Raw genomic sequence first — 117,091 nt, 5'->3', positions numbered from 1 at the left:
AAATCTTGTTCTCCCTATTCAGAGTTTTTCAGGGGATCCCAAATTCATCAGTTATCAACAATTCAGTAGAAGTACTATTAGCAAACAAAGCAGAAATAGTGCCAGTGCCAAAAACCCTGCCAAATGGATTACTGATTGCATTTAAAAATTGGATACAAGCGCACAGCACTGTAAAACAGAAATGTCTACTTTCATTTTCAGAAGAGTGTTGAAGGATCCCCTCTATCCTACCTGGGGCTCAGCCAGGCCCCAGCAATGCAACAGTGTGTTCACTGCTCTCATTTTTCTAGGCTGTGAGATCAGGGAGGCAGTAACTTGAAACTGGAAAGGTCATCCCTTTCTGAGTTTGTGTTACAACAGATGGTTACAATCAGCTTTTCCCGGTTAGCACAAATGAAGAATGATGTTTAAATTCTTAGCATCCTCTAGATAACATCTCATGTAAACAGAAGTAAATTGCATATAAGAAATGTCTTTAAATGTATTTAAAGGGACTACTGCTATTTCAGCATTCCTCTCTGAAACCAAGACCATGACTTCTTGAACATCTGCAGTCCAAGGGGCCCCAAGTTTGTATTCTGCTGTATTAGACAAACCAGTTCTTGCTAAGAACACTGCCAAATGCTGGAGACAACAGGATATGGAGCAAGTATATCACCCTTCATAAACAAAGTAAATGCCAGAGTTACTATTCCTACTGGCTTTGCACTATATAATTTAATTCTGTAATGAGAAAACTCTCTCTTCACTAACTATACCAAATATTCTTAAAATCAGGAGGCCTGTGTTACACCCATGTGACTACTTAGCATGCCATTCTCAGCCTTGCTAAAACAGGATACTAGGATAATGAAAAGCATATTTCTGAAAGATGGGACGTGGGAGGAGCTGGACAGGAATGTTCCCAAATAACAGACTGTTAATAATGGCAAGAATCAACATAGCTGACACCTGTTACATCATTTACAGTTTAACAGCAAAAGGAACTGTATGTTTAGGAAATTAAACATAATGTTACTCACTGCAAACACATTTCTTTGCTAATGCTGCTTTGTAACCTCCTGCTGGCTACATTGCTGAAGCATTTGCTTACTTTGGAAGAAATTTGCTCCTTCCCCATGAGAAAAGTGTTTCCTATAATTTTCGCCTTGAGCAGAGGGAGCTCAGGGGTCAGGGGCCCATCCAGAATATTTTTGTAGGAAAAGCCAAGTAGTATTTTGCCTGCTAGCTTACAACGTTATTTTCCCTGTCTCTTTGTTCTCATATTTTCACTCAAATTTCCTTTAGGGGAATGTGGGGGAAAAAAATAGGAAGTTAAAAAAAAAGGAGTTTTTGGATATCCTTTAACTAATACTGCAAGGGTGCAAGTGTATGAGAGACAAGTAAGTCTATTGCAGCAGAAACTCTTTTGTAATTAGTTTAGAACATTAAATCTTGATCACTTCAAATATAAGATATAGGGGAAACTGGGAAAATTGTTTTCCCACTGGAGTCAAGATAAGGAAGGTAAAAGATATGGAGAGCCTGGGGAAATTCTAAGGTTGGGGTTTTCTAAGCTTTTGTTCACAGCTTTTTTTTCTGATTTTAATAGCAGTTTGGCTAACATTTTGAGATATCTTCCCATCAGTCAAAGAATACACACAGAAAACACATATGTGAGCCTTTTTCTGTGTCAGGACATCCTTCACCTGAACCAGCACTGAGCAGAGCAGCTACTTCTGATGCTTATCAGAAAAGAAAACAAGCAAAGAGACTATTCTTTACATCAAAGATTTTAAGGTTGAGTAGAAAAGGTCAGCTCTTTCTAACAGCCAGAAAAGTCAAAAAAGCAGATTTGAAAGTTCTTTTACTGGTTATATTTTGGTCCACAACAAAATAATATAATAATTGTAGTGTCAAACCTTTTGTTTCCTGTTAAAAACAATTAAATATTTACTAGTCAGATTTCACTGTATAACCTTTAAACACACAAAAAAAATATTTTGTGTTTAAACACACAAAAATTCACTTGACTGAAAGATGCTTGTTTTGCAGCAAGAAGAATTGTAGGTGGATAAAGTGGCATGTTGATAACATGGCATGATAAAGTAAACATATCTCCTTTGTGTTCCTGAACAGTGGATGGGTCTCTTCTCCCATGGAATAGGAAGAGTGGTAAAAAACCAAAACACTTACTAATAAGATATCCAGTTTAAGTGTTGTACCTGCATGGTACATGTGTTTCTTTTTTCAAAACCATGAGTAATTTGAAGAAGTCATCATGCTGAATTATTTATTTCTATAGTAACCCTGGAAGTTTGAGCAAAATAAGCAGGAGCACAAACCTAAATCCAGGTGGTAAAAACACTTGTGTTTCACTTCCAGTAATGCTATTAATTGTTTCATCTTGATTCACTTTCCTGTGACTGGAAATTTCAGCTCCTGTTGAAGAAAAAGGCTCCTCCCATTTTTTCCAGTCATGCCCAGTTTGTGTGATGGATGTATCTCGCCCTCCCCAGGACCACGGTCTGTCTCTCAGGACATTAAACTGGTTGCAATATCCCCATCTAGAGAAATGTTTTCCTAAAAAGTCTTAGAAAGTTTTAGAAGTCGCAATGTAGACCATGACTTACCTTGCCCAAAGATGAAACTGTGAAAAGTCACCCTATGTACCCCAAGCTACTAAAACTTGTCTGTGATTGGCATAGCCAGAGACAGCTGGAGCTGAACAAACTGCACTGAGACCTGCTCTTACAATAGGCAGCCAGTCAGGCATCATTTTAGTGTTTCCCAGACAATTCCATGAAATACAGATAACCATGAAACATCAAGAATATCTCCCTCAGACCATACATTAATCTACTTTAATTGTTTTAATCCAAATTGGCGGTTTTCTCAGTGTGACTGAGCACATACGACTTCCCGGCATTGTTTTTAACACACTGCTCATTCACCATTTTCTCCACAGGTAGAAGCAAAGGCATGTGTTTGATAAGAGTGACAAAGAAACAGCATTACCACTTCTGGGGTAACTCAGCATACTGAGTCTGAAGGGAGTGAAAAAACTTCAGATCCTTTGTTTCTTCTGACAGATACCAAGACTCCCAAGACGGTCAAAAAACATAAGTAAAGGCTCCTTTAATAATTTTCAGTGCATTACATTTTATTAATAATCATTTGCCCCAGGCAAGCATTTCAGCATGCTGAAAAATATTCCACATTCTTTAAGACTTAACAGTATTTGTTCACAGCTTTGTGCATACAGAAAAAACAAAAGCTAAAGTAAGGTCCAACACAAATTAAAATAAACCACAAACTTATTCTCATCTAGACATTAATCAGGTAGAATTAGTTTGAACCTTAATCCTATATCTATAGAATACTGAAAGAAAGAAAAAGCCAACAGTCAATAAAATAATTACAAATTAACAATTGGTGGACTTACAGAAGACACACGTATGCTAATACAGAACACATACATGTATAAACAATTATCTATTAAAAGTAATACACAGGTAGCACAGAGACAATGCTGCGACCTTAAGGTTGCCAGAAGCTGCCAATACAAGTACTCTGCAATACATGGTGTGGTCATACCAGTGCTTAGACATGCTCAGCAAGAGGATCCATCATGATCCTCCATTAGCCTATGTGAGCAATTGTCTCTCTTCCCAAACCTCTCTTGTGGCTAAACATAAGCATGGTACAATGGCTGGCGGGTGTTCTACAAAATTATTGCTGGTTTCTTTCTGAAACAATAGAATTTTTAGTATGTTGGATTATTTCTGAGCTCTTAGGACTTAGCTTCCATGGAAGTGGCAGAGGCTAATGGCAGGTCCAAGTCATGGAGTTTGGATCTGAGTCCAGTCTTGGAGAAAAGCAAAGCTCCTGTGGTCTCCAGCAGTTTTTGACTTACAGGGCAGAACTTCAGAAGGGAAGCTGAACAGGGAAGTAGTTGCCTGCTCTTCTGTCCTTGGGAGCTTCATATCTGTTCCAGAGGAGACAGCTGCTTTCCATGCCAACAGAGAATCTATTCACATGCAAAGATTTGCTGTTTACCTCCATGTATGACATTTTTAGTCCATTAAAACTTTAAAGGGGAGGAAAGAAACACAACAGAAACCACTTACTTATACACTTACTGAGGAATGTATTTGTAAAATATGGCTACACCAGTACCTGAGCTGTGTTTTTAAGGAGCTGATATGTTCATGCCCTGAGGAGATCACCACATAGGAGCAAGCACAAGGGCTATATTCTGCCATCAAAAGCTGCTAATCTACTTTGGTCATGTGGAATCTCAGTGTCTTCACTGGATCTCCTATTCAAGTGATTTATGTAGTATAGCACTACATAGATTTCTTACAGAGTTCATGCTTGTACAGAAATTCAACTTTTCTTTAAAGAAATTAGATGGAATGTTGCAAGTTTTAGTAGTCCAGCTCATTCTGACCCAAAATTACTTTCTTCTACAATGGATGATAAAAAATACTATCCATTCTAATACTAAAATGAGCACGGCTACCAAGAAAAAAAAAAAAGTTGACACAGGCTTCTCATTAATAGCAAAAAATCCTGAGTAAGCATCCTGCCATATTCTATGTTTAATGATCCTGAAGGCCACTAAATAAATCTTGTGAACTAATGCATTTGCTTATCTTTCACTCACATTTATAATTTTAAAAAAACCTTAGGAATACAAGAGTGAACCAAAGCTAATAGTAATGAATTGTCGAAGGCAGTTATCTTTTCATCCCCTTTCACATGAATCTACATCCATACATGAGGTATTTCAGACATGGACTGTACAAAAGCATTTCAGGTTGACATCTCTGCCCGTAACTTGTCTGGTGCAGTGGTAAAGCAATTTGTTCTGTGTCAGTAACAGCATTCATGGCTGATAAGGAAACCTAGGATGTGATTTATTCCTAGAGCAGCTGAAGATGAAATTCCAGCTGTGTTACATTCTCTTAGTTAAGCCAGCTGTAAATTACAGCCAGATCCCTGCAAAAGGCAGAGAGATACTGAAAAGATGAAAAAGGAAAGCATCTCCAGAGACACAGTACCTCACAGGCTCCAGGGCACTTGGCAAAAGGCTTGGCCTGGTTAATGATCTTCTGTGTGATAAGGAACATATGGCTTTCACACTTAAAAAATGTTTTTTAAAAAGCGTCTCAGAGAAGGGAATATTGAACCTCAAGCAGCTACATTTGGTGAAGGGCAAAGGGAGGGAAGTGCAGTATCTTAGCTGGCAAGAGCTAAAACAACACCAAAAATTCTTACTAGATCTGGAAACTGAAAATTACAGATAATGGAAATAAAATGTTATTGCAGTGGGCCATACATTCCCACCAGGGGAAAAATTCTTCCAGTAGTCATAGGGTTGGCAGAAAAAAGCCTCTAACCCTGTGGGTTTTCACACCTCCCCAACCTGGTGAACCCCGGTGTGAAATGATCATCTGTTTAGCAAAAGTATGCTGCCTTTGGGAGCTGCCAAGTATAAGACAGAATTTGCAGTTGTCAATTGTCCATGGAAAGCTTGTACAGAACAGAGGGCAGGAAGAGGAACAAAAAAGGCTGAAATGTATAGTTGCCTCTCCTTTCTACCCTTTTTCCTCAGCTGAGGATGAAACCCTTCACAGATCCACTGCAGATTCATTATATTTTTGCAATCTTCTGGAAAATACACATTTAAGATGAGAATGAGAATAAAACCAGCTCCCAATAATAACGTTATTAACAACAATTCAGTTCCTATTTTATTAGAGTCAGTGTTTGTTCTGTTGTAGAAAGAAGAACTTCAGCCTGTGTCTTCTGAATAAGTCTTCCTATTTTTATGGAGATACTTTACATCTGGAGACATAGCTGCAAAGTCGCATAAACATTGTCCAGTTGCAGTAGTTATCCAATACAGAACTTTAAAACTTTTTTACTCTCTGAAACAAAAATATTTAAAACAAACAAACAAATGAAACAAAACAAAAACCAACTAAACAAACAAACCCAAACTAACAAACAAAGTTAAAAAAAACCAACCAAAAAAAACCTGAAAAAACCAACACCACCAAAAAAAAACTCACAACTCAACTAAATTGCAACTGAGTTATTTAAAGCACTGCTCTTGTCAGTGTTTAACTGATTATGCTTATTTTCAAGATGCTTTTAGAAAAAAAAAGACAATTTCTTTCTCAATGTCTTGGTAATCTATTTGCCTCCATTTTCCAAGCCCTATTTCATTTCAAAAAATATCTATTGAGAGTAATTACAAGTGAAATCAAACTGACAGAAAATCGCTCAACTGTATCTACGGAAAGGTACACTTTTACATGCCAACCTGAGTACCATTTCTTGTCTCTCACCATTATTTCACCACTGTGAGGACATGCACATTTGCCACAGCTGGCTACATTTGACTAAAATTGCTCCTAAACATGAAGGATGCAGGAAGCAAATGCAAGAGAAGATTCTTGGAATCTCAACCCCACCCCACCACTCTTGTTCTCTGTTTTGTCGACACAGCCAGTGGTAAATAGATTGCAGTACTAGTTAAGGGTAATATTTTTACTGTAATAGGTTTGACTAACCCCAATGTATGTAAAAAGATTCAATGCAATTGCCTTAAGTGTTTCTCAGCTTTTCCAGATGTGTATCATTGGACAAGCTCTGAATTACAGGTACTATGCAAATACCTTGAAAACCCCAATCTCAAACTTGCTCAGAGACAACTAAGAAATTGCCACTGAAAAATCTTGTTGTCCTGAAAATTTCTGCATGAAAACTCCAGTTGCCACTTTATCTTCTGAAGTCATAAGTGAACAGTGAAATATCTGCCATGAAAAAAGAGCAACCATTGATGACAGGTCTTGGAATGAATGTGCTTTACTTGATACCATAAATTTTGATAGGCCCAATAACAGCTTCTGTAAAAGCACCTCATTGGAGGGCTAAGCTCACTATATAGCACAGATTTCATCAACTGATGAACAAATCCAAACAAAATTACAGTGCAGTTGCAGCACTTCCTAGAGGCATGCAGTGAACAAAGCGAGAACTCCCACAGAGAGGGCAATGATTCCCACCTTACCCTGGAATTGGGAAAATGTGTGAGAGAGTAACATCTCCAGGTTGCAATGAAAGAACAATACCAACAAGACTTCCTCCTCCTCCCCTCTGCAGACCAGAAAGCACTTTATTAGCTAATCAGTGAGACCTCCAGCCAGTGGGAACTGAGGGAGTAAAAGCTGTAAAATTACACTGCCAGTCTTCCTGGATGACTGAGCTTGACTGCTTAATAGCAAGTGGAATTCTGATTAAAAGGAATGAAAGACTTTCGAGTAAACAAGTTGAACTCTGGCAAACACAAGCCTTGTTGCCTATAAATTTTGTCTTCATATCATTGTTAAAGTATACACAATGGCAGGAGCAGTCAAACCTTACAAAGTCATTATCCTGCATTTTACTATGGCAAACTGGGTGCATGTTTTTCTTCATAGCAAATTCCAAGACAAATATACTGGTCAAAATCAGAAAGATGAATAACACTGAAACATTTTATCTCACCAAGATGCACAAGTTAAAAGCTCAAAAAAAGTGTTCATATATTGAGTATTAACTTGTGAAACTATGATTGTGAAGTTATTTCTTGCAGTAACTTCCCAAACTGTAAGTGTAGCTAGGCCAATCAAATTAATACCATAGTGCACCAACAATAGTTTAGCATTTTTTCCCTAAAAAGCACCTGTACAAGTCTGCCTTTTGAATAGTGATCCCTGATATACTTCACCCCAATACACTTCTAGTTATAAGTGCAACATTGACTCTATTCCCCAGGTCTTTCCATTCAAACCTGAATATATTGAAAAACTACTAATTTGAATAATTACTAATTATAATTTTTTTTTAATTATCTAAATAATCCTAGGGAGGGTCACAAGAACTGATGCAGAGAATTCACACAAAGGTAACAGCAAAGAGTGCAACACAGTGGAAAACTGTAGCTTTTTACCAAATATGTGCTGAACAAAGCCATTCCTGAGAAATTAAGTTGCTAGAACAACCCCTCCTGGTGAAGAAATTACTGGTATTCATGGGAAGACATTTAATTATGTTCCTTCTGAATTTATATGTAATTCCTAATTCCTGTACAGATTTTCTGCAAAGCGAATTTTTCTGGTCTTTGTATGAGCGAATGAAATAATGAAATCCCACAGGCAGCTAGGAATGTTGCTTACAAGCTTTCGATCTTTTAAATGACCAGACAGGTGCCTTGTGAATAGTTTCATTACTTGAATGATGCATCTCTATCTCTAATGGATGAAGAGCAGTCAACTGAGCCATGGATAATAACTACAACTCACAAGAGAAATTATGACTAGACTAGCAATAAGTTACTTGCAATTGTGCTTTCTTGCTTTAAATAGCAACAATGTAACCAGATCAGATTTCCAAGCGGGAGAGGAAACAGGATCATGAAACCCCAAGAATGCCACAGCAAAGGACAGGAGGCATGGTTGAAATTCAGAATGAAAACTGGCAATCAGTTACTTGCTACTCTGAATTTGCAGAGCTCTGATATTGCACAGCTAATAGATAAACTGAAGGATGAGGATTATCTATTAAAGACACACAAATAACACCAAACACAATAAGCCAGACAAAAGATATCAGAGCTTCTGAAAGTCATATAAATTCAAAATACTACTTTGAAATGTATTTGAACAAGCACCATAGATGGTAAAAGGCAGTCACAGGTATATGAGCGTATTAATTTCCACTGTTTCTCTCATACAGTAACACAGAGTGGAAAAGAAGACTTAAATAATTGGGATATCACTGAGACATACATGAAAAGTCTATTTGTATCAGAGTCAACATTCATTCAGCTGTGTGTGACATTACACACTGCCAATCACATGGCCACAGTAAGGCAGAAAAAATCCTCATTGTGCTGTTAGTTGCATTTTCTGTGTTCAACTCCCATGGAGCCAGGGCTAAGCATTCCCTTTCTCCAGCATGGACCCAGTCAGATTTCACAGGATGCCAGTAAACACCCATCAGCATTTCTGAAACATTCATTCATTCAGTAAGCACATTGGCTTCACCAGGACAGCATGCAGAGGAAGGAGATCCTGGCCTGTGAGAGCAGTGTATATTGCTTCAATTTCTTCCACCAACAGGCACAGGCTGCATGGGCAGGAACCGCACTGTTGATGTCAGCTGTAAATACCAGCCCAAAGCCTGTGCCATGGTAAGGAGAGAGCCAGCCAAGCCGGCCCTTGTGAATCTCTGGTTGTCTTGAGCAGTAGAGCAGACCATGGCCAGCGTGACAGGAGACACACCTAGACCCTTGAAGCCTGATATGGCTTCTCATATGGCAGGGAACACGGCACTTCAACTCTGGTGCAGTCTGGGTGAGCTGATGGCTCCTGCAGCCACGGGACTGTGCCATGAGGAGCTGGGGCTGCAGCCTTGGCACTGTGCACCTCCCCTTGCTCCACAACTGCCCCACAGCTGGCCTGTGTGCAGCTCAAGGTAGGCACATGTGGTGATGGTGGCCGAGCTTGGGTAAAACTCTAGTCAGCACAGTCCTCAGCCCAGCCCTCTGAGGGACCTTGGGTTGTGCCTGAAGGGACCAGAGAGGGAGAGAAACCAATTACTTTTGGTTGGATATCAATGGGCAGGTGAGTATACTTCAGCTAAATCCTCAGGAAAATGTTCTTTACTTCCCATGGTCCCCACCATCTCCTTCCACCCTATAAATCATGCTGTATTTCCAAGACACTCACAGCTGGGCTTCCCATGGGACATGGCTCTCTTCAGCATGAGCTCCACAATAGATGTTCCTCCTCACCATCATCCTTCTCAGCATTCAGTTTGACATATGTACCTCAATCTTCTTCCACCCTTCCCTGGAATTTACCCCAAATATTTTTCCAACTCATTGGCTTTGATGCCCATTTTCCTCAAGCCGCTTAAGCATCTGCTTCGTCTTCCCTGACAAACTGACTGCACGAGCTAAGTTGGAGCCAGATAGCCCACCTTCTTCTTCTAGAGCTGGCTACAAGGGATTGCCCTGAAAGGACAGTTTCCCTTCTGGCTTGGTGTCCCAGAAGCTTGTGGACATGTCAAGCCTTGTTATCCAGGCATCATCTCTGCTTTCCACCTTTTCCCCAGGTGGTGAGTTATAAAGTTCAAGCTTTCTCATTCTTCTTATAACAACAGTCAGAGGCAGACCTTAAGGACCATGATTGCAGAACCTTCCCCCATTTCTGTGCTTTGAGTCCTTCTTATTGATTAGGAGAGGAACATTTTCCTTACAGTAGTATCCCGCACTTGTACTTCACATACAATACTGTTTATTCCTCACCAGAATGCATCTTAGTCTTTCATTTTAGCCTCAGCAGAGCTAGTGTGCTAGCACAGACCCCTGTGCCTCCTCAGGAAGGCTATGAGCTCCTACTATTTTGCTTTGCTTTCTAGGGGATTGTTTTCATGTTTGTTAGGGGCTGGTTTACCCCAGGACATGTAACTGCCACATCCTAAACTGAGGGCATAGGTGAAAAAATGAGGAGTTTGTTGCATGCAGAAAGTTCATGGGGAAAAAGAGGATGAAACAATAGAGCCAGAATATGTAGAGAAAAATCTTACCTTAAATTTTGGGAGATAACATGATTAAGATAAACACAAATTCGGACAAGATCAAGAGGTTATGTGGGGAATATGCAGCATATAGAGAAGCACAAATGAGGAGATAGAAAACGGGGTATTGTATTGTGAATATGATCACACCAGGTGATTATGTTAATAGATCTACTGAGCCTACTGGTTAAAGGATGAAGAAATCCATGGTGGGGGAGAAGGAGGGGCCAGGCGAGGGCTGCAAAGGAGATTAAAGACTTCTCATCCTTGGATCAAAAGTATTAACAGAGTTCTCCCACAGCAAGCCAATAGGCTTGCCTCGGTTTAAATATATGCTGTAAATTTGGGTCCTCCAGTTCAAAAAGCCGATGTTAGGCTTTAAAACAACTCTATCATTGCTTCAGGATCTCATGGCTGGAAACACAAATAAACGTGCACAGAGTAATGAAATTATCTGCCACTGGATGCATGGCTTTTCATCATTACCACTCAGAAGAGCAAATTCCAGTTCAGACCATAGCTCCTTTCCAATCTGACTGTTTTCAGTTTTTCCCCCCCAACACACTTCATTCTTGCTAATGAGGAAGCAATCTCTTTTCACAGACCCAGAAACATTCCCACAGAGGACTTGCTTGCAGAGGAATAGAGGGCCTTTGTTCTTTGTCTAAATTCAATGTCGTTAAAAACAAGCCGAACAGTTGCAACAACAGTTTCAACCAAACAGTCATCCCAGGGACTGAACCTCCCTGGTTCTTTTCAGATCTTCATTAAAATCTCTCTATTGCTTCTTGTTTCTTTCCATAGTTTTCTTCACTACCTCTTTCTAGTGAAGAAACACCAGAGAAAAAATATCCACAGAAAAACACGTGCATTACACACACAATGTCTTATACAGTGAATGTGATCACAAATATTTCCAGGGTGTTTGGAAAGAGCCAGGTCACAGCCCCGTATGCTTTCAGCTCTTGTGTTAGTGCCCCTGTGCATCAGATACCCACTTTTTTCTTTCCAAATGCTCCTGAGACATAAGTTCCTCTCCAAAGCCCATGGACGGTTAGCAGAAATGTCACTGGTCCATCCCAAGGCATATCTTGTTCTCTATTTCACCTACCTACTTACTCTGTGTCACTGCTTGAATTGGATTCCATGGTTTCTGAAACACTGGAGTCATTTTTGTTATATGCCAGAGGGACCTCTTAAGTTTCTTGAAGATGATCCTTGTTTCTGTAATATGAAGAATTTCATGTGCTCCCTCACACTTAACAATACAAAAAAAAAAGGTAGCAACAGAGGATACTTATTAAAAAAAAAAAAAGCAGTGCTTTGTTCTTATTTTAACTAATGCTTGATCTGTCATATCAACAAACCAACAAACCCGGCCTGTGTTTCATGGATACAATGTTTTTCCTTTTAAATAGCAAAAAGGGGACGTTTTTGCAGTTGCTTATTCACTAATCTCAAAAAGCAGTACAGACAGAGAGTAAATACTCCGCTGCAGCAGCTATGTGCTTTTTCACAGATCAGTTCAGAAAAGAAAATATTCGAATTAGGAGCAATAATGGCTCCTTTCTGGCAAGCGAAAGAAGGCAAATATTATTTGGATGAGGTCCAAGCAAAGCTCTCCCAGCACATGTTATTTTATCTGAGGTTAAAGGCCTGCAAAAAAAAAAAAATCCACCCAGCTACAGCTTGTGAAGCTTGCCACCTACTGAGGAAAGCACAGCACAGCAATACCAGAAAAAACAAGGCGAAAAAAAAATTTAATTGAGCTGAAGCTATTAGATGTTATAGACATATTTGTTCTCACAGACTATTCATAAAGGCTTCTCTATACCTCGTTACAGCTTCCAAAGGACCAAATAAACAACAGAAATACTTCTCCTCCTTCTCCTCAATACATAAAGATTTAAAGGCAGTGTTTTACTCTGAATCTGTCCTAGATTTTACCTTACAAACCCAGAAATTACTGAGAAAAATTATTCCCAGCTTCAGCAAGGAACATAATTTCTCAGCAATCTGAGGTGTTGAGATGTTCTAAGTCACAAACTGCTAGGTAATAAAAAGTCCTGCTGTAGCCATTTCTAGAATTATATTGGTAATTTATATTTACCTCATAGGTCCATTAGAAGAAGTACTGTTAAGAAACTAAGAGTCTGCCTTTACAGCAGGAGCATTGAGAAATACTACCTGCTAACAAGACCAGAAAGATCTATTGTGGTTTGCAAAGATCTCTCAGCATGCTTTAGTGTGAAACACATTATAACACGGCCCTGGAGCAAGGCAGAGGGTGTTCATACAGGATGTGGAGACATCACTGAGTGTGACAGGGCTGCTTTCATTTCACATACACTGAGGTAAAATACATATAAATACAAAAATACTATTAATAACCTTAATGGAGCCATGGAAAAAAAAAAAAAACCAAACAGAATGTAAAATGTGCAGAAGACTCAGAGTCCATCTTAGTTTTCCTTAACACATGGTCATGAGGGTACAAATAAAGCCTCATCACAATATTACCTCCCTGCTAACAGATGAGTTTGCTGCCTGCCTAGCAGAGAGCAACAGCTCCACAGCAGACTTCATCTGCCTCCTGTTGGAGCACAAATCATTGGCCCTGCCTGCTCCGAGGTGAGTGTTGTAGGTGAAGTGGGAGCTTCAGACAAAGTCTATTAAAGAAGCCCTGCCACTGAGTCACAAGGTGCCAAGAAAAACCCCCTGCTTTATTAAATCTACCTCAGAGAGAGGAGTCTTGGGGAAGCTGGATCTCATTTTAGCCTCAGACTGTCAACAGGTTTTTTTGTAACCATGTCCCGCAAGTTTTAAAGATGGCAAATCAGATATATTTATAAAAAATTAGTTATTTATTAAAAGAAATTAACACACAGAAGATCTGTATCAAAATTACTTACAGTACAAAAGCTAAAAAACTAGTCATCTATGACATAAAATGGAAAAATGCACTATATTAAAGCAACTATTTATTAAAGTTAGCAAAAGAAATTTTAAGTAGAAGTTTTGATGTATCTCACCACAGTTCTTTTCATGGAATACTTCTTTCCCTTTATATAAATCCCTGGGAAGCAACCATGAAGAGGCATCCCAATCCATGGGAGAAACTCCATATACTTCACATGGAAGAATCTAAGTGAATGAAAGCATGCTGGACTTCTATAACATAAAGGATTTGGCTACAAGACATACTCCTTCAGGTCAGCTTAGCATCTTATCTGTCAAACCTTACTTCAAAGGGTTTGAAGATGGTAAGCCAAGTAAGGCTTTTAGGATATCCAACACCCAAAATTACTGGCACCTCCACTAGTTCACCACAAATAGTTTACATTGTTGTATCTTTTGACCAGATTCCAGGCCAAGCAGGTAAGCTTTGTCAGGGTGAAGTATTCTGCCCCAAACAGGCACCTGTTGAATCTAGAAATCAGAGCTGGGTCATCCTGTACAGAAGCAATCACACCTCACCTACAGCAAATGAATACCTCTGCCTGAGCATGTGACAGTGACCCCACTGCCCTCTGAACAGAGGGAGTCACTGGGCTCACCTCCTGCAATAAACTCTGTGCTAGTGCCCGTGCTGCAGCTGCAGAGCAAGCATTAACACAGGAGAAGTGGTCTCCCAGCATACAGAAATCCATAATCCTAAGGTTGACACTGCTACATGAAATATGCCTAAGTTGAATAATTATTATTTTAAATACATGTTCAAATAGCATATATATTTATGCACACATTTTCATATGTATGTCTATATCTGCAAGAATGTGTATATATATATGCCATGGCAACCAATGTCAAACAAATACATTTTAATAGAGATGTACATGAAATACATGTACAATAAAACAAAGACGCTGAACAAAGTCCCAGGTTCTAGTAAATGAGTAACGTCATTCAAAGTCTTCACCTCTGACAGAAATGATTCTGCAGAATAATATCCACATGGAAAAATATGGAGATATATTTCATCATACACAGACAGAAAATCTTTGTTTGGCTGGTGCAACTTAAAACTCAGAAACACTCCTTGACAAAAAAATGTTACTACGGCAAGGCTCCAAGAATGGCATATGCAACTCTACCAATTACTGCACACTCCGTGTGCTTCTACCCCACACAAAGGCTAATTCACTATGCACTGAGCTGGTATCCACTACTGTCAATTTGTGTGTCAGCGCTCTCAGAGCCCCACAGTCATCAGGGCACTCATCAGGGCTGCACATGGGGCTCTGACACATGCAAGGCAAGACCAGTCTGCTTGTCAGAGCACCAGTAGAAAAGCGTAATTGTCTTCCAGAATGTAGGCTGAGAAAATGACTGGTTGAGTGAATGCCTTACTTTTTCAGGAGGCAAACTGAATCTCCTGCTGAGATGTTCCTAGTCAATCAAATTGTAATGCCAGAGCAAAGCTGACATACTCAGTTCTCTCATACTCATCTCTTCAGTGATGAAGAGAGCAGTGTCTTCTGGAAAACTTGCTTTAAGAAAATCTTATAACATTGGCCCCTAATATAAAAGTAATTAATTTAAAAATTATTGTTGTCAATGCAAGATTATGATATAGATTTGTACACGCTACATTTCTTTGGGTTTCTTCCTGGTGGGATAATTAAGTTAGGGGAGAATGTTTTGGCTTTCAAGTACATTAAAATCTTTATGTACAATTGGAAGTAATTTGCCACAGAATGTCCCATAAAATCAGCTGCATGCCCATCTGGCTGTAGTGCTTTATTAGCTAATATTTCTTGTACATCTTCTTTATTTCTTCCAAGCCGCACAGTTTGGTTCTCATAGCAAGAGCAGCAAGGAGCTGTCAGGAGATACCACCTCTCTGATTACTGCAATGCTGCCCTCCATGTTCACAGCACACACAGCTCTTTTCTCAGTAGCCCCGGTTTCACATTCCTTTCTCATTTTCAACATCTATCTGCAACCCCCTAGCAGGAAAATTGCAGATTTGAAGCTTTGCACAATGCTTGCTTTCTCTTCTGTGGGTGGAGCAAGACACCCATGCACCAGGAACCTCAAGCCCAGTGACAGCACAAGGCTCAGTCTCTATGTGTCCACCACAGTTGCATTCCTGCTTTTCTCCAAAATGGGAACAGACTCCAGGTGTGAACTGCATGAGATCCAAATGGGCAATGCACAAGACTCAGAGAGGTCTGACCACAATTAACGTCCATCTGCCTCAACCACCCCCTCCGGTGTTACTTCAGATACTTCTTTGCCCTTCCCACCCTAAATGTCCAAAGAAGGCTGTCCAGCCCCCCAGAGCAGCTCCATGCTTTGGATCTGTCATGTACTGTACCTATGGACCTCCATTCCAAAGTGTCCTCTCAGCTGGCATTTTGGCTGTCTGTCATGTGCTCATGCACCTGCAGGCAATGCAGCCAAAAAGGCAATGACCAATTTACCAGTTTCTGGAGTCCCAAAGCCATGATATCAGTTTTTAAAGTTTTATCTTGGTGATACCAATAGCATTTTTTCAGTTTCCAAATCTTGCTTTCTGCCTTTGAGACTACTGTTTCCTCTGTGAGTAACCTTTTTCTATAACCTTCAGATGTAATTTCAGAATACTTGGTGTTGTCATGGGTGAGGTTAGCTTCTGGCAGCCAATGCCCTCCCTGAGGAATAGAGTATTTCCCTTCCAAGAAGTGCTGATCTGGTCATTTAAGTTATTTTCTTGGAACAATATAAAGACAGTAGAGGGGGAGAAAAATCAAGAGGTTGAAAGATCCCATGACAGGTGTTATTCCACAGTCCTTGGCCAGCCACTGCAATTCTGGGACAGCACAATAAGCCTGCAGTTTCTGCTGTACTCATATTGAGCAGCATGTGAAGAGATCTGGAACATCTCAAGCTCAAGGCTCTGTTTTTACACACGTGAATGTGCTCATTACTTTCACATGACCATCAGTAAATATTCTGATTACAAACAGCTCCACCTGCAAATTGTGAACAGGAATTAGCAAGAATGAACATTTTGTCATTGAAGATGCTGAAAATGGGTCACTCCAGTCTCTGCTGCAGTGTCTCACTGTCCCGGACACAGAGCTGGGGGACTGTGACTAGGTTATTCTCACTGATGGTGGCTTGTCTCACATTCAGCAGGAAAGCTGCTTTTCTCTGCTGACCTATGGTTCTGGCCATCCTGCATCTCATGCTCTGCAGTTGAGCAAGTTCACAGTGTCATTTTTTGCTACTGCATTCTCATTTTAAATACTCTGAGTCCAAGAAATGGCTTATGTGATGCACCTCACCTCCAGGCAGGTGCCAAAACAGCAGTTCAAGACTGGAGAGACTGCTAGCCTGGGGTGCTCTGCTTAGAGGAAAGTTTCCCCATAGAAGCTACTCAGCCCAGTTGCCAAAGTGCACTTTCTGGCCAGCAGAAGTGACTGTGATCCCCCAGCTGCTAGAAAGGTCACTCCATTCTAAGGTTTGCAGCAACTTCCCTGACATATCAGCCCAAGGCCTGGTGAGTCTCCAGTCTGTCGCACGTGTGCTGCTGCCAAAACCAGGTCTGTGATGGAGAACACAGGGTTCTTGCTTGCTGGGTTTTTTTTTCTTTTACAAGGGCACCTTGCAGGGTTTGCCATCTTCTTCGTCTTTTCACTTGTCGCTGCTCATGTTCACCATGTACAGCTGCCATTAACAAGGGTCACTTCCACACACAGCCAAGCCAGAGGCAATGTAGGCCACTGGCAGGCAAAGCCAGGTGCCCAGGATATGGGCTGCTCCCCTGGCTCTGCATGGTACCCCTGGTGCATCTGTCTTCAATATACAGTGCCACTTCCCTGCTCTGTGAGCTGCTGGACCGTGCCACTCTGTCTGCTCCCCCCATTCACATGGCAAAGAGGGAGAGCCAGGCAGAAACCTGCTGATGAAGCCCTGAGTTTTCATGGAGTTGGGAGAGGAGAGAGAAGATAAACTAGGTCCTGCTAAGGATGGGCAAAGACAGGGGAGCAGGAAATTTTCTTTGAGCAAGACCACCACCCCTCCAAGTTCCCTTTTCCAGATCTGAACCCTGGAAAATCTATAAAAGACACCAGCCACAAAAGGAGGGTAAAATCTACAAGTGATGAAGGACCTGTTGTCGGCTACAGAAGATGGACAAGATGCCTACAAAGTAAGATTGAGTAAACAAAATTTTGTTCTATAACAATTATTTTCCTGACAAATACTTCTACCCTCCATGCATTCTGGTTGGATTGAATTGCATAGTGCTCAAACTTCTGCCTCAAGTCTCAAAAAGAAGGGATTTTATGTGGCATGCACTCATGGTCAGCTACCACTAAGGTAGCGTCACATTGTAAATAAATAAGAAGCAATGAACACTATTTCCACTGCTGTTTTATTTTACTTTGTTTAGAACATACATGCCTTTCTCGCATCTCTGAGAGACAATTTTAGTGGTTTTGAAGGAATCAAAATGCATATAGCTGAGACTTGAATTTGGTCCTTGAAACAGTCCTAATTTGGCCCCAAAAAAGCTCAGTCACAGTATCATGATAGTTAATAAACAGCTGTTTCCACAAACACTGTTGATATCAATCCAATATAAGCAAGCTTTTGCTGATGGTATATTGTTTCCTAGGGCCTGACTGCCAGCAGGGTACTAAGGGAGGAGAAAAAAATCTTAGACCAAGACACTGCTAAATGGCACAGCAGGGCACCCTGGAACTCCATACAATGCCAGTACTGCAATGGATGCTCCTGTTTTCCTCATAAGACATTGCAAGATACTTCCAAGGCCTCTTGGATAACCAAAACCACATATGTGTTCTGCAGTGATACAGTACAGCTGGTCACAGAAGGCCAGTTAATAGGATCAGATAGTCAGGTTGCACCAAGCACACTGAAATCCATACAGACACACTGGGTAGGTAATGGTGGATTGTTTGGCACGTATAGACTAGGAGTTACAATGCAGAGTCTTTTCTGTGAGATCCAGCAGGGCTACTGACCCAGGCTACTGCCATGCAATTTGGGTAGCAGTATTAGTAGTTGCCAATATTCAGTTAGGAGAGCTCAAGTGCTCCTTAAATGTTCCGTAAAAAACAGCTGGGAGACAGAGCCTACAGTTACACTGATCTATTTTCTGACAAGCAATGCTTTTAACAGTTAACAATACAATTGCTGTAAATTTTCATCTATTGTCAGAGCCATGCTACAAAAACAACATTGTAACTTAAGAACTTCCAGATGGAAGAGCTATTTCTGAAACTGTGTAACACCCCTGCAGGTTCTCCTTGTTGCAAAGTGAGCAGTCTGGGGTATTTTTGTTGGTTGGTTGGGTTTTTTGGTTTTTGTTTGTGGATTTTTTGATTTTTGTTTGTTTATGACACCACTACCTCTGGATTACATTGCCTCCATTTAGTTAGCAAGTGAGTACTCTGCACTATAATTTCTCTTCCTAGACACCTGTCAATCCTTGTTATAGAAGTCTTCATGATTTTATATTATTTGGTTCGATAAGGTGACATCAATTGTTCATGTGCCACAGAAACTCGTACCTAACATATTCTTACTTATCCTTCACACAAGAATTTCTCTTGCATTTTCTCCCTTTCCTAGTGGCTATCCTCTTTCCCATCAGTGGGGGCAACTGCCACAGCCAGCAAAGACAAGCAGGTATCTCAGCTGCACATTATTCCAGGGAAGCATGGAGCTAGACACTCATGAAAAAGAAAAGATTTTTCTTTGAAGACTCACACCAATTCAGACAATCTAGCAAAGAGGTGAGACTCCAACTTTGCTGTCCCTAGGAAAGCAGTAAAAAATTCAAGGAAAATAAAATTAAAGGAAAGCTCCTTTTTCAGCTGCAGAATTCTCCAGAAGGAAAACAGATGCTAACAAATTCTCACTGGGGTTTCATACACCAGAAACACTGGGCATGCAACAGTTTCCAAAGTCCATCAAGACAAAATTTCCAGATGACACATTGTAGGATATTCAGCTTGGTGGACCTAATCTCATTTAGCTGCATAGGTAAGATTCGTGAAGTTAAAGAAACTTGCTTGTTTCAGAAACCAGAATTCCAGTTTTTGTCCTGCCAATTTCAATCAGTAAAACTCGAATTCAATTCTGCAGTACCGAAACCGGTACCTTTATTGCAACATGTTCTTTGGGTAATATATCAAATAAACAGAGAAGCTTTAATAAAAATTCACAACAAAAAGGAAAAAAAAATAGAAAATAAAATATTCATAATGTAAGGCCCACCAATTCACCAAGTAGCACTGAAAATCAGAAGTGTTTAGACAAGAAAATATGTAACTTGATTTTAAATAGATTACTTGACTTCAAACTCCCAAAGGTTAACAAGGGAGAGAGAGATCTCCTAGGGAGAAAGACATGAGGGGACAGATGATGAACAACTTAGCATAAACTGGCAATGTGTACTTGTAGCCCAGAAACCAAACCAACCCTGGGCTGCATCAAAAAAAGTCGCCTGGCCAGCAGGGCAAGGGAGGGGACTCAGGACCTGTAGTGACAGAACAAGGAGGAATGAGTATTAATTGAAGGAGGGGAAATTTAGGTTAGAGATTAGGAAGAAATTCTTTACTGTGGTGGTGGTGAGGCACTGGAACAGGCTGCCCAGAGAAGCTGCGGATGCCCATCCCTGGTAGTGCTGAAGGCCTGGATGGACAAAGCCTTGAGCAGCCTGGTTTAGGGTGAGGCGCCCCTGCCCATGGCAGGGGGTGGGGCTGGGACTAGATGATCTTTAAGATCCCTTCCAACATGTAACATTCTATAAGTAACTTTTCACATACAGCACATGTCCAACATCTTAAGTTAGTTTATCCGGATCTTTCACAGATTTCCTTAAAAAATTGACTTGTTCAGTAAGAACTGTTATTACTCAACAGCATATAGTATTTTGGGTTGCAGGTTTTATTTTTCAGGCAAGGCTTATTTTTTTTCTGCCTAAACTATTAAGATCTTAGCTTGTAGAAAAACAGCCTGAAATTTGATATTCATTAGATGTACTCTCATAGGCCTCCAGAGTACACTGCATTTTAAGTAACATCCTGATGTTACTGTTCATCTTCTAGGGCCACTCAGAACTCCCCACAACACATTTCACTTTCACCTTTTTTCCTTTTCTTCCAACTCACAAAAATCTGATTTAAAGCATCTCCCACTCCAAAAATTAATTATGAAGCAGGCACAATGATTACAGTATTATTAGTATTATTGCTTGCAATAAATGAAGTAAGTCGCTTCCACAGCATATGAACAGTCTAATGAAATTACTGTAAACTACAGGAGGAGTACTTTCCATTTGGGTTGTGAAAAGAAACTGATCTTGAATTTTATGCATATTATAGGAAAAAAAGTCTAAACTTTCTTCAAAGTGCAAAACCAATAAACAGTAGGTGAAAGAACATCTGACATTCTTTCATTGTCAAAAGTTTTCAATGTTCCTATGTAAAAACTAATACAGATGGATTTGAAGTGACTTTACTGGTATGACTAGAATTTGGAGATTTGAGCCATGCACCTTTTCCAAGTAAAGCTTGAGCATGCATATTCTACACCATATGAAATTTTTAACTACAGCTAGATTCCTTTGTAGAATACTGCTTATGTAATTTCATCAATGCATGCAATACAGAACCTCTCTTAAAAGAGAAACAATCTCATAAAGGTGGGTGGGGTGTTACAAAAGAAAGTTTTATATCTGTACCTGAGCATATGTAGGCAATGTGTTTTGCCTGGATGTAAGTTCCATGACCTTGAGCAAATCTGTAATGAAAATACAATCATACTTAAATTCATACTGCCCTTTTTTCTACAACCAAGTTTAATTCTGAAGATCACCTAATGCTTTGGAACAAGTTAAGCCTAACATAAGCTATATAAATAGCATTAACCTAATTTTACACATCCTTCCACCCTGACTGTAAATACTGATGTCATTTAAGCATATCAGTAAAATTATCCTTATATACTCTTATATCCACTGTATACTAAGAATATTGAGTTTTGAGGTCCACATTTACATGCTCAAGTAGGTAAGACCATTAACCTCTCAGGCAGGATTTTAGCAAAACGTTAACTTTTCCCAGAGTCACATGATGTGAACACTAAGTATTTTCCATGCTTCAGTGGCACAGACATCGAATCTCAACTATTGCAATTTTCATGGAACAGAAGACCTGACACAGAAAACAAAAACATCTCCTACTGCTTATGTGTTTGAAGAAGTTCTCTCTTTAGATAAGTGACTACATCTAGGAAGGTGCTCCCACCTGGGATTACTAGCTGACATGTGCTTCTCTACAGACTGGAAGTACATGCTTACACTATTACAAAAAGGAAATTATTTAATCTTGCAATCACTAAGCATTCAATTTGTTATGCTAACCATGAACTCTTGACTTTATTTCTCAGAAGGTACTCTTCTACAAATTGCAAAGTTAAGAGCCACACTGTTTTTTTATGAAGCTGTCCTATAGTATTTATTACCAGATAAAGGGGAAAAATACAAATCAAAACCCAAAACACAATTTAAAAAAAAATTCCCAAAACACGAGTAGCACCACAAAACCCTCCCAAAAAAATAAAGAAACCCTGCAGCTTATTTTGTATTCACTATCTACATTCAAAAGACCCTTTGTTCACTCAACAGACCTTGACAGCTTTATACAACCTCTCAGTCTGGACTGGTTGTATAAGAGCTCTATGCTTAAGGTAGCATTTATAAATTAGAGATTGGGCCTTATGATAATGCTTTGGTAAATCTCATCTGGAGGTTCTTGACGTACAACTAAAATACCGTGCCAAATTCAGCACTCAGTAGCACAAGCATATGTGATTTATTCCTCTGAATAGTAAATCCAGTCCATCATAATGAACATTTCTACATGCCCTTTAAACCAGAAGATACTTCATTCCTCATTTTCTGTTTTTCTTCCCTCATTGTTTACTCATCAAGTATGAGATAAGAACATGTCCAAACCTCAGTAGATTAGAAGCAAAGAGAATGCAGCACCAGGGCAAATATTAACATTCTTTGTTCCACTACGCAGTGTAAGAATATACAGAAACAAAAGACATGAAACATTAGGATTAGTAATTAAAAAACCGCAAAGTCTAAGTTGAATTTGTCACAGGAAATTACTTGTTTTACACATTACATTGCAAGGTGTTTGAGAAATGTAAAACATCTGATTGTTATACATTTCTATGGCCATAAAGTGCTACATACAGCTGCTACCCCATGTGTGTTAGAACAGATATATAACAATCTTGCATAAGCTTTAACATATATTTGCTTTCAAAACAGAAATTCATTCTTTATTCTGATGAATAAAGACTTGTAAACCACAGTACAATGACGTTTCAACAGATTGATATTTGATTGATATGCACAGACATGAAGTTTTTTGTAATAGCTTCTAAGTAGGCAATTCATAATCAACGAGAAGCTTCGTCCTATAACCAGGCTAATTTATTATTGCTTACCTTAAAAAAAAATCTATTATCAGAAAGAACTAAATAACCTTTTGTCATAATGTAAGTTCAGCCTTTCTTGCTTAAACTAACAAGTTAAATTTGCTCTTGTATATATTATAATTCCTCCTATTATCAAGAGAGGCTATAGCATCATGGGTAAATGATCAGCTTTGCTTAGTTAAGTCTCAGCACAATATTCAAAATTCCCGTGGAGGATGAGTATGTGCGGTGAGTATTATAAATGCAGTTAAGACTAAATCAGTGCTGTATTTAAGGCCCAGTACAGAATACAGCAGATTTAAAAAAATAAATTTAAAAAGCCACAGACCCTTTGTATGAACTCTTAGAGAGGAATCACTTAACTCGGGCATAATGTCCTAAATAATACTGCATCACAGATGCATTGTGTCAAGGAGACATGCACTTTTCTGCAGCATTTGGAAAACTAAGCATCTCTTGCAGCTATGTGGAGACCCACCTTAACTGAAGGGTAAAAAATCACTCTCACACGTTTGTACATCCACTGTTAACAACTTGGAAAAAAAATGTTCAGAATAAAGCTTAAAGTAAGAATTCTGATCAGTCAATCTTTCTAGCAAAGTGTGGAACAGCAGCACAGAAAGGAGGCAAGCTCCAAACAGCACTTAATATTGGGTCCTCAAAACACTACAGAGGGTACTGGAAATTTTTGTGGATAAGCGTGTCTCTTCAATCAGTAATATCACCCATGGAAAAAGTACACTGCTTCTTGAAGCTTTGTACTAATCTTTGAAAAAATCAGTTTCTAAGGAAAATCATTGTTCATTTTTTGTTAGTTTTGATTTCTATCTCAAATCACCCCTAAAATATTAGCTGTAAGACACTCCCCAAAAAAACAAGAGATCAGAGACTACATCATGCTCCGCCCTGAGAGTCTGTAGTCCCAGTTATAACTCTCCTGAAATAAAGTACTGTTTGGAATACAAATTACAGAAATTTTACTGGTAATTGTTCCCATCACCTTCTACAGAAAAATGAAGCAGACCCCAATTCAATAATCAGATTAAACTAAGATAATCCTAAACTGAACATATAATGCCCACAGATGCATCCAAAGTATTTTCTGAAAATACATGAGTTTATGCTCACTAAAATCAGATATATATAAATGGGTAAATCTTTAGAGAAGTCATTTGACAGCATATGCTAATCTCTGTTTTGAGGTTTAGCTACAGCCAACTAATATATTTGAAAATAAACATGCATACTTTATCAGTAATTCAGTGTCTTGGGTATTTCAGCTTCAAATTTACATGTGTATAATTTTACATAATAACTTAAGTTACACATTTACAATAAGCACAAATTGCAACCAACAAAGAAAGACTTTGGATCAGGTTTCCATTTTGAAAGACCCACTATGTTTATTTAGCTAGTATTTTTAAACTCTTACTTCTCCTGTAAATATACCACTCTATTACAGAATTATAAGCAATTAAATTACCCCATTATTTATAAGTCATAGAAGAAAGCTGTGTTCTCAGTAATCTGAGAAAAACTTCTATAGATCATATTGACTGTTTAATTAGAAACTTCAGTTACTCATTTACTGAGGACACATTTTTCACCTATTTCTTTCATCCTGATTTTGCTTGGGTGGTAGTTAAGGGCAGTGAATCACATACATGAGCACAGGTACTATGAATTTACTGTGCAGAAGTAAACATACCAGACATAGAAAAAATATGGAAATGGCAAGTTTTGCAATAGCTAGCGAAAGAAGAGTTATTGGGTGTATACTTAAATAAAAAAGACATATATTTTTATTTTTAAGAACAGACAGCTAGAATCTGTGTATCTAAATAAATGGGAAATTCAATTTCATACTGCTGTTTGCATAGAAGCATGAAAGGAAAAATGCACTTTTAAGTATCTCAATTTTACTGCACATTTTTGGTAGAAATTAGACTAGAATATGCATATTTTCTTAACAGCAAGATTAAAAGTGGTTTTACTTCTTGATGCACAATCAATTTCTGTTAATATGAATTCTAACTCATTATTAGGAAAATACATAAATCCACCAATATTTTATTTACTTTGGTTGGGATCCAAGAACAGAGAATACCAACTAGGGTGCTAGTCTACAAATACTAAACGATTGCTTTAAAAAGGGAAAGAACAATCCTTTCTCCAGATCCATGACAGGGAAGATGGGAAACAATCAGTTTCAGTTGTGTCAAGAACTTTGGGGTAGACATCAGGCAAAATTTCCCAGTCTTTTCTCATTGGGAAAGACATCCTGTGTAAGTTCCAAAATGACTGTTCTCAGTGCTTTTTTGTTTTTTGTTAAACAGGTGAAACAAATCTGTCAGGATCAACTTAAGACTACTTTAGAACAAGGACGTAACGTCCTTGGTAGCTCTGCTTTTCTACAAGTGAAAAATATCCCCTAATCTGTGTTTCTTTTGACTGAAACAGACCTGCAAAGACATTATAACTGTAGCCCTGCTTAGCTTCATCTGAAGCCCTCCTTAGCTTCATCTGACAGAGTAAAAATATTGCACTTCACACAGTTTAATTTTGTTCCCAAAATAAAATTAAGTAAAAAATTACTAATTCTTTCCTCTGGAACACAAATTTCAGAATATGGTATGCAAAAAAATGTGGGTAAGGTTATCTGCAGACATTGCATTTTTGTTCCAGAGGAGAAAAAAGTCTCAAGTGCACTGCAGAAAATAAAACTTTCAAAAAATGCAGAAATGATCACCAGTTTCACTGCATAACCTGCATCTGTTCTTATATTAAAAAAATATTTTCATTAAACTTTATTGCACCATCACCTTTTTTTAAAAAATATCCCCCATTCAAGTCAAATATTAAATTATTTCTATCAACAAAATAGAAGGTCTTCTTTAACAGCATGTAGATACAGTATAGGCGCTATACAGAAAAGTCTAAAAGAATGACATCAAATCAGAAGTGACAGAAAACAATCATTATGTTCTTCTCTATGATTAAAAAAAAGATTGTGTAGGCTATTTATTGTATGCATGAAAAGCATCCCTTCTCATTCAAGGTGTTGAAGCAGATGACACCTTCAAGCTGTCAAGTGCTGCATGAATTCTGAAGTGCAACCTGGACTCCATAGAGTATTCCTTGTAGTTGTTTCTGCAAAACAGACAACTTATTTTAAGAAAAAGATGTTTGGATTGAATTGTTTATACTTCCTATGTTTGTAAGTTAACAATCTTTATTCCTTCAACAGGAAGCAGAGACTAACACACAGATGAGTTATGAGACATTTAAAACTACATCCACAAACTGAGTGAAGAAAACATAGACCAATACTAAAATTAAATGTCCTGATAAACTGAATCCATGTCTTAGCATCTCTTTCGCTTATTTTGATCCTTTTAGCAGCCCTCCCAATTACTGAAATTTGCTGTGAAAAGACAAGCCAGAGTCTTTTCTAACTACAGAAAAGGGTGTTAGCAGAAAATGTATGCTTCGACTCAGAACACAATTCAGCCAGAGTAATAAACACCATATGTACAGAAATCGTATTCTATCTTATACTACAATCTACAGATGATGCAAATATCCTGCTCTACAGTACATCAAACTCTGAACTGATCTTCTGCAACACCATGTGAAAGGAAAAAGGGGTGCAGTCAGACAGGTGCAGTGGCTTATGACCTCTCTTATGAACACCTTTAGTGGAACTGATTTAATTCCCACAGCTGCCCTCTGGGACAGAATGGTACACAGCCCTTCCCTGGACTCTCCAGCTTCATCCCATGCATGCAGCTGGATGCCCATCTCTGAAGCCCATACAAGAAGTAAACATTTTCCCTTCATACTGTGTCTTATTTGAATCTGTCTACTCTACTGTGTCTGAAGGACAGTTTCATGAAACTGCAAAATTCAACTATATTGGACAAGTCCTGCAAATCAAGAACAGAGATTTATAATTACTTGGATTTTGCAAGGAAGCTGTCAGGAAGAAAAAACAAGTGTCCGCAATGCTGCAAATACACAGTTATTCTTAATTTACAATAAAGGTAATAAAAAAATCCACTTACTTTGCAGTTTCTATGTATCTTATTGCTTTTTCTGTCTCATCCTGCTGTTTGTACAGAAGACCCAATTCATACAGTGTGAATGGCACCAAGTAGCTATCATATTTTATTTGCTTCTCACTAGAAAACCAGAAGAATACAAAAATGGTTACTTACAACCCTGTTTTAAGTGACCAGTTAACTTTAAAAGCAATCACCGCCTGTAACAGCACATAGCCAGAAAAAACATTCTGAAGCTTTTTTTACTGGTTAATTCTGTACACATTGATAAACAGTCTTGAAGCACCATAGCGCCCTAAACATGTAGAAAATAAAGTTGAACAAAATGTAGGTACTCCATACACCAGAAAACTTTTACCCTCACCATGCAAAACATACACTTTATGAAGGACTGTTGTCTTTAGTTTTTTTTTAATACCTCAGCTATAAAACCCTGCCCATTGCCAACTCCCTTTGGAAAAAGATGTTTCAGAAATAGTGTTCCTTTAACTTGCAACCAACCAAACCACTCTACCCTGTAACTCACAATGTGCTTGACTAAACTCACATGGGACCTTAAAAACGGTAAAAGAAAACAAGATGGCAAGAGAACTAAAACACATTGACAATAACTCAATAACAAATTCTCAATAACAAATTCTATTATTAATTTTTCTAAATAATTTGTTAGAAACATTGCACATGTAAATATGCTTCTTCAGCCCAAATACCTAAAAACTTACAAGACATTTTCAACTACAACCAGTACTGGACTCATGTTTTATATAGAAAAGCTATTACAACTGGTATGGAGCTGACACCTGAAAATCCACAGCACAGGAGAAACCAGTCTTCAACTGAAACATGTAACAACAACTTCTCATCTACACAGGGAAGCATTAATTACTGAACTGAAGCATTAACTACTAAATACCAAATTTAAAAAATAAGCCAAACAAACAGTAAACCTATCTGTATTGTCATTACTTACAGGTAGCTCTGCAATGCAATTCCAAATGTATTTGGATATGACCTGACAGTTTGATTTATTTAGCCTCAAACACCACATATATAAAGCTACAGTAAGCGCTAAATTGCTACAGAAAAATACATGCAAAGTTTTCTGGTTTTCTAACTACTTTCAGAGGTATTTTAATTCCAGGTCCTTAACATGATATTTAATTACTCAAAATTCTAACATGACAGCTGCAACAGGAGTATCAGAAATGTCACCAAAAACTAGAAAATCTATTTCTGTTATTTTTTTACCTTTGAATTACTTTATTGAAACATAATTCAGCTTGCATGAGTCTTCCCAAGTGTTTCAAACAGAGGCCTTTCAGTAGCTGCAACATGCACACATCATCCACATAGTATTCATTGTGATCTAACAGTAAAAGTGAGATATGTCAAACAATTTGAAGACATCATGAAAAGGAAAATTAGATTTTCAATAGGGAATATGTATTCAGACGCAGGATGTTGCTTCTCATGTTCTATACCTCAAAATGTACATATCCTTCAGGCATGATTTAAAATACTGTTTACTAAAGAAGATGCATCCATGACATCCATATCTTTCTCTTAAAAGACAGGGAAAGAAGAAATAAGAAATTGGAACATCCAACAAATGGGCATAAACTTCACTAATTGAAGATTAAACAGTCAATAATTAAATACATTATATTACATAAACAGTCATTAATTAAAGATTTCTTACTTGCCTTACTTAAAGGCTTCTTACTTCTTTATAGCTAAAACTACAGTGAGACAGAAACCATCATATTATCTTAACAGCTTCCCCTGTAACTGAGCACTGGAAGACCTCCAGTAGCATCAGTAGCATAAAAAAACCTGTAAAACCACACCATGACTCTCTTACAGAACTCTTCAAAAGCATCATTTTGCAGTACAAATTCAAGAAACCACATTTACTAGTATTTTTATCATCTCTAATGTTTGAGAAGCCTCAGAAGTAGTGTATAATATTTGAAAAACATTTGAAAATAAGTAATAGTGTATAATATTTGAAAAACTTTATTGAAAGTCTTATGTTCAACAGGGCTAAAAATACCAGATGAAGGAGGGTGCTTTAATCAATTCAAAATTTACTTAACAAGTGTGATCCTTTTTAGTTCCCTTATTTTGTAGCATTTGCTGGGTACATAGAAGGAAAAGAAAGGAAAGAAAACACATATGGATAGACAGATGGCGCCACATACATTAACAATTCAGGAAGCAAAACACTCTCCCTTCAGATCATGTTGTTTACAACTAATTACCAGATCTCTAAGGTCACATTAATTTTTTTCCTTAATAGTCTGCCAAAGAAATCCTACATAAACAGTTCTGAAACATGCAAGACTAATGCATTTTAGGATTCCACAAAGTGCTTTGCCATCATGTTCAGCCTTATTTCTGTCTGTGTTTAAACCCAGAAAGTCTTGATAGATTGTAACTGACAGACTGCGCTTTTAGGGACAGCAGAAGTGCAGTGCATGAGTACTTTGCATTCTCTCTAGCCTGTTCTGCTAGGCTAAGGTGTTGGACTCTGTGACTATCTCCTGAAGGACTCCTTCACTGAAATTACTGGGGGCATGCACTGATGTCAGTACAGGCTCACCAGTCTTTAACAACTTCAACTAGTACTCTAATTTCCCAAAAGAATAGAAGCTAAAACATTAACACTAAATGCACAAATAACAAACGCACAGGCCAATTTAACACAGATAACCTTGCAATAAATGTGGGAGAGCCATCTTTGCAGCTGCAGTGATCTACACCAAAGGACATATCAATACCAGGAAAAAAACAAGCAAAAATGATTTTTTCTGGAAGTTAAATAATCTCTTTTTGTATATTGCATAAGAAAAAAAAAAAGATTCCCAGAAATCCTGTGGAAAACAAGTAAGAACACCATCTCTAATGTCCTCCATTTGTTCCTTCTACCATCTCTATTTTCAGCTCTATACAACATAAAATTACTTTCAGCCCTTGAGAGATTCCATGCTGCGCCTGTTCATGTGAAACAAATGAAGTAAAAACAGTTCTATGAAGTCTCAATCCCAAAATGACCTTTGTGTATAATCAACACCCTTCTTTCACAGCACCTTAGCAATCCTTTGATATTACTACCAGTAAAAACTGTCTATTAAAATTATATTGTAACCTTGTCATACTCCGTCAGCAGCCTTAATCTTTTTTTTTTTTTTGGAATTCATTAGCAACTCTTTATGTTCACTGAATCCGTATCTCTAAAAGCAGATCAAAATCACATATATGAAATCCAGAATAAAATTCCATCTGACTGAAGTTATTACTAAAAAAACAACATAGAAAGTATATACACTCCCAGACTATATGCTATTTGCAAACAGTGAATTTCCATAAGAAAAAACACAGTGGTTTTCTCTCCATTGCTTTAATTTTGGTACCTTGTACGTCTTTCCTCAGAGATTCAATAGGAAAATTTACTTCACAATAGATGAGCACCTCTAGTACAAATCACTGCACAATACAGCACTGAGATTTCCAACAGGTTCTGCCAGAACCCTCCATGTGGAACTCATGGGAATTACTTTATTTGCAAGTATCTTGCATATCACTACACTTTTGTTTTAATATTACAAGAAAAATGGAAAATGCTTGAGATTTAAGAGGTGCACTATTGATTCTGCAGAAAAGTGAAGGGCAACACAGAAAATAAAGGAACCCCATTCAAACATGGCCATGCAGGTTACTCTCATTTAGTTTATTATATCATCCAGATTTGACCATTATATATTTCTTGCATGTCCCTGTACAATGTCTTATGCACCGCCTCAATTTACACTATAAATCATACTTAGATATATATTGCATTTCAGAATTGCTGTTTTAACCACTAAATTGTTCCTAAGTGTTACTTATGGTTTACTGTTCATAACCACTAAATCACATAACCACTAAACCGCTAAATTGTCCATAAGCATGACCAGAATGTGGGTTCAATAAAAATTATTTTAATGAATTATCATTTAAAAATATTCACATGAAAAATGGTAATATTTATTCTAGAAAAATTCAGAAGAGAATTCTCCCCAAAAATTCACATGACAGGTAAAAGAACCATCCTGATAAAATCTGACAAAAATCAAGTACTTGTGCAGTAAACCAGTTGTGATAAGTGAATTTAAATTATTTTAGGAGTAAATTATGGGCTGACTCTCTAAACATTACTCCAAGATGTTAAACCATGGTCAAAGTTTATTCGTTAAGTATGTTTAATTTTACAGCTAGCAAATGTGTTTTATTTTGCCAGAAAGCAAAACAAAAAACCAGACTCATTCATCCATAGCACTTAATCAAATCTTTTACACTTTGTCATATTCTATGCAGTGTGCGTCCTATGTAATAAAGCATGATGTAAGTTGGTTTAGAAAAAATATTTTTCAGACATTTAAGATATTAGCAGATTATGGTCCAAGGACACTCTCAAAGACAAGAAAAAACTAAGCTAGACCAGTCATGTTCTATAACTAATAACCTCACATCCCTGAGTTTTCTGTATTTGTCTGCAGCATCAACCACATTGTATAAAGAACATATTGAAGAACCATTCCTAACTTTCATGAGACTCCAAAACTTCCATACTTTGACTTAATTAGAACATTGTCAAAGCCAACACTTACTTCGCAGAATATGAGAAGACAAAAGCATAGAAAAATGTCAGCACTTCTTATAAGATTATGAATTCCACCTTAATTGATCACTTACTAGTTTCATTTTGTAGAGCAGCTTCTTCTTTTTCAATTGTTACCAGTAAATTTTCAGTGAGGTCTGCTCTTTTGCCCACAATTGCAAATCCATTCCAGACATACATCATTTCCTGATTAAAAAAAAAACAAAACCAACCAACCAACCAAAACAAAAGGTGAGAAAAACTCATGGAATTGCATAAATATTTAACTAAAGAGTGCCTCTGAAAAGCCTGTTGTGGAACATTTTTGAGTATATAAAATACTACCAAAGCTTGTTTTGGTACAACACATCCATGAATAGGAAAGGAAAAATTACACTGAATGTGTGTTGACAAAGTTACCCTGGATATCTAAGATTTGACTGTTTTGATGCCTTTTTAATGGATTCTACTATCATGTATTTTCACAGATCTTCAGAAATTAAACTGAACAGATTTTATCAAGACAGTTTACCATCACCCACATAACTCGTCAGCAAAACTGCATGCTTTAGATTCAACTTGTGGTCGCTGCTGCCCAAACTAAAGAAGGAGCTAAAAGTAACGTCTTTCTAAAGGATGATAGGTAAATTTGGAATTTGCATTTGAGTGTGTTCTTGTATATACAGCATACTTATGAAAGCATGCACCCAAAAACACGCTCTTGTGTTTTTATATATATGTGTATATATATATATAAATGCTCTAAACAATAGAAAATTACCTTCCATTCAGAGCAAAACTGGGGGTAGATAAAACTTTCTGGATAAAAATGTGATTCCAGTAGGCACATCCAACATATGATTTTACTATAATTTCTACAAAATTTTGTTGGAAAAAAATCAAGGCAGATCCTGGAAACATGTCTTCCCAGATGGCTCAGTACAACAGTAAGCAATATGCTTGTTTTGATACATTATCACATTGTAAAACTTGAGGAGAATGAGAGTTAATGCTAACCAGAAAGGAGCTTTGCCAAGATCTTTACTCAGTCATTACAAACTAGAGTATCATTTGTTCTACCGTAATTGAAATTACACCTCTGAAATATGATGCCTGATGTCTTTCTGAAGCTGATACAATACATTGGTGAAATATTTCCTCTTGCATTTGTAGTGTAAATATGTACATTTTCAGACAGAGAAAAAATCTGGTTGTATCAAAGTCTGAAACAGTGTTAATAACATCATCAACTACATCATGCTAGATTATTTCAATTCTGTAGTCCTGTCTAACTTATACTTACTGAAAGAAACCATACACTATGTTTGGTTATGCTTAGTCCATGATGAAAATATTCCTAAATTAAAACAGAATGCTGGATTTGACAGCAAGACCAAATATACTTATAAGCACTCTGCTGTACAAAGCCCAAGACAAATTTTACTTAATCCTCTACAGGCAATTTAATACAGAATGAATTTTAGAACCAGAGGATTAATTTTCTTTGGACTCCTCTTTCTATATCAATGAGCATTAACATAAGAAATTTCTTCTCAAATCAGGTTTTTCATGCACAGTTGTTGGTAAATTATGCACATACAAAGATTTTAGCATACACATATGAAAAGTATCACTACTGTGCACACAGAAGCAGACTGCACAATACTAATGACTGATGTTAAAATACAGGAAATCAGAATAGCATTCATAAAGTTACTTTAGCTGCTGCTTGCTTCAATCAGACTCAATACAAGGGGAATAAAAAAACAGAACAAAAACCAACCACCACACTTCATTTTCGTAAGAAAAACAGTAAGTACCAAAGTACTCTTTAACTTCCTAATGAGTCTAGAAGACAAGGACTAAAATCCTACCAACCTAAAGAACATTAATGCAGTTTTCTGTATGCTGAACTTTTCACATGAAAAATATGGCACTTTCAGACTGCTGCTTAGTTGGTAGTATGATCCAGTCTCTAATACTTTTCACCAAAATCACATTGCATTAATGCAGTACTTCTTTAAAAAATTTAAAATGCAGACATATAATACCTGACAATATTATTCCTTCCCTTTATAATGAACTATTCTGATTTCTTTTCTCTTTGAAAAGGATGAAAACAAAGCAAGAACAAATACCAAGGCAGGTAATATCAGCTTCACTGGTTGAGGACATGCATAGCGTCGAGCTTTCCTTACTGCAAACTTCTCAGTCGGGATAGATTTTCCTGCAATTCTCTGTTTTAGACCATCCACTTGTCTACAAGAAGGGAAAATGGAAAAAAAAAGTTTTTTGTTGGTATTTTTTTTCATCTCATTTCAGTTAGAAAGATTTACTGTTTTCCTCCGAAATATAACATCTTAAAATTTTTTTACACCATGGAGACAAAAGCTGCAGAATTTATCTTTGCTGATAAAAGCAATTCTAATGCTAAAGGCAAAGAGGAAAAAATGGAAAGTTTATGGTTATAAGCAAGAAGTAAGTCATACAACATAAAGACATGGGGGGACAAAGAGTACACATTCAGCTGCTTTATAGAAGTTTACCTGAATAAAGACACTATGTCCTCACCAGTCCTCTTCAAATCATCCTCTGGAAGCATACACAGAATTGCTGCCTTCTGGAATACATATATTGCCTATTTCAAAAAGAAACAGCAACAGATTACCACATCTAATTTTCTGTGTTTAATCAATACATTAAAGACTCAAATCTCTCACCCAATTGCTGTAGCAAAGTATTACCATAATTCTCAGGCAGCTATAACTATAAAAGTTTAGTATTCCCTTTGTCACAGAATTTATGCTGTAAGTTTATTTTTAATGTATTTATATTTTTATATTAGTCAGAAAGTTAAAGGTATCTCCTACAAAAACCAGGAGAATTTATTATGCAAACAGGAGAATTTATTATGTTAAAGAGATGAGGTTAAATGACTTAACTGTTCCGAAGTCCATTACTATTATTATATGATCTATTACATGTAGAGACATGAAAAAACCAGAAGGAAATATCTGGGTATTGATTCAAGGAATGTTTAATAACTGGGTTTTGCAGGGAAAAAAAATTCCATAATTCTATTAAAGACACTTGCATTTCATGTTGAATATACTATTCTCCTTCTCTTTTGCCAAGAATTAGATGTATACCCTTTTTCATTAAGATAATAAAACAGTAATCTATAGAGGAACAGATAATAATAATGCATAAAAGGTTACTGGCACATTGTGCTTAGTGCATACTCTGAAAAACGTTTTTACAAGGAAAAGGTTATCTGATAGGCCGCTTTTTGGGACAGGATCCTTCCCGAACAGCTGGGCTTTCTCATTTTGTGTCACAAAGCATCCGATGAGTAGGTGTGTGTGTTTATAAACACCAAACACAGTTTCTTCAGCCAAGTTTTACTAGAGAATATTAGAATTTGACTTGAGAGACAAGTTTACAGTTTTCCTATCCCTCTTCTTTCTCCCAACCCAGGTAAGCACCTCCATTTTTGGAGGGGCCAAAGCACTGCTGCTTATTGTTCTGCTGCTGCAAAACATGAAATAAAAAGTCATCCTTAATCACCCAGTTAAAATACTTTGGTCCCATTGTGTCTTTGTTTATGAGTTTCTCAGGAAGGTAAACATTACACTTATAGTGCAAAATTAAAAGCAACTTTAACTGTAGAGACCACTGGTATATCACAACAATGTCCACCTGCCCATTTACCTTAGACCACCTGCTCTCTTTGCTGAGCAGGTCTGCATACCGATATGCCTGAAGCCAGTCCTGCTGGAAGGTGTAGCACCACATCAGTTCCCAGTAACAGAGATGATGAATCTGTTTCCACTCTTGCTGGGCTGCTATGCAGTCCTGGAACCTCAACTGCGCCTATGAGTGAGTAGTTAAGGAAGAATGATGAAAACTGGCTCAATTACAGCTCCATGTGAGAGCAGTATCTAATTACAGGACAAGTTCTTACCTAGCACCCAGGTGGAAAACACCTGACAAGAAAAATGAGATAAATTTCCCTTTCAGTCTCACTTAGAGAGGGGGCTGGAATCAACATTGACAGCGAATGTGAACACGGATAACAGCATACTTATCAGTCCAACTGATACGTAGATGAATTAATTGTTTCTCCTCCTCCGACTAAACACTAAACAAAAATCTTAGAAAGAAAATATCATTTACCTTTTCAAAATTTCCTTTCAGTATATCTATTCTGGCAGCATAAAATAGAATAATGGAACCCTTGAAAAGAGATGAGAAAAATAACCAGTTAGGAGTTTGAGCATAGGGAAATACATTTCTGTTACAAAATTTATTAGAAATACGCACATTTGGAAATTTCAGGAGGTAGGGTTCGAGGAGACTGTCTGCTTCCTGAATGTTGGCTTCCCCTGTACCTAGAAAATGTAACAAACCAATCTCAATGTACTTAAAAGAATCCAAGTTTCATAGACTAAGATTTTGTTTTCACACTGTATTTGACAGATCAATGGATGATTGCTTTATGTGAAAGCAGAATTATTTCATCATATTGTGTTTCTATAAACTAAATTCTTGTCCCAAAGATACTAAGTGATTTAAAAATACTAAATGTCTTTAAATAGAAAAAAATTACATACAATATAGGAATATTTTTTAGACTGTTCCATTACTGATCCTAGTTATATTTTTAAATCCCTTTAATTGCTTTAGCAAGATAGGAAAACATCCTCAGCTGCCTCTTCTAATTTTGAACTCAGTAATGAAATACAAGTGATACTGGAAGAAATGAAGTTCTCCTTAATTTCCTGATGAGCCTGAGGGACAAGTACTAAAATACTTAAATATTAAAGAATGAGAAAAAATATGGTAAAGAAGCATATAGAATTAATTACGACTTCCAGCTCTAAATGGCACAAACAATTAATACTGGTTGTATAGCTTTTTTCTGGAGACAGTTTTCACAACATCTGATGTTAATTTATGGATAATGACTTTTCTGAACTTAATAATATTTTGCAATATTTTGCTGTTGAGACAGCCCTGCAAATGGAGCAAGATGTTGGTATAATGCTATCTACCCTCACTGTTTCTGCAGACACAGCTTTGTCATGGATATTAATTTTAGATCATAATTAAGTATACAGCAAACTCCTATTTGGCCACAATTTTGAAATTCTGTTATAAAAATAAATCACAATATCTACCATAAGGTGTAGCATGACTGAAAAGCTACACAGTGGTCTCACCAAGGATTAAGGAGACGTAAGTATGATAAACCAACAGGGTGAAAGTACACAGAATGGCCCTCAAACTGCTGCCAGATGCGCCTTCCCGTAGTTGGCAGAGGCCCAACTCCTAAGAAATATCACAAACACATACAAAATTAACTATAAGTATACAGAGTTACTATCAATCTTTTCCAGCTAATGAAAATTCAGTTTTCCTTTCAGATATAAATATTTCATAATTCAGTACTTATCTCAAATCCAACACAACCCTCTACCAAAATGTTTCTGCCACAGCTAATAGCACTCAGGAAGAAGACTAATCTAACTCTTAATAAAATCATGCATTTCAGTGCTCTGGTGAAATGGGAACACCACATGAACCATGCAGACACACAGGTCTACCACCCTTCCCCACTGTGTTTTATGAACCTTCCAGAATAACATCCTTCAATCCATGTTTGGTGGGAAACTCTCTCAACTGTTTCAGTGCTACTTGTTGGTGTGAGTCTTCCTTCACTGAAAACCCCGGTTATCCTCAATTCTCTTCCATCAAGTCAGCCATTAGTCAACTATTTTGAGGCTCTCACCAAAGTATTACCTCTGCTGATACACCAGTGTCTGAAGACAGATCCAGATTCATGGAGCCTTATGCAGATCTTAACACATGAGACTTCCCCTATGTTTCTGTTTAGACCCATTACATAACAGCTTGACTATCTGAGAGGTCTTGAGCTCACAGCTTCCCTAATCAAAGCAGTGACTCCCCAGAAACATAATTTGCCTCAAAACAAATATTAACAGATCAGTCTTATTGCATAGCAACTTGATGAATTATAGGAGAATTCAAGCACCACACAAAAAACCCCGTGATATTTCAAAATCGTTCTTTTTCTTTCAGCCTTTACTGCATTTTTAGTCAGGGGAAAAAGTGTATTTCGGAAGAGCTTCAGCAAGAACCAGGTTTTTCAGAGGAAGAAATGGAATGAACTGGTCTCTACTGAAGTCTAATTTTACAGAAGGAGAACCACATTGTGAACAATCTAACAGCAGTAAGACCATATGGTGACTGCAGCTATAGCAATTTGAAGTTCAGTTGTGTACAGTTCTGTGGGTCACCTCATTACAGTTTCTTACTTGAGGCTTTTTTAGGTTTTTCATTTCTTATGGGCATCAAAAAGAGTTTTAAAGAGCTGTAAAATAACTACAAAAGAAGTTACAAATATTTTTGTCATCCATGAGAAAAGATGTACCTAGATTCCAGGATGACACACGACATTCAGAATTTTTTTTCCCAAAGAAATGGGCTGGGATTTGAGGTGTAAAAATGTAGAAATATGATTCTTCCCTCAGTTACTGGTGAGGAAAGTCAATTTTTGACTACATCAACTAGGAAAAAAAGCTGATATCCTCTACTTAGGGATCAGCAAAAGGAAAGGATGTTGCATTGGCAAAATCTCCTCTTAAGTAAACTGGTCATTTCCCATGCATGTTAAAGAGTGGAGTATCACCATATGTGCTTTTATGCCTGTATCATCTAACCCATTTCTCTTTTTAACAACAGTAAAATACTGATAAAAAATCAATATTATACTTCTACTGTGGAATACATGGCATTAAATCCATCCAGTCTTTTATCTGAGAAAAAATTAATTTGAAAAAGCAAGTATCAAATTGAATACCCTATTGCCAGAAAATCCAATAAATTCTAGAAGTCGGAGGATCCTTCCTGGTAAAAGTGACAGCATCTGAAATACATTTAAAAATAAAAAGATAATTGAAAACATGTGCACTTCAAAAAAAGTTACATTGCTATAAATGTGAAGCAAAAAGGCCAGCTATTATGTTAAATGCTATTACACATTAGTAAAAAATTAAAACATGAAAGAACTTGAAAGTAAACATGAATGCTCAGAATTCTGATGACCATCCAGCATGAAAGTAGACAGAGTCCAGCTGTGCTTCTTTAGATAATGACAGATTTTTCTATCTTCAGCTGGTCAAAATTGCTTGAAAATTGTGGGTCTTTTAGAATGAAAGTCTTATCTATTTTAGTATGATTCAGAACCTACAACTGCCATCTTCCTATATTATTATTTCATTTTATTGGGAGTCTCACAGAGGCTCTACATGTTCCTCCTGTGGGAGTACTGAATCAGCAGGGTCAGCGAGCATAATGGTTTTAGAAACACTAGCTGTTGCTATCATCCTTTAGTCCCCTATTATAGGCATTTTTGTTCCCTCTGTAACTGCATCCTCCACATCCTACACAACAGAAAATGTACAAACATCATAACCACCTTTTCAATGAGCATTAAGAAGCAGGTCAATTGAGGGTCAGTTTTTAGAAAGCTTCATTCACCCTAATGCATTTTGCCCATCAGACACTTTTTCTGTTAAGCCTCCTACTGAGAGGACTCCATGAAGAATAGGAGAGGGAAGAACACTTATGAACACAGTTGCTTGAATTTTAAAGTCAGGTGTGGATAAACCTGAGTTCTTCTGACCATACTTAAAATTGGCCATCTCCAATCTAGAATGATACAGAAATTAACATACTGGCAGAAATCAACTTTAACCATTGTCATGACAGATGTGAAAAGGTAACTGTAGCAAATTGTAAAGAAAAGGCAATTTTCTTTTGCACAAACTCAGTAAACTACTCGTCATTCTTCTAACTATAATTATCTATGAGAATCTAGAGTATGTCACTGAAGCAAAAGAATGGGAAACATGGGGGAGTTAAAATTAAACAGTCACTACAGGCATTTTGTAACCACAGTGTAAGCATCTTTAAAAATCCTACTACACACAGGTAGATGCAGGTCCTTTTTCACTTCAGAAATAAATGTATTAGTTATTCCCAGAGAACTAAACAGTTCAGAATAAACTAATAGAAACATCCCAGATGCATGCACGCCAGAAGTCAATGCTGGTTTCACATTGCATAAAACCTCCAAACCCCATATCTCTATTTTACAAATGTGTAAATGTTAAATCAGTTACAGTAGCATATATACAAAGAAAGACAGTCCTACAGAATAACCCAAAGGCCTTTCTGCAGAGGAAGAAGTCATACCAAGTTGAATGCTCCAATTCCAAGTTTTACTCCTCCTTCAAACTGGTAGTACGTTTCATTTTTGCTTTTGTTCCCCTGAGTCGTCTGTAGCACCTGATGACATTCCCTTGTGATGGAGAAGAAAAAGGAGGGAAGGGGAAACACAACATAGAAATTACTGATTGATGACTATGATAGATACAAAATATTCCTTTGTATTTTGGGCGCATTAATGGCACTCCAACTCCTTATATTACTTTTGAAGTCAAGTTTTTTCTAATAGCTTACTTGTATATTTGGTAACTTGTCCTAATTTTCAGGCCACCTTTGATAAAGTTGATCATATTTTCATCCTGGAAGAAAAAGATCTAACTGTAAAATACTGTGTGTTCATATTACACATAACACATACATAAACATCCTCCAGCTATATATACATTTATTTATAAGTTTATGTCATAGTAGGAAACACTAAAAATGTTTTTCAGTCACTAGATGTGTCTCTAAGACTGACATTAACACTTGCTCTAAGTTGTCAGGGAAACATTTCTTGGTGCACATTACAAATTTTAAAACTGAAGAGAGAGGTGAAAAAGAAAGTCGAAGTGTTAGTTATAGCAGAATTTGTGATGTATCTAAATGAACCAAGAAAGCTCTCCACCAGATGGTGCTGCAGGAACTGTTTCAAATATTTGGAAATGGCGATTCTGACATACACAAGGAAGAAATTGGCGAAGACAAACTGAAAAATCTCTCGAACAGATGAAACTCCATTGCTGATCAAAAGTTACTACCTGTGTTATTCAATTTTTGTGCTTACTAACCTCTAGGAAAACCAAAACAAAGCCACAATGTACTTGCCATCAAAACTAAATTCCTGAAAAGTAAAATATTGGTTCAACAGGATGAAATTTTTTCTCCTAGAATTCACGTAAAAGGGGAAGATGCTGGCATTTCAGAAATGCAAATTTAAATACTTAGGAACGGTATATACAACGTGGAAAACGAAAAGAGCAACAAAAAAAGGCCTCAGAATGATCAACCAAAGGAAATTCTGGCTTCCATAAAAAGATTACCATTTTAAAACTCCTCATCTCTCTGTCTGCAAGTCTGAACACCCAAATGCCAGTGTTTCAGTACAAGAATTCTATTTCCCTCTGAATGTTTACATTTGTGTTATCATCATCATCCTAACACTAATCATGGTCAGCCAAAGATGAAAAATATGGGGCAGCACAGCAACCAGCAGAGTAGGGTATTACAGCCAAAAGCAATACAGATGTGGTGTTTCAGAGAAAATATACATCTAATGTTTTTTTATTATTTCATACAGTCCTAACTCACCTCCTTCAACAACATCCTTTTCTGGTTAAAACAGACTCCACCCACCCAATAAAAATAAAGAGGGTTGCATCCACATAGCTAGTAAAGGAGCAAGCCAATTACAGGAAAGACTCACATTCCATTAATAGTATTTCCCGACACTTCTGGCCAAATCAATTAGTTCATAAGTCATAAGCCAAAGGAACTTAATCTGACCTTAGTATCCTATGTGCCTCACTTCTTTCTCATAATTTATACTGGAAAAGATTATCTATAATATATATTTAATAAACACTTGTTAAACACTCACATACCTTCAAAAAGTATGATGAACAACTCCTGTTTTCAGGAATCAAGTTTCAAATTGAATTTGAAAACTCTGTAGCATGAAGTCCCTGAATCACAACCTAAATCACTAGCACCACACGGTATAAAATACCAGATCTTTCTGTGAGCTGAATTGTTACCTCAGCAATGCTAAGCATGCCCATTTTATAAGCATTCATTACTGTATTATTCCTGACACCATGTGCATACAGAGCAAGAAGGAATTGGAAACTACACATGTGTACCAGCTGAAGTTTTGTTAGTTGGAAAACATTCTACCCATTCATGCAAAAAATGACTTGCACTTTCAAACAATACACTTCCTCATACTTGAAAACATTTTTATGCAGGCACTGGATACTGTCCAATGCGATGCAAATCATTTAAACATACCACCTCGTATAAAATAGGAGGTATATTTAAAAGGTGGTATGTTCATACCTTAGGGTAATACCTTGGGGTATCTGAATATCATCTTTGGTTATTCATACAAACAAAGAGAGAACTTTGCTGAGCAGCACAAGATTTACCATACTTTCAATCGCTGCCATGAAGTAACATTCACTAGCAAAAGATTTTTATTTGAACATCACATCTTTTGTAGAGAAATTGACTTTACCTGTACGAAGGTGAGAGCGGCTTTCTGTAATAAGCACTCAGCATAGCAGATTTCAGCATGCATTTCCTCTATATAAGAAAGAAAAGTTATTTACTATCAGCAATGTCATTGTCAATCAATACTGTCTTCTTGGGGTCAATGGAACAAACAAAATGCTGCCAAGACAAGAAAGAAAAAAAAAAGAAAGAAAAAAAAAAGCAAAATTCTGCTGTTGCCATTTCAGTAACTGCTGAGTAATAGCTGTAACACACAAATCCCAACAGAATTCTTCTATTTCCCTTCTTCTCAGACAAAATATTGTCAGAGCTGACCTCAGCCTATGGCAAAAGCTACCTGACATTCTGGAAGATGGGTCTCCTATTATTTTCATTGATTCTAAGCTTAACAGCCACAGCAACTCAGTCCTTCAGGACTCCTTCCATGTCTTACAAGACATTTCTGTAAATGAATAGTAACCCTCATGGAGGTTCAGGCTTTTTCTACATCCACTGAGACATTATGAACAGGTTTTCACCAAGTCATGCTTAACAAACTGAAAGCCCCAGGCAGACTTTCTGTCTTCATGCAGCACTAAAGTACATTTGATTTAACACACATGACACAAGTTGCTCTGCACCCATGCTGCAAGACCAGCCACATGCACAAGGCTGCTGTATGTACAGTGCATACGTGGTGAGTTTGATGTGTCCAAGTATTAAAGAGGATTCTTGTGCCAGGTTAGAAAAAAATGCATACTTGACTCTGCCTGAATCAGAAATAGGAGATCAGCATTTTCAGAGCCATGAACAATGCACTGATACCATCTCCCAAAACACCTTAAGGCAAAACAGACAAGCACAAAACTCGTTAATATATTCAGATTCCAATGCAACTAATGACAAGGATGTACTCCTCCACATCAATGGTTCTTAAACTTTTGGGAGCTCTCTTAAGTCAAAAAAAGGAAATTTCCCTTCAGTCCTATAATGTGTTGTGAAAGGCATTCCTTTCTTAATTCATGCATGCTCAGAGACAAAAAAAACCATTAGCCTGAATTCTCCACTGAAGCTTTGCATTCAAATTAGAAAAGATTATATACATGATTTGTATGTTTATTACTGTAAGACACTAGTAAAGTCACAGAGTTAAGCATATTTGTATACATTGGTAGGGGTAGTTTTGAGCTTTTTTCACTTTTTTTAACTGTATTATTTAACTACTTACCTTCAGTCAACTGATCCACTGTCTGTTTAGAAACTAGGTTGGACAAGGATTCCACCACTGTGCTTCGTTTCCTGAATCTAAATAGGTTGTGCATGGAAGAAAAGAAAGCCATACATTTCAACACAAACCTAAATTTAATAACGGGAATTCTTAAAAACTTCCAACTAAAATTTACAGAGATTCTTAGCAAAATGATCATTTGTCAACAGTTTCAGTTCTTTCAGTAGTCCAAAGACTTGTATGCCTCTAGGCTAAAGAGCCTATCCAACATTAAATGCATGCTTGCAACTTCAATTAATCTACGTTAAATGTATGACAGCTTCAACCCCACTGCCACACACTAGCTACAGAGGTGTCCCTGATGCTGGGCAAGACACCTTAACTGGAATTCAAAGATTTATGAATTGCTTTTTTCTGTTTCTTAAACATGCACTCAAAATTAGAATGAAAAAATGAAAAGGAGTTCTGTTTTCAACAAAAATGTTTCAGTATTTTATGGCGGTTTATGCCAGATAAAATGCCAAAACAATCACACACTTTACTTCCAAGAGATCTCAACTGCACGTTTTAATTCCAAAAATTAATTTTTGGCAAAAAATTACAAAAAACTCAGCTTTACGAAGAAGCTAGAGAAGCAACGCTATATTCAGAATATGAATGCACTCTGTAAACTAGGGAGTCAGTGATTATAAATACTAACCATTAGCTTATCATTTTTGTTTACACTACACATTGACAATTGTGGGATCCTGAGAAGAAGATTATAACACTACACATTAACATAATGCACACAAGAAAAGAGTCAATTAAGGTACATGCAGTTATGGTAATTATTCAACTTTGAACATTTAATTGCCTTTCTCTTGCATTTTTATGATTTTTGCGACAGACTAGACCAGAGTACTCATGAATTAAAGTTTATATCCTGCAGAGATGAAATCTTGAACCGCAGCTGTCTAGACTAGAGGGGCATCTAATCTTCAGACACACTGAACAACACAGTTCAGATGAAACTGCAAATTCATAGCACATCCAAAAAAGATGCAGAAACTGCTGACCCCTTCTCTTCTTCAGATAGCATCTGATAACATTTTCTCATCTCTTCTTTGCCACGGCTAAGATGATGATGATGTTACATGTCTAAACTAATCATTTTTTGGGAAATCATTGTGATAAAATAGACTAACCAATATGATGAAGAACCAGCAAAGCAGAAGTAACTTCTATTTTTCTCAGAGATTTGTTTAAACTTTAGCTTTCACAACCTATTTTCTAACGGCTTTTTTGCTGTTCAAAGAAAGACCAGAAGCAAAATGTTCAGTCCAGATAATTTCTGATGTAAGCAACAGAAATTGCTGCTAAAATTATTAATTTCAAGGTAAGCTAAACACGTTTGTAACAACAACAACAAAAAACTTATTTCGTTTTCAGCAGAAACCTTAGTACAAGCTTAATTGTATTAGACTATTGGTTCAACCTTTGGAAACAACTTTTTTAAGATGTTTTCATGCTGAGAGGGGACAATTCAAAATATAGGCCTTTAAACTTTTGGAAAAATAAGAAGTCACAGCTGCCAATAGCTCAGATAGTTCAAAAATGTCAGTTTGTGTGTAGGTCCACACAGTGAAACAACCATTTAACTAACTGTAGTGGCTATTAATACCCACACAGGACAAGTCTGTTGTTGCCACAAAACCATGTAGAAAAATATCCTCACCAGTAATAATTGTTTAGTGGGACTTACTCCACCTTTACAAATTTAGACCACTCTCATACAGACAAGTCTGCTTTAAAAACAGGGAACTGGGGTATGTCACAAATAATACTTTTTTGGATTTAGTATCTCATAACGGTTGGGATTGCTTGGGCTCACCTTTGGCAGGTTTGCAAAGCATCCTTCATTGTAGAAATTCCCATTTGTATATCCTGCTGTTCAAAGGTCATTGCAGCTTGCATAACTAAAATAGTGCTGTATCCAAGTGCATGGTACATACTATCTTTGGACCTAGGGAAAACATTAATCTTGTGCATTTAAGCAACACTTTACATTGCAATTCAAAATTAAATGCAGAGACACTTGTATTAATTTGTGAAAAGACAGAAGAATTAAGCAGGAAAGTAACAGATCTGAGAATATAATCTACAACTGTTTATTGGATAGTTAGGACTTAAATACCTTGAATAGACACCATTTTAGCTTACTTTCTTGACTTGTTAGAGAGCACTCACATCTCATGAGTTTGTAATAGATAAGGATAATAAACTTCAGGGTGAGACTTCAAAAACAAAGTCTCCTGAGTTTTATTCTCCCTGACCTTGGAGCAAGAAAGATCCTGGTATTCCAATGTCACCCTGGTTTTTTAAGATTTTCTAGGCCTTCTGATATTGACATTCTTGTGGTGAACTTTCTCAGACACTTTCTGTAAATAACTGATTGTTTTGTCTTCTTTTATGGAGGAGGAGAAAGTTGATGGACTGTTGGTTTGACCAGTGTCATTGGAGCGGCATCCCTATCACCCTCCAATCCGCTGTCACTTTTGGAAAACTATAAATGTTGGAGTCAGGAAAATAAACGCTCTTTTTCTTCCTTCACCTTGAGAAGGTAGTGTGCTTGTGTTCTTTCGTGTCGTATAGTGACATTCCAACAGTAATATCATCTTCCACTGAGCTTCACTACAACTAATTCTAAGAGATAATATTCCTGGCCTACTGCCTTCCTCACACGAACTCTCCAGAGCACTAAAAGCAAACACTTGATAGCTGTGTCATCCTTCTGGCGTTTCATTTAAGCTGTCTTTGAGCTTGTTCATACAACATCAACCAACACATCACTCTTAATCCATTCTTACTAGCATCAAACTGCAGAGTGAGAATAGTACTCCACTCTATTAACATGGGCTACATATCCCTCTTGCCAACACATCCCTCAATACCATGTACTCCTTTCAGACACAGACGAGAGAAGAATGGTGGACAGGATTCAGATCCCAGTCCTGAAAATCAGCCACTCAGACTGCCTCCCCATGAAGTCACAGGTAAGACAGGTTTCACCTGTGAACTTCTCCATATTCTTTAATTCCCTACATCTGCACTGCCAACTTTTCTTCTCAGGGGATGAAAGGCAAGAGGGGAACAAGGACAATATTCAGAACATAAAAAGATGAGCTTAAAGATAAGCACCAGACTCAAACATAATATAAAACACAACCAAAAGACTATTCTGGAGCTTTGTTCCAGCTTTTCTGTATTGTCAAAAGCAGTTTCATTGTACAACTTATTTGATCAAAGATGCATTAAATATGACATTGCTCCCCAGCCTCTCCCTTTGGCGTGAGGACAGACAGCTTGAGTGATCAACTCTAACATCACAATTCAGTGCTTCATAAGAGTTTTTGAGGTGGTTTTAATGACTCAAAAAATTTTTTAAAAAACCACAAATACGGAGAATTTTCTCTTTTGGAAAAAAGAGAATAAATTAAAACTACTATCTTCAGACACTTTAAATTAATCTTCAGGTACTAAATACTGTCTGTTTACAACAACTTCAGGAAATAACAGAATCTCACCATGGACGAAGTAGTTCCAGCGCTTCAGAGAACTTATTGTTTAGAAATAAGTTCAGTGCCATTGAACATTCTTCCAGAGCACATTTGAGATCCATCTTGGACGCCCTACAAAACAGATTCTTAGTTTACTCAAACTGTAAATATAAACAAAAAAATTAGAATGTCTTTTCCTTATGTAACACAGGTCTTTTGTAGTGATTTTGTTTTCATAATTTAGCTTTTCAAAACCAAAGCATATGCCTAACACTTCATCTATGTTACACACGTGCATCGCTTATTTAAGCGATGTTTACAGCTCTGTCCTCCTAATCTTACCAGAGAAATTCTCAAAATTTATCATCGTGTCCAAGCTCTCAATCTTTCCCATCAGTACAAATGCTCTTCCAGACTCTGCTCATATCAGAATCTCAAAAGAGGTCACAAGACAATATTTTAATCTAAAAAAAGCAATAAGCAGACACTCATACAGCAAACAGGTACTACAAACAGTCCTGTCAGAAACCTGCAGCTATGCCAATAGCTTTTGTTCATCCTAATTTGCTTCAAGTAAAAGCACTTGCACTTGCTTAAGCAAAACCCATCCCAACAAACCCATTCTTTGGCCAGTTCTGCCTGAAATACTCAGGAGCACTCACAAATTATTCTGTGAGCCAAACCTGGGACAAACTGACAATCATGGTAGTGACATACAGCTAGAGGCTACATAGCCATCAATGTGCACAGATGGATCTGGAAAAGATAATCTCTCTAAAGCTTTAAAACAACAGGTTTAAACTAGGTAATGGGCTTTCTCCAAGTACGGTTAAGCAGTGGTAAGCAACAGATCATGTCAATGAGATAAATATTTAAGTACTGACCAGAAGTAAAGAACTCTAAAGGAGGAATTTAAGAAGAGAACAACAGAGGAGTACAGCTCTCTAAATCTAACAGTAACACACACAGAAAACAAACACAGAGTGGGGGGGGACATGAAAATATGACTGGACGGGGGGCTTTTTTGGCCCCCAAAGAACAGTGTTAAAACAGCTTATAAAGACCAAAACTTTTTTAAATCATTCAATTTTATTAACTAATTCCAGGAACAACATCTGCTAGCAAAAACATTCCAAATAAGTATTTTTTAACTAGATTTAAAGGCTGATTTTTTTTCCTAGTACAAAAGCAAGGACCCGAATTAGTCCCTTAATAACACATCATCCCTACCCCCTACGTGTTCCCATGCTTTTGTATCTTCTTTTCACATTTGTGTCTAATTAAACTCTTTTCACTTGGTCCATGCCTAGTTAGATTACTCATTCCATTTGCTCTGCCTTTCCTGCTAGGAAGAATGGGTTAGTTGCTTTCAAAAGTTTTTCAAGAAGGTAAAAAAAAAAGCTGGGAGGAGAGTGGGGAGGAAATTTCTCCTTCCTTTACATACCAAATTGGCACTAGTTGTCTTTAATTGCAAATAAAAAAATCACCACCACCATCACATCAGTAAGTGAAGTTCATATTTACTAGACACCAAGAATGAGTTTTTATTTTTTCATACTTGCACACTACAATTATTTTGAGACTATCACTGAAGCAGTGGCTTGTTCCAGGTCTCCCCCCAAACAAATGCCAAGGTCAGTACTAAGGTGTGTGGAATCTTCAAAATTACAGAGGACAAATGGCGCTTCTGGTCCTCTCCTTCTTGCAGGCATGGTTACTAACTTTGTGGTGGGCCAAGAACTCTGTGAACCATGGGAACAGAAAAACCCCTTGTGAGGCAATTTTCTGCTTCATAGACTATGGAGAATATGAACAGTGATCTGAAGTCAAGAGAGGGAAGAGAATGGCAAGCAAGACATGTATAACCATACAGTTCATAAAACAATCTGAAGAAACACAGACCACTGGTAACTACAGGTAATTTAACAACTGCCTCAAACACTAAGTTTCAAAGTATTGGTATTCAGTCTCAAAACAGTATGCTTCCCATATGAGAAGCATCAGCAGAGAAATAATATCACAGTACTCCACCACTGTAGCACTTCTCCGAAGGCAAGGACCAAGGTCTAAGGGAAATGTTTTGTTTTCAACTGCTTTACAAAGCCTCATCTTAGTGAACAGAAATACGTTTTCTGTACTTGTATGGTGTAAATCTGCACACTTCTAACTCTGCAATCAGAAACTGTTGGAACTTCCACTGGACAGAAAATCTAATCTTTATTTCATTTAACACACCCATGGACATGACAGCATTTTAGCTGCAAATATGGATGGTTTGCCATCAGGCTCCCAAATCCCATCACACCACCAGCTTGAGCATCACCACAGTATATATCAGTATTTGCAAACTGATCTCATAAACCAGGGTTGTGTAAGGACACAAAACTGTATTTTCCCAGTTAAATGCGTAAGAAGCATATCTCTCCAGCACCTGGCTACCATGTTTTTTCCCTTTATTACAGACTCGTTCCCCTGATGCTGCCTATATGTGACCAAAGTCTGCAGACAATGCAAACAGTATTCCTTAAGTTAATGTATTTTATGTTCCCTGCACCAAGCATGCTGATGACATTACTCTGCCACTTCAGACATAAAACTTGGGAAGCTAGTTTTCTCAAACTGTTATTTCTGGTAAGTGAATCATATTCTCTACCAGAAAATTCCTCATTCCTGTTTCATTACTCTTCATATATATTTTCTAATGTTTTCCTATGTCCTGCAGCAGAAGAACATAACCGAAAGGATTTGTTTTAACTCAGATTCATAACTTGATAGCGGAATAGTCAGAAGAAAGGAGCATACTGACTCAGAAGCAACTTGGTTATCTTTGCTGGCATTTCTATGCAGTGGCTCAGAATAAGCACATTTCCTCTTTTACTCCTGAAACATCACAAACCAATTTCTACAGCAAGTTACCAGACTAGCGAACAGTTCAGTCAGTAATGCTGACTCTCACTCTCTTTCTGACTCATGCTGTTTTCCTTCTATCTTATTTTTTTCTCCTATCTCCACATAGTTTTCCTGGAATGGACGGGAACTTTATACATTTTAGCACATTAGATGAACATATTCTTTAACATACCCCAGAGCAGATAACGTGAACACACTACTTCAGGGATGTTATTATGGATTTTATGCCTAGTGATTTACTATGGATTTTACACCTGGTGTCATGGTTTAACCCCCAGGTTTAACAGTCAAGCCCCATGCAGCAGCTCACTCACTTCCCCAGCAGTGGGATCAGGGAGAGAACTGAAGGGTAAAAGCTAGAAAACTCATGGGCTGAAATAAAGACAGTTGAATAGGGAAAGCAAAAGCCTCACACACAAACAAAGCAAAAAAGGAACTAATCCACTGCTTTCCATGGGCAGGAAGGTGTTCAGCCATCTCCAGGATAGCAGGGGGCCCTATCACAGATAACAGTGACTTGAGAAGACAAACATCATGACTACAAACGTGCACCCTTCCTCCCTCTTCCCTCAACTTTATATACTGAGCATGACGTATGGTATAGAATATCCCTTTGGGGCCAAATTTGGGTCATCTGCCCCTGCTGTGTCTCTTTCCAATCTCCCACACACATGCAGTCTCCTTGCCAGTGGGACTACACAAAAAGCAGAAAAGGCCTTGGCTGTGGGAGGTGGTGATCAGGGAGGTCCCTGATCAGCAATAACAAAAATATCTCCATATTATCAACCCTAAGTTCTGCACAAATCCAAAACACAGCCTCATACCAGATGCTGTGAAAATGGTTAACTCTACCCTAGCCAAAAACAACACTTAACCATCCCTTATTCCGTACCCTTTATGTCACACCAAATGTCACACTTCCCAGTAGCCCATCACCTTCCCTACTTACCTGTTTTGATAGATATACAGACAGACATCATTCCCCTAGTCTGTGGAACACCTTTGTCAATGTTCATAAAACGTCCACAAAAAATTTTTGTTGAATCCATGCAGTCTATGACTTTGTCCTTCACCCTTGGTAACAGCCTTTTGTCTTAAGTTGCAAACATAAGATGTGGCTGGGGGTGTGTATTCTATTGCCATCTGTTAGAAGTGGGGCAGTTATCTTCTGTTAATTGGGCCACTTGCTAAAACCAGGTGGGGCAGTTTTCTTTATTTTCCACAACCCATCCTCCCTCCTGGAAGATATTTTCTGTTAATGGGCCATTGAGTCTCACTGTATGACTGACAAAATGACATCATCCCATTGTGAGATGCTCCGCCCAGGGGGAGGAGCCAAGCATTCCTACCTGAATATAATCTGAGATTTGGAATACCACAGGCGGCCTTTTCCCACTGCATTACCAGAGAAGCAGCTTTTTTCCACTGGATTCCCAGAGGAAGACCAGGCCCATCTACACTGCCACTGGACTTTCAGAGGAAAACTGCACCCTTTTACAGGATCATTGTTTCAGCAGGACCACATCTGTCACTCCAGCAGGACTGCAGCCACCATTTAATCAGACTGCTACCAACACCCTGACCAACAGGGTGTCAGGTTGTATTCTGACTCTGTTAGTATTGTTTTATATTACTGCATTTTTATTTTTGTGGTTTTTTATTTTTCCTAATAACTGTTATTACTACTCCCGTATCTTTGCCTGAGAGCCTCTTAATTTCAAAATCATAAAAATTCAGAAGGAGGGGGTTTACATTTTCCATTTCAAGAGAGGCTCCTGCCTTCCTTAGCAGATACCTGTCTTTTCAAACTAAGACACTTTTCTAACCAGGCAGCAATGTTTTGCCACAACTTAGCAGCCCAGATGGGTTTACCCCTAGGTTGCCAGTTATTCCGCTCCCATCACTGCCACCACCCCCATGGGGCCACCACCCATGAATCAGCACAGAGGCAGGAAAAAAAAAAAAGCATTGGCCATTTCTCTCCTTCAGAAATGTCAACGGCCAATTGGATGGCTTTCATCTCTGCTTATTTACTCAATTCATGTTCTCCTCCAGCAACTTCTGTTACTTGTCATAGGGGACTCTATACAGCTGCTTTCCCACAAGCAGAAGGATTAATCAGTAAACAAGGCATATTGCTTCTCAGTTTCTGGGAATTTATTATATACTGGGGCCTCTTCAGCACAAGTCTGGTGACATTCCAAAAATCTTTGCCTTCTGGTCAGCCCACAATTAATTCCAAGTTTCCTGCATGACAAGGCTTTCCTATCCAAACTCTTTATGTGATCAATGCAACTCCTTTAGTCCCTTTGAGCATCCAACTCAACGCAGGTAACAGTGGTGCCAGAAGCTGTGTGTCAGTACCAATCATCCCTGAAAGGTGCCAGTATCTCCTTTTCAGTTAGAGTATAGTGGGCTTCAGATCCTCTGTATGCTCAGCTCCAAAAACCTGGAGGTCAGCCTCAAAACTTCCCTGGTGCTTTCTGCCAGAGGCTCCAGGTAGGTCCATTCTCTCCAGCTGCAATAAAAAGCCTTTTTTTTTTACATATGTTCAGACTGGCCTGTGTTCAGACTGGCCCAAGGGCTACAGCATGAACAATTTCCTACCTGATTTGTTCAATGGCTTGTTGCTGCTCAGAGGGCTATTTGAAATCATTCTTCTTCCAGGTCACTTGGTAGAGAGGGCTACAATCAGACTGCAAGCTGGAATGTGCATTCTACAAAATCCCACAACACCTAAAAAGTCAAGTGTCTTTTTCTTGCTAGTTGCTGGAGACATCAGTGTTATCTTAATAAAAACCACTGGGATCTGACAATGTCCATCTTGATTCCTAAAAGCTGGATCTCTGTGTAGGTCCCCTTACCTTATTCTGTTTCATGGCAAAACCAGCTTTTAAAAGGAATGGATTATTTGCTTCCTTTTCTCAAAAACTTCTGCTGTATTTTCTCATAAAATGGTATCACTAACACACTGCAGGTGTTCCAGAGCTTCACCTTGTTCCAGTCTTCATCAGTCTGTGGCAGATGATACAGCTGTGATTCCTTCTGACTGGCAGTCAATTCCAGGTACTGTGGACACAGCTCCAAACAAAAGCAAACTGTGGCCTGCACTCTGCTCTCAAAGGAACTAACAAAAACAAACAGCAGTATCAATTGTGGCACCACATTGCTTCCTTTGCCTCCAGCTCGTATGGAAGTTCCAATATATCCAGTACACCAGGACTCAGAGGTGGTATAACTTCATTCAAGCCACAGTTTACTATCAGCCTCCACTCTCCACTGGACTTTCATACTGGCCATACAGGGCTGTTAAAGGTAAGCAGATCTTGCTGACCACTCCTTGGCTCTCTAGGTGACAAATTAGTTTATAAATGGGAATTACAGAGTCTACATTGTGAGACACTGCTTCTAGTGCACTGTTGTGGTGGCAACTGGCACCTGCTGTTCTTCAGCCCCAGAACAAAAGGGATGTCTGAAATTTCCTCAATCTACAGGGTAGTTATACCAAAGCCCATCAACAGCATTTCGAATCCTTCACATATCCTCTCCTGAGAGAGTCTATGCCAAGGATGAAGAGAGCCTCTGCTCCCGTCAAGATAGGGTACTCCTGCCACTCATGCCAGTCAGGCCAGTCTCAGCTTCCAATACAGTCAGCTCTTTGGATCCCTCTGTCATCCCAGAAATCCAAATGGATCCATCCCTATGCAGCTTGATGACATTAGGGTACATTGTGCACCAGTGTCTACTGAATCATTGTATTCCTGTGGGGCTCCTGTGCCAGGCCATCAAACCCACACAGTCCAGTGGTTTCAGTGGCATCACCACAGTCAGTGGGAGTGGAGCAGTCACAGTGTCTTTCAGGTGGATGGAGCAGCTGCAGGGCCTGTTGTCATCTCACCATCATATTTAGAGACCTTGTTTCTCTCCTGCAGGTACTAAGCAGTGTTGAACATCGTGACAGAACAACTTTTTTTCAATGTTTTACTAGTTTTTCTGGATTCTGCACTTGTTCAGGAGTAAAGGTGCAAGCGCACTAAAGGCGCTCACTGCCCTAGGTACTGGCCCATACAACCCCAAACACTCTGCCATTCTGAATTATCCAGCTTTTCAGCAGATCTCATGTTATTAGTCTGACCTTAAACAAAACCTGAACCATATGCAACAACATGCTGGCTCCGAGCAAAATAAACCCAGGCTGGTTTCAAGGGCAGTCAAAGGATATCCAAGAACCTTTAAAATCTTGACTACCAGCCTGGAAGACAAGTAAGGGAAAAAAAAGGAGGAGAAAAAGATATAGAAAGGTGTCTCCCTCATAGGCTGCTCTTCCGAGGAACCAAAAAAACAAAGATGTGATCATTAATTGCTCCCAGTAGGTGACTCCCAAAGCACAAAGGTGCCTGCAGTCTTGAATACAGACACACCACGCTGGTGACCAGCGTCATTATCATGTGATAAGCCCATTCCATAAAATACAACACACAGAACATGTACTGCAAGTAAGGAATTACTTCTGTAATACAGACAAAATACCACAAGTATGAGAGCAAATAAATCCATATTGAAACCAGCAACTATTAAACCAATAGAATGAATGTTTATAACAATTTTATTTTAACACACTCTAGTCAGATATCTCCTGATCTCAATCCTTTGCGCCCCACACTAGGCAACAAAAGAGACCCGTGTGGTTTAATCCCAGATGACAGCCAAGCCCCATGCAGCTGCTCACTCACTCTCACACTGGTGGGAAGGAATTGTAAGGGTAAAAGCTAGAAAATTTGTGGGTTGAGATAAAGGGAATTCAACTGGGAAAACAAAAGCTGTACAAACAAGCAAAGCAAAACAAGGAATCAACTCACTGCTTCCCATGGGCAGGCAGGTGTTCAGCCATCTCCAGGAAAGCAGGGCCCCATCACACATAAAATGGTGACATGGAAAGACAAATGCTGTCATTGTGAATGTCCTTTCCTTCTTCCTTCTTCCCCCCACTTTAGATACTGAGCATGATTGTCATATGGTCTGGAATATCCCTTTGGTCAGCTTGGGTCACCTGAACTGCAGAATCACATAGAATTAACTAGGTTGGAAAAGGCCTTTGAGATCAAGTCCTATCTATGACCAAAAACCACTGCGTCAGCTAGGCCACAGCACCAAACGCCACACCAAATCTTGACTCTTAAACACCTCCAAGGGTGGGGGTGACTCCACCACCTTCCTGGGCAGCCAATGCCAAGTCATTCTTTCCGTGAAGAAATTCCTCCTAATGTCCAACCTGGACCTCCCCTGGTGTAGCTTAAGACTGAGTCTTCTTGTCATGTCACTGGCTGCCTGTGAAAAGAGACGGATCCCCACCTGGCTACAGCCTCCTTTCAGGCAGTTGTAGAGAATGATAAGGTCACCCCCGAGCCTCCTCTTTTTCAGGCTAAACAATCCCAGCTCCTTCAGCCATGCCTGACAGCATTTGTGCTCCAGACCTTTCATCAACTCCACTGCCCTTCTCCTAACACACCAGCATCTCAACATCCTTCCTAAATTGAGGGCACCAGCACTGGACACAGCACTTGAGGTGTGGCCTCACCAGTGCCGAATACATGGAGACAATCCCTGCCCTGCTCCTGCTGGCCACACTATTGCTGGCACAGGCCAGGATGCCATTGGCCTTCTTGGCCCCCTGGGCACAGCTGGCTCATGTTCAGCTGCTGTCAGTCACTACCCTGAGGTCCATTTCTGCCTGGCCACTGTCCAGCCACTCTGCCCCCAGCCTGTAGTGATGCATGGGGCACTGGCTGTTGAGGCCAAAGTGCAGGACCTAGCGCTTGACCTTGTTAAACCTCATTTTGTTACTCCACCCATCGATTCAGCCTGTCCAGGTCCTCCTGCAGAGCCCTCCTACCCTCCCTACAGTTCATCGATACTTGCACTCAATTTGGTGGCATCTGTGAATTTACTGCAGACACACTTGATCTCCCCATCCAGACCTCCAATAAAGATATTTAATGGGACTGGGCCCAACACTGATCCCTGGGGGACACCACCAATGAGCAACCACCAGCTGGATGCAGCACCATTCCCCTCCACTCTCTGGGCCTGCCATCCAGCCAGTTCTGAACCCAGTGAAGGGTGCACCTGTCCAAGCCATGGGCTGCCAGCTTTTCCAGGAGAGTGCTGTGGGAGACAGTGTCAAAGGCCTTGCTGAAGTCCAAATAGACAACATCCACCAGTTGGTTCACCTGGTCATAAAAAGAAACCAGGTTGGTCAGGCAGGAGCTGCACCTCTGAAATACATGCTGGCTGTCCCTCTTATGTGCCCTCCCAACCTCCTATGCACTCCCAGCCTCCTCACCAATGCAGCATTACAGAAAGCGGAAAAGGCCCTGGCTGTGCGTAAGCCCTGCTCACCAGTTACAAAAGCATCCCTGTATTATCAATCCCATGTTCAGCACAAACCCAAAACACAGCCCCATACCAGCCACTGTGAAGAAAGTTAATGCTACCCCAGCCAAATGAAATAAAAAGGATCAGAAAAATATGCTATACTGAATGTTACACCAAGATAATAGCATTACATTACAAAGAGAATAAAATGCTACTGTATTACAGTCCTGACACTTTAGGGATTTTTTTCCCCAACACATAGCATTTTTTAGGTTTTCCTCTCACTGCTATTTCAAACTTCTTTTTGGAAAAAAGAGGAAATGTTGTGAATTCCAGCAATAGTTTGTGTACCTTGAGTTTGGTGCTAAACTAATGAAATTATTCTAATTCAGTGGGAATATACTGTCTGTAAGCAAGTTAATTATTAGCAACTTTAAGTAGGTTCTTCTAACAAACTATTTGGAACCATGCCAGAAACAAAGCATAAGAATACAACCTGAAAACCCCAGACATATTGGAATACTCACTTATTAGGACAACAGTCCTCAAGATGAACACAGAACAAGAACATTATTAATTTAAATCATCAAAACAGTTTACAACTTAAGTTCCTTTCTTTTTTTCCTCCTCTATAGAAAAAGGGACCATAACTACTAGCCTAAAAAAAGGAAAAGTCAGTGTGTTAGTATTTAAAAGTTATGTAAACACGAGTAATGAGTTAGGCAATGACATCCATCTCTCTACATCAGGGCTTAGTCTAAGAGTATTCCTGAAAAGCTATAATATAGCTGAAGTTAAACCTTAACTTGGTATATGTGGTTGTCTTTGTATTTGCAGAAGATTTAGTAAGCTTTTAACAACCACCCCAGCTGCAGTGATTTATCAACTCTTCTCTTAGAAGGGGTTTCAGGAGGTAGTAATGGCAGAACTGAAGAAAAAAATTTACCTGTAATCTACCAGTGCTTTCCACCTTTTATATTAAATATTTAGGGCTGAGTTCCACATCGCTTTATGAACATCAGCTAGACTCAAATGTTCAAGCAACACTTTACATGAATAGGGACTGAAGAATTTAGTTCTTAAACTTCTAAACATTTTGTTGGCTCTTTTTACAACACAGCCAAAATAATCAGCCTTATCTGATAAACAACATTGAATTGCCAGCAAATTGGTTTCGTTCAGCTGTTCTTATCACAGGTAGCTTCACTACAGTTACTGCATATGTTTGTAATGATTAGTTGGAATAAAGCAAAATTTTAAGTAATAAAGACCACAAAAAAGTGAAACTAACAATAACTGTTTTAAGATAATCATATTAAGATGCAAATCTGACACAAACTAAAGGAAAAATAAGGTCTTCTAAAAATGCAGGAAATATGGAGAAAATGCTATTTTGAGTACAAGTATCAAGAAAACAAGATGCATTACAATTAAGAGAAAATTTTCCCAGAACATAAATACTGTAGTAAACAAGTGACCCTTAACATTTAGAGGAGCTTAATCAGAAGGAAAGTATTTTAGAGGCATTTACTTTCATAAACTTAAATAAGTATCACCCCATGTGTGAACTACAGTATCGGCAGCAAGCAGCTACCATATGCAGTACTGTTCTTGAACAACATTTATGCAAGTGTCTGTTGGAGTGTTTACTGCCAAACTAACAATGACAAAAACAGCTTTAAAATGGATTGCTCTCAGTTGGTTCTTGTCTTCTGGAGGAAGATTGTTAAGTCAAATAGTCACAATACGCTGTCAAAATCTGATCCTGTCACTATACAGAATGTTTATATGCTTCCTGAAGTAGATCCTTCCCTTCGCAGCAATGAATTGGTTCAAGAAAACTCAATATGGAGCTGCTTATGTTTTACCATATCAAAAAGAGTAACTATTTTAAACAGCCACAACATAACTTCTTAACAGGAATTAACAGTTGATCCTCAGTAGAATCTATCCCATACTTCCATTTTCTTGGCTAGAAGGCTCTGACTGTTTTTGTACACTGCTCTACTTCAACTTTACAGATCCCTTGTAATGTCCAAGAACAGTGGTAACTTGAAAGTTTTTTATTCTATCAAATACATTCTATCAAATATCTTTCCTCCACATACCAAGGGAACTATGTGCAGACCACACCATGCTTTTTCCACACACCTGACCCTGAGCTGTGTACTTCTATGCCTGCTTAGCATAAAATAAACTCAAATCCAGCCCTCCCATGTAGACCATCCAAGGGCCTGCCACAACGGCTGAAATGCCCCAGCCCTAGAGAGGCCAAAGCAGACAAGCAGAAACACCCCTCTCCTTTGCAGGCACATGTTAATGTCTTGAGTTCTATTGGTTTGTACAGTTGTTCCACCCCAGTTCAGTCCTCGTTCACCATATTTGTATATTCCCTAGAATGTTCTCCCCTCTCCTGATCCCCATTGGTCCCACTTTGCTGCAGTGTTCCATTCCTGTTACCCTACTGGTTCCCCTGGTTGGCTGTCCCTCCTCTGCACCACTTTCCCTTTTCCCACTGGTCCTTGACCCTCAGATCAACCCCCTTTTCCCCACATAAAACCCTGTGCCCCCCAGCCCAAGTTCATCTTTGTCCTTGGATGCTCTCCAAAGCAACACTCATCCTTTGGATCTCCAAACAAAGACCTGTTCTTCCCCTCTTTTGTCAGCCAGTGTAGCATGTGCGCTCTGGACCCCGAGTGCGCTGGTCACTCTCATAAGAGCCTGCTGAAGCACACCGCTTCACTCCCAGTCTCCTTGGAAGACTTCCTCCCAGCCAACATCAAAAGCTGGACTAAAATTACAGTATCAAAGGTCACAGTTTACAGGTCACAGAGATAATAAATCATCACTTCATGTTCACGTTTTGCATAACTTTACATTGCCAAAATGCACTTGATGTCCTCTTGCCTGGCTTTACTATAGCATAAATCCAAAACATTTGAAAAACTGTCACCACCATATTACTACTCTTTTTTTAAACTGAAATGACTCAGACATCTTGTATTACTGCAGCAGAAGTCTGTTCCTGGCATAATTCTTTTTGCTGTGTTTTAATTTAAAATGATGCTTCAGATTAGAAGCATGTCACTAGGACAAGAATACTAACATCCTTAATTCTGCAACATTTAAAAATCATACATTAAGAAAAAGGGAATTGTTAAGGAACAGGTTCTTTGTTGATTTCTGTCAGTCCTCAAACATTCAAACACCGGAAGTCCTGTCATAGTCTACTGTTACTTCAGTTTCAGTGATGGGGAAAGAGTCATCCTCCTTTACTGTGGCAGAGACACCTTCTTTCTGCCTAGCCCTGTAAAATACCATACAAACCCCATTTCTTTTATTTTATTTGACTATTTTATCTTCCACCAATGTGTCAATTCCTCTTGTGATTAACACCTTTCCTCTGTAAGGTTTCACATTCTTTCAATAAAGTTTAAGTAGAAAACACAAACTGTGTGTCTGTGGGTAATAGGAAACATCTCTATCATGTTTAAGGAAACACTAGTGAAGTATGGCTCTTAGTATCTATTTTTGCATCTTATCCCTCTCATGCATCACTTATATACCAGACAATAGTAATACTCCAGTTTTCTGTCTAATGCTGTACCAAAATTTAGATTCAATCCCTTCTTAAAGGACAGTATTAGATGCTATCACTTTTATTAGTCATTTGTACAGACAAAGTTGCAACACAAGTCGTCACGCAGAAGGTGAGAAACTTGTAGGAGTACTACCTTCCTATAACAGAGCAGTGGGTTGCACTACTGCTCATGGCAAAAGCCCACCAAGAGCATCATGAAATGAAGCAAAATAACTTGTTGCAAAGTCCTACTGAGATAGTCTGTTAGATCTACATTTTATGTTCTAGATTTTTCAGTGAAGGATGGTTGAAGGTAGTACAATCCACTGACACATACAGGAAATGTTCAAAAAAGCAAATGGAAATAGCTTATTAGTTGTGCTGGATTTTCTTACACAAGGGATTACTCTTGTATCTCACAAGTGAGAGACTTCTGTATGATTTGGTTTTAAACAAATACAAGCAGAAATGCACAACCTTTAGGAACAACTCCTGTATCAAGTCTGAACCTAAGGAATTCTCATGAATGCGGATTATTCTGAGGAACAACTGACATATGCAAGAAACTCCACACACACCTCAATCCCACACTACGCTAGAGCTAGCACATGTCTTTCAGTATCTTGTTGGACAGGTACAGGACTCAGCCTCTGAAGGGCCATCAGGCAAACCTCATGAAGCTGAAATTTTCTTCTTTCGCCTATAGGCATGCCATGCATACCTTTCACCCAGAGAATAATTCAGAAATGCAGAATCAAATTGAGTAACCTGTCTCACAGCTGAACATTTCTTGCTGCAAAGATATTAAAGTGTATTGTGTCCTTGACATTAAAGGGATCACAATATTTTTAAGTGGCCAATCACATCCAGTTTATGAACAAAAAGGATTCTTAAACCTCTTGTGTTAGTTTAAAATAATTCTGGAGAAATATAAGATCACATGATCAATATTTTTTTAATGAAAACAGAAAAACTGTTGCAAACTTTTTTATCATTTAATCTAAAACTTAGTGTTCAACACCACTTATAAACACATAACAGAAAATGCCTAAATGCTGTAAGAAAAATGCCTTAAAGCACACCGCTAGGCATATGAAACTATTTGCAATGTATATAAAGCATTTCCTGTCCTAGGCTATTACCATTAATACAGAAAGTCTGAAAACTTCAGTGAACTGGTCAGTATATTAAACAGTAACTTATTTTACCCAGGTATTAAATCCACTAGTCATACCTCCACAGCAAATTCTGCATTCATGATGTATACACCCCTTCTTATGAGAAGCATGAATTTTAAGTAAATAAAATATTTATGGTAAGCACTGAAAAAAAAAATTCTTGCCAATGCAAGGCAGACTTTATTCCTTTGAAGGCTCACTGTCTTTGCTGTTCCAGAACTTCACCAATGCATGCGATATTCTGTGTGCTGAACATTCATTTAAAAAAACCCAACTGGCAGCGAAATTATGCAAAACTGTGCTAGCCAAATTTGCAAACAGGAAGAAATTACTTTAAAAGCTTGGTATAATAAAATGTACCCAACATCACGCAAATTTAAAAAGAAAGAAACAAACAAAAATAATAAAAAACCCCACCAGAAAACACACAACTGACAAAACACCCCCTAAACGGTCATTTAGTTTAAATTACATTAGGTTATGTAGCTTGGTATTCAGGCAAAACCATCAGGGTAACACACTTATTTTCACTTATTCCTCCCTTAGGACTTCCTTACACTGTATTTGAAATCTTATTCTATAGCAGAGAGAGACAAACAGCATTATTATTACCCAAGCCCTTCCTTGGTGCTACCTTCAATTTGAATTTTTGGAGACAACTATCCACCCACAGAGCTGGGTGGATATGCACAATGCAAAGACCATGGTAGAAAGCAATTCAGATTAGTGTTGTTGCACCTCCCTCCTCAACACTACCTGACTATGAGAGATAGCAGCATTTAGCCAGCTAGTTGTATCTTTATCAGTGAATTTTGGGCTCGTTGCCACAATACCAATGGACCTGCCCATACAATCCTTTGAATGATCAAGCCAACTCACCACTAGGGCATTTTTCCTTCCTTTAATAGCACTGGGGGGGTTGTTTCATTGCTTGGGGGTTTTGTTTATTGTTGGGTTAGGATTTTTTAAATAGTTTCTTCTACCTCACATTACAGTTGTGGCAGAAAAGATGATTCAGAGCAAAAAGAAACAGTAGCTAGGTGATATTACACATTTGTATACATAAAGAGAAAGAACGGAAAACTATTTTTCAAAACAAACAGCCGTGGAAAAAGAGCTGGAGCTCTCAGAAAAACAGTGAGAAGGGAAGAGGTAACTGAGGGAGAAAAAAGGAGATAGCTGCTCCTATTGAAAACCAACTATTATTAAAATAATATGCATCGAAATCAGCTGAGAATGACTTCACAGTTTTTATCTATACTTTAGCATTGTGAAAAAAAGGTGAGGCTGATAGCTTTTCATAGACTACTGGAATTTCAACAAGAGAGGATTTTAATTGATCCATTGCTATACATTAACAGGTATAATGTTACATGTAATGTAACAACAAGGCAAGGGCAAGGATGGCAGACACAGCTATGTCTCACAGACCAGAAGCTGGGCATAGGGAAAACCAGCTAGTATTTTAGGAAAAGTGTTTACCCTCTCTTTCTTTTTAGAACTAGAAGTCTCAGTCTTAGCTCTTCTAAACTAAACAGATTTACCTACAAGTGACAACGTTGTATTTTAGGAATTTTAGCTGCTCACAGCAACAGTAATGCATTTGTTATGCATTACAGGAGTATTGCAGTGGGGGCGATGATTTTTAGCATTGTAGGAGGTTGAGGTTGTATAGGTGATCAGAGCCATGGGTTCGGGTTGAGGCTATTAGTAGGACCAGCCCTGTGCCTTCTTTGCAGCTGGAGAATGTTAGTATGAGGATGGGTAGGATGGTAGAGGCTGATGATTGTACTTGGATAGGTCGTATGGCTAGGGCAATGTACATGGACAGTATTATGCTTTCCAAACGTAGTAGGGCTGAGATTAGTAATGCTGTCTTACAAATGAAATGCATTAAAAGACCACCAAACAAACAAAACCTTTCTATAAAAAAAAATTCCTTCTTAGAAGTCTCATCTGATCATGAAATTTAAATGTCAGATCACCATGTGTCAGGAGACGAATGTTTATTTGCTTTACATTCTGCATGTAAGTTTTGTTTGCAATCTCCACCTTAAGAGGGCATGCATTGGACCGCCTTCCAGTCAGAAAGCAGCCCAGCACCCACAGCGCTGCCTCATGGGAATCTAACAATTGACTACAAGAAAGCGATCAAGAGGTTCAGCTTCCAAATATTTCAGTGACTGAGGGGGTGGGGACAGATGATGAGACAAGGAACTTTCCTGGTCGTCTGTCTTATTAAAAACATGGATTTTGCTTATCTACATATCTCTACCAATGCAGCATCTGAACATCACAAGAAAATACTGATTGGTGTATATCCTCACATACTACTCTACAGGGGCAACAAAGCAACAGAATAAGCAGGAAGGAAGAAAATCTAGGCAAAATTGACCATCTGCTTGAATCTCAGGTGCCACAGGATATATTGCCAAGACGAAGCTCATCTTGCTGGCTCACCATCAACCCACCACTGCCAACAGTCTTCTACTCTGAAAATAACACAGGCTACATTTCAAGCCACTTTTGTATCTTATTTGTATCTTTAAAAAGAAACATGAGCATAGCCAAATGTTCCAGTTTTTGACTGATCATTATCCAGATTCAATAAGCCAATAATCAATTTACTTCAAGTCAGGTGTTTTTTTATCATCTGAGAAGCATCAGCAGCTTTATATGACAACAAGTTCTTAAGTTCAACAGCAGATTGCATTGCACATGGACAGAAAGAGAGACCCAAATTTGGAATAAGGACTCACCCATATTGTGAAAGCAAGATACGCCAACTCCTTAGGTTACTATTTACCCACCTGAATAGGGATAGACAGTTTATCTGATCACTAAAATGATTAAAAATAATCATATTTAAGTCTTATCAAGCCACTCCAGCATGAATTTGACCCTAAATATATGTAAGCTTAAAAACTGCCAAGAAAACAAAAAAAAACCAGATCACAGGCATTTAGAATTGACCACAGTCTGCCTGAGAAAGCAGAAAAATCAAGTGTCAGTATTGGTTTGCAGGTAGAAGAAAAATCCGATTTACTATTTCTATTCTAAATTTCTATTCTGTTCCACACTAATGGGAATACACAGCAGTATAAAAGATTGTCAGATTTATTGAATGGGACTCAGTGGTTAGCTAGTATTTTTAGATGCAAGTTTTAACATGAGATCTTTGCAGGTAAACTGAGAATTTACTATATTTGCATACTCCTTATCAGACTAATAGTTTGTATCAAATAATCAAGCTGAAGTCAATGCATGCAATATGGTGTACAAAAATGATCACCTGAATATGGCAGAGAGCGATACTGCCAAAACTTAATATATAGCGTGTAGACACAGACAAGTAGATGTCCACCATAAAAAAAAAATACATAATTTTGATCTGTTCAACATTTCTGCTAGAAAATAGGTCCAAATATGGCAGGCATACTGACAAGAAAATAGGTTGAGAAGGAACCTCCTTGGAGAGCTAGCATATATGAATAATAATGACAGCTCACTAGCAGTTTTACATTAAATGAATAAAAATTTCACTTATCTTGCTATGGGGAAAAAAAATCATGCTGCAAGTAGGACACCAGATGAGGCCAGATGTTTATGGGACTAACACTGCGTCACACAAATACTGGCCTAGATCCAAAGAGACAATTAGGACATCATGATTCTAGCAAGACACTCTTCTAAACTTCAAACCAATTTACTTGTATTTATTACATTGTGAACTTACAGCCTATGCTGGAGATATTCTGAACTAAACTGTCTAAAAGCACACAGCATTATACTTAACACACAATACTTTGAAAGCACTGCATTGCATCCCATGAAATAAATTATTTACGTTTAAGTAAAAAATTATATAACCTCAAATGGTTAAATGAGCACAGCTACCAAGAGCAGAACACACAGTTTATAAATGGAAAAAGTAGCTTTAAGTCTGATACTGTCCTTAAATTACCACATTTTAAAGAATGGCATCTCAAAATACACACCTTGCAGTGTTCTACAACCTACAGTATCTGAGCTGATTAAGCACTGACATCAGCAGAGAAGCTTCTGCTCTCTAAAAGCATTGTTCACCACTGCAAAGTGCAGAGGAGAAACAATTATTTCATAATCCTATTGAAGATATAGTTTTCCCTTTATCTTCAAGGAAATCTATATAAAAATAACAATGTTGTATTTTGACATACATTCTAAAGCAAATTTTCACAGACAAAATCCCATAAATCTTACTACCACATTCATGATTTCAAGAACTATTAGGCAGAGATAATATACTTACAGGATTAATTCAGTTAACTTCAGGTATGTAAATATAGTCCTTGTGTAAAAATAAGTGCTGCTTCTTTCACTCTTTTCCACCGTGCGCACACACACACACACCAAAAAAAAAAAAAGGCAAAAAGACAAAGAAAAGCATAAAGAGAAAAGTGATTCTGTTTTATTTCTCAATATCCATGAGGTTTCATTAATGAGTTATCAAGCAAAAAGAATAAAAGTTTCCATGCCAGCAGCTGACAACAGAGGCACTCTCCACAGTCGAATTCAAAAGAAATGTCAGTGAAAGTGGCAGCAGCTACAGTCAATGCTGGAAGCTGATGCCTCTGCAGGAAGAGGATGCTGGGAGATTCTACCAATCTGTGCTGCAGCCTAATTCTAATCCATCTCTCCTAACTGCAAAATGGAGACATGAGGAACGCAGAGTAATTTATATTTAAAGACAAAAAAGGAGTCACCTTTGTATTTGCTGAATGCAAAAAAAAAAAAAAAAAAGACACAATTAAAGTCAGACAGAAAAGGAAAAGTATGCTAATGAAACTGCAGTAAAGTATGTTAAAGCAACTGCAGGAAAACTAGATCAAATATATGAGAGTTCATAGCAAGAAACACTGAAGAAAAATAACTGGCTCATGCTTGATTTTCTTTATTTAACAGTACTCAAACATCCCTTTTTTTTTAATTAACCCTTCAACATTCTTTCCCCCAGAAATCCAAATTTTTAGCTGGAGTTCTATGACCAAAACAAATCACTAACACAGAGAGCTGTTAAAAACAATTCTCTTCATGAATATCAGCTGCCACAGAAGAAAGTAGGAGTCAAAAGCAAAATGGCTACAACACGGATAGTTTTATCCCCCTTGGTCTAGTCTCTCTAGATGAGATATGATGAAAGTTCAGTACATGGGAGCTAAGCAGCAGAAAATTAAACAATGTCCTCCACTATTACCTTCAAAAGGTATTCTTTAAAGCTGTATCAACTGAACTAATAGTACCTAGTTCTAGCTATGCTTACTGTTATTTACTCACAAAAATGAGTAAAATGGAAACTGCAGGTTTGCATTTACTTATTTCAGGTACATGCGAAATAGGTATCAGCAGTAATACTTCAAACCCAATTTATTTAAACAATGTACTTTTGTTAAAACATTCTTATTTGTAACATACTAGGAAAGAATTGCACAGTATTTTCTACAACACCTGTGGGAACCAAGAGCACCTATGATCAGGTGGAAAAGGTTTCATAAATTTTGTAAACCTTTCAAAGAGATGAAATTGACACCTGTAATTTATGGACAACAGCCCCTTTAAAATCAGGACATTCTACCTTTTCCATAAAACTTGACCCAGTGGTGTTAAAGACCAAGGAATTGACAGATACATATCAAAGTTCTCCACCATGTCATTTGAAGCAGTACTTATGCATATTGTCAGTTAATATACTAACAATATTAGGGGCAGGGAAAGTAAAAGTGCTAAGATTTCTGTGACCTTGTCTACACATGAAGAACAGACAAGTTTGAATCGAGGCTGCCCAGTTACAAAGAAGTCAACTCAATTTCCCCACAAAACATACAGTGTTCTGTTTTTAACAGGATAAGTTTCAAACTCCATATGTGACGGCTCAGAAACTACTTTCTAGAAAAAGCTGAGTGAGTCAGGAGAACATTTCCACAAAGCTGACTAAAAGAAGCTTTCTGTCTGCAAATACCAGCCCATGCTCAAACATTTTCCCCTGAACTTAGAGGCAATTGAACTTATACACATACACTAAACCTTCCACACAGATTGATTCCCAAAACACTCTGTGACAGCATTTAATCATTCGGGAAGGGGATGGGAAGGAAGGGGTGGACATGACATAACCAAATCAAACACCAAAGCAACACTATAAAAAAACAGGACATTTTTTTGTTTGTTTGATTGCTTGAAATAAACAAGCAAGCAAATCTGGGTTTCAGACTGTTTTCCTTAAAAACAATCCTGCTTCTCAACAAATTCTGCCTAATTTATTATTTTTCTTCATTGATGAGTTAAAATTCATCTTTCCATTTTCTTGTCTAAAGCAATTACATCTTATTGGTTGCACCACAAATCCAAAAGTGTACATCACTTTCCAAGTCTCAGAAGTTTATCAGAGAAGGCAATTCCTGAGCTGCAGGGCTACAAATAGTGTTATGCAGTCTTTATTAAAGCACAGAACAAACATTACTTTCCTGAAAGACCTTTAAAGAAAGAAAACAGAGATATCATCATGTATTCCAGCATAATATCAAGATTCCAACACAACACTTAAATAAATTCCAGAAGTCTCCAGAAAGTTCCACTCTAAAAATGATGTGAATTTAAAGCCACAACGTTAATTGATTTGTAATGAAAGAACAAGCCACAGAACAGCAAAGAAATATTTACTCTCAAGTAAGACAGATTTCTTTTGGTGAACGTGAAAAAATAGAAAAACATGCTGTACTATCTTTTTGTGCACCACCTTTTCAGCAAAGGCTTGCAAAAATAACAGGGTGTGGAAAACATACAGAGTTTTGGGCACTTCTGTGGTTTTTTTTACTTTGGGTTTTTGTCTACCTCCTCTCCTCAGTTTCTAAGGAGCTACAAACACAAGTGGAAACACACATTTCAAAGTGAACAGAAGATCCCAATACAAATAGCACAGTGTGGCCTGACATCTTCTACTGAAATACAAGCACAAAGAAATCTTAAAGCACAGGAAAAAGGTGTAGTGGGAATAAACAGGTGTTTACACATGAAAATGTGTAACCATGAAAATGTATAACCAATGGAAACCTCTCCTAGTTTAAAAATCTATAATCTTAGAACTGTTTGGGGCGAGGAAAGATTAGAGAGATACGGCTGCTGTATCATTACTGCTCTTTCAAATCTTGAAACTCACAATATAAAGTAGCTAGTGGGTCATATTTTTATATTTATGCAGCTATGAAAATATCTTCTAGACACAAAAACTGCCTTTACTCGAACTTTTTGCTAGTAACCTTGAGGGTCAAACATAAGAAAATAAAATTTTGATGACTTAAATTATCACAGCTGCATCTCACCATCTCAAGAAAATGCCAGAATGTGAGTTTAAACTTATGAAGAGACAGGAACTGTCCCTAAAAGTTGTTGGCTCGCTGAATTAAAATTTGAATTTTGAGCCATTTCCTTAACTGTTCAATTTCATTCACTGACAAAACACGCACATGTGCAGGTATAACTGAAATCTTAACTACACATCTAAGATTACAAGGATAACCTGCTCTAACTTCCTTAAACACTTCTGGCCCTTAATCTATCACCCCAGTAATACCACACAGAGCTGCTTTGGCAGGATCAAGGATTAACAGTACACAGCTTCAGTTAGGCAAAGAAAATGCAAAACAGAATCAACAATGTCTGTCTCATTTTGCTGAAATTGATAAAGACAAAAAATCCCAGGAGTTCCATTCTTGATCAAAAATCATCTGTCTGCTTTGCTTGCAGAATGCAAGCTCCCACTCTTCCAATACTTAATGTTTTAAACATATTTAAATGAGATCTCACTATCTTTCCACTGATGACATGACACAGGGTCTGGTGTCTGAAATTTCTAGAAAAATAGCCAACATGAAGACTTCCTCTGCATATGAGCTGCTTGAAGTCATCAGGCAGATTACTGTGTTTCTTCCCAAAAACTACGACAGAGCACCTTCATACAGAGCATCTCCATAACCACACAGCTATCATAATAGAGCAGTTGCTCTAAATGCTGCAATTCATTTACATAAGCCTCTGATATTGGTTTAGCAAACAAAGGCACTATCTGTGCCTTTATCTCAAAGAGAAAGCCTGCATGGCAGTCTAAGGCAGATTGAATGGACAAACACAACTTGATGCTACCTATTCCTTTCACATGACATTTGACAGATGACATTTTAAGTAAAAGTCAGTAAAATGAGATGGACAGAAATACAAACAGAATTAATATTTCATACATGTTCTAAACAAATTGAGAACTTCAGAAGATAAAATATATACAGAAATCAAAATAGCAGTGGCAAGGTCAGTACATGCTAAGCACAATACAGTGATGGTTAAAAACTGTTGAGAACTCAAACCATTTTCAATCTAGCTGTAAAGCCAAAGACAATATAATTTAGAAAATTACACTTTGACAACAGAAAACATGAATATCTGCAAAGATATTCAAAGAGATTTTCAGAATTGTCTACAAAGAGATTTTCAGAATTATTTGAGTAAAAATTAGGGTAGCAGAAATATTTTGAAAAAAATCAAAGAAGTAGAGAATTATCTTGTTTAGTGAGACTGAAATTAAAGTTGTAGTTTTTCCACAGTTAGATTTAGGTATTGATGAGGCATTTTTACCAAGCATTAAATAAAAGAATAAACCACAAACAAATCTGCTCCATCTATGTATGTATATCTATGTTTTTGTATCTGTAGATGCTTGGCAAGCACTAGGTAACTCAGACAAACACACCCACCCAGCCCAAAACTTGGAAGCAGACCCTCCAGTGTAAAAATGGTAAAAAACAGCCTACCACCACAAAACTTCTAGTCAGAGGCTTCAGCTTCCACAACAGAAATCACAGCTTGTCTCTAGTTATTCAGCTCCTTCTACAACAGAATATGCCAATCAAACTAGCTCTGAGTTAACACAAACAGATAATGGTGAATTTACTTTGACATACATTCCACCTATTATCTTTCGAAGGTTGAAGATGGTCTATGAAGTGTTACTATCAAACCAGTACTTCGAAAACTCAGTTACTTTTGTTGGCAGAGAAGATATTAAATGCTAGTGGTTGCTTTAAGTAAAATAGCAGAGTGACCTACTGTAATAGTCTTTCTTCACCTTTAGTACCAGAAAACAAAATTCACAGTAAATAACTCTGTTTAAAGGTTTCTTCATGCCTCTACAAAGCAAGCATTTTGTGATCATTACATGTTTTGGAGTTGCTGTTTATATCTACAGTAACTGCCACGAGTAGAAGATGACAAAAGAATCTAGACAGACAATCTAATACTTTTAAACCACTGGAGCAAAGACTGATTTTCTCCTGGGCCTGTCCTCAGACATGACAGCCAGCACATGGGATTTAAGGAAGGATTTTACTATACTAAGGTAACTTACTGCCCTTTCAACATCTAACCTGCACAATCTGGTATCTGTCGGTAAGCAATAATATTAAAAGAACAAAGCCAGTTGAAGTCAAGTTGGATTAGCAAAACCATTCACTAACATCTACTGGTGCAAAATACAGAGCCATGTTATACATATTTTACACTAAGAATTGCAGAGTGGGGTGTGAAATACGTGAAGATCTGGTTGTTACACATTCTTTCCCAATTCTCTAAATCACCATGATGATCTGACAGAATCTGAACCAAAACTGATCTCTAAAGTAAATATGAGCCTTTGTTGACCCAACTCCCTATAAAAAAAGGTCCATTTTAGTCAAATTCAATAAGATATAACTAACTGCAACAAAGCACTCAAACCAATGCCAGGCATCTCATCACAGACCTCTAACAATGCCACTTTCCTATCCAAAATAAGGGAGAATGAAACGCTGACACAGAAAAATTATGAATGTGAATATTAACAGCAAAATCAGAAAAACAGACACAGCTTCCCAGAAGCTTAAACCTTGAGCCATTCATTGCGTCAATATAGTAATGAAAAAACTACAATTAATTCTCTGTTCATAGATAGAGAAAACTCAGGAACAACCAGTATGGCATTAGATTTACAAAGGGCTTTCCCTCAGGCAAACTACTAGCATCATTTGAAAACTACAATCAAAGCATTTCAAGAAAGATAAGATGGAAGACTTTCAGAAAACTTTCCAAGATATTTTTTTCAGTTTCTTAGGCATGTTTTTTTTTAAATAGCCATATCTTTGAAAGAATTTGAGAAAGGGGAGTCTAATCCAGTGAAGAATCCTGCCCAGATACAAAAGAATATACACATCCACTATGTTCAATGTGATGTTAAGTAACAACACAGTTTTTTGTCCCATTAATATTCTCTCTATCATCTTTCATTGACTCGTCTATACAATGCTTATTGCAGATGGAAGCAATACCAGCCAGAATAAACTGACACCTAACTTCTGTTATAAAAAGTGTACCTGTAAGACAGCCATGAACTGTCTCTCTTCTAAAACAGACACTCAGGAAGAACAAATCAAAGCTCTGCATGCCAAAAATAAACAACCATGCCCAGCTCAGACATCAACAGAAAAGAACAAAACCACTTTCTCGTGAAACAAATGAACATTGGATAAATATTCTCATATAGTGTTTCAAAGTTACTCTTGTCCCTGTCCCAGGGGAAAACAGCAGCTGAACAGGTAAGTTACCCAATCATGGACAAACTGCAAGGCAGTCAAGGAAGAATAAGTAATCTTTAATATGAAGAATTCCCAACTTGAACATATCAGGTTCTTGTTTCCTTCTGAGTGTCAAGAAACAATGCTTAATTTTTCTCAGTTCTACACAGATCAGACCTTACTATTCTAGGTAAGATACAAACAGAGGGTCTGGCAATATGTAAAATACAATTTTCCAAGACCATGGATGCTTTGGCCATGAAGTTCAGTCCAAACCTACTGCTGGGTCTAGAAGTGTTTTAGTGATCTGAGGTTATCAGCAGAAGTCACTTCCTCATGTGTTTCATGGCATAAAAATGCAATAAAATCCTGGAGAAAAACTAAAACCACTTAGAAACAGCATAATGTGTTTTCATCACAGACAGGTGTTGCTTTGGCATGAGATCTCACACCAGAGAAATTACTATCTCACTTCATTAGGGGAAAACATCTGTGCAGCAGTATAAGACAGAACAACTTCCATTTTGAAAATCTTGCTTAGATGGTCTTGCATAACATATGATCCAAAATTTTCCCAATAATGTTAAGTGACTATACTTTTTCACCATGCAAAAATGTCTAAAGCTGTCAGTATGTAACTCAGTTACTAGATTTCTGGTTTAATTCCTTACAATTTTCACATTTGTTGACAAATACTTCATCATATATATCAACCTAATCGTACTTATGTTTCTCAACTCTTGACAACTTTAACTGTTCTGAAAAATGTGAATGCAGTCAGTGCATATAAAATTGTATTTCCCTAAAATGGTGTGCACACAGTATACTATTTCTGTATAAGGAGCTTCAACAAACACACATTAAAAAAAATTCTACTTACACGGGGATGTTTTCATAGGCATCTTCAAAGTTTTCCTGCAGAAGAAAAAAAGAAGTTTCAATCTAACGTGGATATGTTTTGTAGCACAGCAGAAATTTACCATTACCAGATAGCACTTCTACAACAGACAGTAATCACTGGAATAGTCACAGTCTACTGACTGTTTGCTAAGCTTTCACTGCAAATCATTATAGAGAGATATTTCCTATGGGCCTACTACATCAGACCAGAGCTGAATTAAACCAAAGATGTTTTCCTTTTTAGATTCTAAGCTTCCTCCATGTAAATCACAGAAGGCAATACAGGCTTATGCCTCAGGAGTCTGTGCAGCACACATCAGGATGCACTAGCTGAACAGTATAATCTACCCACGAAACAAAAGGTGCATATACCTGATATGCAGGTTGGCCAGAGTACGTACAAGAGGTCTGGAATGCATGACAGATAGCATGCACATACAGCCAGCTCCCACATTAAAAGCTGTTATGTGAACAGCTTAGTCCAGAAACCTAGAAGTTGTTTCTTTGCACCTAGATTCAAAGCTCTTTCAACCTAGATTCAAATTTCAAATTGAAATAAAGGAAGAAATGCACAAATGTAAAATGAGCAGAACAGCTTAGCTCGAAGATCATTTATTTCTGTATCCAGTTTCCAGAATTGGGCTCTAGAAGTGTGCAGCAAGAACGAATGGGCTACAGCGCTCCCTCACAAATCCCTCTCCACCTCACACTTTCCAGCCTCTGGCAACTCTGGGTATTCAAGGCCTAAATACAGTCTGAGCGTCGTGTGATTTTCAGTAGATCTCTGTTCCTTCCAAATACCAGTCTCCTCAAGCGCATGTAGACTCTGTTTTATTCATGAGTTATAAAATTAGAAAGGAATTCCATGAGCCTGACACCCATTCTGTGCAAAATAAGAATTTCTACTTGAATCTGGCTCCAGCTACCTTTGTTTAACAATTCCTAGTTTTATTTATTCAAAAACAATAAAGAATCAATTTGTAGTTACTCTTTCCTTAAAATTTTGAAAGCTTTTGTTACATCATCCAACTCACCTCTCTTCTGAGCCAAAGACTGCTACTTTACTCAGACACTCTTCAATCAGAAACTTTTTCCCACTTGTAACTATGTTCTGTTATTTCCTTAAGAAAAACTGGAAGCATGATGGAACAGATTTTTAATATATCCCAGGAAGATACCTGGAGGAGACTAACCCCCATTTCCGCACAGCCCTTTTCAGTTAGCTGTAGAGAGTCATAAGATCTCTCCGGAGTCTGCTCCAGGCTAAACACTCTCAGCTCCCTCAGGCCTTCCTCACAGGATTTGTGCTCCAGACCCTTCACCAGTTCCATGTCCTTCTTTATACATGCCACAGCACCTCACTGTCTGCCTTGGAATGAGGGGACTAAATCAGAACACAGAATTTCAAGAGTGGTCTCACCAGAGCCAAGTACAGGGGGAACTTAAAAGAACTCGGAAAAAGCCAATTAAATGATCCTCCTGATCTGTGGAGAACTGGAGTTTCAAAAAGCTGAACAGAAACCAACAGGAACATCCTGAACAGAAATTCCGTTACCTATGTCTCACCCCAGACACTGACAGCAGTCACCAGTCTTCTAATAAACGCCTTCACTAAAGACTACCTGCCTCCTTTAGACACTTACGGAGACAAAAGAAGAAATTCAGCAGAATAAACAAGCAAAACACACTTATATAGCTCTTGGAGCACAAATCCATTTCTCCTAAGAGAACAAACCTGAAAAGCAAAAGTCCTATTAAGTACTTTTAACTGTCAAGTACTCAATAAAGAATAGTAATGACTGGAAATTCACATGGAAAAATGTGATGTGACCCTTTTGCAGGCTCTTTCAAACCGTCATACAAGGGCAGCACCTACATACAGGAAGAAACAGAGAGAGAATTTGCACTCTATCTAGCTAAACACCTCCTTTGCCTGGTGGCTTCTGAGTTTTGACTGCTGTCATTCACACTGTTCAAATGGCTGTCCAAACATTTAAAAGGATGAAGTACAACCTTAGTCTTTTTCACCAAACACCAAGGCATATGCATAGGGAATAGTCACAGACTTTCAAGGGACTCCTCAAAGGTGTTAAAAACAAAATCACTGAAGGCAGCTTCTATGTTAAAAAAAAGCAAAACAACAGAAGCCAAAAAGCCAATCCATAGGTTTTTCTGAAGTTTCCCATGTCTTCCTATTCCCACTGCATGCAAAACGGATATTAGAAAGTCTTCAAATTGATATCTTGGTCCCATTTCCACAGACTTATACAAGTTTGCAGTTGACTTTACAGACCCTCAGAAAAAAGACGGGGGCCGTAGAAGAGAAGCCTAGCCATTTTCTACTCCATTCCACGCCCATTACAACCAAAAAGTGACATCATCCTAATGTGTAAAGTAAAGGACTGAAACAAAGGTAACCAAATAGCTCCTCCCTGATCAAGTTCTAGGAGTGATCACATTCCTACCACAAAACAAATTATTTAAAAAGTACTCAGAACATATTCACTTTTTTCCAGTAGTCTGTTAAAATGTACTTGTAAATTAAGTCTGTTCAACAAAAAAATTGAGTGAAGCATTGCATAAAATACACAGCATCTTAAAGGCCTAAAGGTGTATTTCATATACAAAAGTGTACATATATGCATATGTCAATACAAAAAATAAAATCAAGTGATTGATAAAGTTTGTCTACTCTTCAAAGTATGTAAGGAGACCAAAAACATGGACAGACACATTCTTGTGCATTCAATTAAAGCCTAGTAAGGTTTCTATTTTCAAGTGCTCATTCCAGCACTGCAAGTTGCAGCTGACACAGCTGAGAAGCCACAACAGTTTCCAGAGGTGCTCGTTCATTTCAGTCTACAGCAAAGCAGGCTATTTAATGCAAGGGAGGTGTTTTTACTTAGCACAAAAAAAGGGCATTGTCAGGCATTGGCCACAGCAAGTTCTTCAAGACTGAATGTGACCTCCACACTTTAGCACAGAACACCATTTCCATTATTTACATGGCTGAAGAGACTGAAGTGGATGCAGTCCTTTATTAATTTCCTTCACCTGATCCAGGTTTGTCCTGCAGTAGGTCCCAAAGATCCTACTCCAGTATGTCCTTGCTATAATGGTGTCCTGTCCACAGGACATACATACAGCAGAAATCTTCCGGAAATATAAACTGTAGTTAAATGCACAAAAAGGACAATAAAGCCTTTTTTAAGACACTCTGCTCAGAAAAATAAATACAGGAGCACGTAAACTAGCACCAAGAGAAACAGCTTGACAACTATCTTGCTCAATACAATGCTGGTTAATGCTGCAATCCACAGGTTTTTAGAGCACTTTTTCCAGAGTACACATCAATCCAAGAATTTAAAACACATAAATATATGTAAAACTGCCACTAGATGGCATGACTCAGATTTTTCCACAGATATCTGAAAATCATCAGCACAAGATTTATCAAAATAGAGCTGTCTGAAAAATTGTGTTTCTTGAATTGCAGTCTTTCGTTTTGTTTGTTTGATAATTGCACTATTTCTTCAAATCTTTGTGATGCATCCTTTTCAAGATGCAATCAGGCTAAAAAACAATTAAGTTTACACAACTTAGAGATGCTAATATGTTTTGTGACGAAAAGAAAGTGAAAATCAGTCAGAGACATAAATGGACACAGCGTACTAATGCAGAAAAAGGGGAGAGTTCCTGCACTCTAGCAAGAAACCACTCACAGCAGACACTTCACCTCTCAAGCTTCACAAAAGCAGCATGAAGGGATGGTTCTTTAACTAATATAAGAACATCTACCTAACACTTTTGTTCTAATGCACTGGAAGAAAGAAGAAACAACTTGCTTTGCTTATTAGAGATTCTAGCATCAAATGTGAACTCTACTTTCTTCCACATTCATCATAAACCAACTCCAAGGAAATTTCAGACTACATCCTGTGACTCCTAAACTGTTTTTTTAACTTCACTAAATGTTTTATCAAGCTAAGCATTTAAACACTGCTCTTTTCCAAGTGAAGCAGGCCAATTTGATCAATCTAAACTATTCCTTTAAAATTCAGATTTATTATAAGATATGACTACCAAGTAGGGCATGAAGCATCTAGGTTCTCCCCACTGAAAACAACATTACTTCAAAAAACTAAATCCAATAGTATCTAGATACAGCAGACACAATTCGGAATTCATACTGATTGGGCAAAGGAAACAAGGCCCCACCAAAAGTGTTATCTCAAAAATATAAACATAACATGAATAAGGGTCCTTATTAATTCAAGAGATAAATGAGACCACATAAAATAATAATGAATTCCCACCCAGCATTTAATACTACCCAGCACTGCTCTACCACATTCCTTGTCCTTGTCACAGCTTTATTTTGTCAGTATTAAATAAAGAATAGTTTTAAAGTGACTTGAAAAACCATAAACTTATGTGTAATACCCTCCTTGGGAAACCCACATATTAAGATATTGCAAAGCATGGGAATCCATGAAGATAGTTGCATATTTAGCAAGAACATCCACTTCAAGATGCTTTTGTCAAAACTTCTGTTCAAGTATGCATACATCTAACTACTCTTTTACTCTTCTGTCTCTTGTAATTCAGACTCACACCATCGTTCTTCTCAAAAAAGCCATCAATGCTAGGTGAAAGTGACGCACAGGAAACCCAGTCTCTGGCCTCAGGCATGCTGCCCTACATACTCAACTGCCTGCAGCTGCCCATGAAAGCTCAGTTACCATTTTGGAAGTCGCTGACTGAATTCTACATGAAGAGAAAAAGGCTTCACTGAGAGGTCTAAATTTTCTTAACCAAAAAGGAAGGATAACACACCTTTCCCTGTGTTCATGTTAAAATTATCATTCTGTATGTGGATTTATCCCCCAGGACTTAAGGGATTTTAAATAAAACCGAGCTGACAAGCTCAGAAGCAGCTTTCTAAAATTACAGGAGAGGCTTCCTATTGACCCTGGCTAAAAGTTGGCAGACTCAGCCGAAACAGCACTAGCATATACACTGCATGTGGGAGTATGCATTAAATTCTTTTCCCTTGGTGATACTGAACACAGGAAGAACATGCAACCATGGGAAGACAGTGGGTGAAGTATAAGAAGAAACTGACCTACAATGCTTATAATATGAATGGAGACTACAGAAGACCTTCCATATGGTCTTCATTTTATTGTAGATGAGTAATGTAATAGCTGGCTCTCACAATTAAGAGGTAGATATTATGTGGATGTTAAAATGTATAGTGATTTTATTATAATACGTCCTCCCATAGTCTTCTTTCCCCTCCCCCTTGTAACAGCCTTAGTAGTCAGGACATCTGGAGAAGGCAGCTTGTTACCAGGAGGTGTGGTGTAACAACACCTGATCTCCAATCAAGATGTAAGAAAGTTATCTCCAGCAATGGATGGCAGAGAAGGAGTTGACTGACAAAACTTTGAGAGGGGACTAAGGATATAAAAGGCAGAGCATCCATTTTGTAGAGGAACATTTAGCTGATAGTCACAGGGACTCACAGGACTGCAATTTTTCCTTATTCAGTCCTTTGTTGTAATTTTTGTTAAGGTTTAATAAACCTTTTAGAATTCTAAAAGCGAGGGTCGTTTCTCACAATTTCAATGACAAAACCAGTTTCCAAACAGCTTCTCTAAGCCAGCAGTCACCACACACTCTTATTATCAAATGAACAGAATATAAATATATACACTTCCCCCCCCCATTTCTGTTAAGAAATTTTGTGACTATTTTTTTCTCCTTATCCTTAGGCAGGACTACATAAAAAATTATTCAAAGAAACGGGTGGCTAAGAATTTTTCATTTCAGGTTCACAGAAGTGATAACTTAAAAACACTGTGCATTTAAAAGTTACCAAACATTATAGCAATATGAAAGCTCCTTAGAATATTACTCCAGAATACCAAACAACAACATGCTATCTCTCCACTTAGTTGACTTGACTGAACTGAGAACTGCTAATAGAAGCTGGAAAATAACAAAGAACAGCAACACAACTGGCAAAACTCCCAGATTTACAAGTCAAGAAGACCCTTGCTCAGGTGAAGACCCATCCCTGCGATTATGTAACTTCTATGGAAATCACTAACTAAATAGAGGGGCTGTACTTGGGAGGTTGCTAATACTGAACTCTGCAGCTAAATAATGGCATGGGAAGCCTGGAAGGGCATGCTTGACTTGCGGAATGCCACTGAGCACCCAGCTTGTGCAACTCTGAAATAAATAAATAATCAATGTCTCTCTTGCGGAATTATTAGCTTGTTGCACATCAGTTAACAAATCTGGTTTTTGTGGACAACACTCTAAAGCATCAAATATCAGAAATTACTACTTCACAAAAAAGAATGATAGAGGCAAACAACAGAGCAACTCATCAGTCTTAAATGACAAAAAATTAGCTTGTAAGACTGCTCAGTCCAAAATAAATACATCCAGCCATGAAAATTGGGTTTGACTTATCTGCAGTTAAGAGAAGTAGGGTAACAGCTACACACATCTACAAACTGCAGATAGTACCTGCATGAACTAAAAAAAGAGAAGTAGTTCTGAGAACTTGACTTACGAAACAATCTATTAATATGCAGGAAAGGTGTCCATAAAAATCGGATGGCAGTGGACAGAACAACTGCTGCTTAAATGGGCAGTTGCATGAGAAAGCCCAACTCAGTACTACATATTTTCCCATATGTTAGGAAACAAAATACCCAGCATTATAGCAGGATCCAAGAGCTAATTTGTGATGTATCTTCAGCTAATTCATAAAATATTGATGTGAAGAATAAGTATTTTGATGAGCCAAATAAAATTTAGGTTTTATCTCAAAAATGTAAGACGCTTTTCACTTCCTAGTATTTCTGTAGAATTGACAAAACTCTGCATTATAAAGTGCATAAAAATCCTAACCTTTTAGCTACTGCTTCATTAGACTTCATAGCAATTTCTTACAGAAAAGAGCAGTCTACTCTACAAACCAGCAGAAAATAAAATGGGCAAAAAAAAACCTCCAACATAGGAGAGAAACATCATTTCAATGCTATCTTGGCAGAGAAACAACTTGGGGGAGCAGAGGAAGGAAAAGATATCTCCCACTCTTCATCTCTGTCACTTACACATGCTTTATTTGACACTTTGACACCAGATCCAGGTATTAACAATTAATAGCCTTGGAAGAGAAACAAATGAATAACAGGCAGTTCAAAGGGGAAGGAGATGATGTTGTTACAAAACAGGAAAATTATTTCCCCTTGCCAGAGACAGAAATAGGCTTGAGGCAGGAAGAATGGAATGAAAATGCACAAGTTCTGCTCTACACAGTACAACCAATTTTCACATGAAAAGTAAAAAGTGAAATTAATTTCTCTAAAAAAAAGGCACATATTTTTGTGGTTACAAATTATTTCAGATTTTTTTGGTCTGAACTATAAACATAACTCATCTGCTTTTTAAAAACTCTCATGATTATTTGCCTAAAATAAGAGTGTTTTTCCAGAGAGCTGAGTGGACAGACAGTGGTGGTTGTTTTGGAGAAGCTGTGTTTTCTACTGCAGATGAAGAACTTCAGTAGTCAGAAGCCAAATAACAGACTTGGTAATTCAGATTACTTATTCACTCTCATCTAAACAGAACATGCCACATTAAGACTTGGTTGGGAGTCATGCTTTAACAAAAAAAAAAAAAGACACTAAAACCAAACCACAAAAACAAAATGACCAAATATCACAATGCCAGAAACACATCCACACACCAAGAAGAAATGAGGAACTGGTAAGGTAAAACTCACTTTTGTTAGAAGTTAGGTTAACTAAAGAGCTGATGAACAATTAGAAATTAAAACAAATTACAGTGTCATTTAGCTCAAAAATTAGATGTCAGTAACCACAAGAACAGAGGTTTCCCGATTACAGTCTGGAAAGAAGTGGCCTTTTGATGCTGCTGGTCACCCAAAAATTTCCAGAAGATACAGGAAAATTGAGTCTTTAAAAAAAATACACCCTCCATTTTTTACACGGAACAGACATTTGCAATGGAAACAACTGTTATAATTAAGAGCAGCTAATCAACATGTTACAGAAAGTGGACAGTTCCTACTCTGCCTTCAGCTGCATGCAGCCAGATGATTCTTAGACAGCCATACTGTATAAACCAGGCCAGGACAAAGAACAAACCTCAGCCAAAGGAACTGCAGTCACAAGTGTCAGGCTGGCTGCACACCAAAGGCAGCCTCAAGATTAAGGTTTTTCTGAACCTACTTGTAAAGATGGGCAGTGACATTTTAAAAATTGATATCACTCTCATCTGCTATTAACAACTGAGTGCGCTTCCACTGTTTTAAACAGCACCCTTCCTTCATGACTGAAAAGTGGAAAAATCAGCAGATTTAGTTACACACTCACCAAGTAAAGCATTATGACTACTTTAATTGACATACAAATGGCTGCTGTCAACAGTTATCCATGATCAGATTCATATCCAACATGCTGCAAAAGAAAGCAGAATAGAGTTTCAGTTAAAAGTTGGCTAAACACCAGGACAACTTTATTTAGTGTTTACAGTGGCATCTTCTTCCTATTCAACCTGTAGTTCTTTCTACAAAGGAAGCACTTCTAAGAGGCAGAAGAATAGGGTAGTAGCATAGAACTTCACTGCTGCAATAAAGCTCTGATCTTCCTAGCTCATCACCTTTTCTGTCTGTCTCACACAAACTTCCTTGGGCACCCCCAAGACCAAAGGAATGTCATGTAGCTTCTGTTTGAAAGTGGTACCAGAAAAAGAACAAACTAAAACAAACAAACAAAACACAAAAACAACAACAGAACAAACAAAACACATAATCAAGAGTTCAACATTCATTACATTTGCACCAAACTGCACTCCTCATAGAAAATCTCTACAAATATTGCGTATGATTCTATTCTTGGTCAACTTCATTACACAAAACTGATTGCCAAGCAATCCTAAACTGAAAGGCAAATACAATCAATCACCTTGTCTGGATACATCTTCTTTTCCCTACTGTAGAAAGAGAAACTTGAGAAGAATGCAAAGGCTAGTACGGGGCCTGAGAAGACCGAAAGAATACATAAGCATTGTTCTCAAAACAGATACTACACGAGGGAAAACACTAAGCTTGTCCTTCCTAGCCATAAGAAAGATTATTCAATCAAATTAATTCTTCTTGCAGCAGACAAGCCTCTAAGTATTTCAAGAACTCTGTCTCAAGCTCATCAGTTTTTGTAAAATCTTGTACCATCATGCAGTCATTCCACAGAAATTGCATAAAACACCACTGAAATCAAAAAGAATTTTAGGATGCTATTTATTATGTTTATAAAATTAGCAAGAGTTCTACTACATCTTTCTAGTCCGAATAATTCCAACACCATAACCAGTAAGTACTAGTTACAGCTGTATTTTCCAGGACACTGGACACAAACATGGATGAGATACCAATACTGAAAGAACAATCTGATAAGGCTTTTCCTACTTTAAGCCACACAGCTTAACAATAAACTCTCAATAAACTTCTGTTGGCTTCTAAACAAGACTATTTCATTATTATTTTTCATTTGATAAAAGAGGTGGACACAATGTAATTTCAGAGACACAAGCAGAGAGTACTTTGAGACACTAACTGAAGGTAGAGCAGCAGAAACAGAGCAACTCTCTTGACATAGACAGTCAAGGCATGCCTTGAAAGTTACTAGCTACACTGAAACTCAAACCAAAAAGCTTGGTCTTTCCCAATCTGGGAAGGTTAGTATTTCCTAGCCAGTGACCTACCATCTATTTTAGTTCAGAATTGGCTCTCTCTCATCAAGTTTAACTTTCCATGACTCAGTAACATTCACAGAAACTTCAGCTCAGTTTAGTCAATGGATCACTAGACAGTTTGCTGATAATGAAATGTTATCACTTCAAGAGATAGGGTATCAGTAGATAAGAAGTTAAGATACTTTTTGCCCTCACTTGAGTCAACACAACCTACCAAATAAAATAAAAGTTATGTGACGAGGAAAGAAAAATATGATTGGAAGATCCATTTAACAAACAACAGAAAACAGAGCTCTTCTTGGAGACGGAGTATCATGCTTCCTGTCTCACAAGGGTAGGTCTATTTAGCAGTTTCATCTAACCTTTCCACTTTCATTCCCATACTTCAGTGTTTGTAATGTGACTGATGAGGCAGAACCTGACAGTTTTTACTTACACATAACTCACACATACCAGGATGGATTAAACACAAAGACATAGTGAAAGTCAAGCTGCAATTACAATTACGAGACAGTCTTGACTCAACATAAGAAACAGACACAGTGGAGTCTACTTCCCACCAAAGTAAAATATAGATAGCTAGAGGAAGAGCACATTGTGTTATCCTGGACTTTACTAAGCAATTTCATATAAAGATGCTTGATACTTACCACTTCCAACAGATGTCTAAAGCTACCTGGGAAAACCCTAATTATGGTTCACCATGCACTTAATATAGACTATGCAGACAAAATCAAATTACAGCTTCCCTAGAGGGCTATTTTGACAGTGGTACAAAATGCTTATAAACCACAATGTAATCAACAATCCTATATTTAATCTCATTAAAGACACATTACTTTGCCACTGGTGATATTAATACATTCCAGAGATGACCCCAAGCTGGGGAACAGAACAGGTTTTCCTCATATTAAAAACAATCCCCCTGCAACTAATAAAGGCTAGCTTTGCCTGCAACAAATAAAAAAAGATGAAAGGGGCATTAAAATTATTATCTTAGGTTTTAACCTTCTCCTGTCTTTCTCTGGTTAAGTATCTGCTTGACTATACAGCTGATCACTCATTTGTAAAGAATATGAATTGTAATAGCAGTTCCTACATATTTAGCACCATAAGGTTCTATTTTATAGTGAAAAGCAATTTATTTTTTCTTAACTGATTCATTTCCTTTAAAAGATCTTGCTGCAGTAACGGCAATTCCAACAACCCTATTTTTGATTAAGTTGTTCTTACTTCAGAACTTCAAAGTCTACATTTTCTGATCCATTAGCAGTACTAACTGCAGTAACAGAAGAGACCTTTAGAAATCAGCATTATCTAGAGTTAAAAGTGGCTGTAATACAAGATGAAAGCAGCGACTTTTGTCCAGAGCACAGCTTGTTCTCTCTGTGCAAGACTGGCTTCCATCTCTTCTGAAAACTACTTTATATATTTTCATTAACAGAAAAACACTGTCAAAAGGTTGTAGCAATTTAACATCATTACTAGTATAAAATTAACAAATTATTAACTGCTTTATATGCATTCTAGGGAGTTTGTTCTTTCCACCAGAAAAAAAAGTCAGACAAACACCTAATACAGAAATACAGTGTCACATTCAGATCAAATGTCACATTAAATTACACTAAGCAGAATCAGATCTTGACTTAACCAGCCAGTAAGCTAAAGTGTTAGTTCTTCCTGGGCTACTTACAGGCAAACACAAAAAGAACACATTCTCATTTGAAGTTACAGTAATTCTTACAAGAAAATAAAACAGAAAAACCCTACAAGTAACACAAAAATTTTATTAACATAAAGTAATAGTTAGCCTATTAATGCGTCCCCTAAATTTTGGTAATGTGCCAAGTGTCCATGTAAGTCTACAGCTTTACTTCTTCTGTCATTACTCCCCCAATGTCAATTCTTCCTCTGGTCCATCCCCAAGCAGAGCATGGTATTTCTTCAGGTATTGCAGGACAGCTGCAGGATCCAGAACAGAGACACCAAATGGACTACACAAGTGCACTGAAAGCAGCATGTGTTTCCCAGTCCAAGCTGTAACATTTGACAGACAGTTGTAGTTCCATTCCCCAGCATGCACACCCCCCAGTACAGCTTACTGACGTCATGGGGAATTTATAGCCTTTGAAAATTCTAGTTGACATGTAATAACAAGGACAGGATTAATGCACAGTTGTTACCAGATGTGTCACTCCTTCTACCCAAAGGGTCACTTTATCACAAATGTAAGTTTACAGTTTGTCAGTGCCTCTAGGCAGCTGTTCACGCACACACACTCCCTCCTCCTCCTACTCCTGAGTACTCATGGGCAATCAGAGCACTGGTTCCTCTGCAGCAAGCCCACACCGCACTAAGTGTCTCTGGCTCTCATGACTCATACGTTGCCAAAGGAAATCCTGCATGACCACACAACAGTTCAATCCAAAGCACTCAACCTCCCCTTGTACCCTTCTTCCTTCCACCAGCACCCAGAGACACAGAACAGAAAAAAGCCAAAAACATTACATGAGGTGTAGAGATCTTCTTTAAATTATGGAAAGACAATTTCTCCAGGCTGCCAGGAAACTACTTATGTTATAGCTGATCTCTACGTATTGCTCATATCCTTATCCATTTTCACTTTAGTGCACAGTCATTATATACTAGAAAGTTTTTACCAATTTATGGATGCTGTTGCAAAAGTTTTTGAAATTTCACAATGATATTTTAATTACTTATTCAGACCACGCAAACACTTAAGGGTGACTATTTTGTCATGTTAGAAAGATACCATTTAGGCCAAATTCTGCAACTATTAAAATCTAAGGTCAATAGCTACCAGATCTCACATACATAAACTGAAGAGACCAAGTGCTATGGTATGATCTACAAAGATACAAACCACAAAACTGATACAGAGTTTGCCTTCCCAGCATAAAACTGCTTTATCTCATCTACAGCAAAGACTAGACCTAAAACAAAGAAAAAGGATCAGACACAAAACTTTCAGTCAAGGACAAGAGGAGCATGTTTCAGAGACAACTGTCAAGACAAGCCCTATATCCTTGGCTGTCATCACAAGATGTAACCTCAGCTTCCCCTTCTTGCTCTCCACATGTCCTCCTAACACCAGAGGACTTCCACAAACATCAAACACAAAGCAACATGATATGTGGGTTTAAAAAATAAAAAGAAACTAAGCCAAAATATTAACCACACTGGACGTCAAGTCTTTCAGTGATGTCAGGCAACTTCCTTTCTCTGCTCCACCAGAAGAACACACCCACACAGAAACACTGACAGGAATTGAAGGCAACTGTACAAATCCCATTGGCCAAGACAAGCTGCTTTTTGTAGAGAAACTAGGTAACAGAGGACCACAAATTGTGTTCCATGTTGCAGCTCAGACTGTTGTTCAGAGAAAGCACATAAGCCACTTCTACTATGTAATGTCTAGTCTTTGTCCCCATGATGTTTTCTTTACAATTCCTTCAGTTGTGCTCATGCAAAGCTGCCTGTGATGACACACTTGTAAGATGAACATCCTGGCTGATTCAGCATGAAACTAGTAACTTCAACATGTATCCAATAACTTCTTGCCTACTTTCCCTGACCACCCTCCTCTTCACTCACACACATTACTATTTAAAATTACAAGCACTTTTTCAGTGCTCCAGTGTACAAATTCACAACAAGCACTAACTGAGAAAGCAGTTAGGAGGAGTCTTTCACAGTGGAACTCTGAACTGCAGAAGATAATAAATACAGAGCATGATTTCCAGGAAGACCCTCCTATGGGGGACCTGATTTGTGACACTGACATGACCCTATATTTGTTTCCAGTTCACAAAAAAACCCCAAAACTGGGAAAACCTGCATTTAGCTTGCACTTCAGTCCAAATATGACTTAATGAACTCAGCGTCTAAAAATCTTACCATTCAAATAAGTAAAATGGACTTTTAAACAATCTACTTTTTTTCTTTCTTCTTTTCCTCTTAGATTTTAAGACTCCTTTGGTGTCATTTGCTGAGAAAAATGTTCACTCTGAAGCTTAACTATTTAACTTTGGCCATCCCTTCATCTCAACATGACTTGAAATTACATAGTTCACATTTAGCAGAAGATACAGCACTTTGGCAAAGCATCAAACCAAGAATGCCATCTTCTACAAGGGAATGGCCATGAGCTACCCCATATTTTTCAGAGCTATAACCATGTGTGGCACTTTAACCCAAATGACATTAAAAAACAGACACTGAGCTGCCACTGAATGTCTCTTTCCCAAGGTTTTAAGAAAACTTTGCTTAAGCTGAGTAAACTACCCCTTAACAAAGCCAGCTACTTCAGTGGTGTCAAGTAGACTATATAGGCAGGTATATTTAACTGGATTTCTCAGAGCTGCATAAGTTTTCCCTGCTAAGATTCTCCATCTGAACTTGGCACAGATTTAAATATTCTTTAGCAATATGCTTACACCACCAAGTCTTACCTTAAAATTCTTTCTCTGGTCCAAGCCACACACTTAAATTTAGGCAGACTGCTTTGTCTCCAAAGTTTAGTTCCTAAGCTTTTCACATTTCTCTTGAAAAGGAACATAACAATTAACATATTCATCATCTATTTAACAATGATATAATATTTAGATTAAAATGGCTCAAACACTGCTGTTCTTCCTTAATGCAGTTAACAGAATTACTTTTCAAAATACTTTTCTTACTGGGAAGAGCCAAAAAGCTGTACTTCATTAAGTGTCCAGTTATGCTACAGTTTATCAAAAAAGTCAAGTATTTAAGTTTCACATCCCATATTATATATTAGTTTTCTCAAAGTCATTATTTTAAATTGTTTTTGTAACAAATTACTGATCCCCAAATTAAGGTGGGAGGGTTTTGTCAAAAATGAGGATTACTTCAGTTTTTGCATGTTTATTCAGCTCCTTCCAGCCAGCTGAGCTAGAAGAACCTTGAGTATCTGTGTAAGATGGCTCACTCTGCTGGTTTTGGCTGGGGTAGAGTTAATTTTCTTCACAGTGGCTAGTACAGGGCTGTGTTTTTGATTTGTGCTGAACACAAGAGTTGATACTACAGAGATGTTTCTGTTATTGCTGAGAGGAACTTACCCACAGGCTTTTTGTTTTCTGCTTTCTGTATTCCAGTTTGGGGAGGAAGTTGGGGGCGCATGGGAGGTTGGGAGGGGACACAGCAGGGGCAGGCGACCCAAACTGACTAAAGGGATATTCCAGATCATGTGGCATCATGCTCAGTATGTAAAGGGGGGGAAGAAGAAGAAAGTAGGGGAGTCTATGGAGTGGTGACATTTTTCTTCCCAAGTCACTGTCACGTGTGATGAAGCTCTGCTCTCCTGTTGATGGCTGAACACCTGCTTGCCCAGGGAAGCAGTGAATTAATTCCTTGTTTTGCTTTGCTTTTGTGCACTGCTTTTGTTTTCCCTATTAAACTGTCTTTATCTCAACCCATGAGTTCTCTATCTTTTACCCTTCTGATTCTTTCCTCAATCCCACTGGTGGGGTAGTGACTGAACGCCTGTGCGAGCTGTCAGCTGGGCTTAAACCATAATATACACCTAAAAAGGGATGGATTTACCAAATCCACGACTGGTAATTCTACCTCTCCACCATTTCCACTGTGGAGCTTGCCTCTCCACAGTGGCAAGCTGTGGTTTTGTCACAGGACCTTAGAGTAGCTGTTTAACCATAAATTACTATATTTGCTAAAGAGAAAAAAAAGGAAAAAAAAAAAGAAAAACACTAAATATTCTCCAGCCCTGGAAACAGTAAGTTTGCAGAAAAGGGGAAAAAAAAACAAAAAACAAAACCAAAAATAGCAATAAAACTCCAAAAACAACAACAAGACTCCACAAAACCAAAAAATAAACAAGCAGAGAAACCACCAAAACCGAAAAACAAAAAAACAAAATGACACAGCCACAAAGCCATTAAGTTTAACCAACTGCCCCACTGGATTTAGTAACAACAGTTTTAAGGGAGAGAATTCAGATAAAACATCTTCATCTTAGTCCATTATTTCTCGGTGAAAATAAAAGCCAGTGTGATATACTCTATCATCACTATAATCCCACTTCGCTCAACTAAAACTAATAGAAATATTTTTTCTTTCTTCTGGCCTACTACTAGTTACAGACCAGTATTCCTACTCACCTACTACCCAACACTACACTTTTTAGAAGAACCAGTGCTGCCAAGAGTTGACAGACACATAATTATTTTCAGAAACAGGTTTTCCACTAACCTCCTCTCTGTTTGGATGACAGACTGTCCTTGTTCACCCTCCAATAAGAGGATTTCTAGAGAGCAAGAGTGCGTGTGAGGTTGACTTCTGGGGATGACAAGAAATCAGAGGAGTGCTGCACACCCAAACACTGGCTTGCAGAAGCTTATATACCACTCTATGGCAAAGTGAATGCTTGAGAGGACTGGAATAAAAGCATGATACATTCACTGCATCACAGCAAAAAATACCATTGCTACTAAGATATTAGATTATCTTGCTTTAGTATGTGGTAACAACATTACCTCCTTACTCCAGAATAAGATGACAAGCAAGTCTTTACTCTCTTGATAAGAAAACTTTACCATTAGCTCTTGGTGTTTGGGCATAAGTCCACATGTCTGTGATATTTACTTACTGTTGACTGAGCAAAAACCTTTTTTTGAACCTGAGAGGGCTTGGAAAAGCAGAAGGAGTTGGTCTCACAAATTCTCCCATTTCAGCTCTCACAAATTCTCCCATTTCTGACTATTGAAGCGGACACTTGACTAACTGCGGCACGCCAAGTCTTGGCCATGTCCAGGCTCTAATCAGAACACAGTAACAGCAATGTGTGTCCAACTCTCAGACTATTTCTCAAGTCTTTAGCTGCACAGTTTTGCTCCCTTTTCAAAATGAGAGCAGCAATCCACCATTTCTGTTCCATCTAATACTGTTTCTATTAATTCAGAAGAAATGGCATTTGTTAAAATTACTGCCCACTAGATGGGCATGGTGTGCTGTGCTGTATTCCTGCCAGCCTGTCACCAACAGCTGGGATCTTATCTCCACCTCCTCTGCTGGTGTCACACAGGAAAAGAAAACCATACTAGTTGCAATAGTAAGGAAAGTTTCAAATATGTCCTTATGGTCAGGCAAGCTATGGGAGATTTACTTAAGCAGGAGGCACAAGATCAGACATGTCTATCACCTACTCCTATATTGAGTCATCCTGGTCTATGCTGCTAAATAATGTATGGTCTGCCAAGAAGCAACTAAGTTCCTTTTCTCTTTCAACACACAACCACTTTGCCAAGAGAGAGGCCCAGCAAGAACCTTTATCCAAGCCAAGGCATCAACTTGGCAGTTTCATCAAGCTCATCAGGTCTAGAGGTTTTTTCCAAGCATACTGGCACCAATATGTCACCAAAAAAAGAACAAACATTTGCAAAACCAAATGTGTTTCCACAAAGTCATAGCTCTCACATAGACTGACTGGAACTACAAGAAGAAAACCATCCCCCTTTAAGCTTATATATGAAACAGAATGGTCTTTCCATGTAGGTTGTGGAAAACAGCTCAGAACTGTCTTAATCTTGAGTTGTGGATGGCTCAACCCTGGCAGTGTTCAAGGCTAGGATGGACAACACCTTGAGCAACCTAGTCTAGTGGGAGCTGTCCCTGCTCTGGGTGGGAGGGTTGGGTCTAGATGATCTTTCATGTCCATTCAATCCCTTAACACTCTGTGATTCTATAGTGGCTGGCAAATTTTTAGCTACAATTACCAAGGCAACTGTACAATTTACAGTTGTAGTGATAGTAACTTCCACTGCTCCAAGAAAAGGCTACATTAAAAGATATTGGATGCTGCTTCCCACACCAGAATAGCACTAGTTCAATATACAAAGAATACCCAAAACCTTAAGAAAAAAGCTAACTCTTCCTTTTGGTTATACTGTTTTCCATTCATATACAAGTAAGCATTTAAGTGTTACCACCTCATACCCCTAGTCCAAGAAAAAAAAAATCTAAAAACAACAACAAAAAAAAAACCAAACCCAAAAAAAAAAACCAAAAAAAACAAAAACAAAAAAAAACCCAAACAAACAAAAACAAACCCAAAACCAAACCAAACTTTAGAAAAGAAGTAAAAGCAAACTTTACTTCCTTTTTAAAATTCACTTCATAGGTACATAGCTTTCCCCATTTACATCAGCTCTGCCTCCCTAAGAGGCACATGGTGCTTTTTACAGTGACTCCACCTTTTCCTGTATCTTCTGTACCCTTTATCTCTTGTTCTGAGGAGAGACAACTCACAGGTTAATAATAGTGAATATTAAAGAAGAAAATTTAATTGGAATACTGCATGCTCCTTTTTCCCTCCAGTAAATCAATAAAGACTCAGGTTTTTTTTGCCTAATCAACTTTCAGACTTGGTCGCAGTCAAACCAGGAATGCAAATGCATGACTCTAGGAAGCAAGTAAGAAATGGAAAAATGGAAAAAATAAAAGTAAGCCATCTCAGAACAACATAGGTACTATACAATTGGAGTACATGTCCTTATTTTGAATAGTAGCCACAAGGAAACACACTACCTCTCAACAGGTACACCTGTAAGTAAAGCAAACTTAAGAACTTCAGCATCTTGGAAGGACAGACAAGAACCTAATTTTGTTTAATAAAAAAAGAAATTACTAGTCATGTTTAGTTTTCCATTTGTGCTGCTGAAATAGAAGGGTCCTTATCTTAGATGCCACTGTGCTCTGACAGTAGGAGAGCCCACAAAGAAACAGGAAAAATGGATGAGCCATGTGCCAAAGCACTTTGGAAAAAGCAGGCAAGAGGAGTACAAATTTTACATTCTTCAGCTGACTAAAGTGTACTTCTCAAGGAAACAAAATCATACAAGTCAAATGAGGATGTTTAAAAAAAATTATCCTTCAAGAGAGAAAGCACCCCCACCACTGTTTCCCAATTCCATATTTTCAACACATTCTAGTTTTTAAGGTGAAAAGGGCACCACAATAGCTTGCTTCCAATTTCTCAAAGTCTCTGTGGAAATGCAGCTACCACCATCTCTTACCATTGAGACTACTGAAGAATCCTCAGCATAAACATGAGTGAGAAAATAGCCAGTGCTGCACATTCTATAATTTATTCTAAAGTGCATTATTATACAACGCTACTGATGTAAAGAAGCATACCACTAGGATGCCACTTCTTTAATCATAAGTGCAGCAGCTGCTGCAGCAGTGGATGAAACTCTTGAGTACTTAAACCAAGTACTAACCGGCTTTTGAATTAAAGACGATGCTGGTTTCATTTGAAATTAGCTCTGAAGATAAACTGTCCAGGCTGGTAAAGCCAGCCTATACAGTGTTTATCCCTGCTTGGGCAGTTCAAGAGAGTACAACATGCATCATAAGACCTTCATTACCTAAATTTTCCTTAATAGCTTAGTTTAGAGATGAGGCACAGATTAGCTGAATTGGCCAAGCTGTCCTCAATACAAGTCAGGGCTTGTACCTACAACTAAGCCAGAAACTAAATACCACGTAGATGCTCTCTCAGCCCATTACACCTCACATTCCCCACTCCATCCCCCCAGCAGGGCTGTGTTTCAACCCTAAGGCAGTCAGTCGCAGGTGTACTTTCACTCTTCAAGTGAAAGTGAACTCTGGCCTACACTCTGCCGCCAAAGGCATTGAGAAAAATCCACTAATAATATCAGTTGCGGCACCACTTGGCTGCCTTTGAGTCCAGCTGTTATTGAAGTTCCAGCATGTCCAGTACAGCAGCACTCGGAGGTGGCATGACTTCAATCAGGCCACAAGAGTTCTACTGTCCTTAGTTCCACTCTCCCTCGGACTTGACTGGGTGAGTGGGTCCTGCTGATCACTCCTTGGTTCTGGAGTTTACTGATCAGCTTCTGGGTGAGAATCACAGTCTCTGCTGGTACTAGGCAGAGACACCAAAGCACCACTGCTACCCTTTAGGCCCTTGAAATGTGCTCTCCTGAGGTAGCCTGTGCCAAGGATGCACAGGGCTCTGGGATCATCACAGCAAGGTGCTTTTCCCACTCATTCCCAATCAAGCTCACTTCAGCCTCCAACAGTCAACTACTGGGATGCCCTTGTCACTCCAAAAGTACAAATGGGTTCTTAATAGCTTGACTCTGCACTGGTGACTGCTAGAGCCTTATACATCCATGGGTCTGACATGCTAGGTCATCGGATCCACAGAGTCTAATAATCATGGCTGCCTCTCTCCTACATGTGGCTGGATCAGGGCCCCTCCACTCCTGGTCACTGGACTGTCCACTTCATATAAAGAAAATGAGATTAGAATTTCTTTGCAAAAAATTAGGAGTAAGATAAGGCCTTCCACTCTGGCAAAATGAAGACTGGAAGAACAACCTTCCTGGTAAAAAAGCCATTTGGGATTGTTTCTTCCTACAATTCAGGTACCAGTGCCTCTAGACTTGAAGGTAGGTTTTCCATCCCACTTTCCCATGTCTACTCTGTGATCCCTCAGATAAAAACACAGAGCAACCCACTGTGTCTATCCTCTATATCCTCTCACTTGAGCAAAGAACACTTACTCTTAATAGCAGAGATACTGGGCCGTACAGATGGGGAGTAGGATCTGTCTTTTTTTTTTTTTTGCTGGAACTTCTGGAACAGTTTTTCCCATTTCTCAATCAGTTTTTCTGGTACATAGAGAATCAGTATTGCCAGAGCTGACAAGCCACTTTGCCCACCACCATTGCCTCTTTGTCTCTCCAGCTACCCAGCTTTGTCTCATTACCACCAATAAACTCACACACAACAATGGCGCACAGTGTGCTCTACTCATATTACCACCCTTAACGGTCATGCACACTGGATTTCACCTGGATCTGTGGGTAGCTGCACACTGTTTTGGTCACAGTAAATCACCTCTAGCATGGCTGATTGCCTCAGGTGCTGGACATGGTGGTCCACTAGCCTGGGCGGCATGCAACATCCCCCTTGAAGGGATACCTCTCCTTCACACTTGACAGGAGTCACCTCCAGAAGCTGTCAACTTGTATTCTTTTCCTAATTGCCTTGGTAATGCCCTCTTCTGTAGAAAGAAATCGCAGCTACTTCCTTACTCTAAAATTCCAGGATGAGTGAAGTCTCTTCACATATTCCACAGTTCACTCAGGGATAAGGTATTGAATTGTTATCTCTTTTCTGTCTTTTCCTCCTGCTCTTTCAATAGCCCTGCTTCACCCTACTTTACTATGAGCTGACTTGTGTGTCCATTTCTTCTTGTTTATATGAATGACTGATACCTGTAAGAGTTGCTCCACCTGCAGTGCCCGTCAATGGAGTTAGAGCCTGTCACCTTCTTGACATATTTAAAGACCTTCTCTTCCTCTGATGGTACTGAGTAGGACTTTCCCTTCATGAAGCCATACTGGCTCTGACTGATACCTGCATTGTATTTGGATGCTTCCAGAGAAGATTATTCCCAGAATAATCCCCTCCACACTTTTACTGGTCACTGAAATGAGACTGACAGGCCTGTAGTTTCCAGGATCATATTTGCAGTCCTGTCTCTTCAGAAAATGTTAGCCAGATTGCAATTGACTGGGACCTCTCCAGATTCCCAAGACCATTCAAAATTCATTTAAGGAGATCTTGTGATGATTGACATCATCCAGCACTTTTGAGTACTCTTGGCTGAATCCCATCAAGCCCAACAGACTTTTGGGGATCCAGCTACTTTTTCATTCTTATAGCCATGGTCCTCCAGCTCAGAGTGCTGGGACACGCTTAGCCCATTTTCAGTGCTGACAAGAGAGACAAAGAAAGCATTAAACATCTCTGCCTTGTCTGTGCCCCTGTTTGTGAAGTGATCATCCTCATCCTGTAATGGGCCAACATTATTTCTGCACTACCTTTTGCTACTGACGTATCAAAGGACAAAACCTTTTTTTTATTGTTCTGACAGTCCTGGCCATATTCAACTCCAGTTGAGCTTTGAATGCACAAATTTTCTCCTTACAACAGGGAGCAGCATCTCTGTATTCCTCCCACGTCACTAATACAACAAATGCTTTTAAAAATTTTTTCTAACATCATCTAGTCAGATTTGTTATTAGCTGAACTCCTATTTGGCACAAGAAAAAGACTGTCCTGGTTTAACACCAGTCAGCAACCAAGTATCACACAGCCACTCATTTGCTCTCTGGCCAGTGAGATGAGAATAAGATTGGGTGGAAAAAGTAAAATCCGTGGGTTGAGATAAAGACAGTTTAATAACTGAAATAAAGTAAAATTAATAATAATAACAACAGTATAGAAAGGGGGAAGGAGAAAGGAATAAAACCCAAGAGGAAGAAGTGATCCACAATACAATTTCTCACAGCTTGCTGATTGATACCCAGACTGTCCCCAGGCAGTGACTGGCCCCTTCCAGCAAACTCCCCTCAGTTTATATATTGGGCATGATGTTCAAGGGTATGAGGCCACCTGTCCTGGCCATGGTCCCTCACACCTTCTTGTGCACCTGGCTGCTAGCAGCACATGAAAATTTTTGGTTTAGGGTAAGCACTACTTAACAACAACTAGAAATCACTGTTATTCAAAGGATGCTCATACCAAATCCAAAACACAGCAATACACCAATTAACTCTATCCCAGCTAAAGTCAGGACAAAACCCTAGAGTTTACCACAGCAAGGGCACCAAATCACCTTCAGATCTGCAAATAATCCTTAGTCTGGCTCCCTTTGGCCAAGCAAGGAATTCTTTTATCATCTAGATGCTTCTCAGTCATAAACCTTTCTGTCCAGCCACACTCCTCAGATGCACAAGGACCTTGATTGGGTTTGTGGGTTAATTTTTTTTAATTGATAGGGAATCCCCAAGTAACCAATTAAGCTGGCTTTAAGACTTTGAAAAACCAGGGCAGCAAAGAGTGAACTTAATGGGAAGCAGATCTGGCCCGCTATTTTAAGTAATCTTTAGACAGTGAGGGGGGATGGGAAAAGGGTGGATGGGGAGAAGAATTAAAGTTTTGCTTGAAGACTCTCCAGTGACTGGGAATGCTACTTTGCCCTTAACATTAAGTATATCTGTCCTAGATTTCCAACTCATTCCAAAGGAATACCAGTGTGAACTCTTTTAGGGGGTGAATTCAGTGTCATATAGCAGTTTTAAGTGTTGATGGTATATCAGGTTTGAGTTCACAACTGGCCACACCACAGGTGAACACTTTGATCAAATAGTAATCAGGAAACTGCTTCCTAGTAGAGAATGACCACAAACACACTTCAACACCACAGAAGCAACACTGCACTCAGGAAAATCCTGAGTTTAAGAGCTATTTTTTTCCCAGATGGCATACCCACAACACTATCTCATTGATACAGCCTCTTAGTCTTAAGTCTCTGGTTCCTCTTGGTGGGTTTCTTTTCCTTTAAATAAAAAACACCAATGGACTAATACACTTATGTTAGTTTTAAAAAATCCAAAGATTTATTTACACTTCATGCCATTTCCTCGCTGTTCTCACCGGAAAACCACAGCTGCAGCCAATGAGACATAAATCAGGAAAACAAAAAAAACCAAAAACCAAAAAACCCCCATACAAACAAAAAGAAAAACAAAAAACTCCAAACAAACAAAAACCCCATGGTATCTGGCACTTCCTTGAGCTGCAAGAAGCATCAGGAAAAGCACAAATTTTATTCAGGGACAGACTACAGCAAGGGGCAGCTACCTGGTACCTTATGCTTGGACTTTAGAAGAAGGGTTCTTGCTGGTCTATGTCATGTTAAGTAGGAAACAACCTCAAGGTTTAGCTTAACATATTCCTCTTCAAAGCTTCAGGGGCGAAGAAGCATTCACAAGTCCCTGCAAAGCAAAATTCTATGCTAAAAGCTATGTTCATATAGTACTAAGCATGCACACTGAAATCAGGAAGCAGAGCTCCCATCTGCTGGGGATGCATGTAGCTCACCAAAAAAAGGCTTATAGAGGTGTTCTGCTACCTGTATCTCTGCATCACAGCCACTGCAAACACCAAAAAAAAAAAGCTAAGACACTTAAAAACAATTACCATGTGCATAAAATCACAACAAGCTTACTAGTAAAGAGACTATACTGAACATATACTGACATACTGACTATACTGACTGGGCAAACACAGTCCACAGTGGCCTAGACAACTTTTGTTACAAAAGCAGTGACCATCCCCAAGATAACCATGTGCCCTCTCCTCCTGAACTCTGGAATCTGACCAGGAAAAATCGAAGTATTTTCTGCATTACCACTACAGATCTGTTTCAGACTCCAAAGAATCAAGCACTAAGCAAATCAGGCACATGCAAAGAGCATGAGGTTTATACTGAGATAGCATAGGCTTATACTGAGAAAACTTTACACTTTTTGCAAGGTATTGCTTAAATAACACCTCTTTCATAGCCTTTTATGCCTACCTTTTCATTTTATTTGTTTTTTGGATGGCAGTTTCTTTTCCTCTGAAAAAGCATTAGCATTTAACACCAAACTCTAGCATTTAACACCAAACTCAATAAAGTATATCCTTTCCTACTGTTCATACAGAACAGCTGGGCTACAACAAAGTTGCTGAATACCTGTTTCAACAGCTGTGAATTCCAACTATTTGCTCACTGAGAGAGCTGCAAGAGCTAGTCAATAACTTTTTTTCTCCCGACTGGAAAAAAAATCTCAGCTTCACAGAGATGACTTTATCATTTTGCAGTGATTCACTCTAGTATACAATGAAATTCAAGCATTTCACATCCTCTTCACTGCTGCCACATATAACCTTAGGAAGTAGAAACTTTCACAGGCTAACATATATTCCCATTCCCTAACCAAGAACAAGCTAGTTCCACTGAACTGCACGGCATAGCAAGTCCTACATAGACATTAGTCACTTGCCACATCGTACAGAATAGTGCCACACCTCAAACACTGCGCACTAAAAAAAAGTGTACTATTAAGTACTCATTCATAAAGCGTCCTCAGAAAAATTTGGGCAGATTTGCCTTGCCAACCTTCCTGAAGAAGCTGCTGGAAGCATGCAACACTAAAATCGCTCATTCTAGACTGTGCAGTCAAAAATCAAGTCTGTATTCCCATATGCGCCTGCCAGGACTGCGTGTATCTGTGTATCTGTGTTTGAAAGCACGCTCCAGTTAAAACTGCCTCAGTTTGGCAGTACCATTCTCAAAAGCTCATCTAGGACAACACTTTCCAATCACCAGTTTCCGAGAGGTGCTGTCAAGGAATCCTGCTACCGTGTTCTCCTAGACTGACAGCATAACAAGGACAATCTTCAAGTTCAAGCGATCGTTTGAAGGGATTTCTGTCTGGGCTGTTTGAAGGACTTTTAAAAAAACAGCGGCGAAATTATAAACGCATCTTACGCACACTACAGCTCTGACCAGCTGCATTTCTAAGGCAGAGGAAGTGTCCGTGGAAGACCCCACGCACACGGGGCTCTCCGGGACGCCCCCGCAGCGAGGCCTCGCTCGGCCGGTGCGCACACCGTGGGTGGCCGCTGCCGCGCACCTGTCCCTCGGCCCCGCGCCCGCCCGCCGGGAGGGACGCACACCGGAGCGGCCGCGCGGCACGCTCGCAAGGAGCAGAGCAGGAGCTGGGGTTAAAGACAAAATTAAAAATAAAATAAAATAAAAAAGGGGGGAAAAAAGGAAAATTGAAGAAGAAAAGAAAGCAAATGAGGGGGATGCGGCAAGGGGCCGCTTGCGGCCCCACTGCCGGGACAACTCTCCCCAACTCCAGGCGACGGACTCGCCCCCAGACCGGCGGTCAGGCCTGCCCCTATCCTGTCCGGCCGCCCGCCCATCAGCCCCCACCGCGGAGCAGGTGGGCGACCGGGACGGCCGGTGCAGAGGAGCCCCTGCCCACATCTCCCCCGTCGCCGCCGCGCCGGCGGGGACGGCCGCTCGCTGCCCGCACGCCCGGAGCCCCTCGGCAGTCGCCCTCCGTTTACCTCCTCGCCGCCGCCACCGCTCTCCTCCGCGCCGTTTCCTACGCTCGCCATGTTCCCTCTCCGCTGCCCGCCGCCAAAGATCTCTGCGGCCGCCGCGCGCCGTCCACTGCTCACAGCCCAGCGCGGTGCCGCCCCACGCCCTTCCCGGCCGCCCCCGCTCGATCCGGCCCGCTCTGGCCCGGCCCCGCTGCTCCCGCCCGGTCCGTCCGCGGCCGCGCTCACCGCCTCCTCCCGCCCCGGCCGCCCCGCGGCTCCGGCGGCCGCGCCCCCTCGTTTGCATGGCAGGACCCGCCCCCGCCGGTCGCGCCCCGCTGGCCCTCGGCGTCCGCCCCCGCCACACGGCCCGCGCTGCCTCTCGGCTGGGGCGGCGTGGGATGTCCCGAGGCTGCCGGACCCGGGGGCGGTCGGAGAGTGCAGCTGGACGGGTCGGAGCAAGCGGAGCGTCGTCCCAAACTCGTGCCGAAGCCCCCGTCCTTCCCCCGTCCTGCAGCCCCACCTCCAGCCACGCTGCGGCTTCGCGCCACCGTGAGTGGCTTCAGTGACCGAGGTGCCGCAAAGCTTCTCGCAGTCGTTCCCGCGGCGTCCTTTCCAGTGCCTGGGTTACCTGAGCGGCAGCCGGGCCGGTTCAGCACACCTGAACCAGCGGTGGCGGACTGGCGGTCTGTGCCGGGCGCCAGCCGCCTCCGCCGGGATCTGCCGCGCCGCCCGGCAGGCCGCTCCAGGGAAGGGCAGCTCCAGCGGGCTGTGCTCGTGTGCGGAGGGGCCTCCGGTGGCACTGCGTACAGACCCTGCCACTCCGATGGTCAGTGACCTACAGATATTCACTATCTGATGTCCGGGAGAAATTTGCACTTCGAGTCCTTCAGCTCCCAGTGGCCAGGCTCTGGGGAAGAGCGGATTACCATGCTGGCTATCACTTGGAAAGAAAGTTCACAAAGCAGCCAGCTCTCTGAGAACTCTTAGAGCCCCCCACCTCACCTTGTCCTGTCTTTAGTTCACAGTATCATAATGCTCTTTGCTCAAAATCTACCAATTTCCGCTTTTCTGTATTCTGCCAGCTGAGGTCAATGCCAGCTAAAAGGCAGGTAGTAGCATGATGCCCACTTCCTACTGGTTCTCTGGTTCTCTGTCACAGCCCTTGTTAAAAAATACATATATTGATAATAAAATACATATTTTGATAATAAAATACATATTTTGATAGTCTGGCTTCCATTAGAACCAGAGAGAGATTAACAGACAAAGAGAATTGAACAGATTCAGCTAACCAGGAGGAAGACAGTCTAAGAGCTTTTTGCAAGATTTGGGAATATAGTCTAGATAGGTCCTTAAGTCTAGGAACAGGCAGAAGTAGAGGCTTTCAATGTAGACTGACAACTGAAGTGTCCCTACTAATCTTACATAGACTGCTCTGCTGCATCTGCTATTTTTCCTCAGCTCAGCTAAGTAAAAAGGGGAGGGAAACCTAGCATAAATATGTTCATCTTTCCTGCAAAATTCAGTTAGGGTACCACAGATACACTGTTCTCCCATTCTCATATTGCACTTGGATGAGTTTCTTTACTGGCAAATTGTTGGAAGATATTCCAGTGATATTAATATTTTCCAGGATTGAACTGAAGCTTATGAAATATACCAGTCATGCAAAAGCAGAAGACAGGCTCATACATGCTTTGTATTTGACTCACAGCACAGTCATGTCTGCCCACATGTCAGCTCCACCTGAAACCTTTTTTATGCTGCTCACAAAGATTTTTCTGCAAGTTATCATTCTCTTTTGAAGACATGATTCTCTTTCTGTTTTTCAACTTCAAAGGCAATCCCTTTGAGGTATCCTTTAGCTTAGAGCAGCATACTAGCTCCATTTCAAACCCATTTTTTAACCACTATTATTATTTAGCAGAATACTGTGGGATATGTATTATATGTGTAGGATAACAACTAATACATAAGGTCTGGATGAGAACTAGTTATGTCATTCAGTAGAAGCCACACATGTAAGCAGTTATGCACTAGCAACAGAGAATAAAAACTTAGCATGAACACGATCACCTAAGTTTTTGTAGAAACTGTTAATGTACTATAGCACCAGCACTTCTAAAGTTAGGTTGGGGAAATCCCGTTAATGTGCAGAATCTTAAGTCATGTGTGGTTACTGTGTGTGGAAGACGTAGCTCCATGAGTCAGAGGTTCAGTTAATGTACTCAGCAAGCTCAAGATCAAGGACTAGTTCATCATAATTTTGTCAAAATTAGCTCTTGATAGGTTTCATTTATATTACTGTATTCTCTCTTCCCCACTTATACTCTTGGGCAGATTGAGGGTGATATATATCAATGGCATTTCTCCAGTCAGAACAAAGATGTGTATTAAAATAATTGTGGAGGAGATGACTGCATCAAATCGTGTCTGATTGAGGTAGCTAAGGCATGAAAATTGCTACTAAAGTCTGAATACAAGCCCTGGGAATGGTAGAGCCATTACTGAGTTTTGCTTGGTCTTTTAGAAGCTTCTACAGTGCTTGCTTTTACTAAAGTAATTTAATAATGTAATAGTCAAATAGTCAAAAAGGATACCTCAAAACCACACCCCAGTTTGCTTTAATTGAGTTTAATAATTCCTCCCCTTCTCACTTGAAATGTAAGCATTAAAGAAAATCCTTGTAAATTCCTCTTACGGTTTTCCAGTTGTAAAAACAAAACCAAACCCACCATTTCTGAAGCAATATGAACAAGAATAATAGGTTTAAATCCTCTGAGGAGCCTGCAGCAGTTCTCAGCCAGCTCTGGCTTCTATCCATTTGACTATAGGTGTCTTGCAGCAAGAACTAAGATTATGAGTTGATTACTAATCTTTCAAAGAGTATTCAGGGAACATTCCAGTGGATGTGTTGAAAGGATTTTGCTGTGATCTGACAGAGAAGGCAAGACCCTGAGAGTCTGTTCTCCTCTGTCAGGTATATCTGGATAGAATTCCCCCACAGAAAAAGCCTGCCTACATTTTCCCCATTTTCACAGCCATGACTTGCATGCTTCTGTGTGTTAACACTGGACATTTGATAACTCTTCTATTGTATCCTTTCACAGTATAGCTATTCACTGTGAATTTACCTCATCATAAGAATTCATGGGACGATTTGGAAAAAGAAATATCTTTTTCTGTTGTTTTGAGCTTAAGCAATTAGATACAGATCTTACAAGGATGAAGAGTCCTATTCTGCCCCTTATGATTAGATAGTATAGAAAAACAAAGTCCACCACAGTATATACACTTGGTACTGATACAGTTTTCTTGGGGACTAGAAAATAATCCTTGAGAATAAGCTCTCTGTAAAAGAAGCCTAGGAAATTGCCCTGGCAGTCCTACAGCTGCTTTCCAGAAGGGTTACTCAGACTCAAACAAACAGCAAAGCTGTAAATAACACTCATTAAACAATTAGCAGGTTCCCTGATGGAGCTAGGGCAAGTAAGCAGGCCAGAAACCGACTCCCGCCTAGTTCCAGAAGTACTGTTTCATAAACTACCTATTAGAACAGTGAGTACTCTGAGCAGTACAAACTGTATGTGACTCTACCCACAAAAACACCTTGTGAAATATTTTTGAGAGTCAGAATCACCATATTTGAGGAACACCTTTCAAGATCAAGAGAACGAAATTTCTTACTGCTGCATTGAGTTAGAAGCTGGCAAAAAAATTAAAAAATAAAAAAGCAAACCACAGACATATATATTTGAAGCAACTTGTCAGAGATACTATTTTGTAAGAAAAAAGAAAAGCAAGATGTAACAGCCAAGAGCAAAAAATTGCTGACAGTGTATTTCCCTTTGGATTATAACTGCCGTGCCATAATCTCTAGGCAATTAGGGGTTTTTTAACCAGCACTTTTTTTGCCAATTGAAGTGAAGCAACACCTCTTGATGGGAACCAGTATGAAAATATTATTTCTTTCCACAAGCTGAGCTAGTCCGTGACACAAACAGTGTTTCAGCCATTACTATAGCAACAGCAGTAATCCCTTTAAAATTAAAACACATGAGAGTGCACTGATGCATATATGTAGTGGTATGAGGAGGTTAAGGTAGATCCTAAGATAAATTCAATTCCTGCACATACACATACACACTACCCAATCCTGCAACAAGTTTTACCCTAGGCTCTCAGTTCCAGCACCCATTTTCCCACATCCAACTGAAAGGAGAGTGTAGCAAGACACAAAGCAGCTCATCTAGCTAAGTAAATGCAACAATTGAAGGCACTAGACTAAGGTAAGTCAGTGCACTCAAAACACGTGGTCTGGCCTTGGGCCCCAAAAAAACCCCAAAAGGGCTGAACTAAGGACGTGAATCAACACACCAACATACAATTTTTATGAAAGACATGGAAGAAAGCTGGCTTTCCAAAACACCAAAGTACTTGTGTTCCGCAGATTTACAGATACAGACATCAAGCAAAGCCTAAAGTACTGAGTTGTTACACTTAGGAGTGAAAGTGTTCTATGCAGTAAGCTGCTTCATCTAAATCCTGTTTGTTAGACTTCTCAAGAATTTTATTTGGAAGTGAAAAACCTCAGTGTTATTTCCTTCAAAAATAGATATATGCAGTGATTTTATTTGAATACCTAGACTTTCATAATCTGCTGGGCATTCTTTTAGAGAACCAGAGTGGTTTCAAACTCCCAGCTCTGGTTTCCAAGTTTAAAAGTGGTGGCTATGTTGAAGTAAAGCCTTTTCTTTTTGTCACACAGACATATTTGCTTTCACTCACTTTCACTTCACTAGCATGAAGCAAATGTTGCAGAGGCAATATTCAGCACTAGCAGGATCTTGAAAAAGACACATGAGGAAGTCTTCTCTGTTCAGGGAAGCCCTGCGTCTTTCACAAAGCCAGGGTGAGGACAACAATGAACTTTGGACACGGTACAGAGGTTTACCTTGGTTACCATGTGACTTGTTTCTGTATACCTAAGCCAGGTTGTATCAGTGATCCTCAGTGAAAGCATAATGCAATTAACTCACACAGATTTCAGGCAGCCTCTAGTTCTTTTACCAATGTATCTACACAGATATTGTTTGCATAATAGTTCCTATCCACATTTGTACAGGTGCTATCTCTAACTTATGGACTATATTTGGATTATTTTCTATAGGCCCTTATAAGCTTCCTAAGGGAGAGCCATGAAAGATGCCACAAAGAAAGACTACTTAAACTTTCTAGCCCTAGAAACAAAAAATACCCCCCAACATTTACATACATTTCTCCTCCTCCAGGTGGAGTCAGGCTGTTCTTAGGCTGACACCATTTAAAATTAATTTATCTACAGCCAATGCACAGCTTTTCATAACAGTGTAAGTCACAGAGTATCTGATTCACCCTCTGCTGGATGTACAGCCAAGCTCAAGGTTAAAGAAGATTGCACTAGACACACACTTTATGAACAACTAATACACCATGTAAGTACAGACCTCCAAGCAAAACCTCAGAGTACTAGGTCAGACTCAACAGGATGATATATGAGGAAATCAATAAGCCATGCAGAATACCAATAAACAAAAAACAAACAAACAAAACCACAAAACAAAACACCAAAGCATTATTATCTTTTAGAAGGCTTAAAAGTCTCTCTGTTTTCTGTGATTTTAAACAACTAAGCCAAAGATCTACCTGGCATTTCACTACATTTCAAAGCACAGGTAGGCATCCCATCACCTACACGCCTCCTAATTTTACGGGTCAACATTCTCTTCTCAACATTCTTATCCTGTTCCACCCCACTTCCCCTCTCTGGCATTCCATTCTATTTCATTCTATTCCATTCCAGCACATTCCAACACATTCCCTTTTCCCCCACCCAAAATAAAAATGAGAAGTTTTCTTTGCTTTTCCAAGCTTTTTTATGTTTTCTTTTCTGTTTTTCTCCCCTTCTGCTCATTTATCCAACCAAAAGCATTTTTTAGTAGGGGATTAAGAGGCCTCCCCTATAACGCCTTACATCGGGCCAGATGATTAACCCTTTCCTTTCCTACACCCGATGGAAGTTACCTTGGTGTCACTGCTCTCCTCTCCTCTCCTCGCCTCTCCTCGCCTCTCCTCGCCTCGCCTCTCCTCGCCTCTCCTCGCCTCGCCTCTCCTCAGCAGTTTTGTGCCATTTCAGCAAGATATTCTCTGTACTTCTTCCACTCTTATCTCTTAGCTTCTTTCTGTTCATGATCACATTTCATCTCATTGGAAGTATTTTGATGGGTTTTTTCCCAACCTCTTGTCAAAGTGCATTTTCACACAATTATAGATTAATAGAGGTCAAAAATGACCTCTGACTGTTCTCATCCAGCTGTCCTTTTTTTAGGATATAAAAAGCCACACTACATTATGGTACTTGTTTAGAAAATAAAATACATAAATGTGCCATCACTGCCCCTGACACTAACATGATGCTTGATGCTTGAATGCCATATTGTAAATGATACACCTCTTCCTGCAGAATATCTTGTTAAATAAACCCTGATGGATGTGTCTGCATTGCTACACCAAGGTTAATTTTTAATTGGCTCTTTTTTCCCTTCGAAACCTTTGGTCCTATTAACAATCTAAACTGTGTTTTGTCATTTGATACTTTTATTAGCTTCAAGAAATTGAGTAGATTTCCTGTAAATCCTGCAATAACTGGAGACAGTGACAACTTTGAAATTATATTACTTATGTAGCTGAGTCCTTTCCATGTGTTTTTTCATCACATACTGTACTATTTGAAAAGCAGTGGAAAAAGCTGTAACTGCACCTTACAGAAATGTTCTTTGCCTTAATAACAAAAGTTTTCAAATATATACTTGCCAGAAAATATGTCACATCTTTTGTCTATTCATTTTGTTGTTCTTTCATTGCTCTAAAGACAACATGTTCATGCTTGAACTAGCTGAACAGATGGTTGCTACATGTCCAAGTCATCAGGGAATGGAAATGCCTAAAAGCAACCCCTTCCTTCCCCCCACCAAAATAAAATCACTGAGATAAAATCCAAAATGCCACATATACAAATCAAGGTTCTTCTTCCTACAAAGGAAAAGGATCCTCACTAAGAGAACATGTTGTTAAATTGTACTCAAAGGCCTTCCCTTCACACTGTTGGAAAATAAATTTATTGATTTATTTATTTAAATACTTGTATTTTAACTCTTGTTAATTGACAGATTATTCATGTTATAGATGCCTTTTCTAAAAAACACAGACCTACAAAACAGACATGATTCCTTCCTCTTGTCATGTAGGCTGCCATGTTCAGAAGTTCCTACTGTAATGCTAGGTCTGGTCTGTCTTCAGTGAAGAGATTTTGCTGCTTTTTGGCTAGGAACTGCCTCTGTATTTTGCAGCCAAATGCATATATTTAGCTGAGAAAAGCCTAAGTGTCCATCTGAGAACAAAAACCTTGTTCTGTACATAACAGCATCTGCCTAGTATATTAGTAAGAGCTCTTGAAGGTTAAATATAAGTGTTCTGGCTTCAAAATTCTACATTAGCCAATGGAGAAAGAGACACATATTAAGAACAATATGAACTGGTGTATTCTCTTACTAATATTTGTTAGAGTGAACAGTATCTATTAGTAACTTAAATACAAGTACTGTAGGTTTCAAGTACTTTGCTTCTTAAGTTTACTTTGAATTTTAACTGCATCCATTATTTAATTAGCTCATTCAAACCACCTGTTATTTCAAAGTCCTAAAAATGCAACACTTGTGTAACAAATTTCTTTAAAATTTTGTATTTACTTTATTAGTTAGAATGTATAATAGATTTAGAGTATGGACAGAGTTATAGATTAATCCAAGCCTGCCTTGTCCACACTTTATGTTGGTTGTATCTGATCTGGCTCTAATCAAGAGCCCAGTAGGCATTTTAGGATGAGGCTGTTCCCCAACTAATATGCTTCCATGCCACTCTGGTATGCAGCAGTTTTCCACTGTTCCTCCATTAGGGTTGAAAGTATGCATTCTGTATCATAGTACTTTGTGGGACCTCACTTGTCCACTGATTTGGCAGACTATCTGAAAGAAATTAAGACAAATACTTCACAAAGGGCTTTGAGGATAAGTGGACTTGTGGAGGACTATGCAGGAAAAGCAAGCATCTGGTGAACTTACAGTCTTTTTATAGAAAATGTTGGGCTTCTGAGACAAATTAGCTAACACATCTTGTAGAAACCCCTCCTGTACCTATGCTCTTTTGAAAATACTTGGTTTAGCCACATGCTGACTACATGCTACATGTAGAACCTGACAGGGAAATTGACAGGGAAATCAGTGTATTATGGGTATGCATTTACTTTGATTTGAAAAGCCATTAAACCATCAGAAATTCTCATGGATGGATGGAATTCGTGTGGATGCTTCTGTCTGCAATGAAGGTAAATTTTCTCAAGTTATTCTGGCTTGATTAATGTCCTCAGCTTGTATGGCACAAGCCCAGGAGATGTCAAAACATCAAATAGAGGGTAGACATTTCCCAAATAAGCATTTCATTTACTGGCCACATATAACCTAAAGAAAATTTTCTGTTCATGCATCAGCAAAATACCAAACATTGAAGAGCATGTAGTCAGGTAATATACAAGCTCTAAAGAGAATATTTTCTCAGTGTTCCAAGTTTGGTTTACAGGCAGATAAGAGGAGAAGATTTCATCTGAGCAATAAACTGGCTGAGCACAGAGGTATCCTGACAAAAAAAGAAAAAAGAAAATTATGTTCTTGTAGCAAGATATGAGATCCTTTGGGAGACAAAGTGATTTGTATTCCTATCAATTATGCAGAGAACAGTTTTTTGGTAAGAAAATTAAGGCTCATACTGATAAAGAGACAGCTCAGACTTTTCATAGTGTTTACTGTTTCTATTCAAAACCACAAAATTACTTTTATGGAACAAGAAGATATTCTGCTAGGACAGAATAGATTTGGTTTTCTGTGTTGCAGCAGAATGTAAGGCATGAATAGACCAGATAATATTTTGCCTGTTTCTATGTTGCTAAGCTGAAAAAGCTTTCAAAATTAATTTTTAACTGAAGAACGTAATCATTATTAGGAAGAAGAAATATTTTCTCTTTTTATTTCACTTAGAAGGCAGAGTTTAGAGTACCTCAAAGCTTTTCATGAACGGATCCAATCTCATTTCCCACTTTTAAAAGCCCTAATTTTACTTTTGGATTTTTACAGTTCAGTATTTCTTCAGGGTCCTCACTCTGAGAAATAATTCAGCACCACATGACTGAGCCAGGGCAGGCCTTTTCAACTCCAGTACATGAAGTGTCAACTCATACTCAGAATATGGGTGCACTAACAAGATACTGTGAGCTATGAGTGCAAAGTGAGTTAGTTATTAGAGGACTACCCATCCAGACACACTTGTTCAAACTGCTGGCAATTGCTTCACCAGCTGCTGAAGGCCAGTAGGATAAACAACTCATTCTCCATTGCATAAGTTATTGTTGCCTAAAATATTGTAAATCATCATAGATTTCTTTATTGTAATTTGCTTACATTTGTTTGATGTGTCCTTTTCTCCATCCTGTTTGTTGGTCTATCACAGAATCCCACAATCAATTAGATTGGAAAAGACCTCTGATATCATTGGGTCCAACCTGACACTGAACACCTACTCTCATGTCAGCTAGACCATGGCCCCATGTGCCACACCCAGTTTTTCCTTAAAGACCTCCAGGGACAGAGACTCCGCCATCTCTCTGGGCAGCACATTCCAATATCTAATTACCCTTCCTATGAAGAATTTCTTCCTAATGTCCAACTTAAAACCTCTCCTGGCACAACTTAAGCCTGTGTCCTCTTGTCCTACTGCGGGTCGCATGTGAGAGGAGACCAACCCCCACCTGGCTACAGCCTCCTTTCAGGCAGTTGTAGAGAGTGATAAGGTCACCCCTGAGCCTCCTCCTCTCCAGGCTAAACAACCCCAGGTCCGTCAGTCACTCCTCACAGGACTTGTGTTCTAGACCCTTCCTTCTAGACCAGCCTTGTTGACTTTCTCTGGACATGTTCCAGCATGTCAATGTCCTTCCTGAATTGAGAGGTCCAGAACTGGACACAGGATTGGAGGTGTGGCCTCACCAGTGCCAAGGACAGGGGGACAATCCCTGCCCTGGCCCTGCTGGCCACACTATTGTTGGCACAGGCCAGGATGCCATTGGCCTTCTTGGCCCCCTGGGCACAGCTGGCTCATGTTCAGCTGCTGTCACCAGCACCCTCAGGCCCTTTCCTGCTGGGCCACTTTCCTGTCACTCTGCCCCAGCCTGTGGCACTGCCTGGAGTTGTTGTGGCCAAAGAGCAGAACTCAGCACTTGGCCTTGTGGAATGTCATGGCACTGATCTTGGCCCATCTCTCCAGCCATTCCAGCTTCCTCTGCAGAGCCTTCCCACCCTACAGCAGATGGATACTCCAACCCAACTTGATGTCATTTCCAAATTTGGTAATGGTAGACTCAATCCCCTCATCCAGATCACCAGTAAACATATTAAACAAGGCCGGGCCCAACACTGATCCCTGGGGGACACCACCAATGAGCAGACACCAGCTGGATGCAGCACCATTCCCCTCCATTCTCTGGGCCAGCCATCCAGCCATTTCTGAACCCAGTGAAGGGTGCACCTGTCCAAGCCATGGGCTGCCAGCTTTTCCAGGAGAGTGCTGTGGGAGACAGTGTCAAAGGCCTTGCTGAAGTCATGGCAGACAGAGCCTTCCCCTCATCCACCAGGCAGATCAGCTGGTCATAAAAGGAGATCAGACTGGTAAGGCTGGACCTGCCTTTGCCCATTCTGACTGGGTCATCTATCACATGCTCTTGTATCTACCCAAGATTGATGGCATATTTGTTTTATTTAACCATATATTTAAGGTAATTCCTAAGTAGTTCTCATATTTAATTAGATTCATAGTGCTTTATTCTCAGTACACTTGGGGGACAAGAAATAGTTAAGGCTTAAGCAAGGCAGTTATATTATTCTTATCAGTTCAAGGAAATCAAAAATGAAGCATGTGGTAAGCAGTCAACAGACTCTGCTGTGCCGTCCAAAATCTTGACCTTTCAAATCAGATCAGTCAATGCTTGGAGGTCACAAAAGACTTAATTTAAAAAAGGGAAAATTTGGCTGACAGCAATGGGTGAGTTGCTCCCCGTGTCATCATGCATAATATGCATTTACAAAGACTTGTCATGGAGATGTTTTGCATTCAGACTCCCTCTCACCAAATGCCTTGTCTTCTTCCACGGCAGCAGCAATTCACCTTCTGGCACTGGGAGTGGTTCTGCAGGGAATAGGAATGCAGGACGAGCCCAAGACTGCTTCAGGAGCTGCACATGGCCATTAATTCTGTGATGTAAGAATATGCTGGATATGCTGGAATTTCTTCATCTTTTCAACAATCATGGAACTTCCTTCCTGGTTGAGTCAATTTTCTTTTGTTAGATGTGGGCAATGTGTCTTTATGAACAGGGATAAGCCCAAGAGTGTTTCCTTGTCCTGAAGGTCATAAAATGTTAAGAAAAGCTGTGCTTTACATATTCCACAAATGTGTTCATCTATGATACCTGAAATGTGCTCTTAATGCCTTATAAAAAAATACTGAGTCCTAACTTGATCTGAATTCCATTCTTTGCCAATGACATCTGTGGGGTTAAATCTTGGATTTTAGACCTTTTGCATAATCATATTCACAAATATATATGTAGGCTAGCAGAAACATAACAGAGTTAAAAAATAAATTTTGTGGCTGTTCCTGGCACCAGCACTGATTTGAAAGACAGTTTGCTGACAGTCTGAAGTCAATTGACATGGAGAAATAGAGAATTTCCAAAACCCAAGTGGAGTTCCAACACCCCAACACACCTCACACATTTGGGAAACTCATGATGTTTTCTCATTGGCATTTTGACTGGGTCTTGAATATCCACTGGCTGTCTGAATATGCAACCATTGCTACAGGACCAGGTAGGGTTTTGGGCAGCTAATAAATGCTCCCCTAGTACTAACAACAACTAACTAGCAATGCTTTAATTATTTACTAATATTGTAAAGGCATCTTTGAAGTACTAGCTCAGAGAACTGCTAGATTGCCTAGACCTCAAAAAAAAGGTGTTTTTGCAGACACTTATGTCTCCTATATGGAGACACACTGAAGAGGAGAGTATATATGAAGAGTGAAGGAGAAAAAAAGAAAAACTTTGGAGTTTGATACTGTTTACAGACTAATGCATGTGGGCGATATCTTACTGTAAACACAGATGGCTGTGAACCACACTAGGTCATGCTGTGAAGCCAATATATTTGCAGGCTTTTTATTCCCCACTGAAGCAATTATTACTCAGCAGAAGGGTATATATTTGTAGTCCTTAAAATAAAATCTTCTTGATTAGACAGTTTTGAATTAAACTAAATTATAGATCCGGCAAGTTGAAGCTTAAGAATGGTGTGTCTGATTATGTTTTCTTTACTGACTGCAAACAAGGCAGATTTAGGATTTGAAATTTTCTTATAAAGATGGATTAGGAAATGCAATGTCATGTCTTAAGTATTCACAAGATTTTATTCCTGCTTGAGCCAGTGTGCCAGGAAATCCATATTGGAAAACAAGGTAGAAGCACTGGGATGCAGCCACATGAAAAGGCAGATGGATAGAATGGACAAGACAGAAGACGGAGAACTAATATGAAGCTTGGGTAACTAGTTCTACTGCCTGTCCAAGTACATACTGACTGGATGACCTTGCGCTGGCTGCCCAGGCTTTCCTGCCACGGCACTATAACATGGCATAACAGGACTAACTTGCATAAGCAGGGTGTCATTAGGTTTGATACTGTCACAGGCATTTGCATAACCACATAAGACCATATAATTACCTAGAATACACTACCTGCCTATAATAGGTCTGTGTACAGATAGCACAACCTCCAAAGGTCAATGGGCTTATCTCCAGATTAGTCCTGGCCTATAACTACATATTCCTCTCACTGGGAGATGTGGGAGGTGAGGAGACCACAGAGACCACAGTGACCACAGTGATTCTTGTTCTACTGACAGTTATTTCCTTGGGTCAGTCAAGCCACAGCTGCAGCCTTACTAGCTAATAATAACCAAATGTCCCCTAGGGAGCAGCAGTAGTACCTAAACCTGTGTTTAAGTTAAACTTAACTTAAAACATGTGGTTTAAGTTAATGTTTCTGATATGGGGACACCATAAACACGTAAGACAGCTGAGATGACAGCAATTCATTTACTTGTACTGGCTACAAAAATAAGATGCCGTCATGTGAGGTTTCTGCAGCACAGAATTGGTTTTTTCCATAATGGAAAACACAGGAGAGTGCAGGGAAGCAGTTGACCAAACAGTGTTGGTTTATTTGTTCCTTTCCCTTGCATGGCTGTGTTGGTCCATGGTTCAGAGGAGGATGTGGAAAGCACCATCAGTTAAGAAATCCTGTATGATGGAGAGCCAGGCTCAGCCAGCTGCTGTCCAGAGGGCATGTTGCTGCAGGGAATGTGGACAGCAGACATCCTGGAAACCACAGAAGCAGCAGTACAAATGCAGCCAGGGAGAGGAGTGTTTTGATGACCAAATTAGAGTCATTCTTTGAAGGCACAAGTCAAATTCAACCATGCTCCTGTTCATACTGCTTATCTCAGTGAGTAACTCTCAAAGAATTCAATCAGTTGAAATTGTCCATTTAACAGAATGCATATTTATTTGCACAACAATGAGAGATGGTTATTAAATTGTATTAGTTGTAGAAAATCTTATTAATTGAAACATCACATAAGTCTCCAAATTACCATTGGTAAGAAAGTGAAGAAGCAACTTTTCAAGACACTAATGTTCAAAATTTTCTGTAACATCTACAAAGCTTACCTGCATGATTAGTGAAGAGAGGGGCACAGAGAATGCTCTCCTTGAATTCCCTCCCTTGAAGCCTAACAGTGATTGAAAACTGCATTCCTCCTTCTTATGCATTCCTCTTCTCTCCCTTTCATTGACAATAGCACTGCTTGCATCACACAGTAAGATGAGCTCCATGTTCCAGATGAAAAGAATGCAACAACAACAACAGCAACAAAACCCGCAGGAATTAAAAACAGTTTTCAAATGTTTCACATGAACTGCCATTCCAGGTTCCAGCTGTGCCATCTGGTCTCACAAAAGATCTGATTTCTTCAAAAAATGTCATGTAGCATAGCTTTCAGGGTAAAAATTAATTATAACAACTTCCCTTTTTCCTTTGACCTAGTCTAAATCTCTTCTACTATTTTTCATCTGACATTCTTTATTTTAACAGGCTTTAGGGCAACACTTCCTCCTCTGCCACCTTGAGTTCATTTTTTTTTCAGCTTGAAATACTATGTGCCTTTGAAGTAAATATAAAACAGTATAAAACTTAGGCAGTCCAGATTTCCGCTACTGAACACTACTTTTTTCCTAACAAAGAGTCATTATTAGAAGCTAAAATAAAAAATTTAACCTTCATATCCATGTGAAGAGCTGCCATGCTGTCCCTATTTTAGAATGTCTAAATCTAGAACACATTTGCAATCGGTGAGTAATCACTAATAATTATCATCACTGGCATTCAATAGATTTGTTTAGAGGAATAGCTTCCAGTTTCTGATTGCAATGTACCTCCCTGAATTATGCCTGCACAATGCAAAATGTGTGTGATTATTGCCAGTCATGTAACTAACAGCTGGTCTTTATTTAGTAGATTGAAAATTGTTTTGTTGGCAAAGGAGTGGGAAGCCTGTGTTGAAGGAAGTCACTGTGTATTTGGTTCAGAAGACACCAAGGTTTGCTTTTACACTACTCTAGAGGGGCAAAGTAATTTGCTTGGCAGCATGAACAGTCTATCTGCCTCACACAGCTGATATTTTTAATAGTGAAGTGAGATGTAGCTTTTATGTCATACCATAAGGAGAAGTGAGACAATCTTTCTAGTAACTTGAACCATAGCAAGATATGAAGAGGATGATTGGCATGATGGATTTAACACAGAATTCTAAAGAAAGTCACTGATGAAACAAAACACATTGCAAGCAGGACAAAATCACAGAGTGCTTCAAAACTCACTTTTATGCTTGTGGTTTAACCCCAGCTGGCAACTCTGTACCACAAAGCCTCTTGCTCATTCCCCCACCAGCAAGACTGGGAGGAGAATCAGAATGGTAAAAGCTAGAAAACTCATGGACTGAGATAAAAACAGTTTAATAGGTAAAGCAAAAGCTGCACATGCAAACAAAGCAAAACAAAACAAGAAATTAATTCACCATTTTTCATGTTCAGTCATCCTCAGGAAAGCAGGGGTCTGTTGTGCATATTGGTTGCATACCTGGAAAGATAAACACCACCACTCCAAATGTCCTCCCACTTCCTGCTTCTTGCCCCCAGTTTATATACTGAGCATGATAGCAGCTGGCGTCAGCTGTCCTGGCTGTGTCTCCTCCCAACTTCCCAGGCATTCCCAGTCTTCTCACCAGCCGAGGAGTATGAAAAGTGGAAAAGGCCTTGGCTGTCAGTATTAACAAAAACATCTCAACACTGTTTCCAGCACAAATCCAAAACATGGCTCCATGCTAGTCACTGAGAAGAAAATTAACTCTTACTCTGCCCAAGTCAGCACATTCTTTCACCACAAGGTGTAAAAAATCACTCAGTGAGGCTTTTTAAAAATCCAATTTATGAAAAAAACCAAAACCCCCCAAAAAACCCCAATAAATAAATAACAATCAGCATGGAAAAACACATGTTTTCAGTTCTGTGCAATGACACCAAAACTTACAGGAATTTAGAGCCATTTGGAATCACCACCCATAGCTGAGATTTTTCTGCCTGTGATTGTCTGGATACTAAAATATCGAAAAGACTTACAGGGCAGTTGTTAATAATCAGGATCAGAAGTCATAAACTCTCAGCAGAACATGCTATGATGAGGATTTGTGTTCTTGCCCCATCAACATTTCACTATTGGCAGCAGCCACCTTCAACCAAAAGTTTTTCCCAAAAATTTCACAATTTTAGGATTACTTTTTGTTCCAAAGGAAGAGCCAGTATACTGCAGGCTGTTATTTGGCTATTCCTAGCATTACAATCCATGTTAGCCCTGACTTTTCAGAAGACAAGTCATTTTTTCCCAAGCCTGCTGATTTTATACACTGTTTACTAGTGAGATAGAAAGCGGTTTTCTTGTGGACAGCATTGCTTATTGGTAACTTGTCTCTATTTAAGAGTTTCGGATGCTATATAGGGTGGAACACTCCATCACATCTATTCAGCTCCTAAAGACAAATCAGATTTGCTGGTCTGGATAGAAGGATTAATTATACCTTAATATACCTTAATAGATGGATGTAAGGGACCAAGACCATGAGTAGTGCAGCACAAGAAACAGCCTAAAATGCTTGAAACACTTTTCTCTGGATGTCTCTTCAGGACCCAAGGCAATATATCTTTGCACAGGCAAACTGGATTGCCTTCATGTTGATAGAGCTAGGAAGCCTCCCACTGACCCAACCAGACAGCCTGACAGCTTCAGTGGAGTTTACTAAGCAAAACTATCTATACACAAAAGGTTGCTCTTACCTGAACCCACTTGAAGCAGAATTCTTCCAGTCAGCTTTGTTATCTAAACAATGGTATGTTACTTTAACTGTCCCCACTCAGGATGCCTCAATGGTTGACGCACAAGAAAACACAGTATTGATCCACTTCAAAACAACTTCACCCATAAGAACTTCAGGCACAAAGCAAGAAACAACAGTGATCCCCTGTAAAGCAAGCTGAAAAATTACACACAATTTATGCCAGATGCATACACTTGTGACCAAAACACTGTACAGTTTGTTTGTTTGAATGTTCACTGACTCTTGGTGGGGGGAGAACAAATGTACATGGACAGACTCTAACTCCCATCCTGGCAAAATTGAATATTCATTGATACTATTCTAAAGAAATGGCAACAGCCAATTTTCAACAAGGAGGTATCATCATTTGGTGTAATAGAAAGTCCTTTAAATTACACAAAAATTGTTGCTAGGAGTAATCTATGGAGATGACACAAAGGATAAGATGGGGGCAAGACCCTCAGGCGCCGTCAAGAACAATCATCGTCACACTTGAATAGGGTGATGAACTATTGAGGAACTCTTCAGTAGGACATGACTGCTGGCACTGTGGGCAGAGCACTGTGTCACAGCTGTCTCCTCAATAAACATGCCCTAGTCCCATCCTCTTTTCTCTGTTTGTTCTGTGTACAGGACAAAATGGGGTCTTTGTGCATGACTAAGGCTCTTGGGGGAAAAAAAGGTAACTATGAAAAAGAAAAAAAAAGAAATAATAGTTTGTTCTCCAATCACATGAAGAAAATATTTTAAAGACCATCAGAGAGTTCTATACTTAGATTTGAAAGTCAGAAAAACAGTAACTATAATATAGTCTATAGACTACATCCATCTCTTTGAGTGGACACCTTAACCATAAAAGAATAACAAAATTTATGGTGTTAAAATGCTTTTGTACTAGAGAGAATATATCTGTTTGTTCACCCTCTTCTTACTTAAAAAGGCTGCAAGCATTCCAAATGCTCATTTGGAGTTTTTTCAAGTTAGTCTTTATTCAGAACCATTTATTTCCTTTTCTTTCATTAATTTTTTTTAATTATGCCAAAGTTTACAGATTAATATGTGGTGACTATGGCATAAAATAACTATAGAAATTACCCTGCTGGTGCATTGAAATACCTTTCTGAAGTCAAAGACAGAAGGATATTATCTACTAAATTTCTAGGCTACAAAATTTCAAGGCAAGTTAGTTGAAATAAGCTCATTTATTTAGGTTTCACAACTAAATTATAATAGTTCAAAACAGGGTATTTTTTTAGATAGATAGATAAAGTCTTCCATATTTCCAAGACAATGACATTTACACTGATATCAAATGCATCTTGATTTTCTTTGAAAGATAAACTTATTTTTCTCAGCAAAGTATTGAGTACTTCTGTAATCAGCCCTCCAAACATATAAAACAGAAATTACACACTCCAGCCATGAATTTGTGTGAGAAGGTTCCCTCCATAGTTTTCAAAGGAAAGTTCAGGACTAGAGGGGGCAGTTACATATTGTGCAAACGAAAGATTTACAAATGAAAGATTGTTACCAAGTCTTCAGCCAAAGGAAGAAGGTGGATCAGGTAAGACAACTTGCAGAAGCTCAGCTATAGTCCTGCTTGATGACACATAAAATCTTTGTATGCTTTGACTAGGAAATACTTCAACTCAAAGAGAAAAAGTACCTGGAGGAAGTTTATAGCTCCTTAGGTCTTGTACAAGCACATTGGCAGTTGACATTGAAAAAAAAGGTTAAGTAATTTTGTTGTAGTGCAACTTATCCCTGCAAATCTGCACCTTTTATGTACTACTTCACCTTAGGCAAACTGGCATGTAAAACTGTACTAGTAAACATTTTCTCAGTCTTTCATTAGATATGTTACTTAGCTAGACTCATAAAAGGTTCCTATGCCATAAACCTGTAGTTTGGCCTCAGAAAGTGAAGTCATGTTGACTGTCATTGAGATTCAGATCAAATTTTCTGGAAAGAACACCTAAACTTTTGATGACA

The 117,091-nt window shown here is 38.8% G+C and overlaps 1 protein-coding gene across 2 annotated transcripts; it reads right to left on the bottom strand.

Moving 5' to 3' along the window:
* Positions 1-22,085: 22,085 nt before the first annotated feature.
* TTC39B (tetratricopeptide repeat domain 39B) lies at positions 22,086-98,600 on the bottom strand. 2 transcript variants are annotated; one of them, XM_030968446.1, is made up of 19 exons: positions 98,442-98,600; positions 72,619-72,653; positions 47,089-47,193; positions 45,396-45,527; positions 43,523-43,599; positions 42,320-42,387; positions 40,339-40,403; positions 40,072-40,177; positions 38,675-38,740; positions 37,014-37,122; positions 36,115-36,182; positions 35,968-36,027; positions 35,503-35,664; positions 34,338-34,429; positions 33,930-34,050; positions 31,887-31,998; positions 28,401-28,518; positions 27,156-27,272; positions 22,086-26,241 (listed from the first exon to the last, which is right to left on the bottom strand). In XM_030968446.1, exons 1-19 carry the CDS (start codon positions 98,490-98,492, stop codon positions 26,145-26,147), a joined length of 1,761 nt encoding a protein of 586 aa, XP_030824306.1. In that variant the 5' UTR covers positions 98,493-98,600; the 3' UTR covers positions 22,086-26,144. The 2 variants fall into 2 exon arrangements, with proteins under 2 accessions (XP_030824306.1, XP_030824307.1); XM_030968447.1 differs by lacking the exons at positions 22,086-26,241; positions 27,156-27,272 and having other exon boundaries at positions 28,411-28,714.
* Between the last annotated feature and the right edge of the window lie 18,491 nt (positions 98,601-117,091).

This window comes from Camarhynchus parvulus, chromosome Z (genome assembly GCF_901933205.1).
Source record: "Camarhynchus parvulus chromosome Z, STF_HiC, whole genome shotgun sequence".
NCBI lineage: Eukaryota > Metazoa > Chordata > Aves > Passeriformes > Thraupidae > Camarhynchus > Camarhynchus parvulus.
Note: the sequence above shows the minus strand (reverse complement) of the source record. Positions and strands in the feature narration are given on the sequence as shown.

What these genes read in the sequence shown, in the direction of transcription:
- TTC39B (XM_030968446.1), bottom strand. Translation starts at nt 98,492, where the DNA reads ATGGCGAGCGTAGGAAACGGCGCGGAGGAGAGCGGTGGCGGCGGCGAG. An exon ending in AAGAGAGCAGGTGGTCTAAG is followed by an intron (nt 34,430 to 35,502) that starts GTAAATGGGCAG and finishes TTTTTGAAATAG; the next exon opens with GCAATATATGTATTCCAGAA. An exon ending in AGCTGATATTACCTGCCTTG is followed by an intron (nt 31,999 to 33,929) that starts GTATTTGTTCTT and finishes TTTTTTAATCAG; the next exon opens with GAAATGATGTATGTCTGGAA.